This window comes from Cynocephalus volans, chromosome 10, assembly GCF_027409185.1.
Source record: "Cynocephalus volans isolate mCynVol1 chromosome 10, mCynVol1.pri, whole genome shotgun sequence".
Classification (NCBI taxonomy): domain Eukaryota; kingdom Metazoa; phylum Chordata; class Mammalia; order Dermoptera; family Cynocephalidae; genus Cynocephalus; species Cynocephalus volans.
Window position 1 is genome coordinate 14,586,389 of NC_084469.1, and position 144,179 is coordinate 14,730,567.

Below are 144,179 nucleotides of genomic sequence, written 5' to 3' on the forward strand. Positions count from 1 at the left end.
GTGCTTTAAAGTTATTCTATCTTCATCCAAATTCATCTTGTAAACTTGCTTCATTAATGATCATAAATAGTATCAAACCCTCCTTTTTTTTTTTTTTTTTTTTGTCTTTTTTGTGACCGGCCGCACCGCGCTCAGCCAGTGAGCGCACCAGCCATCCCTACATAGGATCCGAACCCGCGGCGGGAGCGCTGCTGCGCTCCCAGCGCTGCACTCTCCCGAGTGCACCACAGGGTCGGCCCTCAAACCCTTCTTTTAAGGAGTGTCTGGATTCAGATTCAAACATTTTCTGCCAGGTGCCATCGTAGGCATTTTATTCCATTTAGTTCTTCTGAGACATGGACTTAATTCTCCCCAGTTTGCAGATGAAGATATTGAGACCCAGAAGTCACACAGCTTGTGAGGAGCAGAACGAGTGTCCACCCCAATGCTTCTCGCCGTGGTTCTTTCTTCTGTCCTTGTTTTGTTTTGTTGCCTGTTTTGTGCTTGTTTACTTTATGCTCATCAATACAAACATGGCTCTCCAATGGCTTCCCCATGGCCTTAGATTTATGTCCAAAATCCTTAACTACACCCAGAAGGCCTGCTAGGCTCAGGCCCCTCCTCAGCCTCATTTGGTATCTCTCTATCTACCACCAGCTCTCTTCTCTGCAGCCATACTAGAAGTTGGGATCTTTGAGAGGACCCTAAAAATAGTACCCCCTTTTTTCTATCCGAGTCCCGAAGCAATAGAAAAAAAGGACAAAATCAATAGATAAGAAAAACAAAATAGATTGGAGGATATCGCCTAGTGTTTGGGTCAAAATGCACTTGATCTTGGACCAGTCCGTTCAAGGGAAAGGTGGAATGTACAAGGTAGACACCGCCTCTCTTTCATCAAAGTGGAGAAGAAAAGGGTAAAACCAAATGCCCCGAGCTGGGGCCTATGCTGGATTGGCTGTACCCGATCGAGAAATGTAGACCAGCATCTGTGAAGCACGGCTTGCAGGGGTGGCTACTGTGGATTAGCTCCTTCAGCCTTCAGCCCACACTCACAAAACTGTCTCCACAGACTCCAGACTCCTTTGTAGCCAAGGCTCTGATTGCAAAACAAGGTGAAAATTAGATGGACTACCCCGCCACACACGCCTTTTTGGTGCTTGTATTATTAGTCTGTTTCTGTTGCTTATAACAAAATACTTGAAACTGGGTGATTTATAAAGAAAACGAAATTTATTGCTTACAGTTTCTGAGGCTGGGAAGTCCAAAGTCCAGGGAACACAGCTGGTGAAGGCTTTGATGGTGGTGACAGTGATGGCATGGTATCCCATTGTGAAATGGTGGAGCAGAGAAAGCAGAGAGAGCCGAGAGAGAGAGACAGACTCTCCTCTTTTTTTAAAGCTCTCAGAACCATGCCTCTGACCACCATTTTTAATCCATTCACTACAGCATCATCCTACAATCCAATCACCTCTTCAAGGCCCCACCTTTCCATGACCATAATAGGATCTCCCACCCTCATAACAGTCACAGTGGGGGCCAAGTTTCTAATATGTAAAACTTGGGGCACACAATTCAAGCTTCAGTGAGTTTGGGGGGGACATAATTCAATCCCCTATAGTGCTGGTAAGCCCGGTTGTAGAAATGAGATTTTTTTCTGTAGCAATGTCCCATTCCTCTTGCGTAACAAGAGGCTATTATGGTGGTAGCTTCTTGACTAAAGTCTCCTGATCCGTGACTTGCAACTAAGGAGGTCTATGCTAAATCGGTAGTTGCAGTGGAGGCTCAGAGCCAGCAGCTGCACTGATGGGCCAGTTCTTCCATGTTCTTGGAAGCACTCCTGGGAGCTGTGTCTGAGAGTCAGCTCTGCCCATCCTCCAAGTCCTTCCAGTGATGTTGTAAGCACTGATACTCAGTATTAAATCCTTTCCTACCCAAAATATCTAGAGTGCTTTCTACTTCCAGCCCTGAACCCCAAATGATCCCCATCAGATAATTCACCCTTCCCCATTGGAGAGGATTAAAGGGTGGGCAAAAAGGCCAAGAGACTTCAGGGAAAACTTGAAAACCAAAAACATTTTCCCTCCTGACTCCCGAACCCCCAGCACTGGACTTTTCATGTGCCCTGTATACTAAAACCCTATAGCTCCTCTCTGCATAGCTACTCTTAGTTATCTTTCAGGTCTCAGTTCAGTGTGACCCTCTCCAGGAAGCCCTCTCTGATGGCCAGACTCGGTTAGAATCCCCTTGCGGTGGCTGTCAGAGCACTCTACCTGCACTTTGTAACCCTCAGTCTTCTGCGATTGTGTACTCGCATGCCCGGTATGTAGCAGGCCTTCAGTATTCTCTAGCTGACTGGCTGATGGACACTTCAGAGTAGGAACAGAGGAATAAACCCAGTGGCCTCTTCCACAATGTGAAGTGGAGACCCTGAGCTGTGTTCTTGCAGCTCGCTTTGTTGCAGGCTCCGACCCACCTCCTTGCTCTGACTGGGATTTCAACACTCAAGGATGACATCCCCTTTTTGCCTCATCGGTTCGTGATAATTTGCCAGATTTCTTCATTTCAGAAACTCGGCCTTTTCTTTTGTGCTGCTCTCTTTCCAGTTCTCTTGGCAGATGTGGTTCACTGCAGCAGGTTTCTTGGGAGCCATGTTTGCAGTGACAGCAAGAAGAAGGATGGGATTTCTCACAAGGGATCGTGACCCTGACTTCGGGCTGTCTGCTGCAAGATGAGTTGGACTTGATGGAGGCCCGTATCTATGCTGTAGTGTACATAATGAAGAAGTTTGTAGGTTGAGTATGCCAAAATTAAAAGCCTTTTCTGTCTTAAAATGGATTTGTCTTCTGTCTTAGGCCACTTCAGCTACCTGGATGGGCATTCTCTGACTGCACCCCCACCCCCACCATCTCTCCAGATTACTAAGCCTGGGACTTTTCTGTGCTCACAGAGCACTTCGAGCAGTCTCTTCCATAAGAATCCTGTGAATCACCAGTATCTGTTTTCTCACCTGTTTTCCCTACCCCCACCCCCACCCCCAGCCTGTAGAGCTCTTCAAGGGGACAGAATGTGTTTTTGCTCACTTTTACATCCCAAGCAATACCTGACATGTACGGAGCACTTGGTAAATATTTGTCAATGTAAACTAAATTGTGAGCATCACAGTGGGAATCTGGAACCTACCTAAGAAATGGAGAAATGCATTTCTGGTTAAGGCTTCCAGTTTGCTGTGGGACCTAAGTGGTGTCAGACTTCCTTTTCTCCATGCGGTCCATCCCAGACGTTGACAAGGCTGCCTTAATGAAGAATGGTTCACCTTTTCTTCCACCCGACTCTTGCATCATTCTGAGTCCTCAGATGGACTCTTGCCAAGTACTCATTCATTGTGTCATGAACAGTTAGGTCTATTAGACATTTAGCATTGCCCAACTTGAAAAGTTTGGTTTGCATTTTTTTCCCATTATCTCATTAGGGCCTTGCTATGGTCTGAATGTTTGTCTTCTCCAAAGCTCATGTGGAACTTAATCCCCAATATGGTATTTGAAGGTGGGCCTTTAAGATTAGATTGTGAGAACTACGCTGTCATGAATGTATTAATCCATTCAGAGAAGATTGGGTTAATGGTTTAAGGGATTATTATGGGTGTGGACTAGTGTTTTAATAAGGAGAGCAAGTCAGCATGTGAAAATGGTCTTGCCAACTTCACAGTGTAATTGCCTGCATTGCCATGGGACTCTGTACAGAGTTCCCACCAAGAAGATCCTCACCAGATTTGCCCTCTGGACCTTCAACTTCCCAGCCTCCCAAACTATAAGAAATGAACCTCTTTTCTTTATACGTTGCCCAGTTTCAGGTATTCTGTTATCAGTAGCAGAAAATGGACTAATACAGGTCTTGATGAGGAGTTTCACTAAAGCAGAGAAAACAACTTGTTTAGTCCATTTTGTGCAGATATAGCAGAATACCTGAGACAGGGTAATTTATAATGAACAGAAATTTATTGGCTCACAGTTCTGGAGGCTGGGAAGTCCAAGATGGAGGGGCCAGCACCCCATGAGAGCTTTCTTGCTATGTCACTCCATGGTGGAAGGCAAGAGGGTGAGAGAGAGAGCGAAAAGGGGACTAAACTCATCCTTATATGAGGAACCTACTCCTGCCATAACAAACCTGCTCTCATGATAATGTCATCAATCCATTCATGAGGACAGAGCCTTCATGGCCTAATTACCTCTCATTAGGCCCCACTTCCCAACAGTGCTGCATCTGGTATTAAATTTCCAACACATGCTTTTTGGGAGACACATTCAGATCATAGCACAACTCAAATCCTGATACTGTTGACAAAGCAAGCAGGGTGGTACAGGTCAAATGTGTCCCCCTAAAGTTCATGTATTGGAAATGATCTCCATTGTAACAGTGCTAAGAGGGTGGGAAATCACATTGTGGTATTTGAAAGGTGGGGCTTTTAAGAGGTGATTAGATTGTGACGACTGTGGACTGTGCCGTTGGGAACGCATTGATCCATTCATGGAGTACTGGGTGTGGTTCTGATGGCTTTATAAGGAGGGCAAGTGAGGAGGTTAGCTCTCTTGCTCATGCCACTCCTCACCATGTGATACCCTGCATACCTATATAGAGTCACCATGAAAAAGAAGGCCCTCTCCAGATGTGTTTCCTGGACGTTGGACTTCCCAGCCTCTAAAACTGTAAGAAATAAATTCCATTTCCTCATAAATTTACCCAGTTTCGGGCATTCTGTTATAAGCAACAGAAACAGACACAGGGGAAAGTCAGCAATGCTCTTACTGGAATTTATTCTATATCACATTGTGTGATATTGTGATTTATAATAAGATATATACAGTTGTCCCTTGGTATCCACAGGGGATTGGTTCCAGGAGCTCCAGAGAAGACCAAAATCTTGAGTTGAGGCTCGAGTCCCTGATATAAAATGGCATAATATTTGCATATAACCTATGCACATCTTCCTATATACTTTAATCTCTAGATGACTTATAATACCTAATACAATGTAAATGGTATGTAAATAATTGTCATACTATATTGTTCAGGGAATAATGACAAGAAAAAAAAGTCTGTACATGTTCAGGACAGTCACAGTTTATTTCCCCAAGTATCTTCAATCCATGGGTGGTTGAATCCACAGATATGGAACCCATGGATATTGAGGGCCTTCGGTATATTTGGACTCTCCCCATTTCTAGCACAGAGCTCCTAAAACCCTTAGAATTTCCTAAGTGATAAAAGTGACTTTTTATGAATAACAAAAGGAGCAGCTTTTGTTATTCATAAAAAGTCTGTCAACCACGCCTGAGTTTATGTTAATTAGGTGACTTCTGAAAAGCCCTAAGGATGGGGAAGCTGGTTGCCAGGGGAACCAACCAAGTGATTGGAGGGCTGGAACTTTCACCCCACGCACCCCTCACCTCTGGGGAGGGGAGAAGGAAGAGGAGGTGGAGATTAACTTAATCACCAATGGCCAATGATTTAATCAAGTACACCTAGGTAATGAAGCCTCACTAAAAACCCAAAGGGACAGGGATCAGAGAACTTCCAGGTTGGTGAACACGTGGAGGTGCTGGGAGGGTGGCAAGCCTGGGAAGGGCTTGGAAGTCTCCCACCCCTTTCCCATACCTTGCCCTGTGCATCTCTTCCATCTGGCTGTTCCTGAGTTGTATCTTTTTTTTAACAAACTGGTAATCTAGTAAATAAACTGTTTTCCTAGGTTCTGTGAGCTGTTCTAGCAAAATGGTCAAAACAAAGGAGTGTCTCATAGGAACCTCTGATTTATAGCCACTTGGTCAGAAACACGGGACAATTTGGATTTTTAAAGAGCATCTGAAGTGAGGGCATTCTTGTGGGGCTGAACCCATAACCTGTGGGGTCTGTGCTAACTATAGGCAGATAGTGTCAGAATTGAATTGAACTGTAGGACACCAGTTGGTATCTGCATAGAACTGGAGAATTGCTTGGTGTGGGAAAAATCTCCATACTTTTGGTATCAGAAGTGAAATATTGAGTTTTTTCCTCTAGTTGGTACAGAGAAGGAAACATTTTTTTTTTTCTAAACACTTTGTGTTAGGTCTTGTTGAAGATACATAGTATCTTAGTCTGTTCCTGCTGCTGTAACAAAATTACTTTAAACTGGGTAATTTATGAACAGTAGAAATTTATTGCTCATCGTTCTAGAGTCTAGGAAGTCCAAAATCAAGGCACAAGCAGATTTCTTGTCTGGTGAGAGTCCATTCCTCATTCGATGCCATGTTGCTGTGTCCTCATGTGGCAAAAGAGGCCAAGGGGCTCCCTGAAGCCTCTTGTGTAAGGGCATAATCCTGTTCATAAGGGCTCTATCCTCACAACCATAATCACCTCCTAAAGTCCCCGCCACTTTAGTACTGTCACACTGGGGATTAGGTTCCAACAGAGGAAGGAGATGTAAAGTTTTTATTGGGCTTGAACACCAAAAAATTTAAATAAATTTTAAAAACAACCACAACACCATGATCAACCACTCCCACCCCAACCCCAAATTAACAAAAATTCCTTAATATCATGAAATATCCAAAGCCCAAGAAGCTCTGCAAAGTTGCTTTCTCCAATTCAGAGTCCTGGGCTGGAGCATCTCATTAGTGGGCACCATATCTGCTGAGGAGGAGAGAGAGGAAAGGTCTAACCCCTGCAGACCCCACAGCAGAGGATTCCCCTTGCTGCCAGCAAATCAGAAAAGCGACTTTCTATTACAAGTGAAATTAACAGTAATGCAGATGAGAGAGGCAGTGGCCAGGAGAAGCTTTTGGACAGAAGGTAGAATTATTATTATTATTTTGGCAGCCGGCTGGTACATGGAGAAGGCAGAATTAAACTTTGCCCTATGAGATGGGTAGAATGTAGGTACCTAGAGAGACTAGAGGATAGGGTGTGTTTTTATTTCTAATAAAATAATAATAGTAAGAAAATTTGGAGAACAATGAAATGTAGAAAAAACAGTCATTCAAAGTGTCATTACCCAACAAAAGCCATTAGAGTTTTTTTTCCCAATGCTTTTCTCTCTCTCCACCACCCCCCATAGGTTAGTTGTAACCATATCACAAGTTCATATCCTTATGTTTTTACTTACCAGAGTATTATAAGAATTTATCTATGTAACCATGAAATCTTTGTAAACATAATTTTTAACAGATACATTATTCCATTAAGAAAATGTTTCACCACACAAGCCAGCCACCAAAAACAAAAGCAAAAACAAAACTTTTCATAGATTATTTAACTGGTCCCCCACATTTTGACATTTATTCTGTTTTCATTTCTTCTGGTTATAAATAACTAAGGGATGAACATTGTTTTGCTTAAAACTTTTTCTGGTTCCAGAGTTATTTAATTAGTATGAACTACCAAAAGAAAAATTACTGGTAAAGAGTATGATTATTATAAAAGATGGGGCATTTCTAATACTGATATTATACCATTTCATATGTATACATTAATCTTAAGAGGTGTTTCAAAATTCTCAAGTTAAAACTGATATAAGTTAGAGAATTTTAAGAACATAAGCCCTAGAGTGTGTGGCATAGAAATAGAATTTTTAACTGGCACGCAGCCATCCAGAAAACAAATATGACATTTTCCAGCAGGTAAGTGTGGCCATGTGACTAAGTTCTGGCCAATAGATAGAAGCAGACGTGTTCTGGTAGTGGCTGGCAACCTCCCCAATGTGTGTATTTTAACATCTTTTTTCCCCTTCTTTCATTTTACTGGCCGGAATGTGGATGCCACCATCTGGGATCACGAGCGTAAGGACCCTATCATGGGCATGGTGGATAGAATCGCTGGAAGGAGCCAGGCTTCCTGAAGATTTCAAGGAATGGTCCCACCAATCACCTTTGTATCACTATCCTCTCTTCACCTGGGAGAGAAATAAGTTTCTATCTTTAGCCACTGTCGATTCGGGTTGCTACTGCTAACATCCAGTCCTAACTCTAAATACAGTTGTAAAAACTGGGAAAGGCATTGTGATACTTTTCTTCATAAGGCCAGAGAAGTTGTGAATTACTGCCAGGGAAAAAAGCATTTCTAATGTTCTTTGAGACCAGGTCATGGGATTTGATGTCTTGGGTGTTCCTGATCCCAACAAAGAGGAAAACGTTAGTGTCAGCAGCAGGAAATTCCAAGTAACCTTACAAGATTCATAACATTCAACTTCCACTTTAGTTGCCTCAAGTGTAAAGGCAAAAAAGGGAGTTCGGCAGGGGGTAAACTCCCCATTTATCTTGTTTCCAAGGATTACTGAACCTGCTCCAAGAGCTATTGAAAGGTCCTCTTGAGAAAATGCAACCAACATTAAAGCGGGATTGGCATTTCTCTGGGACACATTTAACTTTGCTTCTAGAAGCATGACCTGTTTTAATTTTCTAGAGCCCAAGTCAAGCCCCATTTTCATCTGGACTTGGAAAAAGAAACTGCTGAGAAAATATTTTAAAATAAAAATGCCAGGGCACACTTAGTCTATTTTATGAACTAACATCTTGCCCGATTCTAGAATCACAATAAAGCTGATTGAGATCTATAACTAAAAATAAATAAAAAATTTAAAAATTAAATAAGAATACCAATCTAAAAAAGAAAAGCATAATAATAATAATAATAAAGAACATTGAGTTAGAATGTACTCAGTTGCAGTAAATCAAGTCTGGTGAAAACACAAGCAAGCTGGGGCTCAGGTCTACATGAGTATGTTAGGATTGGGGGAATCAGTTCTTTTGTTGCTCAAGAAACGTCACTCCTGGGGGCAGTAAAGGGAGTGTAATATTTTGCTCTGATGCTTCCATCACAGGATTGCTGTGAGCAATGCTAGCATTCCATCTTTCCTGCCATTAGAATTTGTCAGCAGTCAAAATCAGCTTCAGACTCAAAAGCAAGAGCTGCGTCCAACTGACCCTCTCCAGAATTAAATATCATCATTAATGACATAGCTTAACTTGATGTCCTCTGATGTACAGAGCTCATTCTGGACCAGATTGCCCCTCTCACTGTTCCCTCTTCTAAACCATGTGTCATATATCCTGGCCAGTTTCTGTAAGATTCCCTCTTTCTCTCTAATTGACCCTGGATTGAAACTTCAGGTGCTTATACAGTCACCTCTCAACCAAGCTGAGAAAGTGTGATTACATTGACCATCCAATGTGTAATTACATTGGACATGTGTGGCAAGAGGTTAATCCAAGCGAGCTTCCTCCTGCCAGCCTGCACACTGCCAGACTACTCCAGTCAGCTGCTGTTCACGTGGGGAAAACAAACAAAGCTGAGTGTTATCTTAGGCAAATCCTAAGAGAGGCAGCCAGTCTGTTTCAGAAGAAATCATATAGTGCATCCCAAAGCCAACAGGATTGTAAAGAAACATGCGACCATCGCAGGCCATTCTGTTACTATGATAAATAATTAATCTTTAGCTGATCAAATTAGCCACTTACATGTGGACTTCAGGGTATTTCTGATGTTATGTCTTTTTCACAACAGATATTTCACTTCAGGGTAACAAGGTTGGTTGTAGAACTTGGCAATGAAATCTACACTGTCTTGGGAAAAAAAGAGTCCTGTATTTAATTTTAATCAGTGACGGGTGTCTCTAAAATGAACTTAACATTATATTCCAGTTTGTTCCACTGAGGTAACAGCTCGTTGTTACCTTGTGCTTTTTCTTTAAGAGCCACCTGGCTGTGCCACAGCTCCCGGAAAGCTGCCTTTGTTCCTTGCTCGTTTTCTCTTTAAGAGTTGACTGTTTCAGCTGGTGAAGTTCCAGGTGCCCTCTGGACTAACTGGCACAATGTGAGAATTTTCCAGTTTGGAAGAGAAAGAACCCATTCTCCGGGGAAGGCTCTTCAAGATAATTGCTGTCTGAGAGGTTCCTGCCACTACCTTTGGCAGCCTTCAGAGACAAATCCCTCTCAAGGAGGAGCTAGAAACCCACAGATGAAAAAACAGGAGCTCAGGATGGCCTTGCTGAGACCTTTGAAACCAGTGACCTTTGGAAACGGAAGAAGCAAGAGAAAGGCCAGTGCAGGCAAAGGCAGCTGGACTTTCCCTTTCAAGATAAGCACAAGAGCTCCGGCTATAGCAGACATTTTCATCGTCTTCTTTTTTCTGAAGAGCCGAGGAAGCTCCTTGCAGGGAGAGAACGACCCTTATTTGGAAGAAAGACTTGAACACACCACCTGGGCTGGAGGGAGCCCCCACGGGTGTGCTGTGTAAGAACAGATGGTGGGGGCTGGCCCGTTGCTCAGTTGGTTAGAGCGTGGTGCTATAACATCATGGTCAAGGGCGTGTATCCAGGGGGTGAGTGGGAAGAGAGAGAAGAAAAATCATGGAGAAGAGAGAGGTCCTTCAAGGTCAGCACCCCCACACCAGTGTGGGGAAAAGGCCAAGTGGGGGGTGACAATGAACAGGTGGCAGGCTGGAAAGAAGTGTGGAAGTACAAAAATGAAATCGTCGTTTTCAGTAGACCCCTTTCCCCAGCTCTGCTTTGAAGTTTATGTCATTCACTGTTGTTGTGAGTGTGGGTGAGTGCATTCTTTCTGGGGAGACTGAGGAGAGGCTGAGTTCTGAGATGTGTTGCTGGTGGATGGAAAATGAGAGGGAGCTGGACACAGGAGGGAGGAAAGCCCGGGTGGAATTGTGGCACCTTGGTTCCCCTGCGCATTCCCATCACAATCCTGGAAAATGGCAGAAAGGAGAGGACAGCCACAGTCGTTCTGGGGTAGAAAAGTAAAGGCTTGATGCTGAGTTGAGGAGTAGCCCTCATGGTGGGGTTGCAGGGCCGAGTGTGAATTGAGCGCTGCCTGATTGCAAAGTTCATGCCTCGGCCAGCTAGTTAGCTCACTTGGAAGAGGGTGGTGCTGAAAACACCAACATCAAGGGTTCAGATCTTCATACTGGCCAGCCGCCAAAACAAAACAAAACAAAACAAAACAAAACCCCACAAAGTTGTTGCCTTAATTATCTGGATGGGCATGTCTCTCCTTCTGCCCCTGGACAGGGCTTTGGAACTATTAGGATTAGTGTCCAAGAGCTGCTGGCTCCTGTTTCTGGTAGAAGGAACACAGATGGGCATAAATGCATGAGTTTGAACCCTAGCTCTGTCATTTACTAGTTGTGTGACCTTGGACACATTATTCAGATTCTCTGTACCTCAATCTCCTCATCTGCAAAAGCAAGACAATAATAGTACCTTCTTTATAGGGTTATTATAGGGAGAAAATAAAAATTACATACATGAGAGTTTTAGCAACAGGGCAATAAATGTTGGTTATTATTATTTGCTAACAGCAACGTAGAACCATGCCATGGATGGCCCCAAAGCTCAGCAGTGCTGATACTATCTATCCCTTTATCCATCTTTCTGATCCACAGAAAGAGTTCAGATCCTGGAGCCAAACAGACTTGGCTCCAACCCCAGCTCTGCCCCTTTCTGGCTGTGTCACTCTGGGCAAATTCCTTAACCTCTCTGCGAAAGTGGTATTGTTGAGAGGGTGAACTAACATGAAAAGTGCCTGCCCAAGTCTTGTCATCTGATTTGCTCAGAAAGGGGTCTGGTGGCTCCCCCGATCTGTCTGCTTTTCCTAGGAACACCAGACTTTTCCCACCTTCAGCTAAGCTTGGCTGGAATTAAACTAACCCAGTGGGAATTGGGAACCCAGACGGGAACCCAGGTGGCCTCACCTTAGTGTCTTGTGGTGTGGGTTGGATGAACAATGATTGGAGCTGCAGGGTCAGGTTGGCATTGGGGGCTGCTCTGAGAACTGTTGGAAAACCCAAACTGGCTAAGATGGAATAAACTAAGTCAAACTCATTTATTATGAAGCAAACATTTTCCTTTTCCCTCAAGTTTTGGGCAGATCTCCATGTTAGCAGCTCCTTTCCTCCCATCCCAGAGACCTCCCCAAAGGCTTTTGTCACTGACTTTTGCCATTTGTACTCCTCCTAGGATGCCAAGCCCCATTGTAGACCCTTCAGAAGGTCCCAGTTACTACCACACTCCTTTCTCATCCATATGACAGAGGTGAGCAACGGTGGCCAGAGGAGATGTGACGAGACAGTGCAGATGAGGATTCTTGTAAGCTCCACTGCCACATGAAAGTCTAAGAAGTGGGAGGACGACAGGGCCCATCACTGTAATAAGAATAATAGTGACTGTCCTTGTGAGTGCTAAATAACTGTTCTAAGTGTTGTATAGCTGTTAATTCTCTTAATCATCGCCCTATGAGCTGGAACTGTTATTCTGAGGCAAAGCAAGTTTATCTTTTTTTTTTTTCCCCATGGCTGGCTGGTAGGGAGATCTGAACCCATGACCTTGGTGTTACAAGTCTATGCTCTAAACAACTGAGCTAACCAGCCAACTGAGGCAAAGCAAGTTGAAATAATGTTCCCATGGATGACGTGGTTAAAAAGTGACAGTTGTAAGATTTGAACCCAGGCAGTCTGTGGTCAGAGCCCACACTCTTAAACATTAAGCATGATGTGGAACCCCACATGTGAGATTACCTTAAAAACTCTGAAGTGTTCTGAAAATATAGATTAGAGTGTATTTTCTACTGACAATGGATAGTAGCACACTTTTTAATTCACTGCAATTGTTTTTAGAGCTCTTTAACCTATTGCCTCTGAAAAAAAAATCTCTCTTTGGATGTCTTAGAGGCACCATAAACTCAATATTTCTAAAAATAAAGGCTTAACCATCTTTTCTAACATGCCCTCCAATTCATTCCTTTTCTTTTGATCTGCATTGTAGCAAATGACGCTACTCAGGTGCCAAGTCACAAACCTGGGAATCTCCTTGAATGCCCCCTCCTTGCAACCCTGCATTCAGCCAATTGCCAAGTCCTGTTGATCTTACCCCGTTAGTCTCTCAGTGTGTCTGCCCCATCCCTGGGCTCCTTGCTTGGCTGCGTGTGCCCTCAGGTCTCCCCTGGATCACTCTAACACACTCAGACGATGGCTCTAACTCCAGGAGGCTCTAACTCTACACGGAGCCTGCAGGATCTTTCTGAAATAAATCCATCATTTTGCTCTCCTTACGACCCACACATAGGTTCCTAGCACCATCAGGATCATGTATAAACTCCTTCCTGTGGTCTTGATGACTTGGACCTGCCACGTTCCAGCCTCATTCCTGCTGACCTCTCCCTTAGGCAAAGTAGGGCACATTGCTTGGGGATCACAGTACTTTTAGGGACCCACAAACATGTTTTGATTTCTATAAAATCAGAAAGAACAAAAGACTTTTAAATCAAGGAAGGTGGTTTAATATATAACAGTAATATTTGTGTCTATACCAACATAGTCCTAAAATATACATTTTAATGTTCTTTTAATGGAGGAGCCATAATGTGACCCTGTTGTTTTGAATACATTTCTGCCATCTCCCCTCCCCTGGCTAACTCTTCCTCATCAGTCCAGGTATTAGTTCATAAATCTTGCCCTCCAGGAAGTTTTTTCTATTCCTCCAACTGGACTAAGTGTGGTTCTATCCCAGGGCAACTTGCACTTGTCTATACCATAGCACAAATGATCACATATGGTGATTGTCCCATTTACTAGAAACTCCTTGACAGCAGGTTAGGTCTGGTTCATCGAAGTGGCCCAGCAGCTGGCACACTGGACGTACTCAGAAAAAAACTGTTGAATGAATATACTGCTGCAGAGGTTTAAAACTCATAACAACCTACAGGAGGGCAACTTGGGCTTGTGTGTTGAAACCCTTAAAATGTATGTGTTCTTTGTAATTTCACCCCTAAGGAGAGGCAGACAGCCTGGGATGGAATCCCATCTCTGCCAGTTACAGCTGCATGACCTGCAGCAAATTTCCGACTTAATCTCTTAGTGCCTCAATTTCCCCCTCTGTAATGTAGGGGTAGTAACAGTTCCTAATCACATAGGATACCAGGAAAACTAAATAAGTGAATATTTATAAAGCACTTGTAACAATGCCTAACATATAGCAAGAGCTTATAAAAACAAATGAGAATTTATCTTAAGGAAATACTGAAGGTTGCAGATTATGCTTTAGTTTTGTGGCAGAGTTATATCTCAAAATATCAAAATGTGTCTTTTCGGTGTCTCTCTCTCTCCATGCTCGCTCATTCACCGTACCCTAATGGTTGATTTTCTTTCCTCTCTCTCCTTACAGATGTGTAAAAGTAGTTGCTGGACTGAGGGTCAGGAAGGGTCTAGAGCATTCTCCCTTCACCTCCAAGGTGAGATAAGCCCTGGACTGGGCGATGGATGGGGGAGAGGAGGGGCTATGTAGGCAGAGGAGGAATCTGAGCCCTCAAGGACTTCAGGGAGGAGAACTTTCCTTTTGGAGTTTGGAGCAATGAGGGAGGTGGCCAGCTCCCCAGCCTGACTGCGTGTGTTAGGACTTAGCCTGAGGGGAGCTCTCTCCCCACCCCCATGAGGTGGCCCGGGACATATCACTTGGAAATTTCTCTCTGAGACGGAACATCTCTGGACATACCACCACTATTATACTAACAAGGATATTTGTTAAAGTTTCACTCATTATAGTAGAAAATGAAAACAAGTTAGTATCTAATACTATGGGATCAGTTGAATAAATAATGGTATTTTCTTACAATAATGGAATGTAAAGCAGGTATTTAAAATGAAGTTAGAGAAGAATATGCAAAGTCATTTAGGTGAAAAAGGGCTGTAGAAAAAAATATAACTTTAACATGCTTAATTTGCTTCTGTATTTAATGCTTGCTAGAAATGAGAAAACGTAACTAATGTCATTTTAAGTAAGGCAGGCCCAGACACATTAAATTCCAGGAAGGGAGTAAAACACCACCTGGTTCCAGGAACTGACTGACCAGTTCCTTATCTAAAAGCCACCTGGAAGATAAACGATTGGGAAGTGCACTGTTCCTTATCAGGGTACCAGCTCGCTAAAGCCCACCAATAAATCCAAAGGTCACCTCTGATAACCTGTAAACAACTCATCCTATTGTGAAAGTCTGTCTAAAAAATTGTATAAAAAGCTCTTGTGTTAAAGGCTCAGGGTTGCTTTTGTCTTGAATGCTGAGTGACCCCCATGCTGGAAATAAACTCCTCTTGCTTGACTGCATCGGTCTCTGTCTCATGGTCTTTGTGAGGTGAGCCATCCCGACATGTGGGGTTTGTGCACGGTGCACAGATCTTACAGGGCAACTCACAAAACAATATACAGCATATGCCATTCAAATGTTTTATATATAATATACATATATACCTATTTAAAATATGTGTGTATGTGTACATCTATGTATGTGGCATATCCTCTAAACCATTTGGTTCTCCTCTGGATTGCAGGGGGAGGGAGGGAGGTATATAGTGTTCCCTGCCTCCTCCACCCCCCCCAGCCACCCCCATCCCATATTAGTGGGTTAAAAAGAAACCTTGCTTAAGCATTTTTGCTAGAGAAGTTAAAGAAAAACTAATTAAACCTCTTCTTTTAAATTGTAGCTGAGTAAATTTTGTGAGTGTTTGTTTCTTTGTGTTCATGAAAGGGTTGACTCAGCCAGTCTGAGGAGTTCCGACCCTGCATATTTCAGAGAAAAGTCTGGCCCTTGATAGGTTCCTGTGAGGTCATCTTTAAGACCTTGAAGTCTGCTGCCTGATAAGTGTCCTTGTGAGTAGGGGCCTTGGACCAGCCATATAGTTTATGCTAACAGTGTGATTAGCGGTGGGGACCCTGGGCCAGACCATATCAGTTTGGTCTCTGTGAGCTGAAGACTGAGTAACAAAGGTCATGCCTATGTGACTAGCCCTCAATGAAAACCCTGGACACCAGGTGAGCTTCCCTGGTTGACAATATTCCATTCATATTGTCACACATCAGTGCTGGGAAAATTAAACACCATCCATGCAACTCCACTGGGAGAGGACAGCTGGGGACTTGGCACCTGGTCCCTCCTGGTCTGTGCCCTCTGCACCTTCTGCCTTTGCTGATTTTAATCTGTATTCCTTTCATTGCAATGGACTGAACTATGGGTCTATTTTTCTGAGTTCTGTGAGCTTTTCTAGTGAATCATTGAACCAGAGAGTGGTCTTGGGGACCTATGACACTTTGTTTCTTAGTTTTGGGAAACTTCTTGATAGGTCTGTCTCTTTTTGTCTCCCTCCCCACCCCACTCCTGCCCCCAAACCACACTATGAAAGAGCAGGTGGCTGGGTGTTCTCTCTCAGGGCGGGAAGGGGAGGGGAGCTGAACTGTTTGGCATATGGAAGTGCCAGGAATCTGACATTTTTTCAGGCAGGCCAGGAAGGTGCCAGTTTGGGGACCCTGAATGTGCAGCAAAGAGGAGAAGGGTTGGGTGAGAGGTAGGAAGGAAAATCTCAAGGCAGCAGCAGGCCAGAACCTTTGAGACAGATGTCCATGAGAAGTGTCTGTTGCTAGCTGCAATGGCCAGTGCTAGGCCTTATGTGGTCTCCCATTTTGTGCTGGGTTGGGGTCTCCTTCCATGATTCCAAACTCCTGTGTAGAAGAATCTGTTACCCAATTTGTGTTGGTGGGGCCTTGGGTTAGAGAGTCTCTGGGGATGAAGGAGGAGATGAAGGTAACGTGGAGGAGGGTGCAGGGATGAAGCAGAGAAGAGAGAAGATCACACCTTTATGAAGTGAATTCAGCTGAACCAGGAATTGGAAAATTACTAGAAGAAAGCAAAAAAGGGCCGGACCCACGGCTCACTGGGGAGAGTGCGGCGCTGGTAGCGCTGAGGCCACGGGTTCTGATCCTATATAGGGATGGCCGGTGCACTCACTGGCTGAGTGTGGCACAGATGACACTGTGCTGAGGGTTGCAATCTCCTTATTGGTCAGGGGGAAAAAAAAAAAGAAGGAAATGCCAGGAAGAAGACTTGATGGCCTTCGGCATGTTGCATGGGGACTATGACCTTTTCTTTGGCTGTTAAAGAAAGTTGAAGGACTTGGGACCATGTACAAGAATATCCCTACATATATGTGGCTACAGCTGCATTGACAATTCCCTAGGAGAAATCTGAGGGCCAATAGCGGCTATGTCTAAATGTGGGATAACATGATTTTTAATATATATATATGTACTTTCTAACCTGTTCTACAATGATACTGGTATGGTTTTTGCAATAGGAAAAGAAAAAAAACTTTTAAAAATAAAAGTGGTATTCTTTGCTAGAAAATTGATTTGATGGATATTTACCAAGCCTAGATTGTGACCTGCACTGGGCTTGGTACTGAATAAACAAAAGAGATAAGACCCCTGCACTCAAAGAAACTGCTGCAAACTAAGGGAAATGTTCAATAAGTCAGTAAATGTGTCATGACAACCTGGGATGTATGCACTGAAAAAAGTGGCCCAGGTGCTGTGGTTGTGAATAGCAAGAGAAGCTTGTGTGCCCTGGACGCTGTTTTAGAAAATGGTTAACAAAGGCCCGCCTATGAGGGTGATGTAGGCTCAGACCTGAAGGAGGAAAGGAGCCTGTCAGGCAAAGAGTGGGTGGAGGAAAGTTCCAGACACAGGAAGGGCCTACGGGGTGGTCCTAAGAGAAGAGTGAGCTTGGCAAGTTTGGGGAGGGGTGGTAAGACTGGACAGAGGCAGGGGCCAGCTGTGCAGAGCCTTGGAAGTCCTGATACACAGTTTAGCCTCTCCTCTAAATGCATGGGGGAAGTGTGGAAGTTCGTACCCTGATTTGTATTTTAAAAGGTCTCTCTGGCTGCAGTGTGGAGAATGGATCAGAGACGGCAAGTTAGGAGGCTCTTGAAAGAGAAGAGGCCGGGGTGCCAGAGGAGATGGAAAGAAGTGGGTATATTTAGGACATTTCGAAGGGAAAGCAAATAGATGAGATGCAATGTTGGATTGGAGGTGGGGAAGGAGAGAGAGGGAGCTACCAGAGAAGGCTTCCAGTTTTCTGACTCAAAATGATCTAAGAAGGTGAGGCAGACTGTGGGAGGAACAGGTTTGGACCTGGGTTTATTAAAAAGGTGGCATTCGGCTGTGGCTCAGTCCTCTCATGTGATAAGGTCCAATGTAAACAAGAGAAACAAGTCACCAAATTGCTTCGGCATTACTACAGCCAACTTATTTTTAAGAGCTTTATAAAGTTTTAGTTCCTTATTTATAAAACTTTTAAGGACATAAAAGAGTCATGGATATTTTCAGTTGTACTTTATTTACTTTATTTCATTTTATGGATGATAATACGTGCTATGGTCGTATTTGGTAGTTTGGGGTTTCATAAAAGTAATGGGTGTCACCCTCAGGAATGTCAAATGTCTTCTATGGATATAATAGACAGGATGTACTGAACTCACTTCCGGTAAAACTTCATGGAAAATGTAAGGGGGTTAGTTGATGTGTAGTCTATGGATAGATAATAACTACCCTTTATCTCGTACTTACTACGTGCTGGGCACTCTGTTACACACTCTACAAATATCCCATTTCAGCTCCCACATTATTTATCATTCACTTTACATTTGAGAAAAACAAGGCTCAAAAAAGTTGAGTAACTTGCCCAGGATCACAGCGCCAGTAAGGGGCAGAATCTGTACTTGGATCCAGGTCTGGGCTGACTAGAAAGCTTGAGTGTCTATGAAAGAGATGTCTCTGGTTGCAGCATGGGTTCTCTAGGAAGCAGAGGCTGATGTGGGGTTGGAAATGGGAAAGGTATATTGTGGAGCAACACCCATGGAAGAAGACCCCAATGCAGACCCGTCAAAGTCTCTGGCAGCCCAACATGGAGCTCTGAAGCAAAGACTGCCAATTGGAGGGGTCCAGCGTTGGCCAGAGATGGGTAGGCTCTAGTACCAGTCCCTTGCTCAGCCACTGGCTAGGGAGAGCACTCCAAGAAGAGCATAATCTCAGCTCAAAAGCTGAGCTGGACCCTGAAAGCTGTCAGTTAACTGAACTCCTTGTAGCTGAGCAGTGAGTCCATCCTTAAATGGGGATCTGAACAGTGCTTCTTCTTTTCTGCCACATGCTTGAAAAATTGCTAGCACCCTGTTCACCCAAGAAAAGGCAGTGTATTAGTTGTCTATTGCTGTATAACCAATTCTCCCAAAATTTAGTAACTTGAAACAACAAACATTTGTTATCTCACAGTTTCTGTGAATCAGGAATCCAGGCATGGCATAGCTGGGTGCCTCTGGCTGAAGGGCCTTCATGAGGCAGCAGTCAAGCTCTCAGCTGGGACCGCAGTCTCATCTGAAGGTTCAGCTAGATGAGAATTTGCTTCCAAGCTCACTCATGTGGTTCTTGGCAGGGCCTGGTCCCTCTCCACAGGACTGCCTCATGACATGGCAGCTGGCTTCCTCCAGGGTGAGCCACCCAAGAGACAGGGGGAAACAGGACCCAAGATGGAAGTCATGGTCTTTTTTAATCTTGGAAGTGACATCCTGTGTTATGGTCTGACTATGTCCCCCAGATTCAGGTGTTAGAAATTGGTCACCAGTGTGGCAGTGTTGGGGGGCAGGACCTTTTGGAGGGTTATGAATGGACTAATGCTGCTATAAAATGGGCTGGTAGGAGTGGGTTCTCCCTCTCCTGCTCTTCTGCCGTGTGAGGACAAAGGTTGGCCCCCTTTTTGCCCTTCCACTTTCTACCATGTAATGATGCAGCACAAAAGCCCTCATCAGATGCTGGTGCCTTGATCTTGGACTTCTCAGCCACCAGAACTGTGAGACATAAATTTCCATTCTTTATAAATTACCGGTCTTAGGTATTCTGCTGTAGCTGCACACAATGGACTAAGCCATCCTATCACTTCTGCTACATTCTATTTATTAGATGTGGGTCAATAAACTCAGCCCAATCTCAAGGGATATATGAGGGGGTCTTCAAAAAGTTCACGGAAAGATTCCACAGGTGGGCACATACTCAAATAAACAACACTGGTGACAATGACAGTATTAGCTACCATGCATTGAACACTTGCTATGAATCCGGTGTAGCATTAGGCCCTAGTATTATCTTACCATGACTCTTCTGTCTACTCAACTTTAGGCATTGGGCACTGTGAGCTACAGAGAACAGAATGACAAATGAGGAATGTTTCTTGCTCTTCAGGTTCTAATGTCCACAGGAATAATTTGTTCCAGTTTTTCAAAGGAAGAAAAGAAAGGTCACAGAGTTGATAACTGGCTGAGCTAGGAGGCCAAAGCTGGTCAGGGTGACTTCAGGGTGAGGCCAGTAATTCTTGTGAAGACAACATATTCATGAATCTGCAATTGCTGAAAATATCACTAGGCAGCAAAGGGGCGTTCTTAACTGCTTGTCTAAGAACAGCTGAGGAAGAAACAAGGCACAAAGAACATACACAATATACTTCCACTACATGGAGTTCAAAAACAGTGACTGGTGTAGTGGGGCACACATGGCAGGAATACCAAAGACAAAAGCAGGGAAATAATTTCCACAAGTCAGGATAGTGGTCACCTGGGGGTGGGGGGAGGGGAAGGAGACATGGGGGGGCAGTAGTTGTATGGGTGTTCAATTTATAATGACACATTAAACTTCACAAACATGTTTCATTTACTCCTCTTTGTGTGTGACGTATTTTACAGTAAATAAAATGGCAATAATAACTATTGTGTAATGGGAAGCTATCTGCCAGGCAATGGCAGGCAAAGAGGTCTCTTTTATAGAGACACACGGGACAGAAGGTTACATAAGGGGCTATAAGGTTGCTTCCGGCAAATCTCCCACACAGATGGGTTCGAAGCCTGGCTTACCACTGTGCACTGAACATATATTACACCCAAAATAAATTCTGAGGACAGTGCTTGATGAGATCATTTTGCCACTTGATACAACGTGTCTGAGCAAGTTGGCAGTTTTCTCTTCCTGAAAGGGCTGCTGAAGCATGAAACTTGATTCACATTGTAACAATAGCCACTCATATCTGTACAAAGCAAAGAGCTGCCTTGTACAAAAGTGCAAGGAAAACTCACTCCCAAGATACCTTGATTAATTAGGTTTTAATGGATTCCCTTTCCCTGTCAAAAAAGCAGAGAGAAATTTTCTATTGGGCTCTATATGAGACTGTGAAGCCAGACCAGCTGGACATACATGAGGGATTCAAAAGTCAGTTGCTGTCCATGGCGGGGTGGGGGGGGGACCCGGAGGAGGCTTCCAACCATATCCTACCTCTCTGGGAGGTTTTGAGCTGTTTCTATACAGTGTCACCTTAGCCAAGATGGAGCTTTGCTTTCTCAATTACCTGCCCTCTAGGGGCCTGGGGCCCATGACAATGTTCTATATCTGCACTTGGCAGAGTGGTTATCTGGGCATGAGTCAAGGTCACATGGAGCTGAGGTGTGTTTTAGGGCCAGAAGAGCGTCCTTCCCTTATCAACGGAGGTGGGGAGTGGAAGAGGTAAGGTCACTAGATAAAGTACTAGCGACTTTAAAAGGACTCCTGTGAAACTTGAATTTTGGATTAACAATGAATAATTTTTTAATAAGTATGCCCCAAATAATGCATGGGACATATTTATATTTAAAAAGTATTAATTGCTTATCTGAGATTCAAATTCAACTGAGCATCCGATATTTTTGTTTGCTAAATCTGGCTGTCCTGGGGTGGGGGTGGGAGGTCCTCAGCATCTGGCAAGCTTCTGCTGAGCTCTGGGGAGCTAGCAATGGATCCTGCTTTCTTCATCTGCTCATGATCTCCATTTCTCTCCCTTTTCCCGGCCCCAACTCCAGACAGGGGCTTCTATCTAGTATGCTGGCTGCATACCTTGTCTGCGTGGGATATTTGATAATATTTGAAATTATTGTTAATTATGTTGATAATAATCATAATGGCATATGTGATAATGGCGTTTTGGTTATAATTTTTTAAAGGAGTTCTTATTGCTTAGAAATGTATACCAAAATATTTACAGGTGAAATGATATACAAAAATTAACTCGAAATGAATCAATGACCTAAATGTAAGAGCTAAAACTATAGAATTCATGACAATGGATTTGGCAATGATTTCTTGGATACACAAAAGGCACAGTCAACAAAAGAAAAAATAGACAAATTGGACTTCATGAAAATTAAAAAGTTTTGTGCATGAAAAGTCACTGCCGGGCTGGCGAGTTAGCTCAGTTGGTTAGAATACAGTGTTATAACACCAAGGTCAAGGGTACAGATCCCTCTGCCAGCCAGCTGCCAAAGAGAAAAAGAAAAAAAAAATCACTATCAACAGAGTAAAAAGGCACCCCACAGAATGGGAGAAAATATCTGATAAGGGGCTAATATCCAGAATATATAGAGAACTCCTAAAACTCAACAACAGCAAAAACTTGATTGAAAAGTGGATAAAGGATTTGAACATTTTTCCAAAGAAGACATACAAATGGCCAATAAGCACATGAGAAAATGCTCAACAGCACTAATCATTAGAGAAAGTGATGAGATACCACCTCAGACCCATTAGGATGGATACTATCTACAGACGAAAAACTAATGACAACAATGGAACAGAAAGTAACAAGGTTTGGTGAGGATATGGAGAAATTGGAACCCTGTCACTGTTAATGAGACTGTAAAATGGTGCAGCTGCAGTGGAAAACAGAATGCTGTTCCTCAAAAAAATAAAAATTGGATTACCATATGATCCAGCAATTCCACTTCTGAATATATACTCAAAATAATTGAAATCAGTGTCTTGAAGAAATATTTGTACAACCATGTTTATGGCAGCATTATTTGCCATAGCTGAAATGTGGAAGGAGGCAAGACAAGTGTCCATTGAAAGATAAGCAAAACGTAGTATATACATGTAATGAAATATCGTTCAGGCTTAAAAGGAAGGAATTTCTGATAACATTTTATAACATGGATGAACCTTAAGGACACTATGCTAAGCCAAATAAGCCAATCACAAAATACAAATACTGTATGATTCTACTTACATGATCGTACTTAGAGTAGTTAAATTCATAGAGACAGTAAGTAGGATGGTGGTTGCCAGAAGCTGGTGGGAAGGGGAGAATGAGTAATTATTATTTAATGAGTATAGAGTTTCAGTTTTGCAAGATGAAAAGAGTTCTGGAGGTGGATACTGGTGATGGTAGCACAACATTATGAATTTCTTTGGTACCACTTAAACTACACACTTAAAAATGGTTAGTTAGAGTGCAGTGTTGGTAACACTAGGGTCAAGAGTTCAGATCCCCAAATCGGCCAACCACCCCAAAAAACAAAAAATGGTTAGGATGGTAAGTTTTATGTTATATGTATTTACCACAATAAAAAAAAAAAAAAAAATGGGGAGACAAGAAAAAAAAAAAAAAGATGAGCCATCAAACCAGAAAAAGACCAAGACATGGAGGAAGCTTAAAAGCATATTGTTAAGTGAAAAAAGCCAATCTGAAAATGACACATCTTGTATGATTCCAACTACATGGCATTCTGGAAAAGGCAAAACTATAGAGATAGTAAAAAGATGAATGATTTCCAGGGAAAGGAGAGGAAGGACAGATGGATAGGTGGAACATAGGGAATTTTTAGGGCAGTGAAACTATTGCCTGATACTATACATGGCATTACGCATTTGTGAAAACACATAGAACTGTACAACACGGAATGAGCCCTGATGTAAACTATGGACCTCAGTTAATAATAAAGTATCAGTATTGATTCATCCATTGCAACAATGTAGCACATTAATGCAGCATGTTAATAATAAGGGCAACTGCGTGTATGTGGACAGGGGGTTATGGCAAACTGTGCTTTCTGCTCAATTTTTCTGTAAACCTAAAAACTGCTCTCAAACATAGTCTGTTAATTGAAAACAAAATAATAAAGAAAAAAAAGATCTACATTAGATGTTTTGGAATTTCTCAAAAAGAGTTGTTAAAAAAAATTATTGAAATTAGATTTGGTTGAGATTACTATGAATAACTGGAAGAAAATTGTTACCGTCTAGCAGATTCTACATTCAGATTTACTTTAAGGAACTCCAAGTTCTTATTCTCATTAGCGAAAAAAGTAGAAATCCTAAAAAATTAAAAGACAGACAAAATGCACCATCATAACCCTGCAGATGTGGCCTCCAATCTTTCCTGCCTTGGCTAAGCCCAGCAGCATGTTTGCATGTCTAACTGTCTTGTATTTGCCACCTTTGTTTTCTGGTTCTGCTGGAGGGTGACTCAGTTACAAAGAGGGTGGGGTGCAGGGAGGCCCTCAGGACCTTTCGTGAGAGTGAGGCGGAATTTTGCTGGGAATTGCCTCCCTGGAGGGTGGAACCCTGTGTTGTTAGAAGCCTTCCCCTGCAGGGGTGGCTTTGGTTTTATTGCTTCTTAACCACTGGGAACCAGCTTCTTCCCGCCAAGTGTCTGGGAGGACACACCCAGTTCCCGGCTCTGGCTAGCTGTGAAAGTGAAAGGCTCTGATTGTCCTCGCCTGCTGGGATCTGAAGCACCTGGAAGGACGAAGAACAGATCGGCCCTAACTCGAGGGTGCTCCCAAGCGGCTGTGGACCAGCAACTGTGCCCTGAAGGGAGAGGCGAGAAGTGTGAACCAAACTACAGGTAAATAGAGAACAGGCAGAAGTGCCAGACACAGAATCCTCCGCCCCCTTTTTTTAAAGCCTTTTGTGCTTGCAACAGTAAATATTGTTTAAATTTAAAAATATTTAATTAGAAAATAAAAATTATATATATTCAATGTGTACAACGTGATTTGGTATGCATATACATTACATAATGATTATTACCGCAATCAAATTATTTGGGCCAGCCCGTGGCTCACTTGGGAGAGCGTGGTGCTGACAGCACCAAATCAAGGGTTAAGATCCCCTTACTGGTCATCTTTAAAAAAAAATTAACACAATCATCACCCATAGTTAACATTTTGGGGTGGGGTGGGGAGTGAGGACATTAAAATCTGCTGTCATCAAATTTCCAGTATACAATACAGTATTATAAACTGTAGTACCCATGCTGGGTATTAGATTCCCAGAACTTATTCATCTTATAACTGAAAGTATGTGTCCTTTGAGCAACATCTCCCCATTTCTTCCACCCCCTGGCCCCTGGTAACCACTGTTATACTCTCTGCTTCTATGACTTCAACTTTTTTAGGGTTTACATATAAGTGGAATCATGCAGTATTTGGTCTTTTTGTGACTGGCTTATTTTGCTTAGCAGATCTTCCTCCTGGGTCATCCATGTTGTTGCAAATGGCAGTATTTCCTTCTTTTTCGTGGCTGAAAAATATTCCATTGTATATGTGTATCTACATCACATTTTTTGTATTCATTTATCCATTGACAGACCTTTAAGTTGTTTCCATATCTTGGCTATTATGAATAACACTGCAATGAACACAGTGGTGCAGATATTTCTTTAAGGTACTGATTTCATTTATATATCCAGAAGTGGCTAGCTGGATCATATGGTAGTTCTATTTTGTGATGTATCATTCTTGACTATAACTTCTATTAATGGGCTGGAAATGCCAGCATCACAGGGTAAGCCAGGAGCTTGGAACAATAAAGCACTAATAAGGCACTAATAAATGATAATATTTATTCAGCACTTACTCTGTACCAGGCATTGCGTTAAGTATTTATGTGAAATATCTCATTTAAATCTTCACAACAATCATAAGAAGCAGGTAGTATTTGTATCCACTTTTTATAGATGAGGAAATGGAAGTACAGAGAAATTAATAAACCCATTCAGGTCACAAAACTAATATGTGGTAGAGCTGGGATTTCAGTCTAGCCTGGTGGACTCTAGAACTTGTCCTCTTAAACACTAAATTGTACTGTACTAGTGAGGAGTAAGGCAAAGGATTAGAAAAAGAAAGTGCTCCTTAAGTGGCTATAATGGTTTTCAGCCACTTGTGCTTAATGAGGGCTATAGGTGGGTCTATTGATGAATAAGCACTAAAGGGGGTGGAGATTGTCAAAGAACAAAATATCAAAAAAATGGACTTCAAATATTTGATTGGCGTTTTTATTTTATTTATTTATTTATTTATTTATTTATTTATTTATTTGCAGCTGGCCCATACTTGATCTGAAGGCTTGACCTTGCTGTTATAACACCACAGTCTTGATTGGTTTTTATCAGCAATTCATGAACCAGGCAGCATCCAACCTACAAAATCAAAAGGAGCTCTAATGAGCTAGACAGAGTGGATGAATTTTATGGGCTGACGGAAGCAGAGGGAAGCAGGAGCAATGAATAAATACTGGGTTGGTCACTTCAAGATTACTTTCCTTATAGGGATGTAAGTGAAATCTTGTTGGCTTATTGGAATTTGGCTATCATCTCTTTCCTGACTTCTTGGAAGGTCAGATCTTGGAAGTAAACCACTTAGGTTTTGGTTTGGGGATGTGAAACTTTAGCATGGATGACAACATTTTGGGCCTGCTGTCCTGTCTTTAACAAGGTGCTAGGTTGGCAAATGACTGTGATGAGTGTTCTCTCACTTTAAGAAAGCTTTTTTTTTTTTTTTTTGTGACCGGTAAGGGATCATAACCCTTGGCTTGGTGTCATCTGCACTGCGCTCAGCCAGTGAGCGCACCGGCCATCCCTATATAGGATCCAAACCCGCGGCCTCGGTGCTCCCAGCGCCACACTCTCCCGAGTGAGCCACGGGGCTGGCCCTTCTAACTCATTTTAAAGAGTTCTTTTTGCACTAAGGATGTTAATCTCTGAGTGTTAAATTTGTTCCTTATCAATTGAATTTAAATTTAATTTGTGATGTTTTTCTTAATTTCTATGTTGAGAAAATAATTTTCTGTCTAACCATTAAATACAAGCAGATAAATAAACAAATTAAGGTTTGCCAAATGAATGCAAGAAAAAAACCTGTTTTTGGTGCTGGCCAGGTAACTCAGTCAGAGTGCAGCCTTATAACAAGGTCACGGGTTCAGATCCCCATAGCAACCAGTGCCAAAATAAATTAATTAATTAAATAAAACAACAGTTTTTGGCCATCAGAACCATTTACATGGAATTAGTCCTTGGGCCCTAATAAACATGTGATTGCCTGTTGATGATTTTTTTTTTTATTGTGGTAAAATATAGATAATATAAAATTTACCACTTTAATCATTTTTAAATGTACAGTTCAGTGGTATTAAATACATTCATAGTGGGGCTGGCGATTAGTTCACTCTATCAGAGCATGATGTTGATAACACCAAGGTGAAGGGTTCAGATCCTTGCACCAGCCAGCCATTAAAAAATAAATACATACATGCATTCACATTGTTGTGCATGCTGATGGGTTTTTTTTTTTGTTGTTTGTTTGTTTGTTTGTTTTGCAGCTGGCCCATTCAGGGATCAAACCCTGGACCTTGGTGTTATCAGCAGCACGCTCTACCCAACTGAGCTAACCAGCCAGCCCTCCTGATGCTTTTTAAATGGTACATATATTAAGAAAGCAACAATCCCTTTCCTCTCTAAACTAGTCGGCATTAGTATTGGTCAGAATGGGCTAGATTATGCTGTGGTAACAAAAAGCTCCAAAATCTCAGCAGCTTAAAAAATAAAGGTTTACTTCTTGCTTATGCTACATGTCCATGCAGATCAGCTGGGGGCTCTGTTCCATATAATCCTCACTCTGGGACCCCGGCTGATGGAAGAGACACCATCTTGAGTATTGCTGGTTGCTGTGTCAGAAAGAAAGAAATGACAGAGGGAGGTAAGTGGTAGATCATGCACTGGCTCTTAAAATGTCTGCTCACATGTCATTGGTCGAAGCAGGCTCCATGACCATATTTCACTTCAAAGAAGTGTGGAAGTGCACTATTCCCACAGCCTGGCAAGAAGGAAAAAGAATATTTGTGAGGAGCTCTGTGGATACTACAGCTCTCTTTCAATTGCAAATGACAGAAATTAAATTCAAACTGGCTTTAAGCAGAAAAGGGAATTTACTCTTCAGGTCTCACATAAGTCTGGGGGTTGTTGGCTTTACACACAGCTGGATCCAGGTACTCAAATATGTCATTAATCATCCATGTCTTTTTTGTTTGCCTTCATTCTCAGCTAGTGTCTCCCCAAGACATATCAAAAAAGGTCTTCAGCAGCTTCATACCTATTTCCCACCAACTATGAAATGGGAATCTCTTCCCATTGTTTTTGGTAGAAGTCCCTGTAATGAGTCCCAGTGGCCTAGAATGAGTCACGTGGCCATTCCTGATCCAGCGTCTCTGATCCTGATTGGTGTGGCCTGATTCATGTACCCACCCTCTTGGAGCTGGGAAGTGAATCTGCACCACTTAAAAAACATGGACTGACAATGGGGGAGGGACGTTTTCCCCTAATGAAGAGATGATTCATTTACTAGAAGAAGGGATACTGGCCAGGCCAAAACAAAGGATATTTATCAGGTTCTCTCTTTCCTTTGTGTGGTGGGTCAGACATACCTGGAATGGAACCCTGTTGGAATGTGTGACCCTGGTACCACCCTTCAATCTATGCTCAGTGTTTTAGTCCATTTTCTGTTGCTATAACAGAAATACCTGAGACTGGGTGATTTATAAAGAAGAGAGGTTTATATGGCTTATGATTCTGGGACAGCTGCATCTGGCATGGGCCTCAGGCTCTTTCTACTCATGGCAGAAAAGTGGCAGGCAGCCAGCGGGTACAAGCAGATCACATGGCAAGAGGAAGCAAGAGAGAGAGAGAGAGGAGATGCCAGGGTCCTATAAACAACCAGCTCTCACGGGAACTAATAGAGTGAGAACTCACTCATTACTCCCCCTCCCCCAGAGAGCATTAACCCATTCATAAGGGACCTGCCCCCATGACTCAATCAGTTTCCAACACTGCCACATTGGGGAGCAAATTTCCACATGAGTTTTGGAGGGGACAACACATCCAAACTCCATCACTCAGAGAATGGAGAGGGCTTGCTTCTCTCAGCAAGATGTGGTGGGGAGGGACTGCTCGTAAGTGGGCTGTGGAAGGGGAGTAATCAAAGATAAGTCATGCTGGAGCCTGGGAGAGTGGGAGAATAATAGTGCCTAACAGAAATGGAGGGACAAGGAAGGAGAATTGATTTTGGAAGACAGAGTGGAGCCATACATCTTGAATTTGAAGTGACCATGATATGCAGGTTGAGCAATCCAGAGGCATTTAGGGTTGCAGAAGCACAGCTCTGGATAGAGTATAGAGCCAGACATTGGTCTGAAAATCATCTGATGATAGGAGGAAGGGATATCCAGTGGCCTGAGAAACCTCAGGGAGAGTATGGAGGAAATGAGCATAATCTCCCTCGGGGAATATCCACAGCTGGTGGTGGGATCAAGAACGGGAGCCCCCAAAGGTGACAGAAGAATGATCAGTTATGAGGGTGAAAGGGAAATAAAGGGTAGTTGGCTTCTTAAAGATGTCCACACTCTTCCAGGAAAGAATGAAAAATACTCTCCACATCATTTCCTCTGACCTCTATCTCACCTCTGGTTTTCCTCCTTTTGATTCTGGATTATATCTCTCTGTGTGTGTGTGTGTGTACATGCATGTGTGTCTACAAACACACATACACATCTGTCTATACAATGGGATGTTTGATTATACTTAAACACATTTATTCCTGTGTATCTTTATTTTATTTTATTTTTTTAAAGATGACCGGTAAGGGGATCTTAACCCTTGACTTGGTGTTGTCAGCACCATGCTCAGCCAGTGAGCTAACCGGCCATCCCTATATGGGATCCAAACCCATGGCCTTGGAGTTATCAGCACCACACTCTCCCGAGTGAGCCACGGGCCAGCCCTCCTGTGTATCTTTTGATTGTCAATTGCTTGATCTATTCACTACCTGTTGATCAATATGTGTATTTGCCTAAAAGCTTATTGGAAAAGCCAGCAATGCCAATCAGAAGTCTTATCACATTGATTAAAAAGCTGGGCTTTGACAGCAGTGAGAATTAGGCTCCAATTTGCTATGCCACTTACTTACTCTGTGGCATATTTTAAGTTACTCAGTCTCTCTGGAACTTAACTTCCTAATCTGTGAAATGGGGATAGTAATGAGTACTAAAAATGATCAAATGACAACATAAATGAAGAGCTCAGCATAGTGCATGGTACATAAAAATAGCTACCATGTATTGATAATTTATTTTTAATAATAATAATAAAGATGATATAACAAATGATACAGTAGAAAATTCAATGCCATGGAAAGTTATTGTTACTGTAGGTTTAAAAGGCAGTTTGATAAGTAGCACTTAGATTATGATCTCATTTTTATTAGAACACACACACACACACACACACACACACACACACACACACACACACACACACACACACACACACACATGACTGGAAGGATATGCACCAGTTAAACAGTGATTAGTATAAGCAGAGTTACAGGTGGTTTTTGTTTTATTATTTTTTACTTTGCTCATCTGCAGTTATCTGTATATTATTTTGCTTACCTGTCACTCCTGTGATTTGTACAATACATAGCCACTGCTTATGTATTAATAAGAAAACATGTCATTATAAAAGAAAGAGAAATAGTGAGTGATTTTTCTAGAAAACCTAGCAAAGCTGTACTGACTAGATGTTCTGGGATGAAAAAGGTATCAACCTATCTTGGCAGGCTTCAGTTGTCCTACTGTGTTTTTTGTTTGTTTGTTTTTTGCTTTTGTTTGGTCGTTTGGTTTTTCACTCTCCCAGTCTGTCTTGGATGAATGGAAGCACTGCTCTCAGAGAAATCCTACCACACACACTCTAGGCTATGCTGAACATTAGGGAGCCTGAAGCAGTTTGTCCTTTACTTGGATGTGAGCACAGCTTGCCACTAAATTCTTTATTTTGCAGCTACTCTTAAGGCTCTGCAATAATGGAAAAGTGGTATAAAACATGAGGAAATCTTCTAAACCATTAATGATTGATCTCAGAATGTTGCCATCTAAATGTACTCAGTTTTTAGTTTTTTTACTAGCAGATGTACTGCTTTAGCAATTGGAATGAGCTTGCACTCCACAGTACAGGGTGGCTGACAAGAGAGAAAAGCAGCTCAGAGGCTGGAAACTTGGGGATGGGGGGAAGAGGTGAGGGTATAATTCATGCAGCAGATCAATAATTTGAATAATTAATACATGATGTCTCTAGCTCTGCACAGCCGCATGAGGTCACACAGATCAATGGTCTTAAAGTAATTAGGCTTGAGCAAGATTAGTATAAAGCTAAATCTCTTCATTACCCACAGGATTGGTACTTACAATTCCAAATACTGGTTATCTGGAATTCCAGAAGGAAGGAGAAAGAATAGCGATCATTTCATAAGCTGGTAGAGTATTCTCAGTATTCTGAAGTCATCTCTGAGGCTGCTCCTCACATATGCTCGGTTTAGTATGTTTTATACTTTTGGAACATTTTATTGTAGATATACCTGTGCACTTGATCCTGAGACCTGCTGGCACCTCAACAACTGAGTAGGAAGGTTGAAGAAGAAGCTGGAAATTGTTGTGTCCAGGACTTGGCAAACTGATGTGGCTGCAGACTGAGCTCCTCAGGGACATGAGGCTCAAAAGGGACCCACTGAACCTAGCCTCAATAGCTGAGAAAGTCAGACCTGGACGGTAGCTGGGCCCACTCCTAACATTTGTCAGGACCAGGGAAAGAATGCAAGTAGAGACCCAGGTGCCATATGTCTAAATAGTTAGCAGTGCAAAATCAAACTAAAAAAATTATTAAATAAAATATGGTCTAACTCCCTACTTTAACAAATGTAGCTTCATAATAACAAAACAAAATACTTTCATGAGAACAAAGTAACAAAACATTTATAAAGCTGTGGTTTTTATATGACTGAAACCAGAAAATAGCAAAGGTAACTGAATGTAATTATTAGTGGAGATGTAAAACTAATGAAATATTAATTAATTTCAATGTTTCATTTTCCCCCTTTCTGGTAGTTCATCATTATGTATACTATACATTACCTTTTTTCCATAATTTTTGTCCATAATATAATCTACTCAAACTGAGTAATTAAGATTTACTTTTAAATATGTTATATATGATTTCTTCTCTTACTTTAAAACCCACTAAAGTAATAATCTCATTTTAAGTTCTTCATTCTATATGGTGATCATTTAATGCATTTTTTAAAAACTTGTGTTACATGTTGAATATTTTTGCATCGCATAATTTCTATGAGACCTAGAAAATTTCCATTGTTTTCTCTAAATATTGAGCTGTCATTGCCACAAAAAGTATCATTATGTTTAATTAAATATTATTTTATAAGGAAATCATATATCATACAATAACATCATTTGTCATTGTTCAATACTATTTCTGTTTTGTTTTTTCAATCTTTAAAATTAATTCTAGTAATTGCATACATATTTTTTGCATGCAAGTATATTAGTCTATTTCTGTTGTTTATAACAAACTACACAGAACTGAATAATTTACAAAGAAAATAAAATTTATTGCTTACAGTTTTAGAGGCTGGGAAGTCCAAAGTCCAGGGAACACATTCAGTGAAGCCCTTGGTGGTGGAAAAAATGACAGCAGGGTATCACATTGTGAAAATGACAAAGCAAAGAGAGAGAGACAGACTCTTTGTGTTCCCCTTTTAAAGCTCTCAGAACCATGCCTCTGACCACCACTTTTAATCCATTCACTATGTCATGGTCCTGTAACCTAATCGCCTCTTCAAAGACTCACCTTTCAAATATCATAACAGGATTTCCCACCCTCAACAGTTACAGCGGGGATTAAGTCTCAATGAGATTGAGGGGGGCATGCAATCTACAGCAGCAAGTGATGTTTCACCTTAGAAAAAAAAACAACAAAAAAATCAAGAACCTAAGTGTTTCCAGACACAAATACCCTGATTGGCCAAAGCTGATCTTGAAGAGTGGTCATAAAATTCTGTCACTGTAGTAAGAAATTACATTGTACTTAGGATATAAAAACATATAAAAGCTATTTCTACAATTTCTTTCTCCATCTAAAATAATTTGTGTAATATGAACAAAAAATAAATAACAAATAATTTTGGTGTAAAGTTAAACACTAAATTTTCTGCCATTTTCATGCAATGGAAAATTGTAATCATTAATTTGAATTGGATTGCATTTTGCTAGAAACATTTATACTGACAGAAGGATGTGGGAGCCATTTTTCAGGATCACTATACAATAAGCATAGTAAAGTTCCAAAGGTTTTTGGTTTTCACATTCAATTGCAGCTTTTATAAGTGCAATTTTTTTCATATGCTAATGAACATGCTGGAGTTGCATTTGGCTTTCTGAGTTATAAATTTGTTATGAACAATTCTTTTTTGTTCTCATTGTTTTGACCAACAATATGAAGAATATGAATTTGTAGGGATTTCATCTGATCTTTCCAAATTATGGGTTCAAAGATATTTTTTGTTCATTTTCGTATGATTAGTAATTAAATCTATTAAATAAAGAATCTGTAAAAGTCTCATCTGCAAATTTTATGTGGGCCATGATCAGCAGAAATCTGTTCACTTTCATTGTTTCCAGTTTTTAGAAATTTAAGCAGACTGCTTTCTATTTCCTTTTCTTTTGGGCTGTTTCTTCTCTGAAAAATACTTTTGTATTTTCTTATTCTATGATGATCTTGACTTAATACTCATTTTCAAAATTATTTAAATAAAGCAGAAATTTATATTTAAATTTCTTGTGTTTGTCCATCTAGTTGCCAATTTATATCATGTTTAATGAATGTTACATGTAGACCTGCATATATACAAATTTAATAATAATACAAATTATCTAATGTTACAAAATATTTAGCTGTCAGTTGCTAAATATTAGAACCATGCATCACTGAGAAATGATACCTTGTTATGCAAGAATCTATTGCATTTATGTTGAGAGAAATGACTTGACAAGTTAATTGATTTTTCTTTTTTTCTTTAGTGCCTTCTCCCTGGGTTCTGAAGCAGCATCTAGCTCTATGTTAGCACAATTGACAAATCTTCATGGCATTCTGACTCATTCCCTTTTTGTTTCAAGGACATAGGGCTAGAAATGTAGAGAAGCAATTTCTTGGGACCTGAAACAGATGAATTATGCTGTGTGAGTTGTTCTGTGCCAGCACCAAGTGCCAAATCCCAAGAGACAAGCACCCTTACCTTCCTTGATATACAAATCTGTTGTGTTTGTTCTTTTTGTTGTTGTTGTATTTGTTCTATGTAGAGTCTTCCAAAGCTCAAGGGCCCACTTGCCTGCATTAAGGGCAGTGATCACTTTGGATGTTGTGTGAGGAACTAGTGAGAGATCTATGGAGAGTAGGGTCCCTGGCAAACTAAAGGGTGAAGGAAAAGTCACCCTAGGTGAGATTTGGGAGACAAGGCAGAGGCAGACTTACCATGAGGCTAATGAAACTTAAGCTTCAAGATCCCTCATTTGCACAGACTGTTCCAAGACCCATGCCTGATTTTGTGTTTTTTTTTTTTTTAAAGATGGCCCCAACCCACAAAACTTAAGTTTGAAAAACATAAGGCAGAATATCAAGGTCCAAGACAGGTTCAAGGTAATTCAGGGCAGGGTCCCCTTCGGGCACTGTCCTGGATGACTCAACAGAAACCAAAGGCATATGAGCTGGAAGCAGAAGGTCTGGGCCAACCCATAGGACTTCACGGTGACATCAGGAACTGCCAGAGTGAGATTCATTCAAATCTCTACAGCAGTGCTGATCAGTATAAATATAATGCAAGCCACATGTATAATTTAAAATTTTCTATTGCTCACATTTTAATAAGCAAAAATAAATACATGCAAGTAATTTTGAGCTGGCTGGTTAGCTCAATTGGTTAGGGCAAGGCCTTATAACACCAAGGCCAAAGGTTCAGATCTCCCTACAGGCCAGCTGTAAAAAAATTTAAAAAGTAATTTTAATAATATATTTTATTAAATCCCATGTATCCAACGTATTAGCTAAGTCTTTAAAATCTGGTATGTATTGTATACTTGCAGCATATCTCAATTCAGACTAGACACATTTCAACTGCTCAACAACTACAAGTGACTGGTGGCTACCACACTGGGCAGCACAGAACTAGATAACCCCTCTGACTCTGCCTCCCAGTCATTGCTGGCTGGGTCACCATATTAGTTTTCTATTGTTGCTATAACAAATTACCCCCAACTTAGTGACATAAAACAACACAGATTTATTCTCTTACAGTTCTTGAGGTCAGAAGTCCAAAATGGGTCTCTCTGGGCTAAAATCAAGGTGTCAGTCAGGCTGCCTTCCTTCTGGAGAAACTGTTCCTTGCCTTTTCCAGCTTCTAGAGCCTGTCCACATTCCTTGGCTCATGGCTCTGCATCATTCTGACCTCTGCTTCTGTAGTCACGCCTCTTTCTCTGCCTCTGACCCTCCTGTATCCCTCTTAATAGGACCATTGTGATTACGTCGGATGCACATGGATAATCCAGGAAAATCTCCCCATCTTAAGATCCTTAACTTGATGACACCTGCAAAGTCCCCTTTACCATGTAAAGTAGTATATTCATAGGTTCTGGGGATTAAGGTGTGGTCACCTTTGGGGGCCATTATTTGGCCTACCATAGGTGCTTAGGAGGGGCTGAGGGTGTGAAGCTTTAGGAGAAGGATATTAGGGCCTTTAGGTATTAGGGCCAAAATAGGGCCAGGGAAAGAAGGAATGACTCCATTTTGTCCAGAGGAAGAGCAAAGAATGAACTGAAATTCCATAGGAGGAAAACAAGGGCAAGTTGAAGATCCAAAGCTGTCTGAACCAGTAGATTCCTCCCCCTCCACTTTATTTTATTTTATTTTTGCCATTTGGGAAACTTGTCACCGTCACCAGTCCTAGAACAGAGCTTTCCTTCCCAAGCTCATATTCATTCTAAGTAGTTTCAGGCCCAAGTCTTCCCCACTATCCTCCGCCCCACACACACCCAACCTCAGTGCACAAGTCAGAGGCAGAACTCATGACGTACTTAGTGGTAGAGTGGATCATTTAAACATTAAAATATTCATTGAATAAAAAAAACTATATTGATTTCTCATAGGAATAGTATTAAAATGGGACAGTGTGCTCCTGACCAAGGACTCAGCATTAAATAAGTAAAAAATACACCCAAAGAGAAAAGATCATAAAATTCATAATCACCCAAAACGATAAGAGTGTGTTGCTCAAACTTCTATGAAACAGACTTAAATGTACTCTACACGATGATTACACAGGGAGTTCAATGAACTGTAGAGCACATGAAAGTATCACTGGGTCATTCATTTGAACTGAAGCCTAATTTGATGGCTAAAATGTGGTCGATAATAATCCTGCTTGACTTGTTAGAGTTTAGCATGGCTCATATGAGATGATTTAATGATCCAAGAATATCTCACAGATGCCTTTATTCTCTCTTGATCTATTTCCCTGGAGCAAGCAGAGGTATTTTAAATGATTTACATGAATCAGTACATCTGGTGCCCAATGCGTTGTTATTGGTACTGATGATCGCCCTGGACAACATAGTCCAGAGCATTGAAGAAACAAGGTGCACTGCGAACAGTGGAGACCTAGCACTGACACAGCCCCTGGGGTGGAATATGCCCTGGGAAGGTTTCCCCCAGGTGTGGGTGCTGGGGGGGGGGGCTGTCCAGTTTGTCTGGCAGAAGGCAGAATCTGGGGAGCAGGAAAACTGAGCACAAGTAATTGTTTAGTAAAGTGGGAATAAAATAGAGCCATTTGGTATAACAAGAGGTAGACAGGATGGCAACAGATCAATCCTTGGCATTCTTGGATATCACAGTCACCATTTAAAATACTTTTGGGTGACTCCAAAGATCCATGACATGTAGTCATTTGTCATTTTTCTAGGTATAGATCATGTGGGAACTAGTGAGTGAATGACTGGTATTCCATCTCACCATGACTTTGTAGTTCTTTGTTCATGTTTGGTGTGGATTGAATTACATCTCCCCAAAACTCATTGAAGCTTGAATTGTGTCCCCCAAGTTTTATGTATTAGACACAGCCCCCACTGTGACTGTTAACAGGGTGGGAAATACTATTATGGTAATTGAAAGATGGAGCCTTGAAGAGGTGATTAGATTGTAGGACTGTGCAGTAGTGAGTGGATTAAAAATGGTGATCACAGGCATGGTTCTGAGGGCTTTCAAAGAAAAGGAGAATCTGTCTCTCTCTCTGCTCTCTCTGATTCCACTATCTTGCAATGTGAGACCCACCACCAGATGGACTTTGGACTTCCCAGGCTCAGAAACTGTAAGCAATAAATTTTGTTTTCTTTATAAATCACCCAGTTTCAAGTATTTTGTTATAAGCAACAGAAACAGACTAATACAGCTTGGGTATGCAGAAACTTTCTTTAGGTAATTAAAAAATAACAATAAACACTTTTTTTCATTGGAAAAGAAAGTCAGCTGCTGCTATTGATATTCATCAAGAGAAACTCAGTCAGAGAATAAAATATAACTGAATGTCAAACTTAGCTGTGTGGGGCTTGAAGGGATGAAATAGCCCACTTGTACTCTACACAAAAAAAGAAATTGAGAAAAAATTGGGAAAGTTCGTCCTCAAGGGAGAGTTAGAGTTTAGTGGGAGTTGAGAAGGAGGTTAGTATGGGCTGTGGGGCTATGCACAAGAGGAAGGTGACCCTTTGATTCTGGAGAACAAGAATCACCTATACAAACAATGTAGGAATTCAAAATGTCTTGGAAAAGTGTTGCTTGAGCATGGTTCAGTTAGCTTTAATAGGAAATTAGACTGTAGGAGCTGATATTGGAGAAGCATGTCAGCAGGTAGCAGCATCATTGCTCCTGGCTGGAGTTCAGGACTTGGTGGGTAGGGCTGGGCAAAGCAAGGTTGGCACTTAGTCCCAGAAGGCCAGCAGGGAATGCTCAACACATCATTGAAAAGGCACTTTTCACTTTAGGAGCGAGGCAGAAGCCAGCCAACAGAACCTAGAACAGGGACAAGGAGTCAAACCTGGCCCCAGAGCAAACTTTACTTTGTGCTATGTGCCTGAGCAACAAGCTAAGTATTCTTTCTGGGATTTTTTTTTTTTTTTTTTTTTTTTGGTGGCTGGCTGGTACAGGGATTGAACCCTGGACCTTGGTGTTATCAGCAACACATTCTAACAGACTGAGCTAAGTATTCTTAATCTTCCTTTCTGAAGTCAGGATTGGTCCTAAAAATTGTGGCAAGGCTGAGCCTACCACAGGTATGGGAGAAGGATCCAGGGCTCTCAAGTATAAAGAAGAGGGCTACCGAGGCAAGGAACCAGGAAGGGTGTGAGAAAAATTTCCCAGTGAGAAGCGCAACTGGCGGCTTAGGGTCAGACTGCTGCAGAACCCCTGGACAAGTCAAACCATGTAACACTTGGTTCTCCTGCTTCACGGGGGAACCTTTAGATGAGGTCCTCAATGTGTGGCTGCCTGGATAAAGGCTAGGGCAATTTGTAACCATGCCACCTTGAATAAGTTAAGATTTACATTTTATAGATTTTCCTTCTTTGTATGGCTCCAGGTTGGATTTGGTCAAAAGTGGAATTTGCATGCATATTGGAAGGTGGAGGTGAAGTAGCAGCCATTACCCTTTGTAGGTTGTCATGCTTAGAAGTGGTTATAGACAGATGCAGAGGTGCCCATGGATTCCAGCTTGTCCTTGCTCTCCTCTGCTTCTGATCCACCTCTTCTTATCAACTCTTGTGACCAACAGTGGCCCTTGACTTACTGCCAGATGCTTGACAGTGATCCCCAAAGGCAGCAGCTATGCAGAGGCATGGCTTCCCACTGACCTCCCGTGAGCCTTGCTTTTACCAATGTGCTTAGCTCTCAGATTGACCCAATAGTGACCTCTTCTCTGATCCCCAGCTTTCCTCCTGGACGCTCCTTTTCCCGGCTTCCTCCACAAATGTGTAAGTTCTCCTTGATATGATAACATTTTTATCCCATAACTTGTAGTTGTTCTGCTTCCCTGAAGAACCTCTGACTATATTATTAGGTAGCCTGTGTAGACCCCTGGGAAATCCAGGCATGGAAGCTTCCAATTGCTTACTTATTGTAAGGATTCTTCGATTGCAACAAATAGAAATCCATGCTGAACTAATTTAAGCAACAAAGGGGGCCTTCTTTGGCTCATATACTCAGTCCATGTGCTGTGGACTGAATGTCTCCCCAAGACTCATTGAAACTTGGTCTCCACTGAAACAGTGTTAAGAGGGTGGGAAATCCAATTACGGTATTTGGAAAGTGGGGCCTTTAGTGGTGATTGGATTGTGAAGACTGTGCCTTTGTGAATGGACTGATCCATTCATGGAGTAATGGGTGTGGCTTTGATGGCTTTATAAGGAGAGAGAGTGCAAAGGTTAACTCATTCTTGCTCAGCCTATTCTCACCATGTGATACCCTGCCTTGCTGTAGAAGAAGGCCCCCCCCCCAGATGTGTTCCCTGGACCTTGGACTTCCCAGCCTCCAAAACTGTGAGAAATACAGTTTCTTTATAAATTACCCAGTTTCAGGTATTCTGTTATATGCCACAGAAATAGACTAGTACACCATGAAAGCGCAGGAGTGACTAAAAACCAGGGGTTCAAAATCTATGTCTCTCATCTCTGCCTGCTCTTTTTCTGTTGGCTTTACTCTTCTCTACACAGGGAAAGGTTGATCAGCCCAGCTTGGGTCCTGTGTCCACCACGTGGACCAATCACAGGCCAGAGGAATGAAGCATCATAATTGAGCCTGCCTGGGTCACTTGCCCACCTCCATGACTTGGGGTTGAGTCTGTTACAAGAAAATAACGTAGCACAAATGTGGCCACTGGGAGAATTGTGAGCCGGGAAGCCACCTTCAATGACGTCTACCACACTCTATTCAGTAGAATTAGATTGGGCAATTTTGAGCACAACTAAAGCCCTTTCTAGCTAAGGTATCCAAAGAGATATCTAGTGGCTGAAAGGCACAAATAAATTGCCTAAGTCCTTTATAGAATCAGACAGTACACTAACACGCTTTGAGAACTTTTTGTATTTTACTAGAAACCTTACAAACAAGCACAAGGTTATTATTGGGGGTCTTTAGATGATGCTTCAAAACTGTCTCACTAGAGGCTTGCTAAGACAGGCAGAGGACATTCTGACAGTAAAAGAGCTGATATCTTCCTCTTTTTTGGACATTCCAAGAAACAAGAGAATGAAAGGGTGAGAAGGGTGATATGTCTTAATCAGAAAGCAAAGGAAATGAAAGATGGAGACTGTTTCACCTTTATCACATCCATTGGGTCCCCCCCGCCCACAAACGTGCCATATAATCTCACCATTTGCTTAGGAATTCTTTTGTCTCTCAACAAAGGCTGTTAAGTTTTCTCTGTAAATGTTTTGACCATATTTTATTAGACTTATTCCTCGATACTTTGTAGATTTTGGCCCTATTATAAATGGTATTATTTAAATTAAATTTTCTAATTGTTTGCTATTGGTATACAAAAAAACAATTTTTAAAAAACAAGCGTAACGGGGCTGGCCCGTGGCTCACTCGGGAGAGTGCGGTGCTGAGAACACCAAGGCCCCGGGTTCGGATCCCATATACGGATGGCCGGTTCGCTCACTGGCTGAGCGTGGTGCTCACAACACCAAGTCAAGGGTTAAGATCCCCTTACCGGTCATCTTTAAAAAAACAAAAAAACAAAAAAACAAAAAAACAAGCGTAAGGGCTGACCCATGGCTCACTTGGGAGAGTGTGGTGCTGACAACACCGAGTCAAGGGTTAAGATCCCCTTGCCTGTCATTTTTATATAGGAAAATAAATAAATAAATAAAAAATAAAAATAAAAGAATAAAATAAAAATAAAAACAAGCATATTATGTCCACAAACTTTAGTGAACTTCCTTATTCACTCTAAAGGTTTGTCTGGAAAGGTTCTTGAATCTTCTACATACTGTAGTGTCTCCTAATTTTTACATGAAAGTTAATTTTCTCTAAGTGAAAAATCCAAATTAAGTAATGTAAACCTAGGACTATAATGGCCTGTGTTAATTTTCCACACTTTAATAACTAACATGTATTTAGTTCTTCCTGGAAATCATACTGGTCTATGGAAGTGTTTTGCAAAGTGTGTCCCATCAGCCAAGAGAAGGTTTTAGTATTTCATACTACATTCATTTCTTAGAGATTCACAAAGGCCTTGATGGCTGGCTGGTTAGCTCAGTTGATTAGAGCACAGCTTACAACAACAAGGTCATGGGTTTGCATCCCTATACTGGCCAGGCACGCAAAAAAAAAAAAAAAGAAAAAAAAAAAGATTCACAAAGGCCTTGAGTAGTCCTGCAAAGAAACCTCTCAAACTTGGGTAAACCCTGAATTCCCAACTTATTTCATCACAGAACCCCTTTCCAAACAATATTGTCCAGCCTTCTGACGAACTACGTTTTACAAAAAACACACTTTGGGAAATGATGTTTTCATGAAACGAGTCATCATTAAAACTTGTTATGTCAGGATTTTCTCAAAGAAGCTACTGTCTCTTTTACTATATTCTTATGAAAGCTAAGCTGGGCAGAACAAGGCTCTATTTGGCTTTTTCTGTTTCTACTCTTCAGTCTCACAGTAACTCCATACAGGTTAATGCCAGCATTGTAAAAGAAACAAAAATATGCATATTAAATCTCATGAGATTACCCAGTACTTCTGTTCCTCAGGAAAGGGCCACAGCCGGTCACAGTGTCTTTGTAATTCTCAGCAATTTCTCTTGCGTGATAAGGAGATGACATTTTTTCTGCCTCTATTACTCTTCCTGCTAAACCCTAGGCCGTCAGCCTTAGATCATTTTTTTTCCTTCTTACATTATACAGAACCACAAGTGTTTACTGAAAGCTGTCCTTTCTGTGTTCTCGATTACATACAAAGTCTACAAATGTATCAGAGTAAAACCAAATAAGTGGAAATATAAAAGCTCCACAAGTAGGAACATATTTTATTCAGAGAAAAAAGTTCTCACTATGTAAGTTTCCTTGTATTGCTATTTCTGATCAGACAGTGTGTTTATTAGATTATTTGAAAGGGTAATGATGAGTGTTCACCTTAGCGAGTCTCACACTGGTGTGCATTAAATGCACTTGTGGAGCTCTGAAAAAAAATCAATTTGTTCCCCACTAGGGACCCTCCAAATTAGAATCTCCAGCAAGAAGTGGAAACACTTGCATTTTTAAAAGCTCTGCAATTCATTCGCTGGCACTTATTATGTGGCCTTTCTTTTTTTTAATAAACTGTTTCTCAATACGGCCTTGTCCAAATTTTTTCTGATTTTCATTCAATGTAACAATAAAGGAGGACTGGCTGGTTAGCTCAGTTGGTTAGAATGCAGCCTTAGAACACCTAGGGCATGGGTTTGGATCCTCATACTGGCCAGCCACAAAAAAACAAAGAATACCTCTAAAGGGGGAAAAAAATCAATTCCAAACCAACGTTCCAAACACAAACAAGTGTTTTTTCCATGTCTGGCTCTGGTCCTTATTCATGTAGAGAAATTTTTTAATTCTGAGTCTGTCGTTTAACATTTTATTTTTTTAAATTTCCATGCTACCATATAATGGTGATAATTGTCATTTTAACAATTACATACCATTCCAGAAAGTATTTATTTGTATCATAAGTAAGCTAACAATTCCTTTACTATTGAATATCTAAGCTGTTTCTCTATTTTTAGTTGCCCTAAAGAAAATGTCAATAAGGAGGTTGATGTGTACAGATTTTGCTTTTCCTTGGAATCAATTCCCTGGGAATAATTTTCTGGAAATCTGATTATTGGGTCAAAGGATGTGAGTTTTTTTTATGATTCTTGTTAATAATTATGAAATTGCTTCCCAAAAGGTTGAACAAATTTGCAAAGCTGTACTCCAGTTTCATGGCATAATTGCTGAGGTTTTCAGAGGGGGTGGGCACTACTAATAGTATGTTGGGTTTTCCCATGACAGACAGAAGAAATGACTCCAAATACACCAGTCGTGTTACTTTACCTAAGAAGAAAGGAAACAAGTCTAATAGCAGCAGCAGTGCTGTGGCGCCGTTCGACCGTCTCACCTGCCACACACAGCCACTTCCATTGCATTCTCCCTAATTCTCGAGTCACCCTGGGAAGTAAGGTCTTACTGCCCCTCATCTGACAAATGAGGTGAGGGTGGGAAGAGAGTTGCCCTAGAATTATACAGTGGGTAATGAAAGGTGGATTTGAACCCTGTGTTACCGCAGCTATGTCATGCTGTGTTTCAAACCATTGACTCCTAAAGCAGTCCCAGAATCTCACTGGTCAGGTACCTGCTAAGTCATACATTGGCTGTAAAATGGAATATGATATAATAGAAGTGGTAGGTTAGAGATCCACATTGTTCTGCTGCTTCTCCCATCTTTTGACCCTCCTCTTGAATCTGGGCTGGACTGGTACTTCTTTTGACCAGTAGAGTGCAGCACAAGTGATGTTGCCTAGGTCTGGGATTAGGTCTTAAGAAGCCTGACAGCTTCAGCTTTCCTCCTGTTAGAGACCCCCAAGCCATGTAAAGAGGTCCAGTTCCCTTTCTAGAGAAACCATAGAAAGAAAGAAATGTCTGGCCAGCCTTTCCAGCCATCGCAGCTGAAGCAATAGACATGTGAGTGTCACCATTTTGGGCCCTCCATCCTCGGTCAAGTCACCCAGAAGACAACATGTGGATCAGAAACAAACCATCCCTGGTGAGCTAACAATCAGTTGTTGTTTTAAAAGCCATTAACTGGTGAGGTGGTTTATTATGCACCAAAGATAACTGAAGCAGTAGAGTCGATTTTGGTGAATGTCAAATGCAGAAAGAGTACCAACGATATGGTCAGTCTACCCCAACCCTCACACAAGCAGAATGAAATGCATCAACATGTACCAACTCTCACGCCACCTAGTACTTACCTCCAGCACAACACTGACCTTAACGTATGTACCTGTCAGCCTTCCCTACCAGACCGGGTGTTATTCACCTTGATAACCATGGCCTCTGGATAACAAGGCCTAGCACAAAATAGTTATTTATTGCATTTATATATATATATATTTTTTTTTTTTTAAATTTTATTTTGTCGATATACATTGTGGCTGATTATTGCTCCCCATCACCAAAACCTCCCTCCCTATTTATTGCATATTTGATGAATGAATTTTTACTTGCTCTTGATTGAATGGTGAAAGTACTTAAAATCAAATAATAGCTTTTCATGTGCTCAGCACTGTGCAAAGTATTTTACCTGGATTGTCTCATTTAATCTTCACAACCCCATGAATTAGGTCCTATTATTATCCTCATTTTTCAGAGGACACTGAGAGGCTAGGTACTCGCTTGAGGCTATACTGTCACGGGCAGCACAGATTCAGATGTGCACAGTCTGATGCCAGAGGCTCCACTTTGCAAAGAGAAAAACTATTTATTATGAAACATTTCAATCTCACAAATAACTATAGAGGTGAATATAGCACACATCTATGTATATCCACTTCCCCAAAGTCTAAACTTTTTATATTTGCTTCAAAGCTTTAAAGAAGTAAACAATGCTTGTAAAGAAGTAAAACATTATAGACTCAGTTGCAGTCCTCTGTGTACCCTCACAATCATATATATGGTAATTATATATATATACACACACACACACACACACACACACATATTCTCTTTCTCTCTCATTCTTGATCCCAAGATAACCACCAGCCTGAATTTGGTGTTTATAAACCCATGCTTGTTTTTGTTTTTGAACATATACATGCATTTATAAGCAATGTATTATGGGTTTTTAAAAACTTAACAAAATAAATCATAGTTTGCATCCTTCTGTACCAGAAGTGGCTTTTTCTCACTCAACAAATATATTTTTGAGATTCATTCATGTTGATATATATAGCTTTTTAATTCTATATAGTATTCCTTTGTAGAAGTATGCCATAATTTATTTAGTCATTCGCCTTTTGAAGGACATTAAGTTGTTTCAAAAAAAATTTTTTTTGCTATTACAATGTTTCAATACACATTTGTATCCATGTCTCCCTAAGCAAATCTGCAACAGTTTCCATCTAAGAATGCAACTGTTGCATTATAGTATATGTACATCTTTAACTCTACTAGATTTTGCCAAATTGTTGTGCAAAGTCTGATTTACAATCCCAGAGCCCACTCTCTTAAACATCCTATAATAGTCTTGATACCAGTTCCAGGGTTATCACCAAATAATCATCTGTGCTGAGCAAGTCAATACTTTAGGCTTCGGCAGCAATTACATGAATAAAGCCATTGCAGTGTGGAGCATAAAGCCCCAAGAGGTCTGGTTGGTTTGTCGTGTCATGATAGACAGCACTCACTCCCAACTGTAGGAATGTCATGGAGGGTCATGCATGTCACATCCTGCACATGGGCATCCAACCCAAGGGCAAGTGGGGCTGAAATCCAGGCTGTGCTGATGCACTCTGCTCACCATGGGGCCTGACACAGGGCTGTACCTGTGTGGGAAAGGGACACCTGTTGCCTAATTTGCATAGTGCCACTATATGGGCTAGTGGCAGTTCTGAGGAGAATGCACTAGTCTGTGGGAAACTAGCATGCCTAATCAATCAGGAGACAGACATTATTAAGAAACTTGCCTGGTTTTAGAATGGGTAGAGCTGGAAAATGCTTTCAGAGGTATGTTAAGGGATGTGTGGAGGTTGGGGACAATGGAAAACTTAGGTGCAGTGTCCAAGCTCCTGTATTGCTATATATTCTGCCTCGTCACTCCTGGGGGTGGGTCACTTTGGCCGAATATTTCATCTTCAGGGAAGTTCCTGTCTCCCTGCAGGTGACTGAGACTTCTGGATCTTGCTGTTGCAGACCATCACAACTGCATTCATGTATAGAAAGGTATGCAAACTAACAAAATAAACACAGTACACCAAATGATAAATCTTATCCAGAGAGGGCTCAGTGCAGTTTTCTTATAGATTCAAGCAATTCAAACATCCATACACAGGCACCCAGCATGGTCAGATGGTCAGATCTTCCTGGAAGATCCTAACAGTTGGACCAGAAGAAGATATCACCCATGGAATCAAATGAGGTAGGTAGCAATCTGCAATAATTGAATTGCTTTTCTGCATGCATAAGCTTTGCTATAATCAAAGGACCTAAATTGACTTTAGGTAGAACTTGACCCTGCCTAAAGGAGTTTGCAGTTACTTAGGCTTCAGTTCTAAACTGAACTGCCATTGGGAGAAGTTGGGAGGCCTGGAGGGGCCTCTGAGAAATTGCCAGCCATATCCCTGAGAGGCAGCCTTTGAACAGAACTAGAACTAAGATCTTAAATATATAGCTGAAAAATTTCCAAGAAGTATGTGGTGGTGATGGTGCCAGAGCCTGGGTAGCAGCTATTCGATGCCCCTTCATCACAGCTACTTGGATGGGGCTCCTGCCCTGTGAAGCCATGGCACTTTGAGTCCAGAGGGGAGGCAGGGGACAGCCTCCTTCTATCACCTGCTGAATGACATCACTTTCCCTTTTACCAACTGGTGTTGATGGTGCAAGAAAGAAGGGCACTGTATTAGTTCCCTGTGGCTGCTATAACTACTATAAATGGGGTGGCTTCAAACAACAGGAATTTATTCTCACAGTTCTGGAGGAAAGAAGTCCAAAATCAAGGTGACAGCAGGGCCATGCTCTTTCTGAAAACTGCAGGGGAATCCTGCCTGCCTCTTCCTAGCTTCTGGTTGTCCGCTGGCCATCTGTGGCATTCCCTGGCTTGTAGATGCATCGGTCCAATCCTCTGTCTTCACATAGTGCTCTCTCTGTGTCTCTCTGCCTTCACATGGTTGTTTCTTGTAAGGACACTGGTTATATTGGACTAGGGGCCCAGTCTCCTCTAGTATGACCTCAACTTAACTAGTAACATCTGCAACAGCCCTGTTTCCAAATAAGTCACATTCGGAGGTACTGAGGGTTACAACTTCAACATACTTTTGGGGGGACACGATTTAACCCATAACAGACATGTTTCTGTATAATACTGCTCCCTGGGTCTCTGGGTCTGCCTCCAGCAGCAGTTTAGTGAATTGGTTAATCCATGGGTTCTGAGTCAGATTGCTTGGGTTAAAATCTTGCCTCTGCTGCTGTGTGATGAAGGGCTGTGAAGCAGGAATACAACCTAACAAGAGTATATGGTTTTTGAGGTTGATGGAGGATTGGGATAAATTTCTTCGCAAGGTGCTGGGCATTAAGTGCTCATTAAGTATTGGTTATTTAAGTGCTGTTAGTTTAACTTCCCAGCTCTTTCTATTGACTTCTCTAGGAGTGGTCATTTATTCTTCCCCACAGACACACATGGTCCTGGGACATAACCAAATGCTTCTTCATTTTAAGGGAATTTGTCACCTCTCCCTCAGGGTGACAGAGATGGAGATGCAAAGGATTACTCAAAGTCCAATTCTCCTGAGCAGTGAGAGGCCTGAAGGGGTTAATACCAGGAGATGACTTCTTCAAGAGAGAGGGAATTCCTGGGAAATGACCCCAAATCAGGGCTTTTCTCAGTTTTTTCTTGTCCAGGCAAAAAGTTACAGAAAAAAACACAGGTGGTTAATCAGTCATAGTGAAAACATAAACAAACTGGGTACATAACAATTTTCATTAAAGTAGGTACAACTTAAAAATAGTTTAAGCAGTTTACCATCAAGGGAGTCATAAAACTAAGCTATGTGACAAAGAAAAGAACCAATGAGATAATCATTATGGCAACACTTAGTTCCCTAGGAAACTTAGAGAAGCAGTTGAAGGTGAAATGTGGAACCATCACTAATTGGCAGAGTAGCCTTGAAGCTTTCAGTATACATATTTTCCCATAATTAGGTTTAGCTGCACCAAGGGCATCTGCCCTTAGAGCAAGCACTTATGCTGTGTTACAATCCTCATATCCCCACCAGAGACTTTTTAGTCCTGTGAAAGTTTTCTGTTTTTTTCCCAAACTTAGCATTTCTATGTGCAATACTAAAAGGTGAGATTCTTTCTCAAACTACAAGGCTTTGGCCTTGCTAAAACTACAGGGCTGTGGCCCCTCTATGCTACAGCCTAATCTAAAGGGCTTTGGCCCTTCTAACAGCTAAGGACAGTTGTCCTACTAAGATAAAGATCCTACTAAGCTACAGCCTGATCTAAGGACTATGGTCCTTCTAATCTAAGGGTTGTGGCCCTACTAAAAAAGGTTAAGGCCCTGTGAAATACATGTGCTTTATTAATGTTAGTACCCTCTACAGGAATTGGGAGTGGGGTGGAGAGCGGGAGGGGCTCCTACAAGGTATACTCATAAAGGAGACAGTTCATACTTACTAGCACTAAAAAAGTTCCTTTTGTAGATGCTTCAAATAGAACAGGTAAGACATTTCTCAAATATATGACCCCTGAAGTTGGGGGGACTGCCAAGAGGACAGCTGGTTGACTTCTTTTTTTTTAACTATATATATATATTATTATTATTATTAATTATATATATTATACATATAACTGGCACATATATTAAATATATTAAATACATATTAAATATATTAAATATTTATTACATATATTAAATATATATTAAATATTCAATATATGTGCCAGTAAAATATATACTAATATATATACAGTTAAAGAAAAAAAGTCAACCAGCTGTCCTCTTGGCAGTCCCAACTTATAAATTTAATATAGATATATTTATTATATATATTTATCAAACATATATTTAATGCATATATTTATTGAAACATGATTGATTATACATATTTGTGAGGCTGACTTTTTAAAAGAGCCTCACAAGGGCCGACCTGTGGCTGACTTGGGAGAGTGTGGTGCTGATAACACCAAGGCTACGGGTTCGGATCCCTATATAGGGATGGCCGGTTAGCTCACTTCGGAGAGCGTGGTGCTGACAACACCAAGCCAAGGGTTAAGATCCCCTAACCGGTCATCTTTAAAAAATAAAATAAAATAAAAAGAAATAAAAGAGCCTCACAAGGTGGTCACCTTGATGAATTTCCCCATGGTCTTGCATCAAGCCTCAGCTTTACAAAAGGTTCAGAAGCATCACCATGTTTGAGTTCCAGAACTGAAAGCAGACTCATACTAAAAATGTTCACGTGATGTACAAGCCGTAGAATGCGAGAGGGCAACTTATGTAATTTACAATGACAAAAATGTCATTGGTGGACCAGTGCTTTTATAAGTCTAATTGTGGCTTCTCTCCTTAGAGAGAATTAGCAGAAGGTTGCTTGGTGGGCATGAAGTCAGAGGGAGGGTCTTGAGCTGTAGAAATTAAATGAATAATATCATTGGGTTCTGATCTATCTGACCATTTTGACTCATTAGAGAGGCCAGCTTCTTGATCAGAAGGGATGAGTACCCTCTCCCTTACTGCCTACTTTTGCTTTTTTCTTTATCTCCTTTGAATGTTTTCACTTCTGGCCTCCTCCTTTTGACCGACATATGCCTTCTTTGAGGTGTGTGTGTGTGTGTGTGTGTATTTATTTATTTATTTTTTGTCTTTTTTGTGACTGGCCGCACTGCGCTCAGCCAGTGAGCGCACCAGCCATCCCTGTATAGGATCCGAACCCGCGGCGGGAGCGCTGCTGCGCTCCCAGCGCCGCACTCTCCCGAGTGCGTCACGGGGTCAGCCCATTATTTATTTATTTTTTGGTGGCTGGCTGGTATGGGGAACTGAACCTTTGACCTTGGTGTTATAAGGCTGCACTCTGACCAACTGAGCTAAATGGTCAGCCCCACATATTCCTTTTTTGAATAAAGTGTTTTGCTTTATTCACTGGATTCTTATTCTTTTTTTTTTTCTTTCTTTCTTTCTTAAGATTAGGCTTAGAGAATCTGATATAAGCTACCCATAACTATTTCTGTAGAAAAACCATGTGTCATGGGAGCTCGTGAACATCCTTGAAGCTGTTTTATGTGTCCTGGTTAAAATTCCTGCCTTAAGCAGACCTTGCCCATTTTGAGCTGATGGTAAAGTTCAAGCCTAACAATGTAATCTGATTTTCCTCAGTTCTCAGATCCTCAGTTCTTAGGATCACTTTCCATCCTCACCTCCCTTCTCATTCCTCTACCTGCTAATCTTATACCAGGGCCACCTCTGTGACCTTTGAACTGCCCTGACCTTGTGGCCACTGCCTCAGCTTTTCTGGGTTGAGCGCTGGTTGTGATTATAGTTAATCCTGTTCTCTTGCGTTTCCCCCTTGACTTGTATCTTGCACTCTCCCTAGTATTCCAGTTAACCCACTCCTCTTTTCTTCCCTCATTCCTTTTTTTCCTGAAAGCCTTTGCCCATGTCCCCACACACTGGATATGACTGACATATTGATCTTATTTGCTCCCTGCTCTTCTGTCCCTCCTTCTCATAATCATATTTATAGCCTCATCTCCCTCATCTCTGCCCTCTCTCTCCCCATTTTTCTTTCCTACCAATGCTTCCATGGCTTAACCCCCTGAACATCATTTTTCCAGTTTCTTTCCTTTCCTACCTCCACCACTAAGCATTGCCTTTCTTTAAAATATTCCTTTTATATAATTCTCAATAGATATTTGTATTTCCCACCCAGACCATTCCTTTGAGTTCCAGACTTGGGTATACAACTTAATTACTATTTGTACTTGGATGTCACAAAAACAGTATAAGCTTAATGGGCCCATAATAAAAGTAATGCTTCTCTGCCCTCATCTTCCCCTTTCTCAGTAAATTGTACCCCAGTTGACACAGTAACTCAAGCCAGAGGGACCATAGTTCTTTGTTCCCTTTTCCTTACCTGCAACAACATGAGTGAGTCTTACTACATTACTTCCAAAATATATTTTGAATCCAAAGAAGTCTCTACATCCCCAGGGCCACCACCTGATACTCAAGGCCAACACCATTTCTCACCTGAACCACCTGCAGCAGCCTCTTAACTGGTCTACCTGCTTCTACACTGGTCTCCCTCTAATGCATTCCTCCCATAGCACCTACAGCTTGCTTTTAAAAACAGAAAATGTATTTTGTCACTCTCTACTTAACCCACTTCAATGGCTTCCCAGTCATTCACTAACCACATTTTTACTGAACACCTTCTGCTATGGATTGACTGAATTGTTCCTCAAAGTTCATGTATTAGAAGCTTAATTCCCACTGTAACTGCTGAGGGTGAGAAATCCTATTATGGTAACTGAAAGGTGGGGCCTAGAAGAGGCGCTTAGATTGTAGGACCATACCACAGTGAATGGATTAATAATGGTGGTCAGGGGTGTGGTTCTGAGGGCTTTAAAAGGAGAGCACATGAGGAGCTGTCTCTCTCTCTTTGCTCTGCCATTTTCTGCCACGTAAGACCCCTGCATTGCTGTTAAGCCCCCACCAAGAAGAAGACCCTCACCAGATGTACATGTTCCCTGGACTTTGGACTTACCAGCCTCTGAAACTGTAAGCAATAAATTTCATTTTCTTACAAATTACCTAATTCCAGGTATTTTGTTACAAGCAACAGAAATGGACTAATACACCATCTAGGTTCCAGATCCTCAGTAATCCCTGCCCTCATGAAGTAAATGAAGAATATAGTAGATAGTGGTAAGGGCTATGAAGAGAAATAAAGAAGGGGTGAGGGAATTACCTGTTTATGTGTGGTGATGATTTTAAACAAAGAGTCCAGGTAAGGCTTTACTGAGTAGGTGACCTCTGAGCAAAGGACTTGAAATAGGAGAGGGAGTGAGCTCCACAGAACATTCTAGGTCAAAGGAATAGCAAGTACAAAGGCCCTGAGGTGGAATCATGACTGACTTTGGGGCTGAGGAGAATAGAAGAAAATCCAAGCTTTACCCTGGTTTATAAGGTGGCCTAGTACCCCCCCCCCCGCCACCAAATTAAAAAAAACAAGAACGACACTCCCTCTATGTCTCCTACCCTTTTTCTCAGCACTCTCCCTCTCACTATATTCCACCCACACTGATCTTTTTGTTCACTAGAATTTGTTTCTTGCTTTTGCCAGTGTTGTGCCTGTGCAGGGAATGCTCCCCTAACCTTTCCTCCCACATACAATTTGCAAGGCTGACTCCTTCTCATCCAACAGGTCTCAGTTTAAATTTCACCTTAGGTCTTTTCTAACCGCAGGACCTAAAACAGGTCTCTTGTCATCTCTCCTATGTCAGCTTCCTATTTGCTTCCTTCATGGCACCTATCACAGCATGCAATAGGGACTGTAGGAATGTATGCTTAAAACTTAATAGGTAGGGCTGGCCGGTTACTCTCCTGGTTTGAACCTGGTGCTGATAACACGAGGGTCAAGGGTTTGGATCCCACACCCGCCAGTGGCCAAAACAAAAACCACAACATCAAAAAACTGAATAGGTAAATAGTATCTCACTGCTATTTAATTTTGCACTTGATCATAGTGAAGATTAAGCCTTTTCCCAAGTAATGATTAGTTCTTAGCATGATCTCTTTTCTATATTTTGTCCCAACAAATGCTCACTTAAAGTCCTAATGTCTTAATGGTGAGAGCTGGTCTGGCCAGCCTTCGGGACTCCAACCCCTGTCCACTTGGGGGGGGGGGATTTATTTTCCCAAGTTCCTGGCAGAGGCAGTGACTCATGGTGACGATCTTTTCGCAGGAATCACTCCAAAACCCAAACCCATTTATAGGAAAGTGTTTCACTTCGACACCATCCAGTTGTGAAAATGGGCAAGGAAGTTCCATTTGAGTGGTACCAGGTATCACCATTAAGCAGTTACTATTGAGCCATATTAATGGCCACCTACTTATGCATTACGATGAAGTGACGTTACAGGGAAGCTCAAAGCCTAGAAGCATAGTGAGCCCTGCCCCTCACCGGCTCCTCCGCCTTTTCCGGTGGCCACTCCGTCCCGAGGCAGGAGGTAGTCCAAATGACCGACCGAGTCCGGCGGGAAACAGAGCACCCACAGCCCGCCGAGCTGCAGCCAGGCCGCTCTCCCGGGCCCGCCGAGATTACAGCTCCTCTCGCGAGAGCACGAGCAGGGCCCGGCTCCGGGCGGCGGAGGGAGCTTGACGAAGCGCCCCAGCCGCGCCCCCTCCGGCGCAGCGGGAGAGAGGCGCGGCCGAGGTACGGGCGGGAGCGGCGGGCGGCGCGCACGCGCAGGTGAGCGAGGCGGGCGCGAGGGCGCGGGGCCGCGGGGGCATGAGGGCGAGGGGCGGGGCTTTGCGTCGCGCCGCGGGCACGTCGCTGCGCGTCCTCAGTATTTAATGTCTCTGTGTTCCACCCGCCTGGGCGAGCACGTGGGGGAGCGGCCGGAGTGCGGCGCTGCGGGGCTGGGCCGCCGGGCAGAGGCGGGGGCCGGGGGGCGGCGGCGCGAGGACTCTGCACCCCGAAGGTCGCCGAGGAGCTGGTAAGTAGGGGCCGCCGGGGGCGGCTGGCCCGGTGCACCCCTGCCAGGGCCCCGAGGGCGGCGCCGTCGGGGTGATGGGGAGCCTGGGGTGCAGGTGCAGGCTGCGACGCGCTCCAGGCGCCCCGGGGGCAGGAGGCTCCGGACGCCGAGCGTGTGCGGAGGGCTGCCGCCCGCTGTCGAGGAGGCCCTTCCGTTCGCTGCCCCGCGCGCCCCCTCGCTCTCCTCCCCCGCCGGGGTGTCTGCCCGCGGGCTCCCGCTGACAGATCGCGTGCGCGTGGCTCGGGGCGGCGCTCTGGAGCAGCGCCGCTGCCCCCCACGCGCGTCACCATCCTCGGGGACAGGGGACGAGGACGCGACGCCCGGGGCGCCTCTGTGGGCTTTAACTTTCCCTGAGCGCGCACGGCCGCCTGTGAGGCAGCCCTGAGCGCGTCCCACCCAAGGTCGCCCAACCCCGCACGCGTTTACTTTTCAAAGGTCGTGTGTACCCAGTCTGAGCGGGGAGAGACGGCGGCGGGCCGGGCCGTGGGCAGGGCCGGGTGCTCAGAAGGCCGAGGACGTCCTCCAAGCTCCGCGGGGACCCCTTGTCCCCCGAGGGATCGGAGCTGAATCGGTCACTTCGGGAGACTCACCCAACTTCTGGGCGCCTTTGGCTCGCCCTGGGTTGCGCCCCAACGTAGGCCCGGCGGCGGTGGCAAACCCGGGCGGGGAGATCGGCGCCCCTGGGAGTTCAGTTCGGCATCAAGTGGGAAGGGCTCGGCTGACGGAACGGGGAGGGCGCGCCGGGACACCGGTTGTGGCCGGAACCGTGTTTCGGGCAGAGGGACCATTGGACCGAGTTAGGACCGGAGATTGAGGGCTTGGGTGTCCCTCGAGGGCGGTTGGCATTTGCAGCCCCTTTAAGCGTGTCCGGAGAGGTGGAGGTCGTCCAGCGCTGGGTGTCCTCGGACTTCACGCCTGGGGGCGCCGAGAGTCACGTGTCATGCTCCGCGATCTGGAGGGACCACAGTTGTTTGGAGGTTACAGGTTACAGTGTGCGTGGAGAGGCCGTGGGCTGGACGCTGGGGGGCGGGCTCCCGGTGTTCAGCTGTTCTGTGCCCTAGGCAGGGTTCTCCCCGTGACCGCACCCCAGGGAGGGAGGAAAGGTGCTGATGGTGGTGGGCGGTGCAGCAGCGACTCGGGACGGCGTGGCGTTCCGGGATCTAAGTCTCCCGGGGAAACGTCCAGCGTGGCGGGCGCCTTCCTGCCCCTCTGCCGCCGTTAACACAAACCTGGTGGACTTCGCTGCAGGTGCGAGTGGAGCCGCTCAGGCCCGGTAGGGTGTGTGCGCAGGGCGATTAGTGAGGTTAAACTGGCCCTCTTTTCCCTACTGAAGTGCAGGCTACTCGGTGTGTCAATTTATCTCCTGCAGTGAAATTTGGGCTGCTGTACCTGGTACAACCATATCTCTTAGTTGGTTTGTCACTTCATTCCCCACCGCCCCTCCCCCCCGTCTCTAGGAACACCGTTCACAAAAGGTTTTTAATTCTGGCAACTGATAACCTTACCTGCTCGTGTAACTGCTAAGTCCTTCCCAAATTAGTGCCTTTTTTTAAAAAAACTTTATTTAGAAAGCAAAGCTTGGACCCAGTACCCTCCATCCACTTTGCTCTTAAAGGTACAGAGCATCTTTGAAGTGAGGACAGCAGCATGGTTTGATCATTTACCTGATTCCTCTGTTCTTGACATTAGGTGATTCACCTGCTGATTATTTAAGACCCTTTCTGAGCACTAGAAACAAGTGAAGTTACGTTTTGGGGGTTCTTTGACTTGTATTGAACCTTTCCTCTTTGACCTCTAGTTTTGTATGTTGTGGCTAATAATTCCTGTATGTATTCTCACGAAATGTAGCCCTAGGTGAGAGGAGGTCCTCTGGATCCTACAGACTTGCAAATCACTACAGCATCAGTTGGTTACTGGGTTAAATAGGCTCTGTTGTCATGCATGTTGTAAGGTGATGGCCCAGAACTTGCCGGTAACTGATCTAAGCCAGTGAGACAGGTCTAATGGATTTGTCTGGGTGGAGTCCCCTGTAGGCATCTCTCTCCTATCTCCCAGCTGTTTCTAGGAAATGTATTCACACTTGGCCACTGCAGGGTGACAGTGGAGGCACAAGTCTGGTGTAAGAGGTCGGCTCAGGTTCTGAAGTCACTGTGCCTCCAGTGTAAGGTTGCTGAGCATCAATATTTTAAAGCAATTTGTCTTGCTCCCTGGTAACCAAAATTATTCTTGGGTTTTGGATCCAGGCTGGGTCATAGCCATAGTTGGTGGAACAAGTCTAGTTTTAGCCTCCGGTGCTCCCTTTCCCTGTCCCAAAGACAAAGTCAGATCATATTTGTGAAACTGGGGACTGTGCTTGGTATGGGATAGGTGCTTAAGCATTTTTTCCCCCTAAAGAAGCCCTGAGACTGACTTTAAGCATCTCTTGAATCACTTGAGTGGTTTGCATTTTATTAAGAGCACCCCTCCCCCCAGCCTCTGGCCTATAAACTTGGTTGGAAGGAAAGGGAAACAAATTTCGTTTCCCCATGCTTTGCCGGATCTACTCCTGGCTCTAGCCTGCAAGAACCAGACTTATTCTGATCGTGTGGGCATTTCACAGTTTTGAAGAATAGGCAGCTTGTAGCCCATGTACCTGTAGAGCTGCCCTCTTTTCCTCCAGGCTGCTTCTCTATAATCTTCCCTCCATTCTAGGATAGTTGGGCTTCTCTGTAGCTTGGTTTATTTTCCTATAATGGGAAAGTTAACAGTTGTTTTGGATATGAGTTAATATCCTCAGCTTGTCATTCTCTATTTTCCTCCACTGTGGGGAGGTGGTGTGTTCTATTGTCCTGGTACCTCATTTTAAACTTGGGCTGTGGGAACTAAAGTTTAGAGAACACCTCTTTTCTTTTTCTCTTTTTTGGCAGGTGGCTGGTATGGGAATCTGAACCGATGATCTTGGTGTTATAACACCATGCTCTAAACAACTGAGCTAACGGGCCAGCCACTGAGAATGCCTCTTTCTTGATAGTTACTGTGCTAGGAGAGTTACAAGCAAATTTCTTAATCCTTTAATCTTCATACCTCTGAGTACAATGAGGGTAAATCATTTTGGATTGTTTCAGTGGCTGTAATAAAGATACAGATTGAGGGCTAGAGAAACAAGCAAGTGTGGGTTTAGACAAATTGGGTCCTCTGGAGGGATTTTGTGAGAAAAACCAAAGAATGTTCTTAAATCCATGGACTTTTCTCCTAATCTTTCTGCTGCTTTCTAAGCAGATTGTTGCAGTGAGCATGTGTTATCATTCAAGCATGCTGACGACTGGCTTTCCAGTAATAAGTAGCTCTTGAGGTGTCCTTTTTCTTAACTTTCTTTTCCTTCTACTGAATGGTGCAGTCATTCTATCCGGGTCCTTGCCATCTGGACGTTTCTGCTGCTTGGTTTGATAGTTTTCAGCAGTCAATAGTAAACATTCTGTTCCTTATCCTGTAATGCTGGCTGGCTGTATTCACTTAGCCATGTGTCACTGAGGCCCATTTGCACTTAAGAACAAATCAGGGCCCAAGGTGAGTCCTGGAAGTAAAGGAATGCAGAGCTCAGGGCTAATGAGATGTGTTTCACCACTGGGCTTAGCCGGCAAGAGCCATGGACTCGGTGCAGCTCCCAGAGCTGAAACAGGGCTGAGATTCTAGGCAGACCCATAAGCCTTCTGGGGACTGGGTTTCTTCAAGTGGTAAAAGAGGGTTGGTCAGTATTAACAGCATTCACATTATGTTCCTGGCAGCCCCGGAGTTAGGCCAAGGTACCCTAGGGGGAGAGGAGTGGAGGGCTGCTGGAGGGATGTGTTTGGGCTGGGAAGTATAATCCAGTGTGTAGTACATGTCAAAGACTTAAAGCAAACAAACAAACAAAAACCCCAAAAGCAGTTCACCATTTTTGGTGCATCTCAATCTCTTAGTTCTAAGGTGCTACTGTTCTAAATTCTTTTTGGGGGTCAGCTGGCTGGTAACAGAGATTGAACCCTGGAAATTGGTGTTATCGACACCACGCTCTAACCAGCTGAGCTAACTGGCCAGCGCAGTATTTTTATTTTAAGATATCTCTATTTGCCTGAATCTATCCTTGGGGAGAGGGGTTTAGAGCTGCCCTGTCTGTCTACAGGGTAGCTACTAGTCGTGTGTGACTAATTAAATTTAAACTTTTTAAAGCATTAAATAAAATTAAAAAATCAATTCCTCAGTGATATTAGCCACATTTCAAGTTCTCAGTAGCCTCTTGTGGCTAGTGGCTGCCATCCTGGATGGTGCAGGTTGAGAACATTTTCATCATCACAGAAGGTCTGTTGGACAGCGCTGGTCTAGAATGTTCTTTGCCCAACTCTAAAAGCTTAATTGTTTCAACTTGTCAATCTCTAAAGCATCATGTGTTTGGGCTTCATCTTCCATAGTCCATAAACCCAACAACTATTTGGTGACAAATTATTTAAATATCTGCTCTCTTCGTGGCATGTTAAGAAGCAAGTTCTGATCTGCCAGGTGGGAGGGGAGAGATGGGTTATGGAACAGTTTGAGAGAGGAGCTTAGTGAGGGTCTCGGGACAGGAGTGTGAAATACAAGGGTGTGGTTTGAGAGCCTATTTATTATCATAAAGGTCCTTGCTAGTTTTCCAAGACCTTTTGTTTTTTTTCTGAACTATGCCATTTTTATTCTCTCTCAGTTCCATGGGGTTAAGTATCTCTAAGTTGTTGATGAGGTAACTGAGGCCCTGAGGAGGGTAAACTGATCCCAGGATACAGGGAGGGCTGGGCTGGCTTTGGACCTGCGTGAAGGTGTGTCTCTCTTTCTCTGTCTTCTCTTCTTCCTCTCTCTCTTCCCCCCCATACCCAGAGGCTATTCTTATTTACTGCCCCATTATCATTCAGTCTTCATCCAGAAAACTAAACAGGGTTTTTGTGGGGTTTTTTTTTTTTTTTTTTTTTTTTTTTTGTGGAGTTTTTTGGTGGCAGGAAATCCTTAACCTTGGTGTTGTCTGCACCACACTGTAATCCAATGAGCTAACTGGCCCACCTGTAAAGTGGGTTTTTAAAAAATTAAAACCTTTTATCCAACAAACTGACTGTTAAGTTTTGAGCTTCATTACACCCCTGTGAGGGAGGTATTCTTATCCCATTTTACAGGACATTTTCATTTCACAGGAAACTGAAGATCCTAGTCTAACTCTCTTGTCTTTCCAAAGCCGTATTTTATCCTCAGAATTATGTAACCATCGGGTGCTTTTGAAATGCACAAGTAATTACTATGAATAAAAAAGCCTCTCAGACCAGGTAGCGTGCCGAGGGCCTGGGAAACCACTCTGAAGACTGAGCTGGTTGGAGAGACAACCTTGAAGTCATTCATTCCCTGGCTAATAATATTGTGGCTGTCAGACATCACATGGAGTTCACGAGACCACATCCCTGGCCCTCCACAGGCTGTCACCCAGGAGTGGCTTGGTTCCTGTAGGAGGAGGCAGCGAGACCTTGTCAGGCATAACCCCATCCCCACCCCCGTCTCCTCCAGCGTTGGGCTGGGGGGTCCTTTGTGAGAACCTGGGACAACAGCTCTGAATGCTGGTTCAGTCTTCCTCTTGCTCCTCCTTCCTGCTCCTCTGTAGAAGGAGCGGGAGTGATTCTCACTTCCCTGAGCTGCCTTGGAGGGAGACCAGCACACAGATGTGCCTTGCGCTGTCTCTGGAAGAAAAGGCGGTACTGAGAATAACTTCCCTGCTCTGTCCTTTGACTTTGGTGTGGCCTACCCGCCAAGTATGTGCTGGTGCTATTTTTAGCAGGTGGAATCCTTTAGCAGGGCTGCAGTGTGTGGGACAGGTCATGGTGCTGCCTAATCAGGGGAGGGAGGAGAATAAAGCCCCTCTAGAAACTGCCATTGGGTGGGTTGGGGGGTGGCTGCTTAAGAGGTCTCTGGGGCTCCCTTTTCTTTTCTGTATCTTTAGTTGGGGCCCAACCCTGCCTCCTAGGCCAGGCAGGCTGCCTGATGAGCTGGGGAGCAAGGGGTCAGGACTGCTACCCTGGGGAATGAGGATTCCTCATTGCTCCAGCAGCCGATTTCTCGGGAGGCCACATAACCTCATTTTCATGTGAAGTTGCCCCACCGGAGGGCCAGCCACTAAATGGACACAAAACTCTCATACTGCATTGGCTGGTAGTAGTCTGACTACTGGTGTCATCTGGCTCTAACCAAAATACAAACATGAGAGGAGGCAAAGCCATGGCCCTGGTAGGAATTCTTTACTGGGAAGCCATTGAAGCTGAAGAGGGAGGGATGGAAAAGGAGTTTGACGAAGTTTGACTGTTCCACGTGCCATCGTTTCTTCACTCTCTCTCTCTTTTTTTTTTTTTGGTTCTTCTCTCTAACTGGGATCTGCCAACTCCAGCCCATCTATCTGTTTCTGATTAAGAAAGCTTCAAGCCATATAAGGCCCTCTGTTGCCTATGGTTTATGTTGGCTGGAGAGCAAGGTTGTTTTTGCAGTCTGATTCACAGAAGTGGCAAGGGTTTATGTGGGGCTGGGGCTGCGTGTGCGCGTGTGTCCCTGCCTCCCTGGGCTGCACCACCTTGTTGGAACAGATCCATTTGAGGGGATGGGGGGCTAAAGGTAAGGGTCTTGCAGTGCCTCCCTAAGGCTGAAGTGTGGTGTGGCCGCAGGGCTTCCCAGCAAGCACATTTGCTGAGAACTCGAGGTAGGTCATGAGCTCCTTTTTACTCACACAGTGTAGCTGTCATGCTTCCAACCACAGAGGCATCCTGCTTCTGGAATAGATTCTGGAGGCAGCTTCTGTCTCCTCACTAAAAACTTAAGTCCCTTGGCTCTTTGTTGAATGGGCCTTCCCAGTCCAGGTCTGCCTTCAGCACTGCTGCTGCTGCTGCTGCCTGGTGGTGCTGGGAGCCATTCGTCTGGCAGTAGTGTTCCGACCTCCTCTTTGCCGCCCCCCCTGCTGTCTCTTGAGTCAGCCAAGCTTGTTTCTGCCTTAGGTCTTTGGCACATGTCCTCCTTGCCTGGAACTTTCTCCTCCTCCCACCTCCACCCAGGTCTTGGTACTGCTGGTTCTGATGCCACCTCTTCCCAGAGGTGTTCCCTCCCAGACACATTCTGTCCAGCGTCTCTCATCCACACCACCGCCCAGAAAAGGGCTCTCCCAACAATAACCCTTCTACCTGCAGAGGAATGTAGTTAATTCATTACATACAAGGGATGCCTTGGGGCTCAGTTCTCTCTCCACCAGTTGAGAGAGGCTGCAGGTCTATCACACTGAGGTGCTGCATCTTCTTTGCAGTATCTTATTGTCTGAAATTTGACTCTCTACCCCTCCTTCTACCTTCTCTTCCTGAGGGCTCTTTCCTAGTATTGTCAATGGAGGCTGGCTCAAGGTGGGTGTTAAAATCTTTATTAAATGGCTAGTCTCCAGGAGTCTTGCTACCAGATGCTGGCTAACTCAGTGGGATGGGGAGACGCTGCCTCGGTTCCCAACAGGTCTAAGTATCGGGAAGCATGTTCTCTTTTTGACTGTTGCTGTCATGTCAGCAGGGCAATTGGGAGTCTCTGAAGCAAAATTGGTAACAATTATGGGAAAGTAAAAGCATTACAAGTTTGTACATATATGAGATCACACTAATGCATATTTTTTGTGATGGTTAACAAAAACACATAAAGCCATATGGTAATAGAGCATTCATTGCTACTTGTGTATAGCTTAAGAATGTATTAGTTTTCTGTCTAGAAAGATTATAGAAAGATTTGACTTTTGACTGTGCACAAGGTTTGAAAAGACAGTCTTTGCCCTGAGTGTACTCACCCTCCCCCCATCCTGTGCTCTTCCAGAAGCAGCTGCCTTCAATTCTTCTGGCTTTCTTGCCTGCCACTTACCTTTGTATTTCTGAATAGTATACTCTTTCTTTTTTTCTTTTTAAAATATGATCTGCTTTTTCTACTAAGGAAGATAAATACTTAGCTCATTCCTACACTTTTTTCTTCCCTCATTCTCCTGAATAAAGGAAGCACAATTTTTGATCAAGTTGCTATTCAGAGTGTACATGATTATAAATAATATAAACATAGTTTATGGCTGCAGAGTTCTTAATTTTCTATATTTCTTTTCTTGTCTCCCCCTCTTCTCCTCTCCTAATTTCCTTAGTTTCTTTAACTTGCTATTGTTCTAAAAGACTGCTTCTTTTCATTTCCGATGGTTCGTTTGTTCATTTATTTTAGATGGCTGGCCAGTACAGGGATCCGAACCCTACACTCTAACCAACCACGCTAACTGGCCAGTGGTTTCCTTAGTTTCTTTTGCTTGATTTTCTGTGTATCTCTCACCAGTTCCCTGATTCTCCCCTGAGCCTCTGCCATTGCTATAGAACTTGTCATTGGCAGAAAGCTCCTCTCATTATGGTTAAACATACCAGCTACTCTAAACTGTTCCGTGTGGCTCTTGGGAAACATCCCTTTCCTCTGGCTCTGCTTGTTCTTCATCCTGGGAATCCTCTTTCCCCTTCTTCTGTGTTGTTTCCAGGGTCTGGTGCACTCTCCTTTCTTGGTGTTCACCTTTGCCTTGGTGGAGCCCATCATCCGGTAGCTTGTTGAGCATGTGTGCGTGATGGTGGCAGTAAGAAGCAAGCTGAGTCACACAGAAGGGCAGACACCTTTGAAGGCATGGATTGGAGGTGTGGAGCTGAACACAGGAGGATGGGCGGAAAGTCAGCAAAGACAACTTGGCCCAGAGATCCCTTCCACTGGGCCAGCAAAGATCTGGCTTTACTGGATTTGGGCACCAGGTAGTGGTGGAAATGGGTATTGAATGAAAGTCTGCATATTGAATGGGGCAACCCAACCCTCCTTGGGTCCCATCATGCTAGCATTTTGACTAATATCCACCCCTGACCTCCAGGACATTAAAACGTTCTAATCTGAGGAAACTGGCACACCGTTTCATGTTTGTCCCCCACCTCAGCAGGACACTTTCCTGTCCCTTGGACCATATTTTCACTTGGTCAGTAGTAAAGGGGGGCAGTAACAAGCTCACTGAAGAACAGGTCATTGTTTTTTTAATTTTTATTTTTTTTGCCCCCAAAGAAACTGAAAGATTGAAAGTGCCTGCCTCCAGCTCCTTGTCTGATTCATTTCTGTGTCCTACTATGCTTTGTACCCTTTAAATACCAATAAATATGTGTTGAATAGAAATGACCTTATACCTTTCTGTGACTTCTGGGTTGAGTTTATTACACTGTCTGCCATTGGGAAAATCTTGGTTTTGTGTCTTTGCTTTGCCTACTTGAGGTGAGGTGTGAAGGCTCTTTTGCTGCACACCAATATCTTTTCCAATTTATTTTGAAGCTGCATGTCATCTTTGATGGATTTTAAGTAAGCTTGTTGTCAGATCACTACTTCATACCTTTTGGGCAGTCCTGTATGGCGCCTGTGTGGTCATGGGTGGGAACTCCATGAACTCAGGAATATATTCCTGGCACCTCCTCTGTCAACAGCCTCAGAAGCCCATCAGAATTCACTTGTAAAGCAAGGTGGTTGCCAAGATCCGGAGATGAGAGGCAGTGGACTTGACATGGTCTTCAAGGTTTTTTAATACCACACCCTTAACCCCCAAATGAAGCAATTGGGAAGAAATTGTAGGCAGTGCTAGCGATTTTTCCTTCATTGCTTGAAGAAGAACTGAGACAACCTGCTGTGGTTTTGATCACAGCAGGAGGAGGGAGGCTGGGCAGTTTACCCTTGTGTTGCTCCCCTCATTACCCAGTTTCTCAAACCAGGAGTTAGTTTAATATTTTATTGGACTGGGGGATGAAGAGCTTAATTTGAGACCATGTCCAGAGGTGGGATTTTTGGCTTCTGGCTCTTCTTACCTAGAGGTCCTGGGTCATGGTCTCTGAGTTTCCATTTTGGCTGGAGAAGGCTTCCCTGAGCAGGTTCTCCCTCCCAGATGGAGCTGTGTTGAGCCTTCAGCCTGCCATCTGCCAAGAGGACTGGGGAAGTAGTCCATGACTTCTGGACAGCTGGTCTACCTGGAAGGACACAAGCACCCCCCAGAATGTTGCTGGTCTGGCTACACTGGCTTACCTGGCTGCCCAGTGGGGCTGTCACAATGGAGGGTGTGGGGGACAGCCCTGGGCAGGACCTCACAGCCCCACTATGAGCTAATTTGGAATCTTTAGGGTGCTCACACAAGTCACAGCTCCCTCAAGGCCCCCCAAGGATGAGGTTAACAGCCCTGTGAATGCCGGGGCTGGGCGGAGACCAGCACACTTGAGGCATGGCTCTAGCACTCTGATTCCTGTGCCCCACCATGCTGCTCAGGGGGAGTGGCTCAGTTGAAGGACCGGACACTGCCAGCAAGGTAGGAATTGGCCACTGCAGCATTTATCCATACCTCATTTTTCTTGGGGTCTTCTGGGAACACCCTCTAGAACTGTGGTGTCTAGTAGGTAGTCATCAGCTGCATGTGGCTAAATTAAATTAACATTAAATAAAAGTTAAGAGTTCAGTTCCTTAGTCACACTGTCACATTCGAAGTGCTCAGTTTCCTCCTGTGACTAAGTGGCTGCCAGTATTGGACAGCAGTTGCCTCTTGGGATCACCCGGGCCTTTGCCTCTCATGACCTGCTCTACTTTGACCATGTTACAACTGCCACGACTCTTTATGGTGCCCCTTGCCTTGATCGTGAAGGTCAAACTCCTTTTCTCTGGCCTTTACCAGCTCTTCAGCTTTGTTTTTTGTTTGTCTACTAGGATTTGTTCCTGCTCTACTCTGGGACTTTCCGCCCTCTCCCACCTCAAAGGCATTAGAACCCTATTTTATGTCATCTCCCCCTCCCCACCCATTGCAACCCAAGGAGGTTCTGGTTCTCTTCAAGAGAGGCTTGCTGGGCTGTCATTGCCTGCTTCTCTGCATGGCTGCTTGTGGTGTAGGGGTGTGTGTGTGAGTGTGAGAGAGAGGGAGAGTGATTCTTCCATCCAGATTGTGAGCTTCTGGTGGACAGAAGTTTCTTCTCATTGCAACATACACATATCTGAGTGTGTGATGGGATGAGCAAGGGTCACCTGGTGAGGAATTAGGTAAACACATCTGATACAACCAAGAGGCACGCATGGGGTCTTGCAAGGAACTCTGAGTGTGTGATCTTCCTGTCCAGACTCCCAGGAAAGGTGCCTTAGCTCTGCAGCCTGCTGTTATTCTCTGAATGCAGTGGCCAAAGTGCTGGGCTTCCGGTTCTGATACTCTGCCCTTGGAAGACCCCCTTCAAGGAGAAGAGCCCCTCAGCCGGAACTTAATGTGCTGGGCGCTCTGGAGATGGAGTGTCTTGGACAGACTTCTTCCTGTTGGTGAACACAGGAATAAGGGGAGAAGTGTTCACACTCTGTTTGTAGGATGTGTAAATGTTCATTGAGAACACAAAGTGGATGTGGCTTCACTGACCAGTCCCAAACCCAGACTGGACTCATTGGGCTCTTGGCTCCTAAGCTGTTGTTTTTATGATCGACTTCCTGCTCAATTATATGCAGCTCTTTTCACAGTAATTGCAGCCAAATTGGCTTAGTCACTGGGGCCAACACTCTTTGTACCTTTCCCAGGGATTTGTTTTCTAGTTTAGCAGAAGGCTCTAGACCGCAGTTATGGGCTTGTTTGCCGGTTTGGGAGGGGAGGCCATTACTTCCCCGAGGGCTGTTCTGAGAAGCTGCAGGTACTCCTCTGGAGAGAGAAGAGATCTTGTAGAAACTGGAGTGAGCAGATGAATGCTGTAGGCCTTGTGGCTGTAGCACGTGCCTGCCTTCAGCTCTGTGTGACCACTTGGCAATCAGCCAGCATGCATCTATTCCTGGGCAAATGGACCTGCTAAAAATAAGCAGGGAGCTATTTAATCCTAACAGATTCAAAATAGCCGAGTGTCCTCTCCACCAACCCTAGGGCAGAGCTCTGCAGCGTCCTCTGGGAGGCTTTCCCCTGACTGCAGGCAGGCCTGCCTTGAGTATAGAGGCCAGGGGGAGCAGAGCCTTGGAGGCAGCCTTCAGCTAGCTTGTGAGTGTGAAGGCTTTTGGATCTTTGGATCTACAGTGTTCAGTGCCACTTAAATCTTGAGAGGTTTAGGGCTGAAACAAAAAAACCCAGGGCAAAGAGAGCAACTCAAAAATCTGTACTCAGAGAAGGAAAGAAGGTAGCAGAAAGTTTTGTAAGGCTGAAGGTATGTGTGTCTGTGTCCATGTCCCTATCTGGCCATTCCAGATCATGTAAATTGGGGAAAATGTCATTTTTAGCAATTCCTAAGAAGTCTATTTGAGGTGGGACTTGTTCAGCAATGAGGAAGTGAAGGGCTAGCCATTTCCTTGCTGGTAGGAAGTGGGGGCTGGTGAAGGGGCACCAGTCTCCTCATGGAGCCCCCTATGAGCTGCCACCCAGCTGCAGGCACCCTTAGTGAGACCCAGCTAGGCTTGGTGAGTTGCAGCCATGGCCTTTAGATGGGGGAGTGTTGATCCCAGGGGCTCGTGGCTCTGTTCTCGGAGGGTGGCTCATATCTCTAATCCCAATGCCCTGGTAGCAAAGAAAAAATACACCCTCCTTTCCTCTCAGCTCTCTGGGGATCTCATATCTCTGTTCTCAAGTGCTGGTGGAGTGCTTCAAGTTGGGCAGTTCCTGTTCCTGGAAGTGATCATGGAGAGAAGGGCTTTGTCCTGAGCCACTCACCAGGTAGTAGTGTTGACACCTACTAGTTCCTAGTTCTCAGCATTGGGTCTCTGGCTCTAGTCCAGAGTTGAGGGAGGAAGCTGGGGAATGGTCTGGCCTGGGAATCCAGAAGGTGGTATACCTCAGGGTAGCAGTATTCAGTGCCTTGTAGGAGGCAGTCCTGGCCCAACAGCAGGGGGCATGTGGCTTGGAAATGTTGCAGAAATGGTGTTCCTTGGGCTGTTATTCTCTGTAGCTACAGCCAGCTGAAGAGGGCTGTAGATGGTGGGTCTGGGGGCTTAGAGCCTCATTCTCCGGGGAGCAAGCTAGGTTGGGAGGCCTGGGTAGGTGGTAGTAATGTCCCTGTAAACTACAGAGCAGCAGGTGGGGTTGTGTGTTGTGGCCCCAGGCAGCTGGTTCTGTGCATTCTGTCTGAGCAAGGACTGAGGACAGAGGAAGTAGAGGGGAGGCCAGGCATCAGGTTGCATTGTGGATCACTCAGGATGCAGGACCAAAGCCAGACTGGGGTGCATATTTGAGAGTTGGGGCTCTGCCTTATTGCAGTTTAGTCAGCTGCTAGAGGGGCAGGACCCCCAACCAAGTTTTAGTTCCAACGGGGTGGGGCTTCTCCCAGATACTTTGAGAGGCAGTTTGTAGTCACCCCTCCCTCACACATGCCAATTTGAGTCTTGAGCCCTTGGTGTGTAAAACGGGGAGACTGCCCCCTATGGGGTGGTAGTTAAAATGCAGGATTCTTTTTCTTCCTCTCTACCTTATTCCATTAAATCTTTTTCCTGAGATCAGAGAATTGCTAGAATACTGTGGGAATCACAACTATAAACTCTGCTGAAGTGGGAACGCCTAGTTAATAAGGAATCTGAATTTACTGACCAGATAAAAACCTGGGTTTAGACCCCAGCTCTGCTTTTTCTTAGCATGTGCCCTGTTGGGTAGGACTTGATCTCTTGGCAACAGGCCATGGCATACTGCCTGATCCTGAGCACGCTCTTCTCCCATGGCCTCTTTCCCTTCTCACATTGTCCTTACTCTTTTATATGAAAGACATTGAACGTGAAGCATATACAAAGCAAATCTCCCATAATCTACTGCTTTTATGGATGTGTGTGGATTGTTACCTAACAGTGATTCTCAAACTTGACTGCATGTTGGAATTACCTGGGTTAAAAAACAAAAACAACAGAAGTAAAAAACAATTTGGTGCCCAGGTCTTGCCCTCAGAGATTCTGATTTAATTGGTCTGGATGCTGCCTTGGCCTTGGGCTTTTAGAAGCTTCCCAAGTACTGCTAATCAATGTTCAGCCAAGTTGGAGAACCACTGTTACAGAAATTAAAAGTCTCTCCTCCTGAAAGGAAGTAAGACTGTCTTTATTTGTACATAAGAAATCCCAAGGAATCTACTGAAAAACTATTAGAACCAACAAACAAGTTCAGCGAGGTTGCGGAATACAGGATCAATGTGCAAAAACTTCTCTTCTTTTACAACTGAATGGCGTGGTGTATGTCCTTCCCAGTTTTTCCATGGGATTACATGGACATAGACATTGTGTATACATGGGGGTCTATAACTCTTGTTTTCTGTATCATGGTGCTTTTTTCCATGTCAGTACATGAGATCAACTTTTTTCTGTGACACTGGTGTGTCCATGGATTCCACAGTATATTTAGCAGTGATTCCCCTTAAAAGGTTAATCCCAATTTTGTTTCAAATGATGCCGTAGTGGGCATTCTTATATAGACCTCTGCCTGTGCAGAGGGTGAGTGTGTGTGTGAGTGAGAAATTTAAATATTCCAGGTGTGGGATTTCAGGGTCATTGGGTATGGTCATAAGATTTTAAGTGCTACAAGGGTACTTCAAAAAGTTCATGGAAAAATAAAATTGAAAGATAATATAGGGCTGGCTGGTTAGCTCACTTGGTTAAAGCACAGCTTTATAACCCCAAGGTCATGGGTTTGGATCCCCATACTGGCCAGCCACCAAAAAAAAAAAAAAAGGTATGAATATTTCCATGAACTTTTTGAAGTACCCTCATATTACTAAAGCTTCCAGAAAAGTAGTACAAACTTCCCCTTTTTTTGGCTCATGCAGTGCCTCTTCCTCACAGATTCACAGACTACTGGGTTCCAGATTTAATGTGGAATAGAACCTGCGTTCGCATCACTTGGCCGTATGACTTTGAGTTATTTTAACCTTAAAGACAGTAATACATTCCAGACCAGGCGATTGAGGATTAGGTGATACCAGGGAAAGCATCGAACAAGGTTACATGCTTAATCTGAAGCTATAAGGTAGCATCATTGAAGCTTTCTACCTGGAGCGATTGATACAGTCTTCTGAGCCCTGGCCACTGCTTAGCCCTGCTTTGTCCTTTCCAGTGTCATTGCTTCGTTTTCACACATTAGTAAGGAGGTTTATCTTTAAAGGTGGAGGGACTTTGTGGAGATGGCCTCCTCACCACCACTTCTGCCTCCTCCCTCACTTTGGGGGCAGAACACACCCCCTAGCATTCCTTCAGAAACTGTCATGTGCTTATGAATCCCCTGGGGGTCTTGTTAAAATGCAGCTCTGATTCGGTCTGAGGTGGGGCTGAGATACTGCATTTCTAACAGGTTCCCAGGTGATGCTCAGTGCATCTGGCCCATGGCCTGCACTTTGAGAAGCAACATCCTGGAGCAGTGGGCCCAGCCTCAGCAGAACATTAGAACCACCTAGGGAACTGTTAAAACTACTGATGCTCTGGTGTTGCCAGAGAACATTAACCTAAGTCAATCAAACCAGTAAGAGTTGTTAAAGCATTTACATTTGTTGTTTGTGCTGTAAAACACAAACCCAAATTGTGTGATTCACCATGTCAGCTGGAGAAGTTTCAGTTTTAAGAAATATTATAATTTTTGCAGACATTTAAAATTTGCTGGCTTGGGAGGTGCTGAATACAAATATTCTAGAATAAGTTCATCACATACCTCTAATGAGAGTTAACCCTGCTTTGCAAAGCACTTAACATATATATCTCAGCTAATGCTTATACCAACCACCCCTTAAGAGATGTGTCCCTGTCTCACAGAAGAAGGAAATTAAGCTTCCTGTCTCCTTTACATGCTTGTTGCCTTCTAGGCCCTCATCATTTCTCCTTGCTTGGACCTAACCCTCTTAAGTCTCTAGGTTCCCTTTGCTGGATATACTCCATCCTGTTCCCGGAATAGCCCTCTGGAAACACAGTTTGGTATGTTCACCTTGCAAACCTGTGCTGGTACTCTGTTTTCTCCAGGATAGAGTCCAGACTCTGGGGGGCCCTAGGACACCCTTCTCAACCCCACTAAATGACTGGAATTCTCCAAGCCTGACCTGGATCTTCATGCTGCTATGTTTGTACTGCTGGTCCCTCACCTGGGAGCATCCCCCTGTCCTTTTGAAGTCTCATTCATCTTTTGTTCTGGCTGTCTGTTGCTGTGTAACAAACTACTGGTCATGGTTTTGTGGGTACCTCTGAGGGACATGTGTACACATGGATTCCACAGGTGTTTAAAAATGCTCCAGTGCCACCTGAATAGATGAGGATGTTCTGGGAAACCACACCAAACAACCAGCCCCTTGAAGGAACACAGGGACAATGTGGCATTGTGAAGTGATGAAGGGAGGGATTTGGGTTTGTTTGGAGTGTGCATGAATTGGGAGCAGGGAGGGAGGTGTCCGTTCCCTCCCACTCACCTCCAGTGGATCACCCAGAGGGCATGACTGGGGTGCCCGTCGAAGAGGTCTGCTCCTTCTGAGGGCAGGGAAGGGCAGAGCAAACAGTGTGGTCTTATGCTGTCCACTTGGGTGATCGTCAGTGTCCTCTTACCTGCCTCTCGTAACAGCCCTTCTCCCTGGCTCCCGCTCTCCTCAGGTATAGTTCCTTCAAGCCTCCAGGATGGCAATCCAATTCCGCTCACTCTTCCCTTTGGCACTGCCTGGAGTGCTGGTGCTCCTCAGCTGGTGGTGGTTTTTCTCTCGTAAGAAAGAGCCTGTCAGCAGCCATGACAAGCAGGTGGAGGCTGATGCTGTGGAGCTGAGGGCCGACCCTGCCAGTGAGGAACCGCTCCCCATGGAAGATGCCAGTCCCAGCATAGTGTCCACGCCCCCCAGTGTTGCACAGCTGCCAGAAAAGGAACTGTCCACTGCGAGCAAGCCTTCTGCTCAGCCCCCTGCCTTGCCGAGGACCCACCCCGCCCATCGCAGATCGGAGTCCTCGGGCAACCTTCCAAACACTACAGATACAAGACCTCTACCAGGAATGCCCAAAGACGATAGCACAAAGCTGGAGCTAGCCCTGATGGGTGATGAAGCCAAATCTATTTCTCTACAGTGCCCTGTTCCATCCCCCAAGGGTGTGTTGTTCCCCCATGAAGCAGTGGAGGCATGTAAGCGAGAGTCTTTGTTCAGCAGGACACCAGGGAGGGGCCGACCAGGCCAGTCTGCGTCCCCTGCAGAGAAGCACAGTCCTGGGGAGAAGGCAAGAGAGACAGGTGGGGCCGAAGGGACTGGCGATGCTGTGTTGGGGGAAAACGTGCTCGAAGAAGGTCGGCTGTCCCAGGAGCATGTCTCCGTGTTGGAGAGCAGCAAGGCCCCCAGCCTGGTGCTATTGGGAGGAGGCGGAGAGGATGGAGAGAGTAGCCCTGCCCAGGTAGCCGGGCCCACGCAGAAGGAAGAGTACGTAGCAGGCAAGTTGCTAAGCAGCTTCAATGAGTCGGCTCATACACAACTGGCTAAGGGTGACGAGACACCGGCGCCCCAGGTCACAGATGGCAAAGCCTGGGACAGATATCCCTCAGGGGAGCTGGGCAAAGAGCAGACCTTGGATAGAAATGAGAAGATTGAGCAAGCTGCCTTCCAGATAATCTCCCAAGTGATCTTGGAAGCAACCGAAGAGGTGCTGGCCACCACGGTGGGCAAGATTTCAGGTCCAATGTATCAGGCCTCGGCTGATCAGCTGCAAGGGCAGAAGGAGGAGAGCTGTGTCCCGGTCAGCCAGAAAACTGTCCTGGGGCCAGATGCCATGGAGCCTTCTCCAGCCAAGGTAGAGGCAGCTGCCAGCCCGATAGATGCTGCCCTGTCCTCGCCAAGCCTGCCAGCAGAGGACCTGCCACCAAAGACCTATGTGAGCTGCCTGAACAGCCCTCTGTCCAGCCCCACCAAGGACAGCAAACCAAAGAACTCCGCACACCATATCTCCCTGGCCCCCTGCCCACCACCACCCGCCACCCTCGGAGAGTCGCTGGATGAGGCAAGCATCCTGGGGGAAGATGCCACCTGTGTCACCTGCATGTCAGACAACAGCCAAGGTGTCCCTTCAGTGGCTTCCTTGGGACAGTGCTCAGATTCCCTCAGCACTTCAGGGATTGAAGACTCTTGCACAGAGACCAGCTCAAGCCCCAGGGACAAGGCCATCACCCCACCACTGCCAGAAAGTACTGTGCCCTTCAGCAATGGGGTGCTGAAGGGGGAGTTGTCAGACTTGGGGGCTGAGGATGGATGGACCGTGGATGCAGAAGCAGATCATTCGGGAGGTAGGAGGGTCTTGGGTATTCCCTTAAAGGAACAGGGGGGAGCCTCCCTTTATTAGGGAAAGGCTACTGGTCACCTCTCCTGCTGCTACTTCTGCAGCAAAGGAATGGTGCTCTTCAGCTTTGCAGAGAGCCGAGCACAGCGTAGAGCTGGTGGGTAGCTGAGAAGTTAGGTTTCCCCAAAACCCCAAGGCCATGGGAGCTGCGACTTGGCTTGTCATCCAGTGACCGTCCCCAGACCTGGAGAAGGAGCCAGCTCAAAGTTGGGGTCACTGATGAACCTTGGTGCCTCTTTTTTTAAACACTAACCTCATAATGGTTTTGTTTTTTTAAATGGAGAGGCCTCCTTAGCTTTAGTTCCCTCGAATGCCAAGTATGGGTGTGAGTTTTCCTAATGGTTTATTTCCTTTTAATCATATGCTTGTTCCCATGTCTTCACCTGCTTTCCTTCTCCAGAAGCTCTTACGGGGTAAGTGCCCAAAGAATGGCCACAGCTTTGAGTACTTGTGGGGGCTCGAGCTTTCCTGAGTTGTCGCTGTCTCCTGTCCCTTCGCAGAGAGCCTCAGCCATTCTCTTTCTGTGTAGCTGCAGTTCCACCCCTAGGAAAGAGGGGCACTTCGGTAATGAAGTGTCCACTGGGTTTTTCGAGTGCTGACCCCAGCGTAGACAGTTCAGACCACTAACTTACAGGTCAGCAGCTCCTGACCCTGCTTTTGTGGCTCCCCTAGGGTATTTTCACGTATCTCATGGAGAGAGACCACAAATTCCCCCAGTGCCTCTCTGACTTGCCTGTCCTGGAGCTGCTCCCTATCATTTCCATCTCCGGAAGGTCGGGCATCTTTCTGGTGAATTTGTGTGCTTTCAGCTGCATCTGGTGTGTACCCCACACTATATTTTGTCACCTCCAAGATGCTGTTGATGAAGATGCTGAGGATTTATGTACTTTTAAAAGAAAAAAATGCTGTCGATCATGATTATAGGAGGCCAATTACTGTAAGATGCATCCCAATGTCAGGGTTGTTGAAATGTTTAAAAAAAACAACCCAAATTGATCTTAAAATGGGTGAAATGTTTTTAAAGAATAAAGGTGTTTCCCTTTGCCCACTGCCCCTCAGCTTAATTAACCAGCCCCTTCAGCCTTGTCATGCCAGCTCTAGATGGATGTGTTGAGGGCTTCTGAGTTTAGGCTTCTCAGAAGAGAAGGCTGTAACTGAGCCAGGTGTAGGGATGGCAGGGGGAAGCCTGGTCATAACATCTGTTGAGCACCCAGTGGGTGCCAAGCACCAGGCTGTGCCCCACGTGCCCTCTCCCATCAGTGCTGCTTTGCGTGTGGGGAACCTGAAGCTGAAGAGGGGTCCAGAGACCCCCAGCTGGGAGAGCTGGAAGCTGATCTGTGAATGTAGCCTGGAGTCCTAGTGTGGTTCTAGCGGAGCAAGTATTGGCTGGTCCTGTTCTCTCGGACAGAGGCGGGAGCTGTACCTGAGTGGAGCCGCCTCTTGCCCCTCATCAACCTGGTCTGCTTCTGGAAGGCCAGCCAAGTAGCCTCCTCTCAAAGGGGTGCTTTCCGCATGTGAAGCTTATTCTGAACCCCTGGTGTTAAGGAAGGGGATCACTTTGAAGATGACTCTTCCCTAGCTGGGAGCAGAATCTCTTTAAGCCTTAGTCCTCCACATCCAGGCAGTGCACAGATTGCTTGGCAAAGGATTATGCCCAGGGTTTGGAGAAACCATGTGGAAAATAACCTGATTAGTCAGACTCTCAGGAGTGATCCATTTCTGGTGATTGAGTCGTCCATATTTAGGCCCGAGCCACTGCTCTTGAGCTGGTCCGGACTCCTCTTTTTCTGGGATGGCCCTTTTGGTGCACTCTTGAGCAAGAGGAACAGCCCGAGTCAGTTTCAGAGTCCTGCTTCCCACTCTGACCTGGGGAATGAGCCTTAGCTCAGTCTTGACCAGAGGGTATTTGAGCCCAGAAGAGTGTTCAGAGTTGCATAAGTTCGGCCTCAGCAGAGGGGAAGGAGTCCCTCCTTCTGTATCCACATCTGGCAGAGATACGAGTGGGACCCTAATCAAGGATAAGAACAGGGCCCTCAGGCTGGTGAGGACTATGTCTAGCCCAGCTTGGCTGAAGGCCACCACCTGTGAGCTCAGGTCTGGGGCTTTGAGACTGCAGACCCTTTGCCTGAGGGGCTGGGATAGTTGGAAGGGTGTCAAGACAGGTGTGAATAGTCTGTCCAGCTCCTGGGGTCTGTGCTGCTGTCCCCTCCCCCGCCCTGTGGCCTCTCCTTCCCTGGGCGTGGAGTCTGCTTCTTCCCAGTTCACCACTTGTGTCTGTACCAGCAGCTGTGGCTGGGTGCAGCTGCCAGTTAAGCAAGCGGGACTGTAAGTGACAGGCTAAAATTAGGTGTATCGGCACCCCCAGCCCTCCTCTCATTGGGGTTGTTCTGAGTTGTCCTTGTAGACTGTGAGTTGACAGTCACCTGCCAGGCCTGAGGAGGGGGTGTGGGGCGGGAAAGTAAGTTTGGGAATGTGAGTTTGGGAAGTTCCGCGTTGTTGGCTGCTCTGAGCCAGGGTCTGTGTGTGTGTGCGCGCGCGTGCTGCTGCCTCCCCTGCAGGTTCCGACGGGAACAGCATGGATTCAGTGGATAGCTGTTGTGGCCTCAAGAAGAGTGACGGTTTCCAAAATGCCCAGGCGGGCTCCACCCCTAAGAAGGTCGACCTCATCATCTGGGAAATTGAGGTGCCAAAGGTAAGGGCAGCAGCATCCCTGCAGGCTGAGTTCCCTTGGGCCTGGGGCCATCAGACTTAGAGGGAGAGGGTAGGGGGAGGGTCAGGAAATGAGAAAGTGCCCCTGAGTGAGCCAAAGGCTGAGGGAAAGGGAACAGCACACTTTGCCAAGGTTCAGAGAGCTTCCCGCAAAATGGAATTCCTCCAGCTGCCTTCAGGAGCATTTTAATCTTGTACCCAAACTCCCAGGCCGGCTTATCTCCCCTGGGGCTCTTGTGTGCACTGGAGCTCACATGTGTTGGAAATGCTAGCAAAAAAAGCAGATTGAGGACATGGGGCAGCCAGAACCCCCTCACTCTGCTCCACTTAAGCTCTGCAACGTAAAGTGTATTTTATAGTAGAACAAAGCAGAAATCCATATTTTAGAGAACTTGAAATACAGAAATGTACGAAGAAAATAAAACTCAGCTCTAATCCTACCCCTGAGTGTGACTATGAAGACTTTTATTTCCTTCTTGTCCTGCACCCTGTGGTTTTTAAACAAAACTGAGATTATGTTGCTTTAATTAATACTTTTGAATATTTAACAACTTAATTTTCCTGTTATGTTTTGAAAATGTAATTTTAACTGCATTATTCATTATGTGAATGTCAGTTTCCTTCGCCGGTCTCCAGTTCCAGCATGCTGCAGTGGTTTCTAGCTTCTTGCGGTTCTAACTTACAACTTATTAGCTTGATCTTTATGTTTGTCTCTGGGGTTGAGAGATAATTGGCAGACTGCATTCCCCCAGGGCCTTGGGCCCATGCTGAGGTAGAGACTTGGTTCTGTGTGAACTCGGGGTCAGGACAGTTGTTTTGACCCCAGGTTGCTGGCTCCCTTGGTGGCTTCCTCCCCAGGTGACCCTATTGGCAGTTGTGTCCACTTTTCCTTCAGTGGTTACAAAGGGCACAATGAGGCTAGCTCTGGATGAGGAGGGACTGTTTCCCTAGTAGCTCTACTGAGGCGGGGCATTTGGGATTGTTTCGGAGCTTGTCTTACATCATGGCTAAGTTTGGCTGCTTTGGTCTACCTTGAACTCTGGCTCACTGGGAACTGCTACATGCCTCGTGCTCTGGAGGCCCCAGCCTGCTGTCACTGGGCAGCAGGAGCCCACGGGTTCTTAGACCTTCCTGTTCAAGTCCAGCCCCTTTATCTTTAGATCTGAATAGACTTGACGGAGAGGGGTCCAGGGAATCAAAGTTGACCCTTACGCTGGTGAACTGTTTCATAGTGTGGGTTTTGGAGGAGAAGATGCTGCCTTTGTAGCCTTCTGGGTCTGGGCCATGCTGTCTGGCATGAAATGGGAACTGCTGGGTCCTGAAGCCAGACTCCCTCATTCAACTTCTTAGCAGCTCTGTGACCTTGGGTGAGTTCCTTAGCCTCTCTGGGCTTGTGTCCTCATCTGTAAACTGGTGATAGTTATCTGTTTTCACAGGTACCATGAATAAATGTAAGTGCTTAGATTAGTCCTGGCAAATAAATGCTGACATGTTAACAGTTAATACATGTGAGCTGGACCTTGTGTAAAACAAAAGTAGGTCTTTGGGAGTGTAGGTAATTGGTTTCCTGTTAACCCTCTGATCTCTTGCTCTCTCTGGAAGCACTTGGTCGGTCGGCTGATTGGCAAGCAGGGGCGGTATGTGAGTTTTCTGAAGCAAACATCTGGTGCCAAGATCTACATCTCCACCCTGCCTTACACCCAGAACGTCCAGATCTGCCACATAGAAGGTCAGTGGCAGCTGCTGCCCTGGGGTTAATTTTCTTAGGTATATGAGAAATATAAGTAAGTTGAAGTGTTTGTGTCCCAATTGCTATCCTTTTGGAATCTAAGTCTCTGAATGGAAGATGCTGCTTCTCATCCCAGGGGAAGGGAGCACTCCGTGTCTTCCCTTCAGCATTTTCCCCCAGCTCAGGCACTTGAAGGAGACTCAGGTCCCTCCCCATGAGATCTCTGGCCAGGAGCGGTATGGGCAGGGTCTGGGGTCCTGGGTTCATAGTGCCCTGTGTGGGACTCCTCTCTGGTTGATGAGAGCTGAGCCTTTTCCCATCTGCCAGCTTCCTGTTGTGTTCAGAGCATGGATCACCAGTGGCAGAGATATCATTTGAGGGGTGAATGGGGTTCGATGCCATTCTTCCTAAAGCATAGCTTAGCATTTTGGCACCTTAAAGATGCACTGGCACTCTGGGGAAAGTCCCGTAGAGCAGGGTTTATGGGCGAGTTTGTTTTTGCTGTGACTTTCCTCCCTCCCTCTTACCCACAGTGATTGTGTGTCCTGCCCCACCCCCATTTAGGCTCTCAGCATCATGTAGACAAAGCACTGAACTTGATTGGAAAGAAGTTTAAGGAACTGAACCTCACCAATATCTATGCTCCCCCATTGCCTTCGCTGGCGCTGCCTTCTCTACCAATGACATCCTGGGTGAGTATGCTCCCAGTGATCGGGACTTCTCGCGCCCCTCACCCCCCAACCCACCCTAAACAAGCGACTCCCCAGACTGTGGGCTAAGAAGGGCCGAGAGCACATTCGTGCCTGTGCCCTCTCACCTCTGGCCTCCACTGGTCAGTTCTGCTACTTGCCTGTGTTCTCTGGGGACAAGGGATAGGGTGAAGTGCTGGCAAGAAGCCAGAGGCCTCTCAGTCCCCATGTGGGAGGACTACTCTCCCCGGGCTCTGTACCTTTTGTGTTCCATAGGCATTTGCCTAGAGCGGGTTATAGTGCAGCCAGGAGACTGGGTGTGTCCAGATGGTGTGGGGCTCCTTAAAGCTGGTGCTGTGTCCAGGGTCACTGCTCAACGCCTGAGGCCTGGGTGGGACCCACTATCGTGAGTTTGGACGGGGCTTGTGATAGGTCACTCTGTTCCTTTTTCCTAGTGCGCCAGGCCTAGTAGTGGCCCTGTTGAAGGATCTCCTTCCCTTTCCCTCTCGCCAGGAGGTGCCTAGATTAGAAAGAAGAACGAATGCTCCCCATCAGACCCAGGAAGCCCAGTGGCTCTTTGGAGGTGGCCCCAGGAGTTTGGCAGGAGGAGAAGCTGGCATCTCAAGGGCCCCTGTGTGCTGGTGCCTGCAGGGTCTCTTGGGGCCTGTCACTCATGTCCTGCAGCATGTCTCTGGCCCTGGTCAGGCCTCATCTCTCTGGGAGGAGAATTGCAGAGTTTTGTGGGCCAAAGACTTTCTGCATTTCATATAGATGGGCTGAATGTACTGTGAGAAAATTGCTGCCCTTGCCCTGGATTTTTTTGGGCGGGGGGGACGGCGGGGAGGTAGGCACTTCAGTTCTGTATCTTCCCCCTGTCGAAGACCCTTGTACTGTGGGAAAAGGATGGGATGTTTCTTTCCTTTCCTGTGGATATCTGGGAGTAGGCTGAACCCCACTTTACAGAATTTTTTCCCAGGAGGCTTGGCCCTAGACCCACTCTCTTGTCAGATAATTGAGTGGTGTGTATGGATGATTTCCTTCCCTTATACTCTGTTTGGCTCTGTGGGACTGGAGAGGGGGTCTCAGATGCCTCTGGACCAGCAGTCCTGGGGGTGGGGGACGTGGAGGCCGGGACTCTAAGCCAGAAGCTCGTCCCCTGTGACCACCCACGTAGAAGGTAGTATAGACGCCCTGCTGTGTCCGTAGCCCCGATGTTGCCTGTAACTTGGCATTGGGAGGAAAACCAGTGTCTAAGGACAAGTCTTTAGAGACCATTATAGCCTCTTCTAGGGCCTTTAACATAGGGTTTGGCCAATGAGCAAACCTACATGCCAAATCCCAAAGTGGAAACGAGTTGGGGGATGTCTGAGACACGTGGAGAAGAGCAGGACTTAGGAGATGGAAGGGAAGCAGGAAGAGGAGCAAATAGGACACAGATTCCTGTGGACCTTGACGGTGGGCCTTACTTGAGGCCACTGCTAGCTGTTAGGATGGGAGAGTAGACGCTGTCAAACTGTGAGCTCCATGGGCCAGCTGCAAGTCCAGAGGAGTTGGCTGAGGTCCCTAGGGCCTGCCTCCTCTTATTCTTGGGTGCCTCATTCCTGTGTTTGCCCTCCCAGGTCTCACAGACTCATCAAGAGAGGTGGGAGGGAGGGAGGCTTTGGCAGATGGACCCTGCCCAGGCCCAGCTCTATGTCCACAGTTGGCTCTTGGGTGCCCAGTATCTGATGGGAGCCTCTCTGCCTGGCCCGGGGGCAAGGCTGCCCCTAAAGGCTGTTCATGGTATTGCAGGACAATGGCCACAGTGGTGTCGAACACGTTGCATGGTTAAAGTAGTTCTTGAACCTCTGTTCTCTGCGTGCCATGTTGTTTGGGGTTGCTGTACCCTTTTCATGGGCCTTGGGGCTCATTCCACACATGCGAAGGATCGTGCAGTGCCCACTGCCCCTTCCCCCTATAGCTCATGCTGCCCGATGGCATCACTGTGGAGGTCATCGTGGTCAACCAGGTCAACGCCGGGCACCTGTTTGTGCAGCAGCACACGCACCCTACCTTCCATGCGCTGCGCAGTCTGGACCAGCAGATGTATCTCTGCTACTCTCAACCTGGAATCCCCACCTTGCCCACCCCGGTGGAAAGTAAGTGCTGCTCTAGGGGGTGTGAGGGGGAGCCCAGGGTTCTGGCCAGGCCAGCGGGAGAAGCCCTCAGTCTTGACCAGGAGGAGGGTGTTCTGGGGTCCTTGATGGGAACAGCATCCCTGAGTTCTTGCTATTGTCATACACAATGGGTTGAGTTTCCTGGCCAGTCAAAGCTGATGTTTTCATTGGCTGATGAAGTGATGGGATTGGAGTGGATTTTTGACACAGGGATTCAGATCCCAGCTCTGCCACATATTATCTGTTAAGTGGGGTGATACCCACTTGTTCTGGGAATTAGGGTTGGATACTGTATGTGTTACACATAAAGCACTTGGTGATGCATATGCTGGTTACCGCAAAAGATCCCTGAGCCCAGCAACCCTGTGCAGTGGGTTAGGTCATCTCCATTTGACAGATGAGAAAACTGAGCCTGTGAAATCAAGTGACTTGCCCAAGTGGCATCTGAGCGGACTCTTGAGCCCGTTCTTTGTCACTATTGCCTTTGTTGTACTTACCCGTGGGGATCAAATGTCAGAACATCTCTCCATCCATCCCCATCAGGGACTCCTAACCTAGGCCCCCCAGTGGGCTTCAAGGCATCAGAAAAAGCCTTTGAACTTATCTGTAGTGTTTTGTGTGGTCTTCTTTTGGAGGAATAAGGATTTTGTTTTTGTCAGATTCTTTAAAGTTGCCCCAATCCAGCAGTAAAGACTGAATGAGTCCAAGAGGTGACTGCACATGGGCGCCTCTAAGGGTCAGGACCCCAGTGTGTCAGCCCTGTGTCACAGGTTTTCAACCCAGCTGGCTTGCGGCAGCTGCTGGAGTGCTGCTGGCAAACCTTACCCCCTAGTTTCATCTGCTCTGCTGCCCCAGGGGTGGGAGATTGGTGACCCCTTGGAGCACAGCCTTGTTGGCTGCCTAGGCCCTGTCACACCTTCCTGAGGCAGAGGCGAGAAGTGGTAGAGCTTAGGCCTAGGTCCCCTTTTGGCTAAGTCTTTGATCTGGTTGTGGGCTAGAGCAGACCCTAGATACCAGGCCACTGAGATCTGCTGACTTTGGAGGTTCTTGATTTTTTTCAGGTGCTTTCCCTCAAGAATGTAAGGCAGTCCCTGGCTCCATTCCCTGAGTGTTGTATTTTGTTTGGTTTATTCCAGTTAATCTGTGTCCATCTCAGGCCTCAGTAAGTTTCATAGTAATGGATCTATATCAATTGCTTTTTGGTCTAGATAGCTTGGGGACAGCACACATACTAGGCTTAATTTCTCATGTCTGTGTTCTTTCCTTGGCTAGACTTGGGCTCTGGGAGGCTCTGCTGGGGATTCGTTGCTGTTCCTGTCCCCTGTGCCACAGAGGCACAGGCCTCTGAGAAGTCATGTGGGGAGGTGGGTAGCAGTGTCCAGGGTGGCCTTTGGTGCCCTGCCCTGGGCCAGGCGTGTCCACACACTCCTTCCTGTCCTGCAGTAACAGTCATCTGCGCTGCCCCCGGGGTGGATGGGGCCTGGTGGCGAGCCCAAGTGGTTGCCTCCTACGAGGAGACCAACGAAGTTGAGATTCGCTACGTGGACTACGGTGGATATAAGAGGGTGAAGGTCGACATGCTCCGGCAAATCAGGTGAGTGGAGGCTCCTCAGCCAGGCACATGCCCTAATTGTTATGGAATGTGTGGTCTCTGCACAGCTGGCTCAGTTCTGCTGAGCCTGGGGTGTGGGTAAAATTCTTCACTCCTGTGGTCTCCTGTGTTTAGCAGAGTCTGATATAAACAGACTCAATTACTCGCTAAACTGAGCTAGAGGCCTGTCTTAGGGAAGAATTCCCACCACGTATCATACCTCAAAAGCGAAGTGGGTAGGGCTGGCCAGTTTCTCAGTTGGTTAGAGCACAGTGCTGTTAACAGCAAGGTCCAGGGTTCGATCCTTGTACTGGCCAGCTGCCTCCACCCCCCAAAAAAGAAAAAGAAACAAGTAAAGCGGGCTTCTTGGGAATTTGACGCAGGCAGTCCGTCTGAGGTCAGGCTTGCGGCAGGCCTGGCTGCCTGTATTCAGGTGTGCTGTGAGCCTTGGCCTGCTGCCACCTCACATGTGTCCTCAGCTCGGTGGAGTTGCTATGCCAAGCAAAAGGTAAATATCAGCTTGGAGTGGGGTCAGCCTTCAATCCTTTGTTCCTTTCTTGACTTTCCAGGTCTGACTTCGTGACCTTGCCATTCCAGGGAGCAGAAGTGCTTCTGGACAGCGTGATGCCCCTGTCAGGTAGCAGGCGGGGACTGGGGGGTGGGCAGTTGTTGAGAGTAGGTCTTCCTCCACCTGGGCTGCTCTGGGCACTGGCTGACCTTCGGCAATTAGCCTTTCCCTCATCCTCTCCTGTAAATGGGGATGACCCTTGTCTTCCCCAGGGTGTTACTGATTTGGTGGAAGAATACATACACTGGGCTCAGCACAGTCGGCACCCAGATAGGTGGTGTTGGTGCTATTTCCATTTAGGCAGTTTCCGTCCCTCGGCCTCTTTCCTCAGTGGGTAACGTGCAGCAAGGCCCTGAGTTGGTCCACTTAGAATCGCGTGGGCGTCCCTCCCAAAGGCAGCTCTCAAGTCCCATGCAGCCTCTGAAGCATTCTACATGGGATCCCTCTGAAAGTTGCATAAGTGACAAGGTACCTCCTTGTCTCTGAGTGTAAATGTGGCTTTTCTTTATCCCGCTAAAGATGACGAGCACTTCTCACCTGAGGCGGATGCAGCGATGCGCGAGATGACGGGGAACACAGCACTGCTTGCTCAGGTGCGTGGTGGCGGCGGGGCAGGCTGGCCGGCGTCTGTCTGAGGAGCCTTCTCCTGGCGTAATTAGTGTCTGGGCTTCTTGGGAACTGACCTTTACGTCCCTCCTCCCTGTGGCTCAGGCCTTGGGTTGACCCGTGGTGTTTAAGAATTGCATGGAGTAGCTTTAAAATGTGCTTTTCTCATTCTTCAGGTGACAAGTTACAGTCCAGCTGGCCTTCCTCTGATTCAGCTGTGGAGTGTGGTTGGAGATGAAGTAAGGCCCGCCCTTCTTTGCTTTCTGAGTTGCTGGCCAGCAGTAATGAGTTGATTTGGAGCTGGTTCTGGCACTGTTTCTTCTTGAACTAATCAGAGCTAATAGACCAGTGCCTCACAGGGGACATGTTGGGTACCACAATTGAGGGTATGGTGATGCTAGTGTCATCTAGTGGGTAGAGGCCAGGGATGCCCAGGACAGCCCCCACAACAAAGAATTATCTCCCAAAACATCAATAGGGCCAAAGTGGAGAAACCCTGCCCTAGACCTGCTAGGACCTTCTGTCCATTGGGTTTTCCTATCTTCCATCTTATGTTATTAAATCTTAGATCTCTTCATTATATTAAAAAGCCTATCCTAATGCCAAAGTGGCCAACAGAACATTTAAGTAAATGCCCCTGTTGGCCAGAAAGTGGGTCATCCTCCTCTCACCCCATTACTCTTGTACACCTGCTGCCGGTACTGGGGACCTGGGACATGGGAAGGGGAACCCATGGTGGCTAGAGAGATGGCCAGGGTGCCATGGGCAGAGCTCTCAAGGGAACTTTTCCTTCTAGGTGGTGTTGATAAACCGGTCACTGGTGGAGCGAGGCCTTGCTCAGTGGGTGGACAGCTACTACGCAAGCCTTTGACCCTGGCCCCCACCGCCGCTTCTTGAGTCTTTTTTGCACTGTTGAAATTGGGCTTGGCACTCAAGGCAAAGATATAACATCAGAATCACAAACTGTGTTCTCTCCAGAAAGTCCTTTTTTCCCCCCATTCTCTAGTCCTATTGAGAAGATGTTTTGTTTCAGAAAAAAGGATGGAGCTGTGGGTTCTTGTCAAAGCCATAGCATGGTGTTTAACAAGCCAGCTAGCATAACCTGGTCACAAGCTGTTTTTAAAAAAAAAAATTGAAAAACAGTCTCAACCAGGTTGTCCTACACCCTCTTTTCCATTCTCCATTTCTTCCTTCCCATCTCCTCCTCCACCAAAAACCAAACTGTAGCAGAGACAGGCCAAGGGATGTGTGTTGCTGGCTTGAGAGGGCTCTTTCACTTCCACATCTTTCTTCAGGGGGCAAGACACAAACCAATTGGTGTCAGTTACCTGTACAGCTTACATAATGAACTGGGGACATTTAACTAGTTTTTATGAACTTCATCTAGGTCTCTAGGAACACAGACTTTTTTTAATACAGATGTAAATATGAAGTGATTGTCACGCCTCTGGCTTTGGTCAATGGGAAGGGAAATGTCACCCTGCCAAGCCTGGTTATAATTTGTGACCATTTTCTATTTGTGCAAACTTTGTAAATACATGTTTAAAAAATGTAATATTTTGTACAAGATACACTGGAGAACAAAGGGAACTCAAGATTTCTCCACACCACGTGTCATCTGTAAGTAGGAATGAGTTCTGCAGAGTGCAGCTGCTGATCTGGGCTCCTCTTCGCTGGGGCTTCCGTGGCTTCCTGCGTACAGGACAGAGTGGCTCTGTGGTATAGACTGTGATCTGGGGATTTTTTGCTGTACAAATTTGTTTTAAAAAAAAAAAACTCATTGAATTACCTTGTAGTGGTGTGTTTGATTCTTTTTTAGACTGGCTTCAGCATTGTGCAATTTGAAAATAAGTAACTTAAGTAACTTAAACTTATATAAATCCTGAATTGTATAAACTTTAGCTTTGAGTCTGTTTTTTTTCCAGTGGTGAAAAAGGTGGGGGGGTGGGGAGTGAAGAGGGTGGTTGTGAGTGTGGTGGGCTGGAGGTCCCACCATGTGCCCCATGTGACCACGTCTAAAGGAGACCCACTTTCTTGGAAGACACTTTGCCCAGAAATTTCTATCTGGCCTCTTCTGTTCTTCTTGCCCCCGGCAGGTGGCAGCCAAGCTTCTTTTGACTTCCCCCATTGAGTGTCTAAATAGTCAGACTTCAGTTCAAAGCACCGATTCCCAAAACCAGTTGTGCATTCTGGTTTTTTTTTTTTTGGCAGCTGGTACAGGGATCAAACCCCGGACCTTGATGTTATCAGCACCACACTCTAACCACCTGGGCTAACCGGCCAGCCTCATTCTTAATAGATCTATGAAGTTATTCAATCTTACTATAGTGATTAGAATGATGTAAAAAATAAATGCATGTAAGTGATGAGAGCAGATACTAAGTAACTCTAAGTCTTCTCTCTCTCTCTCTTTTTTTTTTTTTTAAAGATGACCGGTAAGGGGATCTTAACCCTTGACTTGGTGTTGTCAGCACCACGCTCTCCCAAGTGAGCTAACGGGCCATCCCTATATAGGGATCTGAACCCGTGGCCTTGGTGTTGTCAGCACCACACTCTCCCAAGTGAGCCACAGACCGGCCCTAAGGCCTCTCCTCTTAAAGGCAGGTTCAGACCCCTGGGGCTGACCTGCCACCCTCCCCCCACCCCCCAGCCTCTTCCCTGTCTCCCTAGGTTGCACCTAGGCCACCCTTGCTGTGGGCCTCCCCCAACCAGGGTGTTGGGCATTTGCACCAGTCTCTCTAGAGAGCTGAGACAACTTGAGGGCCCTTCAGGCTGAAGGTGTCCTTCCTACCGCACACGCCTCTCCTGGAGCTTCTCCCAGTCCCACCAAGCAGGCCTGTTATCCTTCCAGTTGGCTCTGCGCAAAGGCTGTAGCTTCTCTTGAGCCTGAGCCGGGGCAGTCACTGTTCAGGAGGCCTGTATTCCCCTCAGGCCCTGGTTCCGACCTATGTGGTTAACAAGTAGTTAAAAGCCAGTGTTCCTCATCAGTAAGATCAGATATACCAACCTCATAAGACAATTAAATCAGAAACGTCCCCTGCTTATACAGAGCGTGGCCCACCACGAACTCTCCTGCAGTCTTAGCTGATGTTAGTTCTAAGCCCTACTGGTTATTAGGTGTGACCTTGGCCAAGGCATGTGACACCCATGTCTAAGCTTTTCCTATACAACTCAGCATTGCTGGAGTGTGGAAGGGTCTATGGGAGCCTTCCAACTGGTTGGGAGAGAGAGCTCACAAAACCTGGTACAGATTTGGCTTTTATCTCTAGGGAGCCATTGAGGGATTTTAACAGATTCTGATGCAGGCAGGATGGAGTGGGATGGAGGAGCAGAGCCTGAGGCCGGCGTGGTCCTGACAAAAGGGTTTCCTGAGTCTGGATCCTCAGATAAAACTCATGGGATTTGGCAAGGAGGTGTGGAGATGGGGGAGATGGGCTGCTATGGGTCTCGGGTGCTTCAAGGATGGCTCCATTAAACATGGTTTGCAATATAGGAGAAGAAAGTTGGAGATTGGTAAACATTCTCTTTGGATAGATGCTTCTCAGATTGTTGGGGGCCTTTGATTCATGTCCAGAGTTCTAAAAAAGTTGACTTGACAATTTTGCCAGAAATTTTGTTGCTCTTATGGAGGAGCAGATTTTTGGAGGTCCTCAGTCCACCATTGCAGAAGTTGGCCCTCTGGGCAAGTATATTTGAAACACCTCTGAATTACCTGTGGGCCATCCAGGGGATGTCTTAGTGTGAGCCAGAAACTCCTGGGAGGAGCCAGCGCTGGAGAGGGATTTGGTAACCTGCCCGGGATGAGGGGAAGAGAGGTGGAATGCTGGACACAGGAGGCTGCAGCTTGCAGCCCGTTTTCACTTAGGGCGTTTGTGTCGATACTTCACCTCTGGTCCTAGGTGTCACCGTAGAGGCTGATGCTGCACTGACTGCTACACCTTGTATAGCCTCAGTTATGCCACCTGCAGGCAACAACATCTGTCACATGAGAACTGATGTCACTTTCTAACCATCGCAGGCTTAAGAGGATAAAACGAGATTAGTAGCTAGAGTTAGGGAGTGCTTACTGTGTCAGGCGCTATGCTCATGACAACCCAGCAAGGCAGGGACATCCTCATAGATGAGCCGACTGAACCCAGAGGTAGAAGCCGGTGACTTAGAGAGTGGGTGGAGCTGAGCTGAGACTCTTCCCCATCACTGCTCTAAATTAGCAACATGGGTTCATCTTGCCTCGGTTCGTATCCCCAAATAAATGCCACAGTGGTTAAATGATCAGGCCATAGAAAAGTTTTGGAACTTACAGTGGAAAAAATAACATTATAGGAGAGACCAATGATTTTGCTCATATGAAAAATTAAAATCTAAGTCACATAAAGCCGGGAGAAATTTGTAGCATCTAGGCCAAAGGATAAACATTTTTAGTCTACGATGATGTAAAAAAAGGAAAACTAAGTCTCCATTGGAAAATGTCATAAAGGATACGAACAGAAAATAGAAAATTTGGGTCTGTTTCTAGATCAGCACTGTCCAATAGGAATATAACGTGAGCCTCATAGGTAATTTAAAATTTTCTAGGAGCCACGACAAAAAAGTCCAAAGAAAAAGGTGAAATTAATTTTCATAATAGTTTAACACATTATAATTTCAGCGTGTAATGGACATAAAAAACGTTAATGAGATATTTCACAGTATTTTTCATACTAAGTCTCAGGAAGTCGGTGTGTATTTTGTGCTTCCAACATGTCTGTATCCAGAGCAGCCGCACTCCAGGTGCTCAGAGCCACATGTGGCCTGCTGCTACCATGCTGGACAGCGCAGGCCTGGACTATTCCATCGATGACCATCGCATCAGTACTAAAACAGCTGTGTATATGTTCTTCCTTATTCAAAAACTTCTGCGTTTTTGCATATTTATTTTTCCAGATGAACTTTAGAATGATTTTTGGGGGGGTGGGCGGGGAAGGGACCATGCTAAATGTTTATTGACATTTGGGAATGCATATTATTGATTTGGTATAAAGTTTTATATAATTTATTAAATTGGGCTTGTAGATTATTCAAATTTTCTTTCTTGCCCTCTCCCTACTCCCTCCTCTTTTTTGGTCTGCACTATCTGCCTATTTCTAAGAAAAGTACATTAAATGATTCTGGTTCTCATGTTTTCCTGTTTGTCTTAAGGCTTCTTTTATAAGTTTTGGTTATGTTGCTTAGTTTAAAAAGGCTCATGAGTGTAATTTAAAATATCAATAAATATTTTAAATATCAATAAATAAAATGTCAATGTAAAATATTTTTGGTATTGGGGCCGACCCCGTGGTGCACTCAGGAGAGCGCGGTGCTGGGAGCGCAGCAGTGCTCCCGCCGTGGGTTCGGATCCTATATAGGGATGGCCGGTGCGCTCACTGGCTGAGCACGGTGCGGCTGGTCACAAAAAAAAAAAAAAGACAAAAAAAAAAAAAAATTTGGTATTCAGTTTAGTGCTTTTTGTTTTGAATTTAACATCCTTTTTCTCCATCACTTAATTTTAGGTGGGTGGCTTGTAAGCAGCACACTGCTGCGGGGGGGTTTTTTTGTTTTTTTTTTTAGTAAAATCTGGGAAATCTTTTAATAGGTGAATTTAACCTGTTTATTGTGATCACTGAAGTGTAATGTTATTTGCCATTTAGTTCATTTTCCTGTTGTTTTCTAATTTTTTTGCTTTCCTCATTATTTGCTTAATTAAATAATTTTTGCCTGTTATAAATTTAGTGTCCAATTTCTTATTTCAGTGTTATCAGCGTGCAACTTTAAAATTTTAAATATAGTTGAATTTATACTTCATTCACATATCTGAGACCTTTCTCTCTAAATAAGAATAAACTCGGCAGAAAGTCTGATTTCTGGCCTTCTTCCTACAAGAGCTTGCACATGCATGTGTGTGCACGCACATTCTTTCTCCTGGGTTTTGATAGACTTATCTTGCATACAGTTCAGAATTCTATACAGGTGTGCCTCAACTTATGATGGGGTTATGTCTCAATTATTCATATGATGATTATTTCCTTGTAAGTTGAAAATATTGTAAGTTGGGGCCGACTGCATGGTGCACTCGGGAGAGTGCAGCGCTGGGAGCGCAGTGGCACTCCCGCGCGCAGGTTCGGATCCTACATAGGGATGGCCGGTGGGCTCACTGGCTGAGCGTGGTGCGGGCGACACCAAGCCAGGGGTTGCGATCCCCTTACCGGTCACAAAAAAAAAAGGACAAATATATATTGTAAGTTGAAGGTGCATTTAATGTACCTAATGTACAGAACATCATAGCTTAGCCTGCTCCACCTTAGAAGTGCTCAGAACACTTACAGTAGCCTGCAGTTGGCCAAAATCACTTAACACAAAGTCTATTTTGTAATAAAGTGTTGAATATCTCCTGTAATTTATTGAATACTGTACATTACTTCAAAATTGCAACAATTTCCCACCATGTTAAAGTCGAAAAACTTAAGTATAGCCATCGTAAGTTGGGGACCGTCTGTAGACGGTAAAACTTCTTTTTGATAAAACTTCTTTTCACATATGCTTCTATCTCAAGAATCTTTTAGTGGTGACATTAAACTTCAGTCAACGTTATAAAAAAGATTTTGGCCCAACCCTGTGTTTTACCAGCTTGATTACTCATCCATTTCCTATATACCTGTTGCTGAGTTCTTTATCTTGGCACACCTTTAATGTGTCTGGAGTGTTTCTTTGAATTATTTTTTGCTGTCATGTATGAGTCCTTGTACATCTGGACATTTCTGTCTTTTGTCCCGACATACCAGCAGTTGTTTGGGCATCTCTGGTAGATTGGATATCTCCTTGCCAACAATTCAGTGCTTGCTGACAATGGTACGATTATGCATCTTAGACCTGTTGGACTCAGGCGTGGCCACAGGACTTGTTCTGGTCAATGAAAGGTGGGTCAAGGTGTGCATGTCACCAGGGCAGATGCTTTAAGAACCAACACGTGGGCCCCTTGTCTTCTCTCTCTGCCCCAATGTTGGCCATATTCCAGGTAGACACCCGTCCACCCACCTGGGTCCTAATGTGAAGACGACATGGAGCCAACCCTCCGTGGATGTGTGGTGCATGAAATATATCTGTCCTAAGCCACTGAGGCTTGGGGATTGTGTGTTACCCACAGCCTGTCCTAGCCCATCCTGACCGATGGTATTGTTCTAGGGTCCCAGACCCTTCCTCTGAGGACTCGGAGCTCCAGCTGTAGGGCTGCCTGTGCACCACGATCTTCTGCTTGACTTGGGCAAGTTCCTTGCCATCTCTGTTCCCATAACGCCCATCTGTAAAAAATGGGGGTGCATTAGGTAAGCTCTGATGTACTTGCCATGTTTGACTTTTGACTGATCTGTTCTGTAAATAAGGGCCTTCCTGAAGATCCCTCTTAATGAGAGGCTGGCTTGTATTTTTTACCAAGCAAATTATCTAAGAGAGATCTTGGCTGTCTGTTGCTAGAAACAGGCCGAGCTGACATCTGGTAGGGACAGAAGGCATTTGAGAAGCCTCAATGCTCGGGGCCAGGAAGGTGGATACCTCCTACCTGGAGCTGGGATGGATTTCTTGTCTTTCCTTGGCTTCACTGGCTTGGTGACAGGCAGGTGCTCTGACTGCTTCCCCTGACTTCTTTCTCTCCATGGAGTGCATGCTGTATGCCACATGTCGTGCTAGGGGGCTGCAACGATGAGACAAACACTGAGACTTTAGGAAGCTTCTCTTTTTTGGAGGCGAGCTCGATGATCTATCTCCATACAGACGTTGCTTTCTTGTGTGGTCCTTCCCTCACCTTCTTACAGGGTCCTGGCAACTGCTAGTGAGGAAGGAAACTGAGGCAGAATTAGCAGGACTTGAACCTGGGTCTTCTGGACTCCAGACTCCGTGTTCTTCCTCACATACAATGCCTCTGCTTCTCTTTAGGGGGACTTGAGTGCCAAAGGAACTGGTTGACAAGAAGACTGAGCGAGGCACTATCCCTGTGCCCGTGGGGGGCCTCCTCACAGGGGGTGGCCTCCACCAGGCCTTGAAGGAAGAGAAGGCAGAGGAAGGCGGCCGCGTAGGGAGGTTGTCCTGCAGGTTGGCTCATGGACACTGGGAAAAAGAGATGGTAAAATGAGAGCAGGCAAATCTTCGCAGGACGCAGTCTGCAAATACACCATTGATAGATGTCCTGTTGTTTGGTTTTTCATTTTTCAATAGGTGACAGACACACATTACAGGATTCCAAAGACGCATAAGGATAACCAGTGAAAAGAAAGTCTCCTTCCCATGTCCCCCACACCCACATTTCCTCTCTGGGGACATTTCTATTATTAGTTTCTAGTGTTTCCTACCAGAGAGTCAATCCCACCTCCCCCAACGTACACAAATGATAGCATAAAGTAAATTGAGGGTCACAAACTAGGCCTGTGTTTGTCAATAAAGTATTATGGGAACACACACACAGACATTTGTTTACACCTTGCCTGTGGCTGTTTGTGCTACAACCACAGCGTGAGTACCTGCAATAGAGGCCGTACGCCCTGCAAAGCAAGAAATAGCTAGTCTTTTACAACAAGGTTTCCAACCCCTGCTGCAAACACTTTGTGCAATTCTCCCCTCCCCCATTTAATAAAACTTCAATGCAGCCTTAATATTTCCTGCCTCTTTCCCAACCACAAGTTCTTTAGACTTGGAGAATTGCAGATCTCAGGTTCCTTAGGATTCTCTGTGGTGGGCAGCTCTGTGCCTTACAGACTGACCTGGTAAATGCCTTGTTCCTGGTAGGGTGATCAGGTGCATCACCCAGGAAAGACCAGGAAGACCCTCTTTTCGGCAGCAAATGTGGTCCACAAGCTGACAGCGCTGGTGGCACCTGGGAACAGAATCTCGGCCCCCACCTCACTGAACCCTCATCTTCATTGCAATGACTCCCAGGCTATTCATATGTTCATCAAAGCTTGAGCGCCGACCTGGGGTAGTGGTGTTCAACTCTGCCTGCATATTTGAATGTCTCTGAAAACTACCAATGCCTGAGTCCCATTCTCAGACATGCCAATTTAATTGGTCTGGGCTGCAGCCTGGGCATTGAGAGAGATTTTAAAACATTATTACTTTTAGAGTATAACATATATATATACCGAAGTGCATAAAGTGCGTGAATCTTGGGTATAGAACGTGATGCATTTTTACATATATATACATCTGGGTAGTCATCACTAGATGAAGATAAAGGGACACTTTTAATATTCCAGGAGTTCCCCTCATTCCCTTGTCTAGTGAATACCCTCTCTCCAGGGAACCATTATTCTTTTGTCACTGCAAGATTAGTTTTGCCTGTTCTAGAACTTCATCTTAATGGAATCGTCTAGTCCGTACTCCTGCGTCTTGCTGCTCCCACTCACCGTTGTGTCTGAGTTAATGTGCAATCAGTCATTCTCTTTTGTTGTGTGTATTCCACTGTATGAATGTATTACAAGTCATCTACCCATTCTTGGGTTGATGTTCATTTAGGCTTCCAGTTTTGGGCTGTAATGCATGAAGCTGCTAGGATCCATTCTTGTGTTTTTAGTGGATGCATGTATTCATTTCTCTGGGCACACACTTATGAGGGGGATTGCTGGGTCATAGGGTAGGAGCATGTTCAGTTCCACTAGTTATTTGTGTATTGGGAGTTTTACAAGTTCACCAGGTGATTCTGATGTGCTGCTAGAAGTGAGAATCCCTGCTCTGGAGAGATAGGTCTGCACTCTTGCTGCCCAGCTGCTCCTCTGAGGGCAGCTGTTGAGCTCTTCAAGCTGCTCTTCAATGCGCTTCCCCAGCAGCCTTCCAATGAATCCCTAATCTGTTTCTGTTACTTGCCACAAGTGAACGCTGCCCAGCCATATATGTAGTTCTAGTTCAGCCCTGAATCTAGTTCAATGTTTAAATCTTTTCCTCATTAACCCTGTTTGTTGGATTCTAACCTTAACCCAATATCTCCCCTGCCAGAGTCCCCAGTTCCTATAGCAGCTTTTCTTAGATGCTTGACAAAGTTCTTCCTTCTGTGCCCTCTGGACCATGCTTGAACCTGGCCATCTGAACATATGGACATGGCAGTGGTAGTGAACAATTTACAACATCCTCTGTATTTTGAGAGTACTAACATAGGGTTGATATGTGGCTGAAACTGCATAAAGCATGCAAACCACTTAGCACAGGGCCTGGTACATAGAAAGTATTCAGTAAATGATGCCTAAATGCAGATAATAGGACATTTCCATCATCACACCAAGTTTTAATGGACTGTGCTGTGTCTAGAGCTATGGTTATCCAATATGGTGGCCATTGGCCACATGGGGCTGTTGAGAACTTGAAATGTGACTTGTCCAGATTGAGATGTGTTGTAAATGTAAATGTAAATGTATTTTCCCCCAGGAAAATAATTGTTGCACATTGAAATGAAATTTTGGACATTGTGGGTAAATAATATATAATTAGTTGCACCTGTTTCTTTTTATTTTTTAAAGGGTGACTAGTGGACATGCTAAGATGACACATGCAGCTCATATTGTTTCTGTTTGACAGTGCTGGGTAGAGGAAGGTCATTATAGGAGGTCATATCCTTTCAGACAGTGTTTCTCAAATCAGGAGTTCAGGCCATTTGTTTCAGAGTTCTTATTAAAAACTCAAAGTGCTGGGCCCTACCACAGGCCCATGGAATCAGAAATTCTTAAGAATGGTGCAGGAATCTGCATTTTTAATAAGCCACCCCCCATCCCCCCCCAGCTAAACTCATACCCTCTTAAGTTTGAGAACCACTGCTCCTCTGCTCCTAGAACTTGGGGCAATTTGATTTTCTACTTAAATAGGTACACTGCCTCACTTTTGGTTGTAAAATGATGGGGTTCTTATTTCCTCCTTTGATCTGGCTGCTGAGAAATATTCAGGACTAAGATTAAGGTTAAATTAGGTTTTAATTGTTATGTAATCTGGGTGGCTGTTTTGCTGCCTTCTAAAGTGTTAGACTTGTCATGTCTAAGTTAGAAGTTTCTGGAGGACAAATAACAAAGTCTATTTGCACCATCTGGAATTTCTGGCCTCAAAATTATCTGGCCTCCAGTCTCAGTACTGCCACCGCCTGACTTTGGGCAGGACACAGTCTGTAACGATCCCTATTCTGTTGTTGTTCAGAGGATGAAAATAAATCATTTAACTTCCATAAAAAGTTCACCTAAAAAGGTAGACATGATAAAGGTGAATGCGCTCGCAGCAAGCCATGAATGTGGTGTGTGGGGAACAGTGATTTTCAGGGTCCCTCAATACACACAGCACAGATTGCTGTCACTGTAGTCACAGACCACTAGATGGCGCCACAGCACAAGCTACTGAAAGTATCCCCTTCTCTGCACCAAGGTTCTTAGAACAGTGGTTCTCCAGCGTGGTCTCATTATTAGAACTTACTGGAAATGCAAATTCTCAGGCCCCTACTCCAGACCTACTGCATCAGGAACTATGGAACTATGTTTTAACATGCCATCCAGGTGGCTCTGATGCTCACTTAAGTTTGAGGATCACCTTCCTAGAATCAACCCTGGGTGGCCTGAGAAGATGTGACCAGGAAGCCATGAGATGGGGCTTGTTGGGGAGGGGCAAAAGGTGGGGTGTGGCAGGACAGGGCTGGGTGAGGGGTGAGAGTGAAGGTCACCGGTGTGGGAACAATTCCACAGGGCTTGTCCAAATCGGGGAGAAGTTAAGGAACAAGAGACTGGGTGACGATATTGTATTTTTATTTTTAGATAAGGCATATCCAATGGTGTCAGCTGGATGGAGGGAAAGGGGGACTCCCAGGGGACCCCACTTTAGGAGAAAAGTCTTGGACCAGGAGCAGAAACAAAGAGGCAGGCTGAGTTCTGCGGGGAACGCTCGGCCAGCCTATATCCCTACTGTGGCTGTTTATCTCTGCCCGTTCTGAAATTTCACCAAACTACCATTGTGTTAATGGACTAAAGTCTTGCAACCCTCCCAAGACCATGCAGGAAAATGGATGCTCAGAAATCAAAGAGAAGCTTCAGACTGGGTGGAAACTAAACCCCTATAGAATTAAAACCTTGTTTCTATCTTTTCAATCCTAACTGTATCCTAAGAGGAGGCCACTGCCAGAATGAATTCATATCTTTTTTTTTTTTTTTTTTTGACACTGACAAAAGTTCCTTTTGCAGGTGGCTACTGAGGCTTCAAGGGGCAATGTATCATGGAAGTAATTTTTTTCAGCTATGACGTACACAGTTTAGTTTGATTTATTTTTGATGTCAGAAACAAAATGGAAAGTTAGCGCTTTAAAAATGAGCGTGGCTTGCTGAATAAATAAATAATATGCTCTTGGCCAGAACCTGCCAGTGCCTCCTTAATTGCCATTGATTCTTTAATTCTCTGCACTTTAACATTTACGGAAATTAAGAGGCCACAGAGCACAGAGATGTCTTTTGTTAAACAAATTAAGGAAACTGGGTTTTAGAAGGGATAGTCTTTCCTTGGGCTTTGACCTAGCATTTAAAGGCAGGAGGCAAAGTCGCCAGAGGACCAAAGCCAGGTGCCTTGGGCCAGGTGCCTTGGGCCAGGTGCCTTGGGTAGTTTCTTCCACAGCACAAGGTATGTCACCTTGTTTTTCCGGCCATGAATATTTATGGAGTGTCCATGGGCCTGGTGACACTCAGAAAGCAACAGGGACCCTGAGCACTCCCCCTGTCGGTTCCTGGGAGGTGTGGAGGTGGCCTACCTCAGGGAGGTGCTGGTGCCCATGTTTGGATTTTCACAGACCAGCCAGAGTAGACTTGGCCAAAGGTCTGGGGAGTCTTCCCCGTTCTTGCAGGGAGAGAAATGCTCCTGGGAGGGTTCTTTTATCTCCATTTCTGGACTGGCTCAGGGACACCAGCTATTGCTGCCACATAGAAAGGCTTCCTGAAGGCCTCCAGAGCCTTCCACTCACCCCACCCCTCAGTCTTCACCTCCTGTCATCCCAAACTGCAGAAAGTTCACGTACTGTCACCTCTGTGCCTCTGCTAGGCTGTCCCCTCTGCCCTTCTCCCTCGTGTTCCCCTAACACACTCCTCTTCTTCAAGACTCTGGTCCTTAAGAGGTCTCTCTCCCAGCAAGTATTTCTGAATCCTACCCCCAGCCTCCCACCAAGTGTGGCATGGTAGCCCCCCTCATCCCCAGAGCACGCCAGCATCCTGCTGTGACATCAGCTCCTGGTACTGCACTGTGAACCCTGAGAGCAGGGCCTGATTCTTTTTATTCTGTAACTCCAGCATTTAAAACAGGACCCAGAATATCATAGGCCCTCAAAATATTTGGTTGAATAAATAAATGAGTACATTTGCCCCCAGCACATACCACAGATAGATGCTCAGTTCACAGATGATGAAACACCAAGAGGCAATTCTGTGACTATTTCCTTGTCTTTTGTGTCCCTTCCTTATATCTCTGCCAAGCCCCCACTTTGCATTCAGGTAATGTCTGATAAGGTTAAACCAGAAAACGTGTGGAATACCTGGCAGGTCGTTCAAGCCAGTGAAGGGAGGGGTCCCCTCCTTTCTACCTTGTGGCGGGAGGCTTTGGGTGGATCCAGGCTCAATTTGGCAGGACAGGCATCAGGTGATATGGAGCAAACGCCAGGCCCTGCTGAGCTTTAGACCCTTGAACACCACCATGTCTTTGACACATGTGTCACTAAGGCTAAAACCTCCCAGCTTGGGGAGGCCAATCTACGTGTAAGGACAGTTCTGGGTTGGCTATGCCAGTTGAGAGCTGTGTGATCTTGGAGAAGTTACTTAACCTCTCTGGATCTCAGTTTGCTGATCTGTAAACTAAAGTCCATAATCATGCCACCTCAAAGGGCGATTGTGGGAATTAAACACGAAACCCCTGGCATCCAGGATGCATTTAATAAATGTTTTATTTATTATTTACGTCCTTTAGCTGCTGCATGGAGTAGACACGAGGACAATAAGATGTGGGGAATGCTTCTCTGTAGAAGTCTCTCAAGCAGGCCATCTTTGTCTACTTCTGTGGATTCTTCCAGGGTGGAGGCGACCCGTTCTCTCTGGGCCCCTCATTTCCTCCACATTGGAGACCCACCTCCCAGTGCCCTCGCCACTCAGCCCCTGGAACCACATGCGATGCTTCTCGGCCGTAGTTACGGCTCAGGGTGGAGCCGCTATGAGAACACCTGCTGCCAGGACCGCTGCTCCCAGACGCCCTTTTCCTGCTGAGCAGGGCTGGGGGCGAGGGGGGTCCCCCATCCAGGCAGGGAGACCCCAGCTGTCTGGCTGCCTTAAGGACCCCTCCGCTACCTCTCCCCTCTCGGTCCCCTCACTCTGAAAGATTCCCCTTTCCCTCAGCATCTCCATTTCATTAGAATTCTCACCTTTCTGTTGTCAAAACTGCATCGCGCCTGCCTGTCTCTGCGACACATCCCCCTCTGTGTCTCTTGCAACCTGGCGTCCGGGCTGCCCCTCTCTCTCTCTGGCAATTATGATTCCTTCCCCAGCTCACTGTCGCAAGTCTTTGTTCTTCTCCCTGAATGTTCCAGTTAATTTCTACCGACTGTTTCTTCAGCCTTTGTGCCGGCTGGCTTGCTACTGACTCAGGAAATGCAGCCCTCAGAGGCAGAGTGGGGACAGCAGAGCGAGGGTAGGACAGGAAGGAGAGACAGTTCAGGGCTGTCCTGAGGGGCCCGGCGGGGACGGGGACGTGGTGGGGAGGAGGGGACGCAGGAGGGGTCGCCTGCCAATTCTCAGGCCCTGCTTTGGGTTAGCATCTGGGTGTGTGTCCTCCCTGTGTAAGTGTGCGTGCAGAGGCACGTGGATACACGTGCACGTGTAGTTACAGACCTGTGTACGTGGGAGGCAGAAAATAGCCAGTAGCGGCCACTACTCACTCTCTGCTGGCCTTTTGTTCTGCTGAGCACTGAGAACTTGAGAGGAGGAGGTTCTGGGCAAACAGAGTTGCCCTGCTCTAAAGGGAGGGGAATTGGGGGCAGAGGAGAACAGGGAGGGGTTGAAGAGGAGACAGGGGACTGGAAGGGGAGTTGGCGTGGGGGAAGGCTGGGATGGTGTGGCTTCCCGAGGAGAAAGTCCCAGACCAGGGCAACCTGAAGAATGTCATGCATTTTAGGCTGTTTGCTACGAGGGGCAGATGTGGTCCCTAATCTTCATGAAAAATTTGGTTTATAGACATTAGCCTTGTATTTGGGTTGCCTGGAGGCAGGGGTGGGGGGTTAGGGGAGCTGGAAAGAGAAGAGATGTTGTCTCCATTGTGAACTAAAGCCAGGGTGGAGGTAAATGATTTGGGGGTGGCTGGAAGTCTGGAACATCAGTCCTTTGGGAAATGGGAGAAATCTTGGGGAGGGTTTTGGACTGTGGAATAGGGGGGTCAAATCAATGTTAGTTACTTTATGGGGCCAGGAGACCCCAGCTGACATCTGGGATTCTCTATATGAACACACACAACAATGTCTTCATAACATAAAATCTATGCAAGCTGGGGCCAGGCCCGTGGCTCACTTGGGAGAGTATGGTGCTGATAACACCAAGGCCACAGGTTCGGATCCCATATAGGGATGGCCGGTTAGCTCACTTGGGAGAGCATGGTGCTGACAACACCAAGTCAAGGGTTAAGATCCCCTTACCAGTCATCTTTTTAAAAAAAAAAATTATTTCTCAGGGCTAAGTTTTCACTGGTCAAATCTCACAAGAATTTGCACTAAGGTCTTTTAGGGGGTGTACAAGAGTGCTGTATCATGTATTACTGGTTTCTTCTACTTCAAAGATGGAACTTTCTTCACGATTCGAAAGGAAAAGGATCCCCTTACCGGTCATCTTTAAAAAAAAAAAAAAAATCTATGCAAGCAAAATTCCATGTGACATACAATATGAGAAATGTATAAAATCATATGAGATCAAATATAGCATAAAATATAGTTATAAACTATAAATATAATACATACAAGTGTATATTATATGTGTAATCATGAAAATAATTATAATATACATAACATGTAGAACATGTAATCATGTTTTTAATATATAGAATATCTGGGGATGTTTTATTTTCCTCATTCTGACAATCTGTAACTTATTTGGAGTGTTTACATCATTTACATTTTTCAACTTTATCGATGTATAAGTGTCATACAATAAGCTGCATGTACTTGAATCACACAAGCTGACAAGTTCTAACATATGTACACACCCATGAACTCACCACCATCAAGATAATGAACATGTCCATCACCCCCAAAAGTCACCGAGCATCTCTTTGTAATCCCTCTCATCCTCCCCCACCGTGCTGCCATCCCCAGGCAGTGGATAATCTGCCTTCTTTCACTGTAGATTTGTTCTCATTTTCTGGAATTCTCTAGAAGCAGAATCATACAGTGTGGGCCCTTCTGCCTGCTTCTTTCACGCGGCAGAACTTTTGGAGACGGCTGTGTTGCTGCACGCAGTGGCACTTCTTCCCTTTGTACTGCGGCATGCCACCCCCTGCGATGAATTGTAAGAAGTCCTTCTTTCTTCCCGGGTTCCTCCTCATTTCTAAAGAGCCCCAAGAGCCATGGGTTGATTTATTCCTGGGCTGGTGAGTTCAGGGCCTGCTGCCAGCACAGGGAGCCCTACCCAGGCTTCTGCCCCGGGCCACGCTCCTCCCCATTGGCCCTACTGGTGGGGCAGCCTGGGCAGATGAGGCAGGCTAATGCTTGTTCCTCAGTGAGCTGGCCCAGAAGAGGACCAGTACAGTGCCCAGCATGGTGCCCAGGCCAGCCCTACTCTACCAGTTTGCTCTAAGCCGGGATACAGCTGTGCCTCTTGACTTTGTCAGAGCATATTCTGGGCCTCCCTAGGGGTGCACATGTGGTTGCACTCATGTGAAAGCTCAGCCACTGCTGCTCACCTCACGCCCTGGTGCTGCCCCCCAAGCTCCCAGCTGTTTCTGGAAAGCTCTTCTCACTGCAGTCTCTCATGTTTCCATCTCAGCTTCCTACCTGGCTCCTCACCTCATTCAATCCCCTTCAGCCACAGGGGCCCCCTCGCTGTTCCTCAAGCACAGAGGTGAGTTCCTGCCTCAGGGCCTTTGCACTTGCTCTCCCCCCCAAACAACTGCTCCTTATTTCCTTCAGGCCTTCACTCAAAAGCCAGCTTCTCAGGGAAGTCTGTTCTGGCCACCTTTTCTAAAATCTCACCTCCCACTGCCCTTTTATTTCCCTTTTCTGCTTTGTCTTCTCTCCTTAGTGTGCGTCACTATCTAACACACCGTGTCCTCTATTTCTCTCTCATTTCTCATAGTCTCCTCCACTAGAATGTAAGCTCTGTGAAGGCAGCCATTAGTCAACTCTGTTTATCACTATTTCCTGCTCCTAGAATGCCCAGCGCATAGCAGGCACTTAAAATATTTGCCAAAAGAATGAGTGAATGAATGAGCACCTGGTTCTTGTTCATTCAGTTGGAAAACAGCATCCCACTCCCTTCAGGATGAATAGCCAAAGGCAGTTTCAACCTAAAAAAGATGTGTGATTTCCATACTGAGAGCTGAATGTATTTAGTTCTCTTTAGTAAATTCTGATAGAACCTGGATAGAGCATGGGCTATCGGACTTACTCTGGGCCTTAAGGAACAGCTTGTCCAGTTGTTTGCAAGCTTTTAAAAAATTTGGTGGATATGTATCCACTCTCCCCCTGCAAAAAAACATCCCGGAATTTCATTATGCAATAGATGAAATTGATATTTTATTAGTATAAAACTACATGCTTACATCTATAGCATTTACTTATTAAATAAGAACATTGAAATTGATGAAAATACAAATTTGATTAAATGCAGTATGATATCTTGGGTTGGATCCTGGAACAGAAAAAGGACATTTGTGGAAAAACTGCTGAAATCTGAACAAAGTCTGGAGTTTACTTAATAGTAAGATACCTCTTTTGGTTTCTTAGTTTTGACAAACGTACCGTAGTAATGTATGATGGTCACATTAAGAGGAACTGAAAGTGGGAGAGGGGTATTTAGGAACTGTTGGTACTTCTTTACAAGTTTTCTGTGAATGTAAAATTATTTCCAAAGAAAAAGTTTATTAAAAATTTTGATTGCATTAGTGAATACAATTTAACAAATAAACAATACAGATTTGCAATGATGGTTACGGATGACAATTATCTTTCACAACATACAAATTATTGCTATGTTTTGCTTTGGTTACACAATATTGAAAAAATCTTGACTCTCAGCTAAGCAGCCGAAAACAGCAACAGCTTTTAACAGCTGCTCGCCTTGCAGTCTCCAGATATGCTCCAATTAAACCAAGAAGGCAGGAGAGGCTTATTTTGAGTTTTCTAGAAGGAGTGAAGGAGACGTTATACACTAGTGCAATGCTGGTCTGCAATGGGTTAACATTTTGTACAAAGCACATTGGAATGTGCATGTTGCTTTCTACAGTTTTAAAATAGTGTAAAACAGTTTTGAAAGACAACATTTGAATCAAACATTTGTAGAACCTGTGAAGCATCTCTAAGGCTTTGCTAAACACAGTTTGAAAATCACTGGTCTGGGGGCCGGCCCGTGGCTCACTTGGAAGAGTGTGGTGCTGGTAACACCAAGGCCATGGGTTCGGATCCCATATAAGGATGGCAGGTTAGCTCAATGGGTGAGCGTGGTGCTGACAACACCGAGCCAAGGGTTAAGATCCCCTTACCGGTCATCTTTTAAAAAAAAAAAAAAGAAAGAATACCACTGGTCTAATCACAAGTTCCCATCTTAACAGACAAGGAAATTGGGGCCTGGAGAGGGGAAAGGACTGAGGTCTCACAACAAGTCGAGGACAAGCCCAGGTTGTTGTGTTTCCAGCCATGAGATTTATTCTTGTGGATGGATGTAACTCTGAATTATTCTTTCTAACTGCTGGATAGAAAGCCATTGAATGCTTCAGTCTATCTGATCTCCGCTTGATGGTCATTTGTCTATTTCCATTTTTTAAAGCTCCAGTTAACAGTCTTGAACATGTCTCCTTGTTAACATGTCTAGGGCATAATTCTAAAAGTGCAATCGCTGGGTTTTTATAAAATGGCAGATTGCTCTCCATGTGCTTATAAGAATTAACCGCCACCCTGCCCGCTGACGCAGAGCATGGCGGCCCATGACTCCACATCTTCACCAGTGCTTGGTACTGTCAGATGGAAAGAAGCAGTCCCCCATCTCTCTGGTGTGTGATACTGGAAATTTTGATGGCCCCGGAACGTGGGTTCTAGCCCTGCGTCTGCCCTTACTCACCACGTGATCTTGTGCCACCTTGACCGTGCATGAGGAGGTAGCCTATCTCAGAGCTTCATAATTTCAGTGTTTTTACTCAAAGTTAAAATTTCACAAACCTCCCCATAATAGCAGATTGTATGAGTCCTTTTCTGTTGCTTATAACAAAATACACGCAACCACGTAATTTGTAAGAAAACAATTTATTGCTTACAGTTTCAGAGGCTGGGAAGTTGAAGTCCAGGGAACACATCTGGTGAGGGTCTTTGGTGGTGTCTTTACGGTAATGCAGGGGTCTCACATGGCAGAAAATGGCAGAGCAGAGAGAGAGGGAGAGACTCTCACATGCTCTCTTTTTAAAGCCTTCAGAAACACGCCCCTCACCACCATCATTAATCCATTCACTACAGCGTGGTCCTACAATCTAATCACCTCTTCAAGGCCTCACCATTCAATGACCATAATAGGATTTCCCACTCTCAACAGATACAGTGAGAATTAAGCTTCTAACATGTGAACTTTGGGGGACACAATTCAATCAATCCACAGCACAGATGTAAATTGTAGTATCTGATGATTGAGAAAATACATGATCATATGCTACTATGAATTCACATTATTAATTTGTATTTCATTAAGCCATATAACATGTAATACATTTTGAAATGGCCATACATGTATCTGTGAACAACATATTTATTCAGTTTCCCCACAATGTTTTTTACATACGATAACAAAAATTCTGCTCTGACCAGGTCAGCTAAATTATAATGCCTTGGGAGATTTGGGATAAGCCAGCAGTCACATCTACCTGTGCTGAAAAATGTTCTACCAACTAATTTAGTGCAATTATCAATGCTATCTGATCTATATGTCTCCCCAGTTGCAATCGTCATATTGGCTCAATAAATCCTTGTTTTATGTATTTGGTCTCAGTTGATTTTTATGTCAACACATATATGGACACATACTCCTTACCCCATATTTATTCACACACATCCCCATCTCTCCACTTCCCAAAGTCACAATTTATGATTGGAAACTACTGGACTAGACAATGTCAATGAAGGGGAAAGGTAGCACCGTGGTTTCAGAAAGCCCTGGATTTGCATCCTGCTTTTGCCATTGCTAGCTAATGACCTTGGGTGTGTTGCTCAAGTTCCTGGGACCCTAGTTTTCTCTTACATGTGTGCACACGCACCAGGCACTGTTCTAGTGCCCTACAGATGTTGATGTTATGCGCTTAGAACAATTCCTGGCACATAAGTGTTCTCTAAATGCTAGCTCTTTTATTATCTTAATTAATTTTCTCACAATAATTCTCTAAGGCAGTTATCATTCATTTATCTATTCAAAAGATATTTATTGAACATGACCATGTTCCAGGCATTGATTAGGCACTGGAGATAGATCAGTGAAAAAAATAGTCAAAAACCTCTGCCTTTATGGAGCACATCATTATCCTAATTTCACACTTAAGGATGCTGAAGCACAGAGAGGTTAAGTGCCTTTTCCAAGACCACACAATGAATAAAGAGAAAAGGTATTCTGATTGCTCTAATGACACACGACATGTCCCCACCATCATCTGGGACCTGCTCCTCCCGACACCACACCCAGTCCATCTATCTGCGTGATTCCTGCAGCAGCTGCCTTGGTCTCTCATGACCACTCTCATGACCCTTGAACCGAGATAGGACATGAGTTCCATTTCATGGGGTTTTGTACTTGGGACCAGAGAAAGCAGAAAATTAGTTAGTGGAAGCTGTGAGAGGGAAATTTGGGAGCTGTTGGCTGCCATGTTTTCTTCCATATGGAAAATGTCAATCTGGAGGGAGAGAGAAGAATAGAGCCAAGGTCTAGAGAGAAGCAGTGATGTGAGGGGGAGAGAGAGAGAGAGGAGGCAGGCTGATGTCTGTGTCTCCAGTTGCAGCCAGTTTGAGACCCAGCCCTGGGTCTCCTTGAGTTCCCAGAGACACCTGGTATCCTGGTATCAACAAGCTCCCCTTTTTATGCTTAAACTTGCAACAGAAGAAATCCTTGTCAATATGCTGAGACATGGCAAGTGCCTAGCGAGTGACTGCTCTGAGATTCTCTGGGCTCCTGCCACACCCTAGACTTGCGTTTTTGGCATCTGGAGCTGAGAGTGTTCTGTTCTTAGATAACTCAGCCATAGATTCTCTACCTCAGAGCATGTGGCTGCAACCTAGCTCTTAATAAATCAGATGGGAGCTTTCTGCCTGGAAAAGAGCCTCCGCTGTACATCATTTTTGTTTTCCTCTTGGGGAGAACAACTAGGCTACAGCAATAACCTGCCACGTCTATGTCTCAAAGACCTATTTATATAGCCATATGGACAAATATATATAAATAGGGCTCTGGAATAATAGATTAAGGGATCTGCTCATCCATAGAAGACATATGGGGTTTTCAGGACCTAATGGCGGCCAGATTCAGTAAGAAAAATGGGTCTCCAGTAGGATATGGCCAAGAATTAGATGAGCCTGTAACCCGATAGAAAGCCCACCTGGGACATACAGAAGTGAGGGGAGCAGAGGTCCTGACAGCATGAGCTGCAGGCAGGGCAGGGCTGTGCAGAGTCATGAACCCCGAGTGAATCCCAGCTCATGAATCCCAGGAACTCAGCCCCTAATCTGCTGTGTAACCTTGGGCAGGTCACTTGCCTCCTCTGAGCCTTGGTTCCTCATCTGTAAATGAGGAATGTGGCCCCTCTGACCTCTAAGGTTCTTTTCTACTCTGACATTAAAATGACTCTGAGGTCCATGTTCACTTGCCCTTGGTGTGAGGGAGGTTGAGAAAATCAAGGTTATCCCTTGGCCAATCACTGGTGCTCCTCATGATTCTCTTACGTTCTGGAGGCTTCCACAGAAGGGATCTGCAGGCCCAAGACCAAAGGTCCCAGGGCAGCCTAAATAACAATAACAACAGCCGCTACGAGTACTTCTCCCATTGTTCTGCATGATTGTGGCTTTAAGTTCACGATCGGCAGCTAACACTTACAGAGCTCTCACTCAGTTCCAGGCACCATCTTGTACACTTTACACACATTATCTTGCTTTGTCCTCACCGCAACCCCAGGAGGTCGGCACTGTTATTATCCCCATTTACAGATGAGGAAGAAGCATCACCGAGAGGCCCAGGGTATGCCGCACAGCTGGTAAGTGGGAGTATTAAGACACCCCAGGAGTCTGAGTCCAGCATCTGTATCCATGATCACAGAAACTAAGGCTGCAAGGGTTTATTTAATGTATGACTAGCCAGGATCCTTGGAGTTCTCAGACCTGTCCATTTTGTGGAAAGGGATGTAGAGAAAAAGTACTCTCGCTGTTTCTTGTGTTTCTTTCAGTTTTTCCAAGTCAGTCAATTTTTTTTTTTTTTTTGACAAAAGTCTATTTACAGAAGAGACGTATAGGACCCAAGATAACCATGCGTCGGCCATGCTTCAGTGAACTCCCAAATCAAAGATGGACTGGATAACGTGTACCTGGCGCTACTGGCTTTTTCAGCATTTCAGACTATTTTTTGTTCCCTCCGCAGGTTGAAACCAGGCCTTTGGGACTTGATGAGGACAAATTTCTCCTGGGGTGTAATAATGCAACTGGTGTTAGACCTAATGCTGAAGAGAAAACACTCTCTATTTTGGAAGAATTAACCCTAAAGCTTCTTTCTTTGGCTCCTGCCTTTAGAAAAGGCATTTCTGAGGCAGGTCCGGGCAAGACCGCTGCCTCGGTCATCCTCAATCATCTTGACGCTAATCACTCGACTTCACTGAGCCCATGAAATGGGCCAGGGCTGGAGCTGAAGGCTGATTTGATTCTCTCAACACCTTCTGAACAGGTCTTGCTGTTTACCCTACATTACAGAGGAGGTTACACAGCTCGGCCAAGGTTCCCTGGCTAGCAAGCAGCAGAGTTGGGACTGGAGCCCTGACTCTGCTACCTCTAGGACTGGCCATCACATCTGGGAGGAAAAATGAAAATGCGGAGCCCCCATTCACAAATTATGAAGAGTTTCAAGATGGTGACAGCAGAGGATTAACCAAGCATGGGCCCTTCTTGGTGTGGGCCCTGTGGGACAGTTCCCCTTTAGGCAGTTCCCTGGCTGGTTTCCAGCTGCCAGGCCTCTGTTCCAGGGCTGCGTTCTCACTGAGGGACAAACCCGCCTTGGCCCAGGCAATGTGCCTTGGACACCCTGACAGCTATGAAAAGGAGCAGCACAGCCGGGGCTTTGGAAGCTTGGGCAGCTGCAGGTTCCCTCCAGGAGAGAGGCAGAGAGGGTTCATTCTGGGACTAGGCACCTGTATTAGTCCATATCTGTTGCTTATAACAAGACACAGAACTGGGTGATTTATAAAGAAAACAAAATTTACTTGCTTACAGTTTTGGAGGCTGGGAAGTCCATGGTCCAGGGAACACATCTAGTGATGGCAGGGTTTCACATTGCAAAATGGCAGAGCAGAGAGAGAGAGAGAGAGAGAGAGAGAGAGACAGATTCTCCTCTTCTTTAAAGCCCTCAGAACCATGCCCTGACCACCATTATTAATCCATTCACTGCAGCACGGTCCTACAATCTAATCACCTCTTTAAGGTTCCACCTTTCAATTACCATAATAGGATTTCCCACCCTCTTAACAGTCACAGTGGGGGTCGTTTCTTATACATAAAACTTGGGGGACACAATTCAAACTTCAGTGAGTTTTGGGGGTTCATCATTCACTACAGCACCCAAGCCCACCCTCCCGCCTCACAGCACCCCCCAGTGCTGGCACTTGGCCAAACCCCAGCCCTTCTCCAGGCTGTGCCTTGGAAGTCCTGAGAACACTGCCCATCTGGACTCCTGCCTGTTTTCTGTCATCCTGTGATGCAGAGAGGGCCAGACTGTTGCCCTTTCTCTAAGCTCTGGTTTATCAAACAATGAAGAAATGTCAAAACAGGCTGCGAAAAATGGTGGTGTGTTTCAAATGTGTACATGTTTAAAATTAAGGTCATTAGCACAAAAACTAATATAATGTAATATAAGTGTGCTTTTCCCAAGACAGTTATTGGATTTATTTGTTCATAGCTCACACAGAATCTGTAAAAGGAATACACATAATTATTTTTTCATTTTTATTAAAGTACAACATACATACAGTAATGTGTAAAGTACGCTAATCTTAGGTATTCAACTTGATGGTTTTTGCCCCTTGCCTGGACATCCAACAACGCTGCAAATTAGCTAATACTAAAGTCCCCTGTGTCTGGCACCTCGTGGATATTACCTTTCATCTGCACCACTCCTCCATGTACAAAAGAGAAAAAGAGCAGAAGGACGATGTGACTTGCATAGGGTCACATAGCCAGTAAGTGCCGCCGCAGGACTCCAACCAGACTCCACCTGGCACAGCAGAGAGGTCACATGGTGTCCTGACAAGCGGAGTCTTTATTATTGGAAGTTACATGTACGTGTGATGTACATGTAACTTCCACATGCGTGCATGTGGTGTGCACATGTATACGGGTATTTGCCTGCGAATGCCACTTCTGGCCCCAGGCCTTGCTCATCTGAAAGACTAAACACAATTGGATGCTTTGTAAATAGAATTGCATTATTTACCAGGGGAGCTAACTTTTTAAAAGAAGACCTAGAAGGAGAAGTAGAGTGAGGCTTTTGGAACATGTGACCATATTTTGTGTGTGCAGATCTGTAGGTTTTTATAGTTGGGACTTGCTTAAAGCAGGAGCTACATGAACCCACTCCATCCTGCCCCCCTCCAACTCTGCTGCTGTCATATGTACACTGCAAGAAGCTCAGTGTCCTATCTTGGTTTGAGTGACCCTGAAGTGGACAAGGCCCATCACTCTGGCTTTTTGCTTGGGCCAGGTCAGGGTAGGAGGTGTCTGCAGCCCACGGGATTCAGGGTTTGTGTGTGAGGGGCAGGGTCTTGTTCTCTTTCTATCCACTGCCCCCCAAACCTCCCACCTCCTCCCACCTCGACATCCATGGAGGATCTGGTCATTTCCACCAGATCTGTTTCAGAGTCCATGAGGCGAGCTAGCACAGTCAGTAAAGTGATAGAAAGTGATGCTTTCCAGTTCCAAAAGTAATTGTTCCCTCCATTTGATGGGTGAGAGGAGCAAGCCACAAGCCCTGGATGGGACTGACTCATTCTACGGCTGGTCAACCTGGATCAGTCATTCATCCAAGGGGAGCAGCTCAGTGCCGGCTGCACAGGTCCAGGGGCCTGGGGTGGGCAGGGGTTCCACTCACTTCTGATGCCCAGCCTGCTCCTCCCAAACTCCCCCCTTGAACTACCCAAGCTTTATGGCAACAAAGTGTCCTTGGCAGAGGGACATCCCCCCTTCTGCCCAGGAAGAGCCAGCAAGGCCAAGTCAACAGCAGCAGAGAGCTTTGCTGTGACTTCCCAGCAGGGCCAAACTCAAGGGCGAGGACCAGAGCCCCTGGAGCCACGACAGCTTATTGTTCTGACAGTGACAGATGGGCGGAAGAGGAAGGTGAGATGTAAGGAGGGAAGTTTGGGAGTGCCAGGAACTGGGCCCGGAGTTCCCACATACCTTACCCTGTTTGGTCTTCACAACGGCCCATGAAGTAGATACTACTTATTACACGTGTTGAGCCCAGCCCAGCATCATGGGCAGCTGCCAGTGCAGTTGCACAGGGCCCTGTGTGCAGATCAATGCTCTGCTGGCTCCACCTTGAGATTCTTAGTCATTTTGAGCAAGGGGCTCTACATTTGCATTTTGCACTTGGCCCTCGGTAGTTAGTTGTGATTGTATCCACTTTACAGACGAGGAAACTGAGGCTCCAAAAGGCTGCATAACTTGCCCAAGATCACAGCTAGCAAATGGTGGGTTTTACACTTGAACTTAGGGCTGTCTGATTGACTCCTAAGACCCAATGCTCCAATGTTATAGTGACTCTCACTCAAAAACAGATATTTATTGAGAGTCTACTCTTAGGCCGATACTCTTCTATGCTCTCAATGCAACACCAAGGGCACTGCCCTCATGGGGCTTACCTTCCAGCAGGGCATGTGGTGTGCTGGCACCACGGTTCTCAAAGTGAGGTTCCCGGATGGGTGGTATCTGTGAGAACTTGTTGGAATCAGATGCTCTGGGCCCAGCAGTCTGTTTCAACAATCCCTCCAGGTGACTCTGATGCAACTCAGTCTTGAGAAGCACTGAGCAAAACGATGGTCTATCTAGTAAATATGCTAGGTAGATAAACAAAAAGTCAAGCACAGGGAGGGAGGGAGATGGAGTGTGTGCATGGCTGTGGGGGGTTAGCTCACAATTTTAAATAGGATGTTCCAGGCAGGGAGCCATGAGGAGGTGACTTTTGAGCAAAACCGTGAAGGGGATGAGGGTGAGGAGCTTTCCATGGCCCTTTGGGGGAAGCGGGAGCCAGGCCAAGGCAACACCGGCACGGGGCCTGGAGGCAGAAGTGAGCGCTGAGTGTGGGGCGGAGTAAGGGTCACGGGGTTGGACGATGCAGCCACATTCCACATGTCACCAAGCTTCTGGACCCTACTCCCCTTTTCTCAATATTCCAGCCATGTGGCTATTGCCTACGGAGATGATTTAGGAATGGTCATCTACGAAGGAGCAGGACAGATGAGGGGTCTTTTTTCCCCATGGGCAATCACGCTCTTCAAGGAGAAGACAGGACAGGTGATTCTCCAATTTCCCTTCAGGCTCAAGTTATCTGAGAGAGCTCCTTCATGGATAGACAGGCCAGCCCCTGCTAGGGAACTGAGCCTCCTCGGCCAAGGTCGCTGAGGCAGCATTCTCACTTTTTGGGTGAGGATAGATCAGGGACATTTTCACTCGGTTTCAAGGATGCCTTGAGCTCCAACAAATAACTTCAGAGCAAATAGCTTCAGGACTCACTTTACCTCAGGGACAGCAAGTCTGTAGTCTAAAGGGTTTCCTCAAAATTTCAGGGTCCACTTTGTCACCCAGCATGAAATCCCAGGAGAAAAAAGATGGGCACAATGGACCAGCAGGGGTTCACCCTGTTCCTCAGAAGTGGCTCTGCTTCTGGTGACTGGTGGACTCATGTCCTGGGGAGGGTCCCTGAGAGCTCCTGTTCTTTTGTCTCTTTTTCTTTGTCATCATGTTTCTGTTCTCAGCCCTTGTGCAGAATCTATACCTCACTCAAAGGAGGGATGATAAGGGCTTGGACCCTAAGGCAGCGGTGGAAGGAAGGAAGAAGAGCGGAGGAAATAGCAAGGGTGTAGGCCAGATAGACTGGGTCAAGGATGCTGTGTGGGGGTGATGGGGAAGGGAAACGTAGGAGAACTTCCACATGGGGCACCTGGGTGATATCAGCCAGCATTTAACTGAATGCTGACTGTGTGTCAGATAGTTCATTAAATGCACTGTGTGCATTGTTGCATTTAAATCCTCATTATCCCCATTTTATAGATGTGAAAACTGAGTCTCAGCTGGAAAGCACTTGCCTCAGGTCACAGAGCTAGTAAGTGGTGGATTTGTGATAGAAACCTGAGCCTGACTGAATCCATGACCCCAGTGGTTCTCACACATTAGCCTATATCAGAATTACCTGGAATGTTTGTTAAGATACAGATTACTAGGCCCTATCCACAGAGGTTCTGGTTCAGTAGGTCTGGAAAGGGGCCCAAGAATTTGCTTTTTTTTTTTGCAGCTGGTATGGGGATCCAAACCCTTCACCTTGGTGTTATCAGAACCATACTCTAACCAACTGAACTAACTGGCCAGCCCCCACAAGAATGTATATTTCTAACAAGTTTCCAGATACTGCTGATTCAGAGACCGCACTTTGGGAACCACTGCATTCCAATAAACCAGTGGTTCTCAGCCCTCGCTGCACACTGGAATCACCTGAGCACTTAAAAATTCAGATGCCAGTTGGCTCCTTTTTCTGAAAGTTATTGAATTGGTCCACAGTGGTGACCTGAGATTGGCTTTTTTTTTTTTTTTAAAAGCCCCCTGCATGTTTCTAATGCGCAGCCGGGGGTGAGGTCCACTGCTCTAAACTCCAGCAATAGGGAATATAAGGGGAGTAGCAGGTTCCTGAAGGAAAATAATGGTCCCTTTTCCCTAATATATAGAAACATAATGACTTCTGCTTTCAGGCTCAAAATCCCCAGCATTACCAGGCAATCTGCTCAGCCCCAGCTAGATGCTAATTGAGTTTCCTCTTTGGGCTGAGCATTTGTTCTGTGTGGCTTTTCCAATGACCTGAGTGCAGACTGATTGAGACCAACCAGTTGGTGGGAAATGACAAGATGGAAATCCATTGAGAAGCTGATGACAAGTCTACCTTGCGATTGGGCATTTTTCTTACAAATAATAATCTGTGGTGATTTCACTTAAGTTTGCAGCAGCATGTTTTATGACCAAAGCCCTTGCATAATTATGCAACAGAAATGTATTTGAAATTGCTTAAATGGTTATATATAGGTAGGATTTGCTCGAGCATTTGATGTACTTTTAAAAGGACTGCATTCAGTTGGATTACCTTTGAAATGTGCTTTTGAAATTAGAGTTTGCTGTTCCCACTTCATTGCTGAGAAAAAGGAGATTTCTACGTTTTATAAGCAACAGTGCTTTTTAGAAGGCTGGCATTAATAGTTCGTAAGGATGATTAAATCTTATCAGGTGATTAGTTGTTTAGAAAATAAGAAAAGAGACTGGTGGCTACTGCCTTAAAAATGAGAGTTTAAAAAAAAAAAAGCCCCCAAACAAACAAGGAAAGTTGAATGTCTCGATTCATTGGCTCTCACCAAGATATCAAAAAAAATGATGATGACAGAGAAAGAAGAGAACTTGGAATCTGGAGTGGAGGGTCTCAGACTTGGAGCTGTAGAAAGCACCTAATCCCCAGGGGCTCAAGTCCAAAGCCTACGGGAGCCTGAATGAGTGAGGGGCCAGCACGTGCCCCACCCGGGGTGCAGCTGATTGTTTCTAGCATGAGTGTGGGCCCCACATGCCCCAGCCAGGGTGCAGCTGATTGTTTCTAGCATGAGTGTGGGCCCAGTGCTGCCAAATCATCTGTGTCTTCAAGAGAAGACAGAACTCAAGATTTTAACATAAACTTTCCCGATTTAAAAATGCTTGCTTAAATTAAATAAATATTGTGTGGGCCAGATAGGTCTATGGGCTGTATTCAGACCACATCGGTGATCTTGTCCAACCCCATTATTTTACAGAGGAGGAAACACGCCCTAGAAGATTTATCAGTTTAAATAAAAGCAGTCAATTCAGAAGTCCCTTGTCGTCAAGGTGTCCACAGTCACGTGGGGAGAAAAGGCAGGAAACAAGGGTGGGCTACGAGGGAGTGGCCCCAAGATGCTATGGCAACGGAGGAGGGGTGGTCTCATCCAGCCGGGGATCAGGAAGGACTTCCCTCCAGAGAGGAATTCTCAGCTGAGTCTTGACTGAGGGACAGGAGTTAGGCCATTGGAACGGTGAGGCTCAGTAAAGCCCCAGAGTCAGGAACGGTGGGAGACCCGCGAGAAGCTGTGAGACAGACCCAGTGACAGAACCTGAAAGGTCACAGGCTGAACCCAAAAGAGTCTCCGAGCCACTGGGAGACTTTGATATGGTTACACTGCAGCCCACACTCCAAGCTGTATTTTCCCTGTGGTGAAGGAAGAAGATGAGTTGAGTGTCTGAGAATCTGAGAGTGGGGCTTAGCCAAGCCTGAGGACAAGGGCGAGCATCAGGTGACGAAGTAGAGTTTTGGCTTTTTTTTTTTTTTTTTCCTTCTTGCTCTGAAATGAACATTCCAGTCTCTGTCATCATAACCCCTGAAAGGCCGCCCGATTCCCCCACGGAGATGGCTCCTTCTGCTTTTAACAGCTCCCGGTGCTCTGAGCAGATGGACCTTCACATTTCAAAAATCAACGTGATTTCCCTTTGGTAACCTCAGTGTTCATTGCACCTGACCAGGGGTGTTTTCTTTCTCAGTCCTGATGACTTAGAATTTTGTAGAAAGGGATGACGCAAAGGGAATTCAGATTGTTTTTCTGTGCTGTCATGTGTTTGGGGAGGGGGGAAGTTCTTTTTTTTCTGTTCTTATTGTTACTCAAAGAGGGATCACTAGATTTGGACAGGGATAAAGGCTGTGCCGTTTCCTCCCTAGGCCAATGGTTGACTGGTTATCTCTGCAGCTCCTCTAAGTCTTGAAGACTCACTATTTTCAGTATTTCCTTGGTACCGTGCTAGACTTCTGGGATCCAGACTCTGACCCTGCCCTCATGAAGCTTACAGTCTTGAGAAGATGTTTCATTTCAGAAAGTCATGACAGGATTAAACACAAGGGGCTTGTGATACACATGGCAGGAGTCAAGAGTTTGATTCCTTTTATTGTTGGGGAAACTGGTTCCACTAGCAAACAGATCTTGACCTGCCATTTATTTTTTGTTTCTTTTAAATTAAAAAGAGATGAAATTTGTGGAACAAAATTTACCATTTTAACCGCTTTCAAGTATACAGTGATTTTTAGCATCAGTGCTGTGCAACCATCACCGCTGTTTAATTCCAGAACATGTTCATTATGCCCAAAAGAAATCCTCTACCCGTTAAACAGTCACTCCCTGTGTCTTCTTCCCACAGCCCCTGGCAAACACTAATGTACTTTCTGTCTCTGTGGATTTGCCTACTCTGGACATTTCATGTAAATGGAATCATACACATTTCTGCCTAGCCAACTACAAATTTGGGGGGTGACCCCTTTTTGACAATTACATAGAATGACTCACAGAACTCAGGAGAGCACTTCACTTACTATTTCCAGTTTGTTATAAAGGATACAACTAGGGACAGCCAAATGGAAGAGGTGCATTGGACAAGGTACATAAGAAACATTCAGTAAATATTTATTGCATTAATGATATACATGCTACTGCCCTACAACAACAGGGTGGTGTTGCTGAATGCTTTAGTTGTGTACATGTGCTTAGTGTTTACTGTTGCTGTTGTTTCTATAGCATCTAAGGTGAATTGCCACCAGTCATTGCTGTGCTCTATTTCAGTGGTCCTTCTGACTTGTCCTTCCTCTTGGAAGTGGCTGTCCAGGGTTTCATATAGTTGAAACTCCTCTGTAGTCAAACCAGAGATGACAACTGTACAGGAATCCCATGACCTTGACCGTTCTAGCATTTGGACTAGCTAAACCAGACAATAGATCTTTACCTTCCAAATGTTCAGGTCTAAAATGTGAATGTCAACACCTAAGTGCATTGTGCATTAGATAGCTACAAAGAGTTAATTCCCAGAAGCCATTCCTATTAATCTTGGCGTCTGGATAAAAACTAAATTTGGGACCTCAATTACCTGATCAAGTCCCATGTAGATTTAGCCAGCAGTGATATTGATGAGGGCAGCAATCATTTCTCCCACTTGGAGACCCGATTGCAATCCCATCCTAAGCAATCTGTCCTTCAAGTGTATCCAGAAGTGGGCATTATTTTCTCCTTTGTTCAGCGGTAGAGAGTTTTTGGCTCCTGAATCGTTAACCATCTGTGCTCCACAGCACAGCCCTCTCTGACTGAAGAAGGTAACATTTGAATTGTCTTTCACAGTTTAGAAAGCACTTGATGTTATCCTGTCTCAATCTATCCTCCTCTCTGCTCCATAAATAGGTTTGGTCATGCCCATTCATCAGGGAAAGAAACTGAGGTTTGAAGAGGTTAAGTCACCTGCCTGTGTCATCCAGGTGGTAAGGGGCAGAGAGAGATGCGACTCAGAAACTTGAATTTCCACCTCAAGTTGTGCTTTTTTCTCTAGGCTTATAGGCTACAGAAGACTTCATTAAACAGCCCCTGATGTTTTCTAAGGGCCACAGACAAAAAAGACCAAAACTTCTTGTTTCAGTCGTTCGTGGGAGTGACGAAGGGCAAAGTCTGATTGAAAGGCTGTGTGGGAGGAGAGAGAAAGATTTTGAAGAAAGAACTGAAATGGGCACTGTTAGCAGGTGGACTGATGCTGCCATCAAAAACCGAACATCTCAGCCTCTCAAGCAGCAGTTTGTGTCACTGGCCTCCATTTATCTGTAGTTCTCCTTGGCTGACCCTTGTCAGTTATCCCCCTGGTGAGTTACCGGTGGCATGTTTTTGATCCCAAACCACCTGGCACACATCTGGTCACCTACCTGGACAGTGGGCATGTGGTCAGAGAGCGTGAATTCCCCTGAGTAGATGTCTAAGCAAAATGAGTCATGGAAGCAAATCCTCATCAAAAAATAGCCAAGCAGTGGTGGCAAAGGCCAAGCACCTCAGAAAAGATTCAGAGCCTTCTCCAAGCCTTGCTCCTATCATTAGAACCAGCTGGGAGCTGTTACCGTGTATGAGGAAGAGAGAGCAGTAGCTTTGTGAAGAGAGCAGCTTTATGTTTCCTTTACGCCTTTGCATTTTGTCATTGAACAAAGGAAAAGGGAATGAGACCTGATGAAATTCATCTGTTCACTTATTCCTTTGCATTTAATTGTACATTTCTTCACTCAGTAAGTATGTATTGAGCTTCTGCTGTGTAGTGGGACCTGTGCTGGGCACTGGTGATACAACCATAAGTGAGCCAAACATGGTCTTTGCCATCAGTGAGCTTGGAGTCTAATAGGGGAACAAAAACAAAATTAAATAATCAAATAAATAGTTACAGGGGCTGGCAGATTAGCTCAGTTGGTTAGAGCATGGTGCTGATAACACCAAGGTCCAGGGTTTGATCCTTGTACTGACCTGCTGCCCTCCCCCCCAAATAATTACAAATCAAGGTAAACAACCGGGAGGAAAATAAACAGGACCCTTTTGCTAGAGAATAATAGAGGAAGATCTAATTTGGATTTGATGGCATAAAGACATCTTTTTGAGGGCATGATGTGTAAGGTCTATTTTAAAGATGAGAAGAAACCCATTTTGGATCAGGGAAAGCAGTTAGAGGGAAGAAAAGTTTTCTGTGCAAAGCACATGCAAAGGCTCTGAGATGCCAGAGAGACTAAGGCCTCCAAGAAAATGAAAGAAACCCAGTGTAGCCAATGTTTGAGCAACGAGGAGAATGGTAAGAGATAAGGTGAGAGAGGTAGGCAGGAGCTGCTCCTTCCTCCCCAGCTTCCTACTTCCCACTCACCCAATGAGACTTTGGAAGAGTGTGGTCAAGGCTAATGCAAATATGACAAGGGGAAAGCGAGCAACAGACAGATCAAATTATTGTTCTCAATTTTCCACTCCCCTGTATTCTACATTCATTCTCCTGCAATGGCCACTTGGCTTTGGACTTGACCTTGTAACTTGCTTTGGCCAATAGTATTTGAAGACAGCAAAGGCTAGAAATGTGCTTGTGCAGTTGGGAATATTTCCTTGCTCCTGCCTTTGGTCATTGAAGAAAAAGCCCTGGGGAGTACAAGGAAGATGAGAGACATTTGGATCCAACCTGAAGTCTGGAGTCAAGCCCTGCCAAGCCCAGCTTAAGGTAGCATGCCATTGAGTTCTTTGATTTTGCCATTGACTTACAGGAGAGGTATGTTATACAGCACTATTCTGGTAACAGCTGACTAATACAAGCAGGGTGGTGAGGACTTTTCTGAGGAATGATTGACAAGACAGGTACTTAGTCTGGAGAACAGAAGAAAGAAAGTGGACCTAAGACTGAAAGGGAAGAAAGGTGAGTCACAGGACAGAAGGATGAGGTTATTCCATGTGACCCTATAAGTACACATCTGAGATCAGTGAGTGGCTGTACAGGAGGCAGGCTTAGTTATACCGGGGGAAGAAGTTTTTAATCAACTGAAGTGCCAGGAAAGTGAAATGAATTATCTCAGACCCTATCTTTCACCACCAGAGGGCATAGAAATAATGTAGTGCCTACTATGTGCCAGAGACTCAAACTTTTAAAAAAATTTTGTGAAGATTCTCACACACACACACACATAAATCTCTGAGATAAAAATTATTTTACACATAAGGGAATTGAGATTCAGAGAAAGTGAGAAACTTGCAGATGTCTTATGTGTAGCCAGTAAGTTGTAGAGGCAGCATTTGAACCTAGGTCTGTCTGGCACTAAAATCCTGCCGTTCCAGAAACTGGTTTCCAGAGACGGTTTCAAGAGGATTCAAGTCTTGAGTGGGGAATGGTGCCCAAGTCTGGGCCCAAACACCGTCCCTGTTCCAGGATGAAGTTTCACTAGTATTTGGCCAAGTTTTCACTACTGAGGAGAGAGGTGGGATAGAGAGGGGAAAGGAGAAATATGGTGAATTTTTCATAAAGCTAAATTTATTCAATTTAAATGGCTTTTCTTTATTCTGGCATTCTCTCTTTTCAATTGTTCTTTTTTTAAAAAAAGTAAATCAAACGATGATGTTAGTTTCAAAAGTTGTCTTAATTTAGCAAAATAAAAAATAGTCAGCTTTGTTAGTCTCCCTAGATATTTTGAAATAATGTGGGCTATGAAATCTTAAAGTCTAGAAGCCACTATCTGGATGTCCAGCCTGAATTTTTATAACTTTTTTTTTTTTTTTTTTTAACCCTAAAGGTCAAGTAGCAGGTCCACAGGCCTCAGAAATCTGCCTGGGCTGAGGGGGGGCTACAAGGTTGGCTGAGACTTAAGTCTCATAAATCACACACTTCGCAAGAGCTTTCCACCTTTCTCTCGCTGCCCATTTTGCTGATTCAAGGCAATAGGTCAACATGTCACATTGGTAATGGTCTCTGTCATAATGTTATGATGGAGAGGGGGTGACTTGTCCAGGTGCCCACGTGAAGCGAAAACCCCTGTTAGGCAGTTAAGCCGAGCTCTGTTTATGCTGAGGACACCTCGGGGCAGAAATCTCACCCCACATCTCAACCACTCAAGACACAAAGAGCCGAAAGTTTTCCTTCAGGGAGAGGCTTGGCTTGGGGGAGGGAGGCTCTTAGCCACAGGTGCAAGTAATTAGCTGGAACTTTTGGGAGGCTGCAGTCCTATCTGCTTTTTAAAAAAACAGCTTTATTGATATATAATTTACATACCACCTAATTCACCCACTTAAAGTATATGAATCAATGAGTGGTTTTTTTTTTTTTTTTTTTTTGCAGCTGGCTGGTAGGGGGATCCAAACCCTATACCTTGGTATTATAACACTGGGCTCTAACCAACTGGGCTAACCGGCCAGCCTGAGTTTTAGTATATTCACAGATATGTACAACTATCACCACTGTCAATTTTAGAACATTTTCATGACCTCAAAAAGAAACGCTGCACCCTTTAGCTATTACTCCCCCAACCCCCTCACCCCACATCCTCCAGCCCTAGGCAACCACTAATCTAGCGTCTGTCTCTATAGACGTCCCTATTCTGGACATTTCATATAAATGGGATCATACAGTATGTGGCCTTTTGTGACTGGCCTCTTTCATTTAGCATAATGGTCTCCAGATTTATCTATGTTGTAGCATGTATCAATACTTCATTCCATTTTTATTTTAGACTATTTTTCAGAGCAGTTTTAGGTTCATAGCAAAATTGAGCAGAAAGTACTGAAGATTCCCACATGCCCCCTACACCTCCCCATCCCATGCATGGCCTCCCCCACTATCAACATCTGGCCCCAGAGTGAGTCCATTTTTTACAACTGAGGAATCTACATGGACACAGCATTATCACCCAAGGTCTGTAGGGTACATTAGGGTTCACTCTTGGTGTTGTATGTCCTGTGGATTTTGATAAATGTATAATGACATATATCCACCTTTAACAGTATCATACAGAATAGTTTCACTGCCCTTAAAATCCTCTGTGCTCTGCCTATTCATCCCTCCCTTTCTAGCAACTATTGATATTTTCACTGTCTCTATAGTTTTCCTTTTCTAAAGTGTCATGTAGTAGGAATCACACAGTATGTAGCCTTTTCAGATCAGCTTTTTTCACTTAATAACATGTCTTTTCACAGCTTGATAGTTCATTTCTTTTTAGCACTAAATATTCCATTGTATGGATGCACCACAGTTTATTCATTCACCTACTGAAAGGCATCTTGGTTGTTTCCAAGTTTGGGCAATTATCAATAAGGCTGTTATACTTCATTCATTTTCATGGTTGAGTAATATTCCATTGTATGGATATACCACATTTTATTAATCCACTTATCTGTTGATGGACATTTGGGTTGTTTTCACCTTTTGGCTATTGTGAATAGTGCTGCTATAAACAATTCCATAAAAGTTTTTGTTTGACTGAAAACTGAACCTGTTTTCAGTTCTTTGGGATATACACCTAGGAATGCAATTGTGGGTCATATGGTAACTCTGTGTTTAACCCTGTGATGAACTGCCAGACTCTTTTCCAAAGCAGCTGTATCATTTCACATTCCCAACAGCAGTACATGAGGGTTTCTATGTTTCCACACCCTCAACAACTCTTGTCATTGTCTGACTTTTTATTCTACCCATCCTAGTGGATGTGAAGTGTACCTCACTGTGGTTTTGATTTTGCATTTCCCTGATGACTAATGATGTAGAGCATTTTTTTCATATTCTTATTGTCCATTTGCATATCTTCCTTGGAGAAATATCTGTTCAGATCTTTTGGCCATTTTTTAATTGGGTTATTTATCTTTTTATTATTAAGTTGTGAGAGTTTCTTTTGTATATTCTGGATACAAACTCCTTATCCGATATATGACTTGCAAATATTTTCTCACACCCATCTACTCTTATATAGTGATCACTCCCCGCCCCCACTCCTGCCTCCTGAAAAGCTGAAACAGAGAGTAGAAGAATTCTGATTCGTCTTTTAAAACTCATCCACTTATTGGTATATACCCAAAAGAATTGAGAGCAGAGATTCAAACAGATATTTGTACACCAATGTTTATAGCAGCAGTATTCATAATAGCTGAAAGTGGAAACAACTCAAATGACCATTAATGGGTAAATGGATAAGCAAAATGTAGTGTATATATAAACAGTGGAATATTATTTAACATAAAAAACAATAAAATTTCTGACATATGCTACAACACAGATGAACCTTGAGGACTTTATGCTAAGTGAAATGAGCCGGATATAAAAGAACAAATATTGTATAATTCTATTTATATGTGATACTCTAAGGAGTAGTCAAATTCGTAAAGAAAGAAAAAATGGTGGTGGTCAGGGGCTGGTGGGCAGGGAAGGGAGAATGGAAAGTTATTGCTCAGTGGGTACAGAGTTTCAGTAGGGAGGATGAAAAAGTTCTGGCATGGATGGTGTTGACGGTTGTATATCAATGTGAATATACCTAATGCCACCGAACTTAAAAATGATTAAAATGGTAAATTCTATGTTACATGTATTTTGTAACACAAAAAAAATATCAACCAAATGGAAGAAAACTGAAAAGAAAAAAAAAAAACCTCACCCGTTGAGTCTGTCCCATAAGCATGCCTCTCCCGTGCTGGCTCCCAGGACCAGCCCATGAGCTCCCCTAAAGTGAATGTGAGCGATAGGGCACTGAGCCGAGGGCCACCACCTAACAAGGTGTGAGAACAAGCAGGTGGAGCAGGACAAGAATGTGGAGGCCACACAGGGCCAGGAGATTAAAGATTCACTTCTAGAAGTAGGGGCCTGAGGAGGCCATATTATAGATTATTGGAAACAGACCTGGCTTTGGAGTCAGCTTGCCTGGGTTTGACTTCTGGCTCTGCCATGTGGCCTTGGGCAAATTACCCTACCTCTCTGGGCCCCAGCTTCCTCACCTGTAAAATGGGGTGGTAATAAATCCTTCTCATGAAGAAGCTGGCTCAGTGAAAGAATGTGTCAAGTGGTGACCAGCATCAGGACTGTGTGGTGGAAGGAACACTGAGCTTGGGGAGAAAAGTCCTGGAGGAAGGTTTCCATCCTGCCCCCGTCCTTGCTATCTGTATGATGTTGGACATGATGCTTGATCTGGACCTCAATTTTCCTGCCTGTAAAGTGGGGACAATTACACCTGCCCCTATTACATGCTGTGAAGTTGCAAGGTTGATAAGAAAGCATTCTGTAAATGGAACAGCCTTATGCAAAAGTAAAATGAACATTCAAAAATAAAGAAATACTTGTCATAATAATAAGCTGTTACCTTAGGGTATAGTGGTTAATTAAAGATAATCCTCCATAATATGTAGCCATTAAAATGGATAATTATGCAGACTATGTAGAAACAAGTAACAGCATTTGTGAGAGGTAGAATGCTTACAAAATTATATATACATAAGATTAAAACTATGTAGAATTATGTCTAATGTAGACAAAGATTGAAAGGATCCCAGAAAAAAATCTAAGTAATTATTGTGCACAGACATAGGGAAGATTATGGGTGATTTAAACACATTCCTTTAAGGTCACCACTAGATTATTTTGACAAGAAGAATATAATTTTTTAAAAATAGGTGTGATGGGGGGGTCATATGGGGACAGCCTGCATTTGAATTCTGGCTTTGTTGGAGCTCTAGAGAATGAACCACAATAAGAGTCGACCCTGCAGAGCCCTGCCCTGCCTTCCCTGTCTGTCCTGCTCCTGGCACTATCCACCCTTTACCTTTTGATCCCACCACTCACAGATCTCAACACTGAGTGGACCAAGTACCCCTCCGAGCACTACCACTGCAGAAATTGGATTTTTCACATTTTGACAAATTATTTACCCTTGTAAGCCTGGATCCTACCTGTAAAATGAGGAGACATACACCCTGTCCTCACATTCCCACCTAACAGGATGGAATGCGATAGTGGATGCAGAAGAAACAAACTCACTAGACTCCCCCACCTGACTAATGTGGGGGTCACTTCACCCACCTTAACCATAGGGGGAAGAAGGGCTCCACATCAGTGCAGCTACCTGCCACCAAAGCCTGCTTCCTTCTCCTTTCAACCACTAGCTATAGTTGAGAAATCTCCAGTGTGTTTATTGAACACTTACATGCCTTCAAAAGTGGAACATATAGAATGTAACTGTGCTTTCATTTAAATGCTTTTGAGTCAAAGTAATAGAGTCCCCTGTTATTCTAGTCCCAGAGCAACCACCTTTCACCCTTTTAGCTGTTTCTTTTGAATGTTATCAGCTTATCCCTAAGTAAACACTGCTATTTCTGTATTTCGCATTTTAAATGTCTACTCATTGACTTCCCACTTCATTGAAAAAGGACTTAGTTTACTTATATCCCTCCTGCACCTCCCTTCCTCTCATTCTCCCAACACAATTATATCGTTATTTTGGCTACAATTGTCACTTTCTCGTTCACCTGCTGTCACCTGCTGACGCTGCCCATCCGGTGCTTCCTAAGAGGCAGCTCGAGCCTCTGCCTCCCCCTTTTCTCCTCCTTCCTGCTCCCTCCAAGCTTCTGTCATATACACTCTTATTTTTATGTTGTCCCAACTGATAGCATCCTCATTCTGTTTCATAACTTTAAGTTTTCCGTGCTTTGCTTATAGATTGATTCTAAAACCAATAAACAATGTTGACATTATTGAGACCATTATTTTTTGCCCAGCCAGTAATGTATCTGCCTAGCTTTGCTTTCTTGTGATACTTTTCTTTGATCTAGAATTTCAAATGGCTTTTTTTTCTTTCTTTTTTGTGCAATGTGACTTCATCATAGTTTCAATTTCACCCAACTCTCCATCCCCATAGGTGTTCTATTGACTTCTCTCCACTCCCCAAGGTTCACCTTCTAAAGCCTTCTGTCCTGCTTTCGTCTGAACAGTTATCATACAGGGACTGGCCCTCTCTGCTTTCCTGGGTCCAACCACAGTTTCTGAGATTTAGGTTGCCATCCTTGACTTTTCTTCCTTATTTTGCCAAAGCATATCATTAAGAAACATCCTACACAGAAGTGTGTGATGAGTAAGATTTCTGAATTCTTTATGATTGGAAATTTATGTATTCTGCCTTTCTGCTTGATTGATAATTGAGCTGGGCATTGAATCGAATCAAATTCCCTTAAAACTTTGAAGGCACTGATCTATTGCCCTTTATATTGATTTTCTTTTTGAAAACTCTGATTCATTCTCATTCTTATTGCTTTGTAAGGAACCTGACCTTCAGTGAAAGCTTTTAGGGTGCTCCGTTTATCCTTGGTGACCTATTATGTCACAGTATTGTTCCCAGGTGTGAGCCTTCTTGCATTCATTGTTCTGAGGTCTTTCAATCTGAGGTCTTGTGTCCTTCTCCTCTGAGAAATTTTCCTGTATTATTTCTTTGATAGTTTTCCTCTTCTGTTTTTTCTGTTTTCTTTTTTCAGGAACTCTTATTGGCCAGATCCCAATTTGATCCTCTAGGTCCCTTATTTATTGGCTCAATTTTTTTCATCTCTTTGCCTTGATATTTTGAATTCAAATATTTAAGTTTGAGAACAATTTGTCTTTTCTGTTTGCTACATGGAGACTTACATGAAAATGTATTTCTTGTTATATTGTTTCTGTAATAACAGCGTGATAGACATTTCAAACAAGTTTCACTTAAGGGTTTAAGAATTACTATAAAACAGAAACTAAAATTGCCTTAAATGAACAAGGCTTGGAAAACTTAACTACAAAATGAGAGTAAGGGCTTTTAGAGGCATAAAACGGGGACTGTGGTAATTACACAGGCAAGGCAGGGACCAGCTAGGAAAAAAAGTGGCATCTTAGCAAGTGCTTGCAGGTGCTATGTTAGGTCAACAGGCTCTTGGGGCACGCTGTCCCCCACTCCCCACCCCTGCCAAGAAGTGGGTAGGGCCGGCCAGTCAGGCAGAGGAGCCAGCTGAAAGGGTCAAATCCCAAGACTGTGATGGGGTCTTCTCTGAGCAAGGAGCTGGATTGAGAATGGCAGGAGGTTTTCCTACCAAGGATACAAACCAGTCAAAGCACTGGACAAGGGGAAGCAGCAGACAGGCAGAGACCAATGAAGAGCCAGGCACAGACAAGGAACCAGGACTGGGCTTGAGGGGATGATAGGCTTGGCTAATAAATGAGGCTTTGAATGCTGCAGGGCACCCACAGCCATGTGGGTCACAAGAAGCAGCACTCACCTGGCCCATGGGCTGAGGAGATTCTTCCCTGATCTAAACCATTACCTCCATGCTGCAGGGCTTTCCTCCAATGAAGATGAGGCAACAGAACAAAAAGATATAATAGCAGCACAAGGGTGTTTTTGATGTTCTGGGACCCTGTGTGCATGACTTATCCTTAATCTTGTGTTCATCCATTGTGCGCACTGTGATAAATATGTACACACATGTGACTCCCCACCGCCACCACCATGCCAGCTGATTCTCTCCATGCACAGATGTGTTGAGAATCTGCCCATCACTGTGTCTGTGCCAAGCTGGGGCTCGGGCCCCAGCACTGCATCGGATGCCCTTCCTGTTTCTGTGTCTCACTGGGGAGCAGACGTGCAAGCAGAAGAGGGCTGGCGATTCCTTCACGGTGCAGCTGCCCCCAGATGAGATGTTTGGCAGGAGAGGGGGACTGTAACCTGCTGTGCCTATGTTCATTGTTCATTTGCTAAAAGAATAATTTAGGTAATTAGTCACTCATGCAAATGTTTACTTGCTCCACAAACATTTATTGAGTTCCAATACTAATAATAATTAGCACTCATTGAGTACTTACTATGTGTCAGGCAGAGTGCTAAGCCCTTGGAACTCCACTATGAGCCAGATGTTAGGAAGATAGAGATAAAGATGCAGTAACCACCTTCAAGTAGTAGAGAGATCAGTAATCAACACTGCAACCATTTTGTGAAACCCTCACAATAAAATCCCTGTGAAGTATTATTTTTTATTACTTTTATTTTTTTTATTCCTGCCTTTGAGGCACATTGTGAACATTGCTATTGAAAAGAAGAGTAACAACGGTGTAGAGGAAGGTCTTTTGTAATAGGGATGTGGGTTGAAACCTGTTTATACCACTTTTTAGTGGTGCAACCTTGAGCAAGTTACTTAAATGATCTAAAACTCATTTTTTTCCATCTATACAATGGGCATAGGGTAAAAGAGAGGGGAGAGGGGGGTTAGGGAGAAATTGGCTAATGGACACAAAGAATGATTATGTTTTGCAATGAATAATATGCTGATTATCCTGCTTGATCATCACATATTGTACACAAATACTGACAGTCAACTCTGTACTCCACAAATATAATCGTTTTGATAAAAAATAAGTAAAATAAAAATAACTGATTCAAAACAAATGAACAAGTAAGTAAACACATAAATAAAAAAAAAGAGCATGGAATTAGTAACAGCTGTATCTAAAGAAGTTGTGAGAGTTAAATGAGATAATACATATGAAGTGCTAGTACATTGCTTTGCACATGGTGAGTTGGTATTAAGCCTAGGGCACTATGGGATTCCAGGAATTAACTTAGCATTATCATTAAATTAAGGCAACCCAAAGCATTAATACTTACAGAATGAGTAGGAGCTAGACAAAGAAGGAAGTGGAACTATTCTATTTTTTTTAAATTTTATTTTGTTGATATACAATGTGGTTGATTATTGTGGCCCATTACCAAAACCTCCCTCTCTCCTCCCTCCTCCCTCTCCTCCCTCCCACCCAACAATGTCTTTTTTTTGCTTGTTGTATCAACTTCAAGGAATTGTAGTTGTTATGTCTTCTTCCCCCCCCGTTTTTTTTTTTTTGTGTGTGTGAATTTATTTATTTATTTTTATCTCCCCCCAATAAGTGAGAACATGTGGTATTTCTCTTTCTGTGCCTGACTTTTTTCACTTAACATAATTCTCTCAAAGTCCATCCATGTTGTTGCAAATGGCAGTATTTCATTCTTTTTTTATAGCTGAGTAGTACTCCACTGTGTATATATACCACATTTTCCATATCCACTCATCTGATGATGGACATTTGGGCTGGTTCCAACTCTTGGCTATTGTAAAGAGTGCTGCGATGAACATTGGGGAACAGGTATATCTTCGACTTGATGATTTCCATTCCTCTGGGTATATTTCCAGCAGTGGGATAGCTGGGTCATATGGCAGATCTATCTGCAATTGTTTGAGGAACCTCCATACCATTTTCCATAGAGGCTGCACCATTTTGCAGTCCCACCAACAATGTATGAGAGTTCCTTTTTCTCCGCAACCTCGCCAGCATTTATCGTTCAGAGTCTTTTGTATTTTAGCCATCTGAACTGACGTGAGATGGTATCTCAGTGTAGTTTTGATTTGCATTTCCCAGATGCTGAGTGATGTTGAGCATTTTTTCATATGTCTGTTGGACATTTGTATATCTTCCTTAGAGAAATGCCTACTTAGCTCTTTTGCCCATTTTTTAATTGGGTTGCTTGTTTTTTCCTTGTAAAGTTGTTTGAGTACCTTGTATATTCTGGATATTAATCCTTTGTCAGATGTATATTTCACAAATATTTTCTCCCACTCTGTTGGTTGTCTTTTAACTCTGTTAATTGTTTCTTTTGCTGTGCAGAAGCTCTTTAGTTTGATATAATCCCATTTGTTTATTTTTCCTTTGGTTGCCCGTGCTTTGGGGGGGTCGTATTCATGAAGTCTGTGTCCAGTCCTATTTCCTGAAGTGTTTCTCCTATGTTTTCTTTAAGAAGTTTTATTGTTTCAGGGTGTATACTTAAATCCTTAATCCATTTTGAGTTGATTTTAGTATATGGTGAGAGGTACGTGTCTAGTTTCATTCTCCTGCATATGGATATCCAGTTATCCCAGCACCATTTGCTGAAGAGGCAGTCCCTTCCCCAGTGAATAGGCTTGGTGCCTTTGTCAAAGATCAGATGGCAGTAAGTGTGTGGGTTGATTTCTGGATTCTCTATTCTATTCCATTGGTCAGTGTGTCTGTTTTTATGCCAGTACCATACTGTTTTGGTTATTATAGCTTTGTAGTATAGCTTAAAGTCAGGTAGTGTTATGCCTCCAGCTTTACTTTTTTTGCTCAGCGTTGCTTTGGCTATGCGTGGTCTTTTATTGTTCCATACAAATGTCTGGATAGTTTTTTCCATTTCTGAGAAAAATGTCTTTGGAATTTTGATGGGGATTGCATTGAATTTGTATATCACTTTGGGTAGTATGGACATTTTCACTATGTTGATTCTTCCAATCCAAGAGCATGGGATATCTTTCCATCTTCTTGTATATCCTCTCTAATTTCTCTCAGCAGTGGTTTTTAGTTCTCATTATAGAGATTTTTCACCTCCTTGGTTAACTCAATTCCTAAGTATTTAATTTTTCTGGTGGCTATTGTAAATGGGCAGGCTTTCTTGATTTCTCTTTCTGCATGTTCACTATTGGAGAATAGAAATGCTACTGATTTTTGTGTGTTGATTTTGTATCCTGCTACTGTGCTGAAATCATTTATCAATTCCAAGAGTTTTTTTGTAGAGGCTTTAGGCTGTTTGATATATAGGATCATGTCATCTACAAACAGGGACAGTTTGACTTCATCTTTTCCAATCTGGATGCCCTTTATTTCCTTCTCTTCTCTGATTGCTCTGGCTAGTACTTCCAACACTATGTTGAATAGGAGTGGTGAGAGTGGGCATCCTTGTCTAGTTCCTGTTCTTAAAGGAAAAGCTTTCAGCTTTTCCCCATTCAGGATGATATTGGCAGTGGGTTTGGCATATATGGCTTTAATTATGTTGAGATACTTTCCCTCTATACCTAACTTATAGAGGGTCTTTGTCATGAATGAGTGCTGAACTTTATCAAATGCTTTTTCAGCATCTATAGAGATGATCATATGGTCCTTGTGTTTGACTTTATTAATATGGTGTATCACATTTATTGATTTGCGTATGTTGAACCAACCTTGCATCCCTGGGATGAATCCCACTTGATCGTGGTGAATAATTTTATGTATGTGTTGCTGTATTCTGTTTGCCAGTATCTTATTGAGGATTTTTGCATCTATATTCATCAAGGATATCGGCCTGTAGTTTTCTTTTTTGGTTATATCTTTACCTGGTTTTGATATCAGGATGATGTTTGCTTCATAGAATGAGTTTGGGAGATTTGCTTCTGTTTCAATCTTTTGGAATAGTTTGTAAAGAATCAGTGTCAATTCCTCTTTGAATGTTTGGTAAAATTCTGCTGTGAATCTATCTGGTCCTGGGCTTTTTTTTGTTGGGAGTCTTCTGATAACAGCTTCAATCTCCTTTATTGTTATTGGTCTGTTCATATTTTCTATGTCTTCATTGCTCAGTTTTGGGAGCTTGTGTGTGTCCAGAAATTTATCCATTTCCCCCAGATTTTCAAATTTGTTGGCATATAGTTGTTTATTGTAGTCTCGAATGATTCCTTGTATTTCAGGTGAATCAGTTGTAATATCGCCTTTTTCATTTCTAATTTTTGTTATTTGAGTCTTCTTCTTCTTTTTTTTGTTAGCCATGCTAATGGTTTGTCAATTTTATTTATCTTTTCAAAAAACCAACTTTTTGATTCATTGATCTTTTGTATTGTTTTTGGGTTTCAATTTCATTAAGTTCTGCTCTGATCTTAATGATTTCTTTCCATCTGCTAACTTTAGGTTTGGATTGTTCTTGTTTTTCTAGTTCTTTAAGGTGAAGTGTTAGGTTGTTCACTTGCCATCTTTCCATTCTTCTGAAGTGAGCATTTAATGCAATAAATTTCCCCTTTAATACTGCTTTTGCAGTATCCCACAGGTTTTGGTATGATGTATCATTATTTTCAATAATTTTTTGATTTCCTGCTTTATTTCTTCTTCGACCCATATGTCATTAAGTAGAATGCTGTTTAATTTCCATGTGTTTGTATAGTTTCCAGAATTTCATTTGTTATTGATTTCTAGTTTTAATCCATTGTGGTCTGAGAAGATACATGGGATAATTTCAATTTTTTTGAATTTGTTGAGACTTGATTTGTGACCTAATATGTGATCTATCCTGGAGAATGATCCATGTGCTGATGAGAAGAATGAATATTCTGAGGTTGTTGGATGGAATGTTCTGTAGATATCTGCCAAGTCCAATTGGTCTAGTATGTTGTTTAAATCTTGAGTTTCTCTGCTGATTCTTTGCCTAGATGATCTGTCCAATATTGACAGTGGGGTGTTCAGGTACCCTGCTATTATGGTATTAGTGTCTATTTCCTTCTTTAGGTCTAATAGAGTTTGTTTTATAAATCTGGCTGCTCCAACATTGGGTGCGTACATATTTATGATTGTTATGTCTTCTTCATGGATCAGTCCTTTTATCATTATGCAGTGTCCCTCATTGTCTCTTTTTATGGTTTTTAGTTTAAAGTCTATTTTGTCAGATATAAGAATAGCTACTCCAGCTCGTTTATCTTTTCTGTTTGCATGGTAAATCTTTTTCCATCCTTTCTCTCTTAGTCTATGTGTGTCTTTATGGGTGAGATGGATCTCTTGTAGGCAGCATATAGTTGGGTCCTCCTTTTTAATCCAGTCAGCCAGTCTGTGTCTTTTGATTGGGGGAATTTAAGCCTTTTACACTAAGAGTTGTTATTGAAAAGTGTTGATTTATTCCTAGCATTTTATTGATTGTTTGGTTGTCTTAGGTGTCTTTTGTTCCTTGCTTTCTGATTTACTGTTTGTTTTCTGTGTTTGTTGGTTCCTTAGGTTGTAGATAGCCTTTTTGTTTGTTTGTTTTCTCTTCATGAATGCCATTTTTATTATACTAGTGGGTTTAGATTTTTCTTGGGTTTTTATGGCAGTGGTAGTTATTTTTCAGGAACCAAACCCAGTACTCCCTTGAGAATTTCTTGTAAGGGTGGTCATATGGTGGTGAACTCCTGCAGTTTTTGTTTGTCTGAGAAATATGCTATTTGCCCTTCATTTCGGAAGGATAGCCTTGCAGGGTAGAGTATTCTTGGCTGGCAATCTTTGTCTTTTAGTATTTTGAATATATCATCCCATTCCTTTCTGGCTTTTAGGGTTTGTGATGTAAAGTCTGATGTTAGCCTGATTGGGGCTCCCTTATAGGTGATTTGACGTTTCTCTCTTGCAGCTTTTAAGATTCTCTCTTTGTCTTTGAGTTTTGCCAGTTTGACTATAACATGTCTTGGAGAAGATCTTTTTGGGTTGAATACGTTTGGAGATCGTTGAGCTTCCTGGATCTGAAGATCTGTGATTTTTCCTATACCTGGGAAGTTTTCTGCCACTATTTTGTTGAATATGTTTTCAATGCAATCTCCTTTTTCCTCCCCTTCTGGAATACCCATGACTCGGACATTTGAGTGCTTAAGGTTGTCTGATATCTCTCTCAGATTTTCTTCAATGCCTATGATTCTTTTTTCTTTTTTTTTGTCTGCTTGTGTTATTTCAAACAGCCCATCTTCAAGTTCCGAGGTTCTCTCTTCAACTTCCACAAGCCTGCTGGTTAAACTCTCTGTTGTGTTTTTTATTTTGCTGAATGACTTCTTCAGTTAGGCAAGTTCCACTACATTTTTTTTCAGGACATTGATTTCTTTGTACATTTCCTCTTTCAGATCCTGTATACTCTTCCTCATTTCATCATGATGTCTAGCTGAGTTTTCTTGTATCTCATTCAGTTTCCTTAGAATTATAACTTGAAATTCCTTGTCAGTCATTTCAAGGGCTTCTTGTTCTATAGGATCTAGAGCTTGAGATTTATTATCTTTTGGTGGTGTACTTTCTTGATTTTTTGTATTTCTGGTATCCTTTTTTTCGATGTTTATTCATTGTGGCAGGGGGTTTCACAGTCCACAGGTTTGACACTATTGACTAACTAAGATGTTGCTGTGGTTGCCAGTTTGGTATGGCTACCTCAGTGACTGCTCAGTTGGTCACTAGCGCCTTGTGTGTGTGGTTGCCTCGGGTCTTGGGCCTCTCCAGAGAGCCACCTCTCTGGTCAGCTTGGACTCTGCCAGGCTGCTGGATCATGGGGTGGTACTGCAGGGTGTGTGGTCTCTGCTGAGCTTCCACCTCCCGTGCTGGACTTCTCCCTGTTCCATGCGCTCTGGCCCAGGCTACTGGGATGCACCGAGGCACCGCAGAGCATGTGGTGTCTGCAGAGCTTCCCCTTCCCCTGCAGGATGTCTCCCTGCTCTGTGCGCACTAGGCCAGGCTTGGGATGGAGCCGGGTGGCGGCAGTGAAGCCTACCTGCTGCTGGATCACGTGGTGGCGGCCCCCCCCAATAGGGTGTGTGGACTCTACGGAGCTTCTATCTCCCTTGCTGGATGTCTCTGTGCTCTGTATGCATTGGGCCGGGCTGCTGAATCGCGCGGCAGCAGTGTGGTCCCCGTCGAGTTCCTGCCTCCCCTGCTGGACATCTCCCTTCTCCGAGCGAGCGCACTAGGCTGGGCTGGGAATGGAGCCGGGTGCCTGCATTGAAGCCTACCTGCTGGATCACGCAGTGACAGCCCCACACGGTGTGTGTTTTCTCCGGAGCCTCCGCCTCCCTTGCCGGACATCTCCCCACTCTGTGCGCACTGGGCTGGGCTGGGAATGGAGCCAGGTGGTGGCGGTGAGGCCTATCTGCCAGATCGTGCAACGGCCCCGCAGGGCATGTGGTCTCCGCAGAGCTTCTGCCTTCCCCGCTGGACGTCTCCCCGTTCCATATGCACTTGTTGTTATGTTTTTATAGTTTAAATCAGTTGATTTGTGGGAGAGAGTGACGCTAGGGACTGTCTATTCCGCCATCTACTTCTAAATGGCTCATTTTATTCTGGTTGGAAGCCCAGTATCTCCCCTCATCAGTATTTCTATGTAATAACACTAACCTCTTCACTTCCAGGTTCCACCAGCATAACTCGGAATTTGTAATTACAGTAGGCCCTGGGGAAGTCTATTCTTGCTTCTGGGTTTCAGACTCTTCATCTTTCCAGAGAAAAAGCTGTAACACTCCCACGTAGGAATCTATTCTTCAATGACGTTCACTATGGGATAACAGCAAAAACTTGGAGGAAATCTGAATGTCCTTCAATGTGGAAATAGTTGGATAAATTATGATACATTCACACAATGGTAGACCATATGGCTGCTAAAAGGATAGAGGTAAATCCATATGAGCTGACATAGAGGAAATGTACTTTATTGAGCCATAATTTGCATGCTATACATGCACCAAGTCTGAGGATAAAGCTCTAAGCGTTTTTACAAATGTATTCACCTCTTTCAATATCACTCTGATCAACACACAAAAAATTTTCATTGCTAAAAAATTTCCCTCATGCCCCTTTTCCATCAATTTCTCCCCACCCACACAGAGGCAATCGCTGTTCTGATTTCCAACATCATAGATCCATTTTGTCTGTTCTTAAACTTCACATTTTTGGAATTATAGGGTCATCTTTACATTTAGTCATGTGTTAGGGTACTTCAAAAAGTTCATGGAAAAATAAAATTAAAAGATAATATGAATATTTCCATTGGCTTTTAAAAATACCCTAGTAATAGTAGTTTCCTTTTTGTTGCTGTTATGGACCAAATGTTTTTTCCCCCCAAATTTGTATGTTGAAGACTTAACTCCCAATGTGGCTATGTTTGGGGATGGGGCCTCTAAGGAAGTAATTAAGATTAAATGAGATCATAAGGGTGGGGACCTGATCTGATAAAATAAATGTCCTGATAAGAAGAGACACTAGAGAGCTTGCCCGACCCCCACCCCCCACCCCCAGCCATCATCCTGCCAGCACCCTGATCTTGGATTTCCCAGCCTCCAGACTTGGGGTATTTTGTCATGGCAGCCTGAGCAAACTAACACAGTTGCTGAGTAGTATTTCATTATTTGTTTGTATACTATGGTTTGGTTATCTATTCTCTGTAGGTGGACATTTGGGCTGTTCCAGGTTTTGGCCATTATATATAACAGTGTGACAATTTTTGTACAAATCTTCTGAGCGTTTGTGTGTGTATAATATATATATATATATATATATATATATATATATATATATAATATATATAATTTCTCTTGGATATTCTCCTAGGAATTGAATTGCTGTGTCAGATGATGAGTGCATGTTTAACTTTATTAAAAACTGCCAAATAGTTTTCAAGGTGGTAGTACAATTTCACACTCCTACCTCAATTTCATATTGTCTATTTAATTCTAGAAATTTTTTAGTTTTATCTTCCATATTTAGGTCTCTAATACATTTGAGTTAACTTTTGTGTATGTTGTAAAGTATGGGTTGAGGTTCATTCTTTTGCATATAGATATCTATTTGTTTCAGCACTATAGTTTGGAAAGACTATCTTCTCCCCATTAGATTACCTTTGAAACTTTGTCCAAATTCAATTGAAACTATATGTGCATTAGTCTGTTTCTAGATTGTCTATTCTGTTCCCATTGATCTTTATGTCCATCCTTAAGTCAATATCATAATAAATTTCAAAAGAAGGTAATATAAGCCTTCCAAGTTTGTTGTTCTTTAAAATTGTTTTGACTGTTCTAGGTCATTTGCATTTCCATATAAATTTTACAATCGGCATGTCAATTTCTACCAAAAAATGCCTGCTGGGATTTTATTTGGGATTGAATCAAACCTATTGATCAATTTGGGGGAGAATTGACATCTTAATAATATTAAGATTTCCAATCAATGAACATGGTATACATTTCTATTTACTTAGATTCTTTAAAATTCCACTCAGCATTGGATCTCCACACCAGCTAGCCACAAAAAAAATAAAAAATAGTTTGCAGTGTGTCTGTCTTGGCCATATTTTGTTTAAAATTTCCATAAGCATTTAATGTTTATTGGAAGTTTTGTAAATGTTATTTTAAGATTTTATTTTTTCAATTATTCATTGTTAGTATATAGAAATGCAATTGATTTTTGTACATTGGCTTTGTATCTTGCAAATTCTCTGATTAGTTTTAGTAGTGGTTTTATAAATTCCTTTGAATTTTCTATGTATAAAATCATGTTATCTACAAATAAACACAGTTTTATTGTTTTTTTTTTCTATTTTTATATATTTTACTTCTTTTTCTTATTACAATGGCTAGGACCTCCAGGACAATGGTGAGCAAATGTAGTGAGAATATACATCTTTGTTTTGTTCTCAGTCTTAAGGGAAAGTGTCCAGTCTTTCACCACTAAGTATGATATTACCTGCAGATTTTCATGAATGTCCTTTATCAGGATGAGGAAGTTCCATGTTATCCCCTGTTTGCTGATAGGTTTTTTTTTTTCTATTTAAAATCATGAATCACTTTGAATTTTGTTATATGCTTTTTCTGCATCCATTGAGATGATCACATGTCTGTTCTCTTTTATTCTGTTAACATTGTGAATTATATTGGTTGATTTTTGAATATTAAACCAGTCTTGCATTCTTGGGATAAACCACATTTGGCCATAATGTAGTTTTTTATGTATTGATGGATTAATTTGCTAATATTTTGTTTAGGATTTTTATGTCTATGTTTATAAATTATTTTAGTCTGAAATTTTCTTTTCTTATACTGTCTGTGTCAGATTTTGAGATCAGGTTTATGCTGAGTTGGAAATTGTTTTCTCTTTCTCTGTTCTCTGAGAATGTTTATATGAAATTGGCATTATTTCTTCTTTAAATTTTTAATAGAACTCACCAATGAAAGAAGGCATATGGGTCAGCAGTTTTCTTTGTGAGAAGCTTTTAAATTCTGAATTCAATTTTTTACAGATATAGAATTCACATTTTTTTACTCCTTCTAGAGCCAGCTTCAGAAAGTTTTGTTTTTAAAGAAATTTTTCCATTTCCTCTAAATTGTTTAATTTATTTTTGAAAATTAGAGTCAAGATGGGGTAACAAGGACCAGATTTGCCCTTCTGCCTGGAACAACTAAAAATATTAAAATTATATACGTGTGTGTGTATAGGATATCAGGCAACAATGGCTAAAGACAATTGAGGATAGGGAAATGAAGAAGTGCCCCAGATTTGCCCCAGATTTGTGTCTAGAGAGAGATTCCAGGCCTCAGAACAGGGAGGGAAAACACAAGTAGAGCCCAGCGGTATCCCTGAGTTGAGGGTATGCAGCTGGGAGTCTGGGGAGACCAAGGTGGTTAGAGTTTGCAGAATATTAGAGAGGACAGAGCTGCAGAGAGTGAGAGAGTGTGTGTGTGTGTTTGTGTTTTGGAGATCTTTAGCTAAATACTGGTCAATGCATGCAAGTGAGGAAACTAAGACTGAAGAAAGAACTACCCAAAAGCATTAGAGGGAGCCACTCTTGACAAAGCTTACAGAAGACGGGGAACAGTTCCTTTTTCTGCTAGAGTGGAAAGCCTTATGAATCAGAGTATTTAGCGAGTGTCCTCAGAAAAGTTTTGCCTCAAATAGGGCAAAATTAGCCCTAGACTAAGCACTGCTCTGGTCCCTTCTGAGAAAGCTTAAAAACAAAACCTGAAAGAAGTAAACTATCTCTAAATAACTTAAGCACATCAAAGAGCAAAGACCAAGAATATAGGAATAGAAAAACGAATAGTCATTTTTCATTACATTCTTGGTATTATGATTGACGTATCATTAGAGACTCTGGATTTTTCATCTTTTTCTAAAAAGTGTTGGATTTTATTTTGACAGGCAGTGAAATTTTTGATGGGTCACCTTGTTCTTGTTGCAGTTTGGTTTTAGCCTTTGTTAAGATGGATCTATTTCAGTTTTGCCATTATTCCTAGGACATAGCTCTTATTCCTGGGGCATGGTTCTTATTCCTAAAACGTGTTCTTTCTGGGATTTCCACTGAATGCCCATTGCTTATCCCTCAGGCTGGGTCAGAATGCCAAGGTATCCTTCAATCTCTGAAATCTCTTTGCCACTGTCAGCCTTTCAGCCCCTGTTTTCTACTAGATCTTGTGAAATATCACCCTGGGCATAGGCAGTTTAGGATTTGTCCAGGTACTTGAAGGGAACCTCTTCACAGATTTCTGGGGCCCTTTTCTACAGTTCCTTCTTCTCCGTATGCTGCAGATTCCAGCTGCGTTAGCAGCCCTGAGTTCTGATCTGTTTCTTCCACCATGCCTCTGCTTTTTCTACCAGTGCAAGGCTGCTCTGGGCTTGGGCTGTTCTTACTTCCACTACAGCTTGGAAGCCGCCCTCGCTGGCAGAAAGCCAGGGTGAATATGGGCTGCCTCCTCTCAAGGATTACAGCTCAGCTCTTGCCCAGTGTCTGAACTCAGTTGCTTCCTACCATTTGTTCACCTGGATAGTTATTTATGGTAAGAAGTTAAGGTTGATACCAGATACTAAGTCATGGCCGGAACTGGAAAATCCATGGTAAAATTTACCATTTTAAAGTGAACAATTATGTGGCATTTCAGTACATTCACAATGTTGTATAACAGTCACTTCTATCTAGTTCCAAAACATTGTCATCACTCCAAAATGACACGCGTACCAATTAAGCAGCACTAGGTAACCACCAATCTTCATTCTGTTTGTTTGAATTTACTTATTCTGCAGATTACATATGAAAGGAGTCATATGAGATGTGACCTTTGTGTCCGGCCTCTTTCACTTAGCATAATGTTTTCTAGGTTCATCCACACTGTAGCATGTATTAGTACTCTAATCCTTTTTATGACTGAATAATACTCCATTATATGTCTATACCAAAATTTGGTTATCCTTTCATCAGCTGATGGACATGTGGATTGTTTCCACCTTTTGCATATTGTGAATAGCGTTGCTACGAACATGAGTCTATAAATATATGTTTGAGTACCTACTTTCAATTCTTTTGGCTATACACTTAGGAGAGGCATAGTGGATCATATGATAATTCTATGTTTAATTTTTTGAGCAATTGCCAAGTTATTTTCCACAGTGGGTAAACCATTTTACATTCCTTCCAGCAATGTGCAAGGATCCTAATTTCTCCACATCCTGGCCAACATTTATTATTTTTCATTTAAAAGAATTACAGCCATCCTAGCTTGTATAAAGTGGTATCTCACTGTGGTTTTGATTTGAACTTACCTAATGACCAGTGGTGTTGACCATATTTTCACATGCTTGTCGGCCATTTGTATATGTTCTTTGGGAAAATGTCTATTCAAGTTCTTTGCCCACTTTTAAGCTGTAATGTATTTTAAGTAAAAATAATCAATATGTATGATATGATCCCAATTTGTTTAAAAACAAACATCATGTGTATGCACATACATGCAGAGTGCATAGTGGTTAAATGCACATATTTTAAAGTAATACTGCCTAGTTTGTATCCTAGATCTACTTACCACCTGTACAATCTTGGGCAAGTTCCTAATCTCTCTGTGTTTGGGTTTCCTTCTCTGTAAGATGGGGATAATAACCTCTTAGTGTTGCTGTCAGGATGAAATGAGAATAGATGTAAAGGACTTAGAACAGTGTTCCAGAACATTGTAATTACTAGTTAAATATCTGTTGTTTTTATTATCATAATAATAATGAGATACAGATATATGTTGGTATATGCATAGAAAAAAGTGTAAGGAAAGACAATCAATTAACAGGGGTTACTACTGTAGAACAGAATTGGAGAGAGATGGGGCACTTTAAAAAAAATTCATGTAATTTCTTATTCTTTGAATGGGTTAAAACAAGTGTGTATTAAAAATAAAGATTTTTTTAAAAGCTTAATGATATGAAAATAAGTACACTTTCTGCTTTAAAACTTAACTTTAACCTTGACCCTCAACTCAGGGCTCTCTTCAATTGCCAGATGGCCTGGCTTTTCTTATGGCTTTTCAGAGGCTGCAGTGTGAAGTAGCTTTTCAAGGAAAGACTGTGAGGGGACTCTGTCTACCTCTGCAGTGGCTTCCCTCACCACTACCCATCCTGCTACCCAGAACTTTCTCTAGCTTGCGGCACACCTTGCTTAAGAGACTCTTTACTCTTTGTTCACTCCCTCTGCCAGAAATCCCCCCTCAGACTCCACTTCTGCCCTTCCGTGCTTGTCCAGTGCTCTGTGGGACCCCAAGTTCACCTCTTGTCACACTATGCTGGGAATTGCCTGTCTGTATCTTCTGATAGAGAACTAGCAGGACAAGGGCCCTGTTTATTTCCATCACGGCTTCGTGGTTCCACTTTCAAAGGCTGGGACACAGGAAGTGCCCCCAGCACTTATTGGACGAAAGAATGAAGGAAAGAGACACGGTTCTCTAGTCAGAAGCCCAAGTTCAGCCCTCAACTGCATGTCCTGGCTTATTTGGTATATAATTCCATGCATCATAAACATGAGGCTTTAACTATCTAAAGAAAATCCTCTGGAGGAAATTTTCCCAAATGGAAAGCTAAGTAGACTGCAGACCTTTGCTTCTTCACACAATAGCACTGGCTACAGATTCCAAAAGAACTGGTGAATATCGCCCTTCCAATTCTCTTGGACATTATTGAAGGATCATTTCCTTCTTTGAAATAAAGCAAGATGGTCTGTGTTTTTTTCTTCCTCAAGCCTATGAGTCTCAAAACAGCCACCCTCTTAAGTTCTAGTGGTAGTGCAGCTGTTCTTTCAAAAAATGAAAATAATTAGAAAAATACTTTTACCCCCTTGAGAAATAAAAAAACTCTACATTTCCAAAATTTCCCAAAGAAAGAGCTAAGATGTACTGAGTGTCCATTATGTGTTCTTGGCATTGGAACACTACAGGGCTGACAAGCTAACATTGAGTTAGGTGTCCAAGCATCTTCAGAACAATGTGCACCACGTGCATACCTCAGCAGAACAGCTGAGCTCCCACAATGCATTTCTCAGGAAGGGGCCCAGCTGGGACTGCACACCCCTTCATGATCAGAGTATTATTGCTAATCTTGAAAAACTCATTGTGGGTTATTGTTATTATTTTTGGTGTGAGTTACTATTTGTAACTCTTGTTACCTTTGGCTAGTGCGTTTTCTGGTATGTGTGTTTGGTTGGTTGGTGATGGTGGGGGTATGTATTTTACTTGCTTTTTAAAAAATTCTTTTCATGGGATTTATGGGATTCTGGTGTTAAGAAACAATGGCCCTTGTTACTCTGGGTGAACAGGTAATACAGTTGTAGGTGCTGGGATGATTAGGATATAGGAGAGCTTCCTATAAGGTGAGGCACCAATCACAGCCCACCCAGGACAGATGCTGATCTTGGCCTCTCCTACCCAGACCAGCAAGACTGCTCACCTGTGGAGCTTGGCTGCCCCCAGCCTCCCATGGAGCAGATAACCAGAACGTCTTGCTGAAGCACCCTCATATCACCTAACAGATCTCAGCAGCTGGGGAGCTGGCATTGCTTTGCAGCTCCCATGATGCCCCAGGCCACAGCCCAGGTTGAAACTGACCTTCCTTGAGCTTCTGGAGCAGCCAATGATGTAGCTCTGGCTTTCACAGAGGGTCTTGTAACCAGGGGTGTGGGTAGCTGTAGTCTGAGTTAGTTTTCTTAATATCCAAGACAGACCTGGGCATCTTACAGTGTCAATAATATTAATATTAATCACCATCATCATCATAGCTAACATTTCTTGAGTGTTATTTTGTGCTAGGCACTCTGCTAAAGACTTGAGGTGGAATATCTGACTTGACTTTCCCAAGAGTCCTGTGGGATTTACTCCCATTTTATAAATAAGTAACCTGGGGCTGAGAAGCTAAGCAACTCTCCCGAAGTCACCTAACTTCTAAGTGGAAAAGACAAGACACAAACCCAGACCCCAGTTTCTTTCTTTTTTTTTTTTTAATTTTATTTTGTAGATATACATTGTGGCTGATTATTGCTCCCCATCACCAAAACCTCCCTCCCTCCTCCCTCCCCCCCTACCCCCCAACAATGTCCTTTCTGTTTGCTTGTCGTATCAACTTCAAGTAATTGTGGTTGTTATATCTTCTCCCCCCACCCCAGTTTTTTTGTGTGTGTGTGTGTGTGTGTGTGTGTGAATTTATATATTAATTTTTAGCTCCCACCAATAAGTGAGAACATGTGGTATTTCTCTTTCTGTGCCTGACTTGTTTCACTTAATATAATTCTCTCAAGGTCCATCCATGTTGTTGCAAATGGCAGTATTTCATTCGTTTTTATAGCTGAGTAGTATTCCATTGTGTAGATGTACCACATTTTCCGTATCCACTCATCTGATGATGGACATTTGGGCTGGTTCCAACTCTTGGCTATTGTAAAGAGTGCTGCGATGAACATTGGGGAACAGGTATACCTTCGACTTGATGATTTCCATTCCTCTGGGTATATTCCCAGCAGTGGGATAGCTGCAGACCCCAGTTTCTAGGCAGTGGTGGACACACCCTAAAGTGGCCTCCAATTCATCACATCCTTGTATAATCCTGTCCTCTTTAGCATGGGCAGACCCTGTGACTTGCTTCTCATCAATAGAATATGGCAAAAGTGACAAATGTCACTCTCATGATTGTGCTACCTTATAAAAAAGTCTGTCTGAGCCAGCTGGAGCAAGAGGGATTCTCCTGATGGCCTTAAAGAAGCAAGCAGCCTTGATATGAACTGCTTGCGGAGAGGGCCACATGGTAAGGATTGTGGGTGGCTTCTAGGACGTAAGGCCACCTCTAGCCACAGCCAGCAAGAAGCTGGAGCTATCACTTCTACAGCCACAGGAGATGGATTCTGCCAATAACCTGCATGAGTTGGGGAGCAAATTATTTCCTAGTTGAGCCTGCAGATGAGAACATGGCTAGGCCAACAGCTTGACTGCAGCCTTGTGAGACCCTGAGCAGATAAACCAGTTGAGCCATGCCCAGACTCCTGACCCATAGAAACTGGCAGATAATAAAAGTGTGTTGTTTTAATCCACTAAGTTTGTGGTGACTTGTTACGCAGCACAGAAAACTAATATGAGCCATGTACCTACCTTTGTGGCAGGTTCCTGAGCTCTGTGTGTGGGCCGTTCTAGTGTTTCCCTCTCTCCTTCCAGGGAGTTCCAGCCTATTTTCTTAGAAAAGGACCAGAGCAGGAGAATCCTTTCTGACCAGAAGGCAGAGAAGCAGGGGACCCAGGCACAATCAGCTCTTTATTCAAAAGAAGGATCGGCAAGAAGCATGTGGAGTCCTCCTGCCATGTGACATTTTTGGATAAGTGGAGACTTTGGATTAGGATTAAAGCTATCATCCAAGGATCGGTCCGAGCAGAAATGTGCCCTAATAATATTATGCAATGAGAAGGGGAGTGTTTTGAGCTCTGAATGTATATTTATATAATTTATGTATATTTATATAGTTTAATCGAGTTGCTGCTGGGCTTCTAGGGCATGTTTCACCTTGACTTTGAGTCCTAGAACTTAAAGTGTGACCCACAAGCCACATGCATTTGGAGTGGCACTACATCTGTTAGATACTTTCAATTTGTATACTTCATAGAGCATGGTGGAGAAACGTCAATACTCGGGCCGAGCCCGTGGCCCTCTCGGGAGAGTGCGGCGCTGGGAGCGCGGCGTCGCTCCCGCCGCGGGTTCGGATCCTATATAGGACTGGCCGGTGCATTCACTGGCTGAGTGCCGGTCATGAAAAAGACAAAAAAAAAAACCCAAAAAAACACGTCGATACTACAAGACAGGGCTGCCTGCATAATTTTTTTATTTTTTACAAAAATAAAATGTAGCCCTATGTTTGGGGACTAATAAAAGTGGAAGTTTCCCCTTTCGTTGAACATGTGCGTGTACAGTCAGGCCCGTGCAGAGCTGGGTCTAACAGGGACTGCTGTGTGAGGCCATTTTAAAAGCCATTTCCAGTCTCTGCGCAGTGACCATCCAGGGACATTGGACTCCTTTACTAGTTGCCACGTGAGGCTGAAAGCCATGCACAGGCCCGCGCAGGTTGGCCCTCTCCTCTAGGCAGAGTTGACACTCTCTTGGTCTGCCATGGGGTCCCCTTTACCAATGATATTTTTCAAAGAGGGGGAAGGAACAAGTGCGGCCTGGATGCAATCGTGTTTCTCAGTGCGCTGCCTCAGGAAGCGGAGACAGTCACCAGTCCATCCCTTCATAGGAGCCTCTCAGCATTCAAGTCATTCAGGCCATACTTCTGTGTGCAACTGGAAGGGACAAAATGCTCGCTTGTTTAATATTGTCTCTTGGGGTTTGCCAGTTAGCTCAGTTGGTTACACAGTGCAACATTATAACACAAAGGTGACGGATTCAGATCCCCCTACTGGCCAGCTGCCAAAAAAATTAATTAATTAATGAAGTAATTATCTTAAAAAATGTCTCTTGAGAGATGACAACTGAGCCAGGCTGTCACCCTGCCATGGCCAGCTCTGGTCTATCTGCATTCTTGAGCCAGGGTTTTCTGGGAAATGGAGAGTCAGAGAGGTTGAGGGCTTTGGTAGAAATGGAAGAGGATTTTCTTCCCTGAGGGCTGGGTGAGAGGCAGGAAATCAGAGAGCATGAGGCGAGGAGCAACGCCCCCAGGTCTTGGAGAGAGTGTGGCCTTCAGAAACCAGAGGGTTCCCGGGTTGCTGTCTGCACTTGATGGCCAAGTGTCCAGACAGGAGCTGGATGGGTGGGTAGGATCCTTGGGTCCTCCTGGGAAGATTGATCAGAACCAACAGAATTTGTGTGAAGAGAAATAGAGACAAGCATCAGCTTTAGCCAAAAATTGTAAGCACACTTAAGATGATTCAGGAGAAGCACAAAAAGACAGGTTCGTGCAGATGCGCAAAAAATTCAGAGCGTGTCACTCCCGTCCCCATCTGCGAAAAATACTTAGAAAGACTCCAACAAAGCAAATGAATCCACTAGGGAAGTAGGAAGATGAAGTGACGCCCCCCTCTTGCTGGCTTTCACAAGAAAGGCGCGATCTCGCTCGTGTGACACGTCCCTTATGAATGCTGCAGCTCCGTTCACATTCTCTTCACCTGGGACCCATTGGGTGTCAAAGTCCATCAATGTGCCTTATTGCTTCCATTCTATGTTGATTATTTTTCACACTGTTGTTTCCTCTTTTTCAGTGCCCTTACTTTGGATCAAGTTTCTATTCATTCTACTTCTCACCTGCTCAGCTAAGGAGTCTACAGCACTTTCCATTTAACTCGTACCCTCCCTGTTGTAGAGAATGCACCATCCTCTACTATTACTTGAGAATAACATGCCAGCTAATGATGATACAATGGAAAGATAGATGTGGGACCCCAATGACTGAGGAGCTTTCATGTTCTCCCAAGATTGCCTTTTTCGGGGCTTATTTTACAAGAGAGAGAAACAGCTTCCTTACTTGCCTCTGGTGTTTGGGGTTTTCTGTTATAGGCAGCAATGATTTATATTGCTCAAAACATTTCCTGTCTCTTCCTGTGTGGGAGGATTACATATTCCTGCTCTATTGAGGACAGACTTGGGCCAATGAAACGTAGCAGAGATGACCTATGCTACCTCTAAGCAGAAGCTGTGTCATTCCACCACTTTTGTGTGTCATTCCATTCTCTTTTCCTATGCCATGAGCCCAGCAACGTCCAATGTCAAAGGCACTCTGAGAGCCCAGGTCTCAAAGTGAGGGCATGTGGAGCAGAGGTGGTACCCACCCTACTATGGACAATTATGTGAGCAAGAACTAAATCTTGTAAGTTCCTGAGATTTTTGGAGTCATTTGTTAACACGCATAACCCAGCCTATTCAGACTGACACAATAGTCTAACATAATCCTACTGCCGGTTGGTGTTAGTGCCTAAAATGTAATTTACTTAACAAGGCTTCATGCCATCTAATATGTAATCACCACTCTGGACTTACAATCAATCCTGTTTTCTGAGGAAGTGATGAAAACAGAGAGATTGGCTCACCTTCCCAGAACCACACAGTCAGTAAGAGGAGCAGAGCCTGATTTCAAACTCAGAAGACTGAATCCCTTGCTCATTTCACTGCAAGAAGCTGCCGCAGGAGACACAGTGGCAGCCTTGCTGGCATCACAACAGACATGCATGACAGTGGCTTCTGCTTGGGGTTTTCTCATTCAATTCCATTTTTAGCTAGAGTAGCACATGGCACTAGCTTTCTGACTGTTATCCTTGGAGTCTGACTGACTTATCACATAATAAGGATCGTCCAGCCCCACAACTTCCCATGCTTAAAAAAAAAGAAAAACAACTGTCAATGCTCCAAAGTGGGCATAAAAATGGATGCTCAGTATAAGCGTTCCAGACCCTCTGAATCAGAAGGCTGAATAATCAGTTTCCTAAGTTGGCGTGGAGATTCTCGTCAGTTTCACCTTTGTGCAGTAATTCTAGGCTTCCAGCTAGATTTACATCTCAGGGGTGTGTGTTTAGCAGAACAGGGTCCCCATTATCTAGGAGCCTGCGACTCAATGGCTCTCTCTGCCTCACACATCTGAAGTTGGCAGAATGGCCACCTTCCTCAGGAAACTCAGGCTGTCCCCAGCCATCTCCCTGGGAGAGAGCAAAACTTTTCAAGGGCTCCTTTCACGAGAGGAAAAAAATCACCTAAAAACCTCACACCAGCATATGCTTAACTATTCAGGGCCCTCTTACAGATTTTAAAGCAGGATTTTAGGGGGGAAAGGAGAGGAGATGGGAAACAAATGCAGAAGAGAAAAGAAAGGGACTCCTTGAATTTAATTTGACAAGTCTGGACATAAACAATAAAACGGTACACTTGTCATTCGATGGTGGCGGATGTGAGGGGAACAGTGAAAATCATTGAAAGTTCCATAGACTAAATCTTTCATTTTTATCTTGACACTTTTCCTACCTTTTACCTTAGTGGATTTCTGGATCTCCAGGATATAATTTATGTAACATTTAATGATGAAAAACATTGGTTTGGACCAAAGCGACTGATTCACTCCACTTCTCAAAAAGCTGATTTATTGTCTCCTGCTCCTCTTCGAAGTTCACTTTAAAAGAGTGAATTTGCAGCTTTCTGATCAAGGCTCTTCCCAGTATTCATGCCCATTCTCAGTTGTACACATTGGGGACCATAGATTGATGGAGGGATCATATCTTGGTTTGGACTTGGATCAAGATTTCTCAGATGGCTTGAAAAGTCTGATGCTAAGAGATACCTAGAGTCCTGACACCAAGATGGATCACAGAGCCCTAGAAGGGTGAGATTGTTTTCACCTGAACAGCACCTGACCCTGAACTCAAGGATTTTTCTCTTCATATTCATCCCAATTAAGTAACCCTGAACAGATTTAACAGAATGGTGTTCACTGGCACTAAGAAATTAATCAGGTTGGAAGCATGGATTTCTATAGAGCTTGTGGTCTTTATAAAGGCATAAAAACCCCCAATATCACCTGCCAGACTTTTAGGATGACTTATTACCACATGATG

At 44.2% G+C, this 144,179-nt stretch overlaps 2 protein-coding genes across 3 annotated transcripts; one reads left to right on the forward strand and one right to left on the reverse strand.

Annotated features, from left to right (window-relative positions):
• Nucleotides 1-25,947: 25,947 nt before the first annotated feature.
• On the reverse strand, nt 25,948-54,175 carry LOC134387280 (basic proline-rich protein-like). The gene is made up of 6 exons (XM_063109766.1): nt 53,978-54,175; nt 53,223-53,768; nt 52,814-53,159; nt 31,199-31,217; nt 27,517-27,628; nt 25,948-26,105 (listed from the first exon to the last, which is right to left on the reverse strand). The coding sequence occupies exons 1-5, from the start codon at nt 54,173-54,175 to the stop codon at nt 27,529-27,531; spliced, it is 1,209 nt and encodes a 402-aa protein (XP_062965836.1). The 3' UTR covers nt 25,948-26,105; nt 27,517-27,528.
• On the forward strand, nt 52,672-83,628 carry AKAP1 (A-kinase anchoring protein 1). 2 transcript variants are annotated; one of them, XM_063110653.1, is made up of 11 exons: nt 52,672-53,101; nt 69,993-71,652; nt 74,264-74,397; nt 76,017-76,143; nt 76,708-76,835; nt 78,793-78,970; nt 80,432-80,582; nt 81,149-81,216; nt 81,667-81,740; nt 81,930-81,992; nt 82,550-83,628. In XM_063110653.1, exons 2-11 carry the CDS (start codon nt 70,017-70,019, stop codon nt 82,622-82,624), a joined length of 2,634 nt encoding a protein of 877 aa, XP_062966723.1. In that variant the 5' UTR covers nt 52,672-53,101; nt 69,993-70,016; the 3' UTR covers nt 82,625-83,628. The 2 variants fall into 2 exon arrangements, with proteins under 2 accessions (XP_062966723.1, XP_062966722.1); XM_063110652.1 differs by lacking the exon at nt 52,672-53,101 and adding an exon at nt 53,251-53,348.
• Nucleotides 83,629-144,179: the final 60,551 nt, after the last annotated feature.

Coding starts and splice junctions, on each gene's coding strand:
- LOC134387280 (XM_063109766.1), bottom strand. CDS start 54,175: ATGGTCCCTCTGCCCGAAACACGGTTCCGGCCACAACCGGTGTCCCGG. Junction 53,769..53,977: donor CAAAGGCGCCCAGAAGTTGG/GTGAGTCTCCCG, acceptor GGACGCGCTCAG/GGCTGCCTCACAGGCGGCCG. Junction 53,160..53,222: donor CCACGTGCTCGCCCAGGCGG/GTGGAACACAGA, acceptor CGCGACGCAAAG/CCCCGCCCCTCGCCCTCATG.
- AKAP1 (XM_063110653.1), top strand. CDS start 70,017: ATGGCAATCCAATTCCGCTCACTCTTCCCTTTGGCACTGCCTGGAGTG. Junction 81,741..81,929: donor ACACAGCACTGCTTGCTCAG/GTGCGTGGTGGC, acceptor CTCATTCTTCAG/GTGACAAGTTACAGTCCAGC. Junction 81,993..82,549: donor GGAGTGTGGTTGGAGATGAA/GTAAGGCCCGCC, acceptor TTTTCCTTCTAG/GTGGTGTTGATAAACCGGTC.